This window comes from Scyliorhinus canicula, chromosome 12 (assembly GCF_902713615.1).
Source record: "Scyliorhinus canicula chromosome 12, sScyCan1.1, whole genome shotgun sequence".
In the NCBI taxonomy this organism is placed as follows: Eukaryota; Metazoa; Chordata; class Chondrichthyes; order Carcharhiniformes; family Scyliorhinidae; genus Scyliorhinus; species Scyliorhinus canicula.
Window position 1 is genome coordinate 109,143,438 of NC_052157.1, and position 144,179 is coordinate 109,287,616.

The following is a 144,179-nucleotide window of genomic DNA, read 5'->3' on the forward strand; positions in this document are numbered from 1 at the left end:
TCGCCTTGGCAATGTCTGCCTTGATGCGGTTGAAGGCTAGGCGGGCCTCAGCCGACAGGGGAAAAAGGGTGGTTTTGATGTGTGGGCGGGCCTTGTCCGCATAGTTGGGGACCCACTGGGCATAGTACAAGAAGAACCCCAGGTATCTCTTCAGGGCCTTGGGGCAGTGGGGAAGGGGAATTTGCCGAAGGGGGCGCATGCGATCGGGATCGGGCCCTAGGACTCCGTTTTCCACAATGTAGCCGAGGATGGCTAGGCGGGTCGTGCGGAAAACACACTTCTCCTTAAGGTTAAGGAGTTTGGCGGTGTGAAGGAAATGCTGGAGGTTAGCGTCATGGTCCTGCTGCTCATGGCCACAGATGGTGACATTATCCAGATACGGGAATGTGGCCCGCAGTCCGTACTGTCAACCATTCGGTCCATCGCCCGTTGGAAGACCGAACTAGTCGTACGTGGTGGGTCGCGTCAGAGATGGCGAACAAGATGGCAGACTCCACAGGTCGCACGAGGCAGATGACGCGTTAGAAGGGTGCGGTCCCGACAGGCAAGATACCACGCCGCCGGATTTGGATGTTTTAGGCTGGGCCTGGCAGACTTTTGCAAAGTGGCCCTTCTTACCGCACTCGCTGCACACCGCGTTCTGAGCTCGGCAGCGTTGGCTGGAGTGCTGACCCTGGCAGCAGAAGTAGCAGGACGGTCCCCCGGAGTTGGAGGGCTGCCACGCGGCACAGGCTTGTGACACCCCCGGATCGAGTGATGGTTCCGCCCAGGACGCCCACGAGGATGCTGCGTGGTCGGGCGTGAAGGCATCCATATTCCGGAAGGTCACTTCCAGGGAGTTTGTGAGCCGCACCGTGTCGTTTAGGTCGAGGGTACCCCCTTCGAGCAGACACTGATGGATGTAGTCAGACCTAACGCCGGCCACATAGGATCAGGAGCTCGGTATGTTGTGTGGTGTCGTGGTCGCTGTTCTGAAGGCTGGGTAATTTGCTGCAAACAATGGTTTGTTTGAGGTTGCGCGGTTGTTTGAAGGCAAGTAGTGGGGGTGTGGGGATGACCTTGGCAAGATGTTCATCTTCATTGATGATGTGTTGAAGGCTGTGAAGAAGATGCTATAGTTATATAATTTATATCCAGATAGCGAGACATCTGGATATAAATTGTGTTCATGTAAGGCATGGGTTCATGGGCAGCACGGTAGCATTGTGGATAGCACAATAGCTTCACAGCTCCAGGGTCCCAGGTTCGATTCCGGCTTGGGTCACTGTCTCTGCGGAGTCTGCACATCCTCCCCGTGTGTGCGTGGGTTTCCTCCGGGTGCTCCAGTTTCCTCCCACAGCCCAAAGATGTGCAGGTTAGGTGGATTGGCCATGATAAATTGCCCTTAGTGTCCAAAATTGCCCTTAGTGTCCAAAATTGCCCTTAGTGTTGGGTGGGGTTACTGAGTTATGGGGATAGGGTGGAGGTGTTGACCGTGGGTAGGGGGTAGGGTGCTCTTTCCAAGAGCCGGTGCAGACTCGATGGGCCGAATGGCCTCCTTCTGCACTGTAAATTCTATGTAATTCTCTGCCCAGGAAAGTACTGGACGACGAAGGTACTCTGTCAGTTGTGTCCCGTGTTTATCTTCTGAGGTCGGCGCGGTTTTTTGCTGTGGCGGGTTGGAACTGTCGATCGATGAGTCGAGCGCCATATCCCATTCATACAAGAGCATCTTTCAGCATTTGTAGGTGTCTGTTACGCTCCTCCTCGTCTGAGCATATCCTGTGTGTACGGAGGGCTTGTCCATAGGGGATGGCTTCTTTAATGTGAAATTACCCTGCCAGGGCAGTCTCTGCAAGACATGCCAGATCATCGACATGGATACCACCATTACACGTGGAAACACCACCCACCAGGTACACGGCACATACTCGTGCGACTCGACCAATGTAGTCTACCTCATACGCTGCAGGGAGGATGTCCCGAAGCGTGGTACATTGGCGAGACCATGCAGACACTGCGACAATGAATGAACGGGCATCGTGCGACAATCACCAGGCAGGAATGTTCCCTTCCAGCCGGGGAACACTTCAGCAGTCAAGGGCATTCAGCCTGTGATCTCCGGGTAAGCGTTCTCCAAGGTGACCTTCAGGACGCGCGACAACGCAGAATTGCCGAGCAAAAACTTATAGCTAAGTTCCGCACGCATGAGTGCGGCCTCAACCGGGATCTTGGATTCATGATGCATTACATTCACCCCCCACCATCTGGCCTGGACTTGCAAAATCCTACCAACTGTCCTGGTTTGAGACAATTCACACCTCTTTAACCTGGGATTACCCCTATCTCTGGATCTGTAAAGATTTGATTACCCGCAAATGCTCGCATTCCAAGCATTGTCTGGCATCTCTGACTTTGTCCATATAAATGTTTCTGGGACATACCTCTCCATTCACCTGAGGAAGGAGCAGTGCTCCGAAAACTCGTGTTTGAAACAAGCCTGTTGGACTTTGACCTGGTGTTGTAAGACTTCTTACTGTACAGGGAGTATTGTAGGGGGCTAAGTACGCAGCCTTGCGGGGCCCCGGTATTAAGGACTATTGTGAAGGAGGTGGTGTTGCTAATCCTTACTGATTGTGGTCTGTGGGTCAGAAAGTCGAGGATCAAGTTGCAGAGTGAGGAGCCAAGTCCTAGGTTTTGGAACTTTGCTATGAGCTTGGCTGGGATTTTGATATTGAAGGCGGAGCTGTGGTCAATAAATAGGAGTCTGATGTAAGAGTCCTTGTTGTCGAAATGCTCTAGGGATGAGTGTAGGGTCAGAGAGATGGTGTCTGCTGTGGACCAGTTGCGACGGTATTCGAATTGCAGTGGGTCAGGGCATTCTGGGAGTATGGAGTTGATGCGCTTCATTACCAACCTCTCGAAGCACTTCATTACGACTGAAGTAAGGGCCACCAGATGGTAGTCATTGAGGCGCATTGCCTGATTCTTCTTTGGCAGCGATATGATTTTAGTCTTCTTGAAGCAGGTGGGGACCTCGGAGCGGTGTAGGGACAGGTTAAAGATGTCCGCGAACACATCCGTCAGCTGGTCTGCGCAGGCTCTGAGTGCATGACCAGGAATCCCGTCCAGACCCGTCGCCTTCCGAGGGTTCACTTTCAGGAAGGACAATCTGACTTCGGAAAACTTCGGGAGAGAAACCTCCAGGTGGTTGGGTTCCCAGGTAACTGCTGCTCTTGTCCTTCTAGTTGATAGTGGTCATGGGTTTGGAAGATGCTGTCTAAGGAACCTTGGTGAGTTCCTGCAGTGCATCTGGTAGATGGTACGCACGGTTGTCACTGTTCGTTGGTGGTGGAGGGTTTGAATATTTGTGGAAGGGGGAGCAATGAATGGGCTGCTTTGTCCTGGATAGTGCTGAGCTTCTTGAGTGTTGTTGGAGCTGCACTCATCCAGCCAAGTGGAGAGTATTCCATTACACTCCTGACTTGTGCCTTGTAGATGGCGGACAGGCTTTGGGGATATCAGGAGGTGAGTTACTCAGAGAGTATATTTACTTAGAGTATATTTACATAGAACATACAGTGCAGAAGGAGGCCATTTGGCCCATCGAGTCTGCACCGCCCCACTTAAGCCCTCACTTCCACCCTATCCCCATAACCCTATAACCCCTCCTAAACGTTTTTGGTCACTATGGCAATTTATCATGGCCAATCCACCTAACCTGCACGTCTTTGGACTGTGGGAGGAAACCGGAGCACCCGGAGGAAACCCACGCAGACACGGGGGGAACGTGAAGCCACAGTGCTAGCCACTTGTGCTACCGTGCTGCCCTACTCGCCATAGGATTCCTAGCCTTTAACCTGCCCTGGTAGCCACAGTATTAATATGGCTAGTCCAGTTCAGTTTCTGATCAATGGTAACCCCCAGGAGGCTGATTGTGGGGGATTCAGCGATGGTAATGCCATTGAATGTCAAGGAGTGATGGTTCAATCCTCTCTTGTAGGAGATGGTCATTACCTGGCACTAGTGTAGCGTGAATGTAACTTGCCATTTGTTAGCCCAAGCCTAGTTATCGTCCAGGTCTTGCTGCATTTAGACATGGACTGCTTTATTATCTGAGGAATGTGAATTGTGATGAACATTGTGCAGTCATCCGCAAACATCCCCACTTCTGACCTTTTGATGGAAGGGAGGTCACTAATGAAGCAGCTGAAGATGGGTGAACCTAGGACTCTACCTGAGGAACTCCTGGAGTTGAGATGATTGACCTCCAACCACCACAACCATCTTCATTTGTGCCAGGTATGACTTCAACCAACGGAGAGTATTCCCTGATTCCCATTGACTCCAGTTTAGCTAGGTCTCCTTGATGCCATACTCGGGCAAATGCTGCTTTGATGTCAAGGGCAGTCACTCTCACCTCACCTCTGGCGTTCAGCTCTTTTGTCCATGTTTGAACCAAGGCTGTAAAAAGGTCAGGAACTGAATGACCCTGGTGGAACCCAAACTGAGCAGGTAATTGCTGAGTAAATGCAGTTTGAAAGCACTGTCGATGACTCTGTCCATCACTTTGCTGATGATGCAGCGTAGACTGATAGTGTGGTAATTGGCTGTGTTGGATTTGTCCTGTTTCTTGTGTACAGGACACACCTGGGCAATTTTAACATTGCCCTGTAGATGCCGATGTTATAGCTGGACTGGAGCAGCTTGGCTAGGGGTGTGGCAAGTTCTGGAGCACAAATTTAAAGTTCTGGAGCACAGTACTATTGCCGGAATATTGTCAGGGCCCATAGCTTTTGCAGTATCCAGTGCTTTCAGCTGTTTTTTGATAACACATGAAATGAATCAAGTCAGCTGAAGAGTGGCATCTGTGATGCTGGGGACCTCCGGGGGAGAGACCGAGATGGATCATCCACTTGGCACATCTGGCTGAAGATTGTTGCGAATGCCTCAGCCTCGCCTTTTGCAAATATATGCTGGGCTCCTCCATCATTGAGGATGGGGATATTTGTGGAGCCTCCCCCTCCAGTGAGTTGTTTAATTATCCACTACCATTCACAGCTGGATGTGGCAGGACTGCAGAGCTTAATCTGATGCATTTGTTATGGAATCACTTTGCTCTGTCTATTACTTGCTGCTTGTGCTGTTTGACTAGTAGTCCTGTGTTGTAGCTTCACCAGGTTGACACCTCATTATTCAGTCTGCCTGATGCTGCTCCTGGCATGCCCTCTTGCACCCTTCATTGCACCAGGGCTGATCCCCTGGCTTGGTGGTAACAGTAGAGTGGGGAGTATGCTGGGCCATGAGTTTGCAGATTGTGGCTGAGTACAATTCTGCTGCTGCTGACCCACAGCAACTCATGGATGCCCAGTCTTGAGTTGCTAGATCTGTTCAAAGTCTATCCCATTTAGCATGATGGTAGTGCCACACAACACGATGGAGGGTATCCTCAATGTGAAGACGGGACTTTGTCTCCACAAGGACTGTGCGGTGGTCACTTCCACCGATACTGTCATGGACAGATGCACCTGCAGCAGGTGGATTGGTGAGGACGAGGTCAAACATGTTTTTCCCTCTTGTTTGTTCCCTCACCACTGGCTGCAGTTTCTGTCTAGCAGCTATGTCCTTTAGGACCCAGCCAGCTCGGTCTGTGGCGTCATTACCGAGCCAGTCTTGGTGATGGACATTGAAGTCCCCCACCCAGAGCATATTCTGCACCCATGCCACCCTCAGTGCTTCCTCCAAGTGGTGTTCAACATGGAGGAGTACAGATTCATCAGCTGATGGTGGCCGGTACATGGTAATCAGCAGGAGGTTTCCTTGCCCAGGTTTAACCTGAAGCTATGAGACTTCAGGGGATCCAGAATCCATGTTGAGGACTCCCAGGGCAACTCCCCCCCCCCCCCCCCCCCCACCCCCCCGACTGTATACCACTGTGCCGCCACATTCTGCTGGGTCTGTCCTGCCGGTGAGACAGGACATACCCAGGAATGGTGATAGTGATGTCTGGGGCATTGTCTGTAAGGTGTGATTCTGTGAGTATGACTATGTCAGGCTGTTGCTTGGCTAGTGTGTGTGACAGCTCTCCCAATTTTGGCACAAACCCCCAGATATTACTAAGGAGGACTTGCAGGGTTGATCATGCTCCTGGTCGCTGCATGGGTGTCGTTGCAATGGGTCTCTGCGTCAGTCTATGGCGCCCAGAAGCCAACACCCCAGCCGGGGCTGTCTCACAGACGAGCCAAGCAACAGCCTGACATAGTCTTATTCACACAATCACACCTTACAGACAATGCCCCAGGAATCGTCAAGTGTGCCAGATTGAAGGCATCGTGCATGATGCACATCTGATGCTCACACACCAGCTGCACGTTCATTGAATGGCACCCCTTTTGGTTTCTGTAGAGCGGCCTGTCATCTGCAGGTGCTTGTAGGGCGACATGCAACCCATCGATCACCCCGTGGACCCGGGGCATCTTGGCAATGGCAGAGAATCCCGCTGCCTGGGCATCCTTGTGGGTGGATATTGAAATGGATGTACTGTGCCGACTGGGCATATAGGGCCTCCATGACGGGGCGGATGCACCTGTGCACTGAACTCTGTGGGATCCTGGACTCGGCGCCTAGAAGGATCCCATGGCGTAAAAGATCAGAGCGACCATCACCTTGACAGACACTGGGAGCGGGTATCCTCCTCCATTCCCCCACGATGCGCCATGATCCAGCAGATTTTTCACACTCTCCCTGGCGCATTCGATGGCCTGCCCGGTCCAGCAGGTCCTTGAACGACAGGTGCTGCCGGTACACATGAGGCCTCATTAGGTGCCTCCTTTGCACCTCTTCCTCCTAGGTCCGTTGGGTGGATGGCTCTCCACCCTGAATGGCTGCCTCCTGTTCCTCTGGGGCAGGCTCTGCTGCTGCCCGCTCCACTGCTGCAGCTTCCTCCTTCTCGAGCAGCTCCAGCTCATACAGCCGCAGTGCATCCCCCAGGGCCACTGCGAATAGGAGGATGGCCACCATTGCTGGTTGAATTCCAATATCCATTGTCTGCAGGGAGTGAATGCTGACAGGTTGGCATGGTGCGTACCGTCCCATGCTCAACCAGGTCTGACGGGTTACACAGTGGCCCTGGTTGGCACTGCAGACTTTGCCACCGCATGTCCCCCCCCCTTGCATCCCTCACCCCGTCAGTGCCCAGCACCTTGGTGCCTCTGGCCTTGGCACCCGTGATGCGAGGAGTACCATTGGCTGGCACTGCTCTTGCCAGTGGTACGCTCCGTGGCCCTCGTCCGGCTATCCCTGTATGGGCTACTGTGGGCGTTGCCCTTGTCTGGGCCGTGTGATGACCCATAATTGGGTGACGAGGTGTGGTATGGCAGAGAGTGGGGTACGTGGGTGGTGTGGTGGGGGAACCCATACGGCTGGTGGCACTGTGCAGAACCAAGGCCACAATGGGTGGTCAGTGGGCTGTGCAGCAACATGGCTGCCTTCAGGCCATGACATTTCCCCAGTCCCGTGGGGGTTCACCTTGGCCGCACGTCCGTCTCCCCCGTCTTCCCCTCGGCCCTGGCAGAGGCCACCCCCAACCCAGCCAGCCGGCCAGTGTCAGGACCGGCAGCCAACAGTTGCGTCTCTACGTTTCCTATCGCCTCTCTCTCCCTCATCAGCCACAACGCCTGTTTCTCTATTTATAAAAGCACAAGTCAACCTCGTCATCAAGAATTCCTCCCAGTGGAGGCGGAGAATCGCGAAGGCCCCAGAGAATACCGGGTCATGCCTAGTAATGATATGCAAATGCTGTTTACTGTGGAACGCATTGATGCCACTGTCGAGGCATCAGAGAACTGTGATTTGGTGTGGAACCGGCGGCCGTCACCATTTCGCCGTCAAAACCGATTCTCCACCCAATCGCGTTTCGCAATTACTTTTTTTAATCAATGTTTTATATTGGGTTTTTGAACAAAGTATATTTATGGTTATGTACACAGAGTAAAATTCATAGACATAGAAGAGGACTAGAGAAAAACAAAAAAACTGGTACGATATTGTGCACTAGCTCCACAACAGCAACTCTGTGCAGTTAGCAATATTACTTTAAACACAGAAGTAGGCACCTGTTTGTGGGGGGTGAAACTGGGGAGGTGTATATACATTTGGGTGCTGGAGAAACAATTACATTAGTTACATCCAATACAGAGAGGGGCAATACGGGAATGGATCTGGCGTTGGTGATGTTGCTTGCTTCTCCCAGACGGTTTTCGCTGCCGTTGTCGTCTCGCGTTCACCTCCGCTTCGGCCGTTCGTCCCGTCTTTCGCCTGTATTTTCCTTGCGCTCTGTTCCTGTGTTTGCCAAGTTTGTTATCGTTTCCCATGTTCTCCTTCCGGCTGTCATTCCCTTGCCTCCTCCCCCTCTCTGGTTCCCCCCTATTGTTCCCTGTCTCCTCCCTCTTCCCTCCCCCCCCATTCTGCCCCCTTCGCCCCTCCCCTTCTTATGTGGTTCGCCTTTCTTTTCTCTTCGGTTTAGCTGTGTTCCCCAGCAGCCCCCCCCCCCCCCCCCCCCCCCCCCCCCCGGTCTATCCCTCCCTCTCAAGCCTTGGCTACTTTCGCTGATTCTTAGCTACCTGGCTATTCTTCCTCTTGTTCGTTGGCCACAAACAGGTCCCGGAACAGTTGGGTGAATGGCTCCCACGTTCTGTGGAATCTGTCGTCTGACCTTTGGATGGCGAATTTGATTTTCTCCATTTGGAGAGATTCCGAGAGGTTGGACAGCCAGTCTGCAGCTTTGGGTGGTGTTGCTGACCGCCAGCCGAATAGGATTCTACGGCGGGTAATCAGGGAGGCAAAGGCAAGGGCGTCAGCCCTCCTCCCCAGGAATAGATTCGGCTGGTCTGATACCCCGAAGACGGCCACTTTAGGGCATGGCTCCACCCTCATCCCCACCACGTTGGACATTGCCAAGACCAGAACATGTGGGCGTGGTTTGTCGGGCCTCCTTGGCACCATTTGCATCAATCCTCCACCTCCGGGAAGAACCTACTCATTAGGGTCCTTGTTAAGTGGGCTCTATCTACCACTTTTAGTTGCATAAGGTTGAGTTGCAGGTACCTTAGCTCGTTCCCCCTGGCTAGCTGGAATTTCTCCGTCAGTTCGTCCAGTGTTGCGATCCTGCCGTCCGTATATAGGTCCCTAACTGCCAGTGTCCTTCCGTCCTGTCCCCACTTTTTAAAGGTGGCGTCAGTCAGTGCTGGTGTGAACCTATGGTTGTTGCAGATGGGAGCCTTGTCCGACATTTTGGTCAGGCCAAATTGCTGCCGTAGTTGGTTCCAGGATTGGAGGGTGGCTATCACCACCTGGCTGCTGGAGTGTTTTTGGGTGGGGATGGGAGTGCCGCCGTGGCGAGGGCCCGGAGAGAGGACCCCTTGAAGGAGGCCTCCTCCGCCTGCACCCACTCGGCTTCTGGCTCCATAATCCATTGCCATATTCGTTCGGCTGTCGCCGCCCAGTGGTAGAATTGTAGGTTTGGGAGGGCTAGCCCCCCCCTGAATTTTGTTTTTTGTAGGACCTTCTTTGGGATCCTAGCATTCTTCCCCCTCCCTCCCCCATACGAACGCCATGATTAGTTTGTCTAGTGCTTTGAAAAAGGCCTTGGGATGTAATCGGGATGGATCTGAATAGGAAGAGGTACCTGGGCAGAACGTTCATATTGATCGTCTGGACTCTCCCCGCGAGGGAGAGTGGGAGTGTGTTCCATCTTTGCAGGTCGTTTTTTACTTCCTCCGTCAGAGTGGTGAGGTTCCATTTGTGGATCCCTATCCAGTCATGGGCTATTTGGATCCCCAGGTAGCGGAATTTGTGTAGGTCTTGTTGAAATGGCAGTCCCATTAGTGCTGCCCCCCCCCCCCCCCCCCCCCCCCCCCCCACTTGTGGGTGTACCGGGAAGATCTTGCTTTTGCTCATGTTGAGTTTGTAGCCCGAGAAGGTGCCAAACTGTTTCAGGATCGCGATGATTCCGTCCATGCTGCTTTGTGGGTCCGAAATGTAGAGGAGCAGGTCATCTGTACAGAGTGAGACTCTGTGCTCTCTGCCTCCCCTTCGCATCCCCCTCCAGCTTTTTGCTGTTCTGAGAGAAATTGCTAATGGCTCGATCGCTAGAGCGAACAGCAGCGGGGACAGTGGGCATCCATGTCTGGTGCCCCTGTGCAGCTCAAAGTATCGGGATTTGGTGTTGTTGGTCCGTATGCTCGCCATGGGAGCGTTGTATAGGAGTTTTATCCAGGAGGTGAACCCTGTTCCAAGCCCGAAATGCTCCAGTACCTCTATCAGGTACTTCCATTCGACCCTGTCAAAGGCCTTTTCTGCGTCCAGGGAGACGATTACCTCTGGTGTTCTCTCCCTGGATGGGGTCATTATCACATTCAGCGGGCGCCAGATGTTTGAGGTTAGCTGTCTACCATTGACTTAGCCCATCTGTTCCTCTGCGACCACCTCTGGTACACAATCTTCTAGCCTTTTGGCTAGGTTCTGGCCAATAGTTTGCCATCTGCGTTCAGCAGTGAGATGGGTCTGTATGACCACATTCCGTTGGGTCTTTATCTTTCTTAGGTATCAGTGAGATTGAGGCCTGTGCTAGCGTAGGTGGCAGCGTGCCCTCGCAAGCGAGTCTGTGAACATTCCTGCAGGTGTGGGCCAGCGCTGTCGCAAATTTTTTATAGAAGTCTGGTCCAGGCGCCTTCCCCGCCTGCATGGAGCTAATGCTCTCCATGATCTCTCCCAGTGCTAGTGGTGCTTCCAGGCCCCGTTTTCTGCCCTCCCCCGCGCCTGGTATGTCCAGTCCATCAAGGAACCGTTTCATCCCGGACTCCCCCGTTGGGGGCTCTAAGGTGTACAGCCCTTGGTAGAAGACCTTGAAGGTTTTGTTGGTCTTTTCTGTGTCTGTTTCTAATGTGCCTCTGGTACACCTGATTTGTGCAATTTCTCTGGTGGCTGCCTGCTTTCTCAGCTGGTGTGCCAACAGGCGGATGGCTTTGTCTCCGTGTTCGTATAGGGACCCCGGTGCCTGGCGGAGTTAGTGCACTGCTTTCCTGGTGGAGAGCAGATTGAAGTTCCTTTGTAGCTCTTTCCTCTCCGCCAGGAGCTCTACGGTCGGGGCCTTGGAGTATTTATGGTCTACGTCCAATATGGAGTCGACCAGCTGCTGCCTAGCCGCCCTTTCCTCCCTATCGCTTTGTGCTTTGAAATCGATAATTTCCCGTCTTACTACGGCCTTTAATGCTTCCCAGAATGTGGAGGGTGAGACCTCCCCGTTTTAGTTGTTCTCCGTGTACTCTGCTATGGCCTGCGATATATTTTCATTGAAGGCCTTGTCAGCTGGTAGGGCAATGTCCAACCTTCATTTGGGGCGTTGGGCCCTGCCCGTCTCCAGCCTCATGTCCATGTAGTGTGGAGCATGGTCGGATATCACAATTGCGGAGTATTCCACTTTGTCTAGCCCCGGAAGCACCGTTTTTCCCACCACAAAGAAGTCAATTCTGGTGTATACGTTGTTGTGGTGAATGTATTCACCATAATATAAGTTGTCTGTATAGTACTGTGGCCTATGGCCAGGGAATGGTAATATGATCTCCTTCCATGTATTGTATTGGAACCCTGGTGGGCTCCGCCTCTGGTTCCGCCCCCCCGGGGCGGTATATAGACCAGCCGCCTGTGGGCAGCGCTCATTGTTACAGCTGTCACAGGCAGGCAAGTTCTTGGATAATAAAACCTATGTTCACTCGTTCTCATCGTCTTGTGGTGAATTGATAGTACATCAGTTGTGTACTGGGGAGAAGAAGGAAAACTCCTTCTCCCCTGGGTGGGTGATTCTCCAGGGATCCACCGCTCCCATCTGTTCCATTAAAGTGACCGAATTCCTTTGCCATGTTTGAGGTTTTCCCTGTTTAGGGGTTTGATTTGACAGCCGTTGGATCCTGTACACAGTTGACGCCCCCCCCATGATTAGTTGGTGCGTCGCTATGTCGGGGATTTCCACCATGATCTTTTTGATGAAGCTCGTGTCGTCCCAGTTGGGCGCATACACGTCAACTAGTACTACCGGTGCCCCATCCAGTGCCCCGCTGACCATGACGTACCGTCCCCCTTGGTCCGTAACCGCCTTTGTCGCCCGAAACATTGTCCTCTTGCTGATCAGTATTGCCACCCCCCTGGCTCTCGTCCCGTAGTGGGAATGGTAGGTCTGTCCCACCCAGCCCTTTCTTACCCGCAGTCGGTCCTGTTTTCTCAGTTGTGTCTCTTGGAGGAAGACTATGTCGGCTTTCATGTTTCTTAGGTGGGTGATGACTCTGGATCTCTTCACTGGGCCATTGAGACCCCTGGCGTTCCAGGTGACTAACCTGATGGGGGGCTTCTGTCCCCTCGCTTCTGTGGGATTAGCCATACTTACCTGGTGGACGCGCCCCTGCCTTCCGGGGTTTCCCTTTGTTAGGGGGCCGTCCAGGATGGCCGCTGTCACTGCTCTCTCCATGCGGTCGGGTTCCTACGCTCCAGGGTTTCCCTTTGTCCTGGGGCACCGACATGGGCGCCCACTGTGCGTCCGCCACGCGGGTAGTCCCCTGCACTGTGGGGTCTCCCTTCGCCCAGAGACCGTACTGGGTGGTTGCTTGCAGCGATTCCTTCTTCCGAGCCCTTGGTTGTGGCACTATAGCCTTATTGTTCTCTTTCTAGCCTTGTTTGTCTCTCCCTCTCTGTGTCCCCCCCCCCCCAGTCCCTCCCTTCCCCCCCCTTATCCCCCCCTTTTCCCCCCCCTCTCCCGTATCCCCCTCTTTTGTCCCTCTTTACCCTGTTCCTATCCCCGTTTGCTCTCCCGCCTCTGTTGTGTGGTTCCCCCCACCCCCGGCTAGCATCTTCCCCCCCTGTTGGGGGCGCGCTGCGGCTCTGCTTTGTTGCATGCCACCTGCGCTAGCTTTCCTGCTAGTGCGGTGGCCCCTCTTTCGGGCGTTACTGTCTTGCTTCTCCCTCGCCCGACCTCTGCGGTTTTCTGCCCGCTCTTTCCCCATCCTACCCTGCACTCCCCTCGCTTCCTCGCTTGCTCTCTCTTCTCCGCTACTCCCGTTCCCTCATGCTGGGCCCTGGTCTCCCATCTGAAGCGGTCCCTCGGGTAGTGGTTTGCTTTTTGTTCAGGTGCGCTGGCATGGTGGATGGGGGGGGGCACTGGTGTTACCTCACCCCCCCTCCCCCCCCTCCCCCCCCTCTCCGTTGGCGTGCTTGTCAGGGGCCTCTTTCTATCCTTGCTGTCGGTTTTCCAGCCCATGTTCCTCGACAAACTTGTTTGCTTTGGTGGGGGCTGTGAAGAAGTATTCTCTTTCTTGGCATGTGACCCAGAGTTTCGCTGGGTACAGAATACCAAAACGCACGTTGCTCTTGTGAAGAGCTGCTTTCGCTCTATTGAACTCTGCCCGTCTCCTGGTTAGGTCTGCCCCAATGTCCTCGTAGACTCTAATGAAGTGATCTTCCCATTTGCAGGTTTTGTTTTGCCTGTCCCAGCGCAGGATTGTCTCCCTATCCTGGTACCGGTGCAGTTTAGCTATGACTGCTCTCGGGTGGTCTCCTGCCTTGGGCTTCGGGCGCAGCGACCGATGTGCTCTGTCCATTCCTGGTGGGTTAGGGAAAGTTTTCCTCCTCACTAAGTTGCACAGCATCTCGGCCACGTATGCTGTGAGGTTTCTACCCTCGATCCCCTCTGGTAGGCTCACTATCCTGACATTTTGCCTTCTCGAGCGGTTTTCCTGATCATCCACTCTGCCCTTCAGGCTCACCTGTTTTGTGACCAGTCTCGCCATCTCCTTCTCCTGTGCCATGATCCGGTCACACTTGTCAGTCACGGCCTTTTCCAGCTCCTTAATGGTCACCTCTTGGGCTTCCAGTTTCTTCTCTGCTCTGCCCAGGGCGAGCTGCACCTCCGCCACGGCCTTGGCCACTGCTGCCTTCACCATGCCATCAATGTCTGCTCTAGACAATGATGCAGGCAGCTATCTCGCTCCTTCTGCAGAAGGATAAGAACCCGGTGGAGTGTGGGTCATATTGTTCCTATTTCAATGCTTGCCATGTTTTTTTGTCAAAAACGGTTTTTGCGGGGGTGGAGAGACTGATTTTGTTCTTTATTTGGGCGGGTAATGTTGTTAGGATTCGGTGAATGGTTCTGCAACGGGACTGGCACTCTGGGGGCTTGATCCGATGCTGATGATCTATTGTTGGGCAGCAAATGCGGAGAAAGTGTTGGGCTGGTGAGGGGGTCAGGTGGCAATTTGGGTGAGGATGGAATCAGATTCATGTTGGGGTTGGGGCTGCACGCGCTGGTGATGGCCCCGTTTCCGTTCTGTCCAGGGAAATAATCAGGTAACCCGGTGGTGGTTGCCACGTTGAAAATAAAGCGGCAATTCCGGCAGCATTTTAAATCATGTCGAAGTTGGCGCCGACTTATGATAACCACATGTTTGAGCCAGCAAGATTGGACGCCAGGTTTCGAGGCTGTGTGGTTAAGGGGGTGGAAGGTTGGGCGACTTGTTTCTGGAGGGGCAGCTCCCGAGCTCGGAGGAGCTATCAGAGACGTTTGGGCTTTCACACGCGGCTGTTGTTGGAGGGGAGGTCAGCATCTCCACCCAACGCCTCGGTATGGCTGGAGGATCTTATGGAATTTTTGCATCTTGAGAAAATGAAATACAGGTTAAAGGGTGTAACTGAGGGGTTTTATAAAATATGGCAGCCTTTCATTCTGTTCTTTAAAGAGTTAGTCATCGTCAGCCGTTGGGGGAGAGTTGCTTTTGTGTTTGAGGGTGTGCTTTGTTTTATTTTATTGCTTTATATTCATTAAAAAATGTTTGATAAAAATATATATTTCTCAAGTCGGCATTTCCCTCTTGTTTGATCTTTTACCACCTCACACAGGCCCAGTCTGGCTAATATGTCCCTCTGTACTCAGCTAGATCAGTCAGCTGTAATCTACTCTTGATGATGGACATTGTAGTGTAGCCATCTGAGATGGCCACCTGCAAAGAATGATGGGAATTATGACGAGGTTTGTGACACAGACAAGCTGCAGCTTGTATCTTTGCAAATGGCAGCCCAGAAGTATGCAGGATTTCACACCTGCAAATGGGCCATTCAAGCGATTAAAATAACAATGTCCATCGCATCATTTTCCAGACGAGGCGGCACCGAGGTCCTGCTCGGAGCCCTCCCAGGATTGGCCACTGATGCCCACCCCAAAGGTGATGTGGCAGCCCTTGATTGGATGTGACCAATCAGAGGGTGGAGCCCTGAGGAATTGATTGACAGTGACCCAGAAACTACCCACAAAAGGGGTGGGGAAAACTCAAGCCAGTTAAAAGACAATGCAGCCATGTGTTCTGTGTCTTTTGGACCCGGCCTACGCCAGCCTCCTTTGAATCCGGCCTGTGCCAGCCCGACTGCAGCATAATGACCAGGCAGCCAAGTTTAAGACCAACGATCGCTACCTGACGGGTGAACCCAGCAGAGACAGAGCTACTTCTTCAAACCAACCACGTGATCAAGATAAAGGCCTTATCCACGTGCACAGAGAGGGTTGCCCTGAAGTTAAGTATATGTTATTGTAGTTGTTAGGTGTAGTTTAACTTGTAGTGTTTTGTGTTGCATGCCGAAGTAATCCTTGTGTGGAAATAAACCATCTTTGAACTTATACTGACTAATTGGTGGTGTGGTCCTTTGATCGATATCTGGTGAAGCCTTGTGGTGGTATCATTTGATACCGGGCAACTCTAAAGAGCATCATTATTAATTGGCAACATTACTCCGGTGCCACCCAGGGAACATTTTGTGCCCTTGCTACGTTCAGTGCTTCACCCAAGTGGCGTTCAACGTGGAGCAGTATTGAATCATCAGCTGGGGGAGGATAGGTTGAGGTAATGATACAGGCCTGAGGAAAGAGTTGGCCCAAGTAGACTGGGCACAGATAATTGAGGGTAGGACAGTTGAGGGACAATGGCTGATTTTCAGGGAGATATTCAATACCAGTCAATTAAAGTGTATTCCTGAGAGGAAGACGAATTGGAAAAGGGAGAAAAATGTTCAATGGCTACCAAGGAAGTCAAGGAAGACATTAATGCAAAAACGAGGGCATACCATACTGCAAAAAGCTAGTGGTAAGCTGAAGGATTGGGAGAACTTTAAGGTTCAGCAAAAGGATACTAAAAATAAAATCAAAAGGGCTAAGTTGAACGATGAAAGGAAACTAGCAGAAAACATAAAAACTGATACCAAAAGCTTCTATAAGTAAATAAAGAGGAAGAGAATAGCTACCGTAAATATTGGCCCTTTAGGAGATGATAATAGTGAGGTATTAATGGGGAATACAGAGATGGAGGAGTCACTGAACCAATATTTTCCCTCTGTCTTCATGATTTGATTTATTATTATTGTCACATACATTAGTATACAGTGAAAAGTATAGTTTCTTGCATGCTGTACAGACAATGCATACCTTACAAAGGGAAGGAAGAGGAGACTGCAGAATGTAATGTTACAGTCATAGCTAGGGTGTAGAGAAAAGATCAACTTAACATGAAGTAGGTCCATTCAAAAGTCTGATGGCAGCAGGGAAGAAGCTGTTCTTGAGTCGGTTGGTATGTCACCTCAATTTTTTGTATCTTTTTCCTGACGGAAGAAGGTGGGAGTATGTCCGGGGTGCGTGGGGTCCTTAATTATGCTGGCTGCCTTGCTGAGGCAGTGGGAATTGTTGACGGATTCATTGGCCGGGAGGCTGGTTTGCGTGATGGACTGGGCTACATTCACAACCTTTTGTAGTCTCTCGCAGTCTTGGGCTGAGCACGATACATGCCAAGCTGTGATACAACCAGAAAGAATGCTTTCTATAGTGCATCTGTAAAAGCTGGTGAGAGTCGTAGCTACATGCCAAATTTCCTTAGTCTTCTGAGAAAGTAGAGTCGTTGATGGGCTTTCTTAACTCTAGTGTCAGTATGGGGCGACCAGAACAGGTTGTTGGTGATCTGGACACCTAAAAACCTGAAGCTCTTGACCTTTTCTACTTCATCCACATTGATATATACAGGGGCATATTAACCACTACGCTTCCTGAAGTCAATGACAAGCAACAAGGTATGACAAGGATGGTAGCGGTTAATAAAAGTTTTCCAAACGCTACAGTTAATACAGAGGAACTTGGTGCAATAACGATCACTAAGGAGACGGTATTGAATAAACTGATTAAGGACAGATGAGTATTTTTGGACCAGATGGCCTGCACCCTAGGGTATTAAGGGAGGTGGCAGCGGAGATAATGGATGCATTTGTTATGATAGTTCAGAATTTCCTGGATTCTGGAAGGGTCCTGGTGGACTGGAAACACGCTAATGTGATACCCCTATTCAAAAAGGGAGAGAGGCAAAAGGTAGGAAACTATAGACTTGGGTAGCTTGACATCTGTGGTGGGGAAGTTGCTGGAATCAATCATTAAGGAGGAGATGACTGAACGTTTGGAAAGTCAAATGCTCACCATTGTCAGCATGGTTTTCTGAAGGGTAAGTCATGCTTGACAAACTTGCTTGAGTTCTTTGAGGACGTAACCAGCAAGGTGGATAATGGGGAATCTGTGGATTTTGTATATCTAGACTTCCAGAAGGTGTTGATAAGGTGCCGCATAAAAGACTTATCTAGAAGGTGAGATCACAGGAATTGCAGGTACAGTATTGACTGACAGAAAGCAGAGGGTCAGGAGGACATTGTAGCCACCGAAGTTGGCCATTCCCTAAATACAAAATGGAGGAACGCAAAGCTTACAGGTTAAAATGGACAATGTTGACACAGCACAAGCAGGCTGCACCAAGCCAATGTGTATTCTGTCTGCTAAGAGAACAGACAGCACAGATACGAACATTCCGCATACTTATGAGGCAATCTCCGGGATAGTTAACATAGTAATGGAACGATCCCAGGGACAATGGACACAAATGGGGAAGTGATTGCAACAGTGTATGAGAAACCAGACACCCCGGCACCAGTGGGGTCCGAAAACAAAGCACCTGAAAGCCCACCCAATAGCCAAGGAACAGCCTCAGTATTGGGGGGATTCAAACATATCGATTGGGAAGAGACCCAATCGATTCCCAGCAGGAAAAGGGCCCGCCCAAAAGGGCGCGAAGCCCTGGGACCTATAAAAGACAGGTCCCACATATAGTTCATTCTTCTTAACCAGCCCTCCTCTCTGGACCAGCATATCAACCAGCTTTTGCCAAAGAAGACCTTGAACGAGAGAGAGGAGAGGTTTGGGACAGCAGCCGCCAGCAAGTCATCTCACAACGATCGCTACCAGAGATAGACACTCCTGACATCCTTTAACCCATACCAACCTGAAGTCTGCAGACCAGAGCAGAGCAAGAGGCCTTGTCCCCTGATCCGGCAGTTCCCTTGAGATAAGTATTGGTTTATTTAGCGGTAGGAATAGTTTAATCCTCTTAGCGTGTGCATGGGTAGTATTATAATTGTATTATAATAAACTCAATTGTTTGAACTTACTAATTGGTGTATGGTTTTATTGCTTTGAACTTAACCTTGAAACTTGTGGCGGTATCTTAACGATACCTGGCGACTCCAGAGCTAAGTAACGAAACAGAGCCAAATTGAGTGTTAAGCACACTCACCCAGAACGAGCAACAACATCAACTATTTACAAGTTATATAAATGATCTGCAAGCCTAGCAACAGTTGCGGGTGATACTAAAATAGGTGGGAAAGCAGGCAGTGAAGAGGAGATTCAAATTTTGCAGATAGATATAGATTGGCTAGGCGATTGGGGCAAAGGTTGGCAGATGAAGTTTAATGTAGATAAGTCTGAGGTTATTAATTTTGGTCGAAAAAATAGAAAGGCAAGTTATTATCTAAATGGAAAGCAGATTCAATATGTGCCTGGGCAGAGGGATCTGGATGTCTTTGATCATGAATCTCAGAAAGTCAGTATACAGGTACAGCATGTAATAAAAAATGGAATGTTAGGGTTTATTGCAAAAGGACTGGGTTATAAAAGTAGAGAAGTGTTGTTTCAGTTGTATAGGGTGTTGGCAAGACCACAACTGGAGTATTGTGTCCAGTTTTGGTCTCCTTATTTGAGGAAGGATGGCATTGGAGACAATTCAGAGGAGGTTCACCAGATTGATACCAGGGAGGAAAGGGTTGATGAATGAGGAGAGATTAAATAGGTTGGGCTCACACTTGCTATAATTTAGAAGAATGAGAGGGGATCTAATCGAAGTGTATACAATACTAAATGGGATTGATAAAGTAAACATCAACCAAATGTTCCCTCTTGTAGGGAAATCTAGAGCGAGAGGTCACAGATATAGGTTGAGAGTCGATAGATTTAAAACTGAGATGAGGAGGAACTACTTCTTGCAGAGGGTGGTGAATTTGTGGAACTCGCTGCCCCACAGTGCGGTGAAGTCTGAGCCATTAAATGTTTTCAAGAAGGAGATAGATATATTTCTGACAAAAAAACAGCTTTAAAGGATATGGGCAACAGTTGGGGATGTGGCCTTGAGACGAGGAAGAGATCAGCCATGATCTGATTGAATGGCAGAGCAGACTTGAAGGGTTGAATTATCTATTTCTGCTCCGAAATCCTATGTTCCTGTGGTAAAGTGGTTAACAGCAGGAAGTTTCCTTTCCCATCTTTGTCCTGATGCCATGAGACTTCATGAGATTTGAATTAGTTATTCCAGAGCATTAGTTTGGTGTCTGGATTACTAAAGCAGTAACCTGATCATTCTGCTATCATTGTCCATCTTCTGGCAGGTGGACTTGGCTGGATGAGGATTTAGGTTCGAGACACAAGGGAGCCATGATCCGGTGCATCATTAGCATGTTCATGAGAAAACTACATCCCAAAACAATACACAACTGTTAGAATTTCACAATTAAGAGAATCGATACCAATTAATGATTAGATTAGTTTGAAATTGAATAAGATGCATCTCTCCTCACTGCTCCTTAACTCCCTTACACCTTATCTAAGTTTAGCACACAGTCGATAAGGAAGTGGGCTCAGGGTAATTCCATATTTGCCGTCTGTGTAGCTTGGTGTTGGTTCGTTTTCCGGGAGGTGGAATGTGAATTGTTGGAACATGGACGTGAAGAACAGGAAGAGTTCGGCCTTTGCCAGCTGCTCCCCCAGACACACACGACGACCTGCCGGGCGAGGAACGAGAGTAGTTAGAGACTGCAGGAGTGAGGTTGGAAGGTCACTACAGGGTTACGCTGATTGAACAGTGACTGGTTCCCTCACAACCTTAATCCCACTCTGACATCACCCCACAGCATCCAACCTCTCTCAGAGCCATTTTCAACATTTTAAAAACTCAATTTTTAAACCTTTCTTCATGGAATGTGGCTGTTGCGGACAAGGCCAGCATTTGTTACCCATCCCTAATTGCCCATGAGCATTGCATTTGGTGGTGAGCTTGGACCGCTGCAGTCTGCCTGATGGGTTGTCTGTAGTGGTTTAGAACACTGAGGGGCTTGCTAGGCTGTTTCAGAGGGTGGTTCAGAGTCAGTCACATTACTGTGGGTTTGGAGCCACATGTAGGCCATACCGGGTAAGGAAGGCATTTCCTTCCTGTCTTGTTATGCTTTAGGTGTAGCATAAGCGGCTTCCTTGTGGTGCACTTGACAAAGGAAGGATCAGACATGGAGATAACTTCAACATGTTTATTAAACTATATACACTTCTATAACTTGGGTTCGACACTACTGCTAATCCTACTATAGCTACCCAGACTGACTAACCAGACTGCTACAATCCACATGGTGGGAGTGATATCAAATCAACCCTGTGTCTCTACTCACTGACTGTCTCCACTGGAAAGAGGCAGATCATGTGTGTGGTGTCCTTTATATATAGGTTGGTGTAATGCCCTCCTGTGGTCGTGTCACCTCTGTGTGTATCGTGAATGCCCATTGGTTGTGTCCTATCTAACTGTTCTATTAGATGAGTGCCTGTGTGTCATGTCTCTGGTGCTCCCTCTAATATCTAGCTAGTCTGCATGTATATGCATTAACCCCTTGTGCATTTACAGTGATGCACATCACCACATCCCCCTTTTTTACGTGTTACATATTTTCTGTACACTTTAAGAAAATTGAACACAAAACAGGTAGATAAGTTAAGGTATATGCAAGTCATGGGAACAGTGATGAAACAATAAGTCCAAATCATTTGTGTGAGTCCAAAAACCATCAAACATCATGGTCAAATGTCTCTCTTGGTGGGTTGGTGCATTTGATGGTGGCAGGTCCTTATGAACGCCATCAAAGTCCCTGTGCCACAGGAACCAAGAAGTGGTCAAATCACTTTGCCGTCTGTTTTGAAGTCCCTTCTTTTTGCGATGTTTGTGATGGTGATGTTGGATGGCACCTCGTAGCTGATAAGGTGTTGGCGTTGAAGAGGTACCATTAACAGTATAATTCATGTATGTGCCATATGTTGAAACTGGAAAATACTGTACATACTGGTTTTGGCCAAATGGTGTGCAGGAAGGGCGATCCTGATGAGAACTGTTGAAGCTCGTCGACTTGGAATCAGAATCACTGTTCCCATAAATACCTGGTGATGGCGTGAAACTAGAACCTTGCAATCCTGGGCTGTAACTAAGGCATTCAGACTGTGGTGCAGATTGCGCCTGTGGTAGTCCTCCTTCGGTCTTGATTCAACTCGTGGGCAATCCGTGATGCTGGCCTGGTTGAGAAGATGCTGCATAGACTGCTGGCTGCTGCATTCCTGAATGCTGGGTTTGTCCAGAAAAAGCTGTCATTGGCTGTGGGGAATATTGGTGAATTCCTCTCGGACTGTAGTCACTGCTTGTTATTACTGACCCAGTGTAACTGTCAAGTGATCCATCTCCTGTCATTATGGCATCTGCTGTCACCCTGAGCGTGCCATCACTAAGGTTGCGGCACTCCCTGTCTGGAGTAAAGTCCGGCTTACGTGAATCAGAGTCGGTGTTTGGTTGCTCCCCATTTGGAGTCCGGTCTGTGTTAACCGAGTCAGTGTTGGTTCGTTGGTGCTCCTCGTCCGGAGTCTTAGCAAGTTCACTGGAGTCCGCTGAGATTTCTTGAAGCTGCGCGTCTGGAGTTAGAAAATGCAGGAATGCAGTGACTTTTAGAGAGGTTCGAGCGAATGAGGTTGGAAGTATCGTGGTGTCACCAGTGGTGTCATAGTGATCGTCGAGAGCCTCTGTGCACACTAGCTGAGGTCTGTCACTTTGCACATCTGGCATGGGAAGTGGGATGCTGTCGTCACTCGTCTCACATACCGTGGGTAGAGCCTCAGTAGCTGCTTGCTGTTCACTTGGGTTGGGTAAATTGTCAGAGTCTTCATCTGGTGGCGTAAACAATGTGGGTGGACCGTCATTGTCTTGCTGTTGTTCTTCACTTGGGCTTGGATTGTCACCGTCGCCTTGTTCTGTACTGGAGCATGATCGACCGTTATGGTTGTCCTGCTGTGCGTTGGAGCGTGGTGGACTGTCATGGTCTTCCGGCTGTATGCTGGAGAATGGCAGACTTGCATCGTCTGCTGCTAGTTGGTCTGAGGAGGTTGCTAGACCCTCATGGTCTTGTTCTTGTAAGGACTGCAGGTTGGATTCTTGCGTTGCATCTATCGTGGGGGCTGTCAATGAGCTCGCCGCGGAGGCTGGTGACACTGAAGTCACGTCTTGTGTGTGCAAGGCCTGTACTCTGGAGTCTTGCGCTTCTTCTATCGTGGAGTCTGTCCACGAGCTCGCTGTGGAGGCGCGTGACACTGGAGTCACTTCCTGTTCGTGCAAGGACTGTACTCTGGAGTCTTGCGTTTCTGCAATCATGGAGTCTGTCCACGAGCTCACCGTGGAGGCTTGTGACACTGGAGTCACTTCTTGTTCAGGCAAGGACTACAGCGTGGAGTCTTGCGTGTCTTCTCTTGTAGAGTCGGGAACCCTTAGCGGTGCGTGGACCACGCTCTGTTTGGCAGCAGGCCACTGTCTGTGAGATGGTACCACTGTCTGTCGCTTGGTTTCAGGCCGCAGCATAATCCTGGACTCACGAGTCACGATGTCGTAGATGCTGGGCTGAAGATCCACAAATGCGAAGAATGAATCCGCGTCTGCGTCGGATTTAGTATGGGGGTAGCCTCCCAAGGTGAAAGGTTCGTCATAGTCTTCTAGGACCATATCATCACTGTCTGCGTCGGAGCTGGCATGGGGCTCGCGAGGTCCAGAGAAAATATACAGGTCGGTCTCGAAGTATTCATTGTCAGAATCATTGGTTTGGGCGTAGTTAACTGCTTGTTGCAGCGTTCTTTGGAGGTAAATTTCATGTTCTGGTTCAATTTGAGGCATTTGGCAGTCATTCCAGGTGAAAGAGGGTTGTTTTACGGCTTTAAGAGATTTTTTCTTTGATTTGGGACGTTCCCCCTTTAGATGGGCGTGGTCCGGGATCTTTGACGTCATGGCGCATGTGACGTCAGACGTGGGAAGCGTGTGCGCATGCGCACATCGCTGTTCTGGGACGACTGGCCGTTTTTGCTGTTGCGCATGCGCGGCTTTGCTCGCATGCGCAAACGGACCTTCCCGTTCCGCGCGCTTCACGCGCAACTGCGCATGTACAGTTCCTTCACAAAGATGGCCGCCGATCAAAATTGTTCTCAGCTCCGGGATCTCGGCCTCGTGGTAAGTACAAACGCTTTACTTACCTTTTCTTGCTGGCTGCAGTGTGTTTTCTTTACAGTATTTGTCGAATTTGTCCAGGGCTTCCTGGAAGTTGCTCCTGTTTCGCCTTTCGGAGAACTTTAATTTTTGAAAGATTTCTTCTGCTCCGGCACCGGTGATGGTGAGCAGAAGCTCTATCTTTTCAGCATCGGCCACGTCTTGTAGGTCGGCTGCTACCAGGAAGAGTTCAAACCTTTGCCGGAATGCCCGCCAGTTTTCGCGGAGATCGGCGTGGCACTGGAGCCGCTGCGGAACCGGGAACTTGAACATCTTGCCTGGGTATCATTGCTGGTTGTCACTGTACGCTGAGGTATGGCTATACGGATTGAAACAGTTCACTTGTAGTACCATGTCTTGTTATGCTCTAGGTGTAGCATAAGCGGCTTCCTTGTGGTGCACTTGACAAAGGAAGGATCAGACATGGAGATAACTTCAACACGTTTATTAAACTATATACACTTCTATAACTTGGGTTCGACACTACTGCTAATCCTACTACAGCTACCCAGACTGACTAACCAGACTGCTACAATCAACGTGGTGGGAGTGATATCAAATCAACCCTGTGTCTCTCCTCACTGACTGTCTCCACTGGAAAGAGGCAGAGAATGTGTGTGGTGTCCTTTATATATAGGTTGGTGTAATGCCCTCCTGTGGTTGTGTCACCTCTGTGTGTATCGTGAATGCCCATTGGTTGTGTCCTATCTAACTGTTCTATTGGATGAGTGCCTGTGTGTCATATCTCTGGTGCTCCCTCTAATGTCTAGCTAGTCTGCATGTATCTGCATTAACCCCTTGTGTATTTACAGTGATGCACATCACCACACTTCCCTATAGGATATTAGTGAACTAGATGGGCTTTTAGAACAATCACTAATCGTTTTATGGTCACCATTACTAAGATTAGCATTATATTCTAGATTACATTAATTGTATTTAAAGTTCACCAGCTGCTGTGGTAGGATTTGAGCCATGAACACACAAGCATTAGCTTGGGCCACTAGATTACTGCTCCATTAAGTGACATTATTATTCCGCTACTGTCCCCCTTTCAGTCAACATAAAACTAACTCTTTCAGAACTGGGATTCTTTGAGAGCTTACATCAATTTAGATTGTAATTTTTGGAATCCTCTTTGAGGTCAAGGAAGACCCTGAATCCTACATAGAGATATGGATGGACATCCATGATTAATGCAGGGCTGTATATTCCAGTAAATTTTATGATTCCTCAAATCCTACATTACCTGCAGAGAATGGAATGAAGGCTTCCTGTTTCACAAACTTCCCCTCCGGGTTGAGGAAGTGACCCGGATTAAACTGATGTGGAGTCGACCAAATGTTCTCATCGAACATGGCGGAGGTAAGGTTTGGAATGACCGTTGTTCCCTAAAAAGTGTTTAAATAAGAAACACATTAGCCAAGACTATATTTGTAAATGGCCATCAAAGCAAATAAGGAAGAGCCTAACATTTCTATTCAGAGAGCGGGATATTGATCCTTCTGGATTGAGGAGCATAATTCCCTGCTCAAGATGGCTCTCTCTCCTGTCATGGACAGATGGCTTTTAAACCATCCAGTCTGAGAGCAAGACCACTGCTGACACCTTAGTTTCCTGAACATTTAGATATGTGTTTACAGCTCACTAGGTTCAGAAGTGCTTTCAGACTCCCAACCATAAACCATCACATCTACCTGTTCACTGCAGTCCATGAGCAATCTCACAAGAGATTGAGAAGTATAAATAGGAGCAACTGAGTCCTTTTACTGTCAGGAATTGCTCTTTTACCCAAGGAACGGTATTGGATTTAGAGAAATTGGGCTCTTTAAGCAATCGAGGAAGCAGTGTGACCAACTCAGAATCTCCCACTTGCCCAGCATTAACATAAGAAAATAGAAACTGGGGTCGGCCATTTAGCCCCTGAAGCCTCTTCCACCATCATTCAATGAGATGATGCAAATCTGTCAACCAACTCCATATGAACATCTTTGCCCCACATCCCTTATTACCTTAGGGATTGTGTATCCCATAACCTCCGTATCTCTGTATGTTTGATGAGGAAGTGAAATTGGAACAATATTCCCTAAGCGTTGAGTTTCATGGATAACAGCATTGGTGTACGGCATTTCATCACGGTCTTCCAACGTTGGCTTTCTCTCCTTCCCAATTACTCTGTCAATCTCTTCATGGACTTTAGCTACAGAAACAAAAGAGGGACAGATTTTCAATATCAGTTGAAACTGGTATTTATTTAGCACCTTCTACAATGTCCAGATGCTCAAAGAGTTTTACCACCAATAAAGGAATAATAAAGGAAATACAGCTGTTAATTTGTGCACAGCAATGTCACAATGAGTTAAATACCAAATGATCTGTTTAAGTAAATAGCAATCTTGTTGATCATTGGACCATTTTAATCAGTAAAATTTCAATGTCTACTAATTTACCATCTTGAAATGCTTTGCAGAGTATAAAACAAAATGTTGGACTGAGCGAGAGAAGGAAATATTAGAACAGATGGCCAAATGTTTGGCCTCCGAGGTGGGTTTTAGGGAATGTCTTATTGGAGGAAAGTGAGGCAGAGAGTCAGAGAGGTTTTGAGAGTGAATTCCAGAGCTTAGGGCCTGGGTAACTGAGGACACAGCTGCCAATGGTGGAGCAAATAAAATAGTAGATGCTCAAGTGGCCGGAATTAGAGGAACTCAGTTATCTCAGAGGGTTGTTGGGGTGGAGGAGATCACAGTGATAAGAATGGGCCTAGTCATGGAGGAATTTGCAAACAAGGAGAGGAACTTTCCAATTGAGGCATTTTGTAGTCAGCGGTCAGTGCAGTTCAGTGAGCATGGTGGGGGATGGGTGAATGGAACTTGGCGGTCAGAAAATGGGTGGCAGAGTTTTGGATGGCCTCATATTTACAGAGGACAGAATGTATTAAAGCTCCTGATAACCAGCTGATGAGGAAAGAAACCAGAGCCAGTCCTTTCTTGGAATATGTTTATTTACAGTGTGAAGCAGTACAGGTATATATCTCCTGACCCCCATTCTATTTATGTAAGTGTCTCTTTGTATGTGCTCACGTAAACATCCAATCGAGGCACTCCCCCAGCTGTATGTACATAACTTCAATTGATACAATTAACAGAATGTGGGCAGCCAGCAGTGTGTTAAAATAGTCAAGGTGTAACAAAGGCATGAATGAGGGTTTCAGCAGCAGAACAGCTGAGGGAGGGTGGAGTCAGTCAATGTCAGGTAAGTTTTTCTATTCGTTCATGGGATGTGGACATCGCTGGCTGGGCCAGCATTTATTGCTCATCCCTGAGAGCATTTAGAAATCAGAGTCAATCACATTGCTATGGATCTGGAGTCACGTGTAGGCCAGGCCATGCAGGGGCAACAGATTTTCTTCACTAAAGAACATTAGTGAACCAGATGTTTTTTTAATGACAATTAACAATGGTTTCATGGTCTTTTCACTTCCAGATTTTTATTTAATTTAAATTTCATCATCTGCCAGGCGGTCTGAGTGATGACATTCGTTGCCGGGTCACATATAACACTGAGTGTATGAACAGTCTGATTTAGCCTCAGGAAGATGTCAGGGAGAGGGATGGAGTCATTGATGAGACAGCAAAGATAATACCTTCAATTTTCCCAATATTTAAATGGAGAAATGTCTGCTCATCCAGGACTGTATGTTGGGACAAGCAGTCTGACAGCTTAGAGTTAATGCAGGAGTGAATACAGGTGGTGATGAGGTACAGTGGAGTGTTGTCAGCATACCCCTGGAAACAGAGATTGGCCAGATTTTACGTGGCTGGACTGAGTATGTGGCTGACCCGGAAGTGCATTAAATGGTGCAAAAAGACATCGGGAGCGTTTCCCGACGATATCGCGCTTCTGCCTGCTGACAAGGTGCCAATTAAGGCCATTAAAAGCCCAATTAATATGGGTTTTGCACTGCTTATGTAAGTTTTAGCTCATCACATGGGCAAAACTGGTGGGTCCTCATTGTGCTTTTCTTTCATTCCCTCATCCAAGGGTGGGACACAAGGCCCCCAGAGTAGGAGCAGTTTCTTTCTGATAGAGTTCGGAGCTGTGTGAGTATTGAATTTAGCTTGAGTTTCCTAGTTTTAGTTTAACAAGTGGAGCATGACTTTCAGCGTTACAGGACTTCCCGAGAAGTCCCTGAGGATTGGAGGATAATGTTCCATCATTGGCAAAGTACTGGTCGTCTACATCTGATCCAATGGGGAGAGTGCACTCTGCTGCTGGGACATCCTCTGATGTGGAAGAGGGAGATGGGGGGAATCCAGGTGAGTGCAGGCAGTGTCCCAGGCAGAGACCTGTGAGAGGAGAGGCACAGGCCCAGTTGGTGCAGGGCCAGCAGGGAGGCCAAGGTAGGAGGGATGTTGAAGACACCATTGCCCAGAGTAGACAGGCAGTGTACCGACCCCCTGCAAATGTTGGAGGTCAAGTGCTGCAGGAGGCTCCACCTCTCCAGGTGCACAGTGACACCTCTCTGCAATATGATAGCTCCTGAACTTGCCTCCAAATGCATGGGGGGGGACGGGGGTGGGGTCACCCTACGTTGGTGGCTTTGAAGGTCACAGTGATCCTCAACTTCCATGCCTTCGGTTAATTTCAGGACTCGGTCGGGGTTCTGAACTTTCATCAACAGAAAGGGGCACGACTTGATGAATGTACAGATTGTCTCTGACAACAGGGCCCAGATTCTACAACATTGTGCCCGTTATCCAGGGAGCTTACATAATACATACATCTTGCGGCATTCCCAAGTACCAAGGCTGTTTGCGGCACCTGCAAATTTGGGTGGCTGGCTCCTGGGTGACAAGGGTCATCAGCCACATGTCACCCAAAAACTGAGGCAGAGGAGAGCTACAACGGGAGTCATGCACCCATAAGGGTGATGGAAAGGACCATAAGGTTGCTCAACATGGGCTTCAGGTGACTTGACTGATCCGGAGCATCATTACAATGTCCGCCACAGCGTGGTTCCCTCATAATTGTTGTGTGCTGTGACTTGCAGTCTAGGTCCATAAAGTGGGGACCCAGTTGAGGCTGCAGAGAGTGAGACAGGATCACAGGCCAGGGAGAATGACTCCAGTGATGGGTCGGAGGATGATCCTGGGAATGTACAGGGTGAGGACCTCCTCCCAAGTGAAGGGAAGTAAATTGGATGCGGGACAGTCGGAGTCGAGAGTCATGTGTCCCTCATCAAATCTTCGGAAGGTGGGAGGTGAGCCCCCACCACCCGAGAAAATTCAACCAAAGTTAACTTTTCAGCCTTGTGACCTTACATCAGAAAAGTTTAAAGAAGTTATAGATTTTGAATAGGTGGGATAAGGACATAGAAAGATGTGTGATTGGGTTCTGGAAGACAGGAGAGATTGAATGAGGGAAAGGTTAGTCACCCAGGGCCAAAGGGAATGGAGACGGGACAAGAAAGGAAACAAAAGATATACCGAGGGCAGACGTGCTGCTGCCTGATGGAAGAAAATCAAAACAAGAAACAACGAAACAAAATTGGGGAGAGGGTTTATGGTCGGAAATTGTTGAACTCAGTGTTGGTCCAGGAGGCTGTTAATCGAAAGATGAGGTGTTGTCCCATCAGCTTATGTAGAGCTTCCCAAGAACAGTGCAGCATGCCGAGGACAGAGATGTCAGTGTGAGAGTAAGGTGGAGAATGAAAACAAAAGGCCACTGGAGGCTCGGGGTCATGCGTGTGGACTGGTGGAAGAGTTCCACAAAGCAGCCACCCAATTTGTGTTGTGGTGGAGGCCACATTCGGAGCAGCAAATAAAGCAGGCTAGCTTTAAAGGAGTAGACATAAATTACTGCTTCATCTGAAAGGAACATTTTGGGCCGTGGACAGTGAGGCGACAGGAGGCAAAAGGGCAGGTCTCACACCTCCTGCCTTTATTCAATAACTCAAAGCCAAACTCACTGGCAAACGACCTAATGGGGAGACAAAAATATATTTTTTCAATCAGACTTAACAGGGTCTGGAATACTTGACCTGCAAGGATACTGGAAACTGATTACATTAATAAATATTTAAGCATGATAAACTTGCAGCTTTACAGACACAAAAGTTGGGACTAACCACAGCTGCTCTTTCAAAGAACCAGTACAGGCAACAGTGGCTGAAAGCCTCCTTTTGTGATCCAGGTTTTTAAGGTCATAACATTCTGTACAACACTACTTCCAGCTGCATGGTGCCGCAGTGGTTAGCACAGCTGTATCACGGTGCCAACATCCTGGGTTCAATCCCAGCCCCAGGTCACGGCCCGTGTGGAGTTTTCACATTCTCCCTGTGTCTGCGTGGGTCTCACCTCCACAACCTAAAGATTTGCAGGGTAGGTGGATTGGCCATGCTAATTGCCCCTTAATGGGGAAATTCTTTTGAAAAGTAAAGCACAGCTTCCAAATGAAAGCTGGTTTAGCTCAGTTGGCTGGATAGCTGGTTTGTCATGCAGAGCGAGACCAACAGTGCGGGTTCAATTCCTTTACCGGATGCGGTTATTCATGAAGGCCTCACCTCTTTTTTTTTAACAAACAATTTATAATAATAAAAGATACAAACGTAATCATAGTTCAGTGCGTAACACATTCCTCCATCTCACACTGTTTCCACCTAACTGAATGCTGGTTCAGCACAGCGGGCTAAATAGCTGGCTTGTAATGCAAAACAACACCAGCAGCGTGGGTTCAATTCGCGTACCGGCCTTCCTGAACAGGCGCCGGAATGTGGCAACTAGGGGCTTTTCACAGTAACTTCACTGCCTGTTTGTGACAATAAGTGATTATTATTAATCTAAACATAAAATAACCTAACTCACCCCTACCCTCCCCTCCCCCCTTACCCCCTTATTGAATCTGCTGATAGTTTAGTTTTCCCCGAAGAAGTCGATAAATGGCTGCCAACTCCGGACGAACCCGAACGTTGATCCTCTCAGGGCAAACTTAATATTCTCAAGTCTGAGAAACCCAGCCATGTTGCTCACCCAAACCCCTGATTTTGGGGGCTTTGAGTCCCTTCACGCTAATTATATCCGTCTCCGGGATATCAAGGAGGCAAAGGGCAAAATGTCAGCCACTCTCACCCCCTGGACTTCCGGGTCTTCCGACACTCCAAAAATCGCCACCTCTGGACTCGGCGCCATCCTTGATTTTAGTACCGTGGACATGACATCCGCAAATCGCTGCCAGAATTCCCTAAGCTTCAGGCATGTCCAAAACATGTGGACATGATTTGCGGGTTCTCCTGCACACCTCACACGCCTGTCCTCCACCCCAAAAATCCTGCTCATCCGGGTCACCGTCATGTGTGCCTGGTGAACCTTGAATTGTATCAGGCTGACCCTGGCACATGATGATGATAGAACATAGAACATAGAACAGTACACCACAGAACAGGCCCTTCGGCCCTCGATGTTGTGCCGAGCAATGATCACCCTACTCAACCCACGTATCCACCCTATACCCGTAACCCAACAACCCCCCCCCCCTTAACCTTACTGTGTTGACTCTGCTCAGAGCATCCTCTCACAGGCCCGCCTCTAACCCCTACCCAGCTCATCTTCCCATTTACCTTTTGATGGAACCATCAATTCACTAGACACGTGCTTTAAGATATGAACTGTGGTTTTAATCTACTTAATACAGAGCCAGCCTGTTACCAGTTGAACTCTCAATGAACTGCAGGCTGGCTCTGGACAAGGGTATTTATACAGCAGTCCAGGGGGAGGAGTCATGGGCGGAGCCAAGGTGGAACCCCTGTACAAACCCCTGAGCATTCCCAGAGCTACTCCCCCTAGTGGTCGGATAACGCTAATGCGCTTACAATGGTATTGGTAAATACAGTGTGAATTACTAAGTTACATTCACCACATTCACCCCCTGCAAAAAAATTAAGTCCGGCGGGGGTGGTGATCTACAAAGTAAGTCTGTCCGGTGGTCGAACTGTCCGCTGTGATCTGCGGAGCACCGGGGTTGCAGCCTCTTGCGGTGGCTGGATGAGTGTTGTGTGCTGGGGTACGATGGCGGACTCCAGGGAGGGTTGTGTCCGAGCTTCATACTCTCCTAGTTCGACCGGGGACTGGGGGCGCTGGGGGCTGGCCGGCGCAGGTGCATGGAACTGGTGGAGCGAGCTCGTGGGCTCGGGAGCGCGAGGGGGCGGCAGCATGGGGTGTAGGGTGAGGGGTCCTTCTGTGGGGGTAGAGGGGGCGCTGGATCCGGCTGGTGCCAGATCCCGGAGGGATACTGTGTCCTGACGGCCGTCAGGGAACTCGACGAAGGTGTACAGGGGGTTGGAGTGGAGCAGGCGCACCTTCTCAACAAGGGGGTCGGTTTTGTGTGCCCTGATGTGTTTCCTCAGGAGTACCGGGCCCGATGTCCTCAGCCATGCCGGAAGTGAGACCCCCATGGTAGTGCCCCTGGAAAAATGAAGAGCCTCTCGTGAGGGGTCTGATTGGTCACTGTGCATAAGAGGGACCTAATAGCGTAGAGCGCGTCTGGGAGGACTTCCTGCCACTGGGAGACTTGGAGCTTTCGAGACCAGAGGGTCAGTAGGACGGTCTTCCAGACCGTCGCGTTCTCCCTCTCCACTTGCCCGTTCCCACTGGGGTTGTAGCTGGTAGTCCTGCTCGAGGCAATGCCCTTGTCGAGCAGGTACTGACGCAGCTCGTCGCTCATGAAGGGTGAACCCTGGTCGCTGTGCATGTAGCTGGGGAACCCAAACAGGGTGAAGATGCTATGCAGGGCCCTAATGACTGTGGGAGGTCATGTCGGGGCACGGGATGGCAAAAGGGAATCGGGAGAACTCATCTACGACGTTTAGAAAGTAAACGTTCTTGTTAGTTGAGGGGAGTGGCCCTTTGAAATCAATCGCGAGGCGTTCAAAGGGCCTAGAAGCCTTGACCAGGTGGGCCCTGTCTGGTCTATAGAAGAGCGGTTTGCACTCCCCACAGATCGGGCAGTCCCTGGTGACCGCTTTTACCTCCTCGTTGGAGAAAGGCAGGTTTCGGGCTCTGATGTAGTGGGCGAGCCGGGTGACCCCCGGGTGGCAGAGGTCGTTGTGGATGACTTTCAGTCAGTCAATCTGCGCGCTGGCGCATGTCCCGCGGGATAGGGCATCCGGAGGCTCGTTGAGCTTCCTGGGTCGATACTTAATATCGTAGCTATAGGTGGAGAGTTCGATCCTCCACCGAAGAATTTTATCATTTTTTATTTTACCCCTTTGCGAGTTATCAAACATAAAGGCAACCGATCTTTGGTCGGTGATGAGGGTGAACCTCCTACCTGCGAGGTAGTGCCTCCAGCAATGAATAGCCTCCACAATGGCTTGTGCTTCTTTCTCGACTGAGGAGTGTCGAAGCTCTGAAGCGGAGAGGGTATGGGCGAAAAATGCGACTGGTCTCCCTGCCTGATTTAGTGTGGCTGCTAGAGCTACCTCTGAGGTGTTGCTCTCAACCTGGAATGGAGAGGACATCGCCAAAGCATGGCCGCTTTGGCGATGTCCTTCTTGATGCAGTTGAAGGCCTGGCATGCCTCAGCTGACAGGGGAAAGCGTGTGGCCTTGAAGAGTGGGCGGGCTTTGTCCGCATAATCAGGGACCCACTGGGCGTAGTAGGAGAAGAAGCCCAAGCACCATTTGAGGGCCTTGGGGCAATGGGGGAGGGGGAGTTCTAACCCTAACCCTAATTTTAGGAACTACAGGCAGCAGAGCCCTCGGGGCGCATACGGTCCGAGTCTGGGCCCAGAACTTCGTTTTCCACGACGTAGCCGAGGATGGACAGTCTGTTTGTGTGGAAAACGCATTTCTCCTTCTTATAAGTGAGGTTTAATTTCTGAGCCATCTGGAGAAAACGGTAGAGGTTGGCGTCGTGGTTCTGCTGGTCATAGCCGCAGATGGTGACATTGTCCAAGTACGGAAACGTGACCCGCTGCCCGTACTGGTCCACTATTCGGTCCATTGCTCGTTGGAACACCGAGACCCCATTAGTGACGCCGAAGGGGACCCGGAGGAAATGGAAGAGGCAGCCATCGGCCTCGAACGCCGTGTAGTGGTGGTCCTCCGGGCGGATTGGGAGCTGGTGGTATGCAGACTTCAGATCCACCGTGGAAAAGAGCCGATACTGGCCGATCTGATTTACCATGTCTGCAATCCTGGGGAGGGGATACGCATCGAGGAGCGTAAATCTATTTATGGTCTGACTATAGTCGACAACCATGCGAAATTTTCCCCCGGTCTTAACGACCGCACCTGAGCTCTCCAGGGACTATTGCTGGCCTCTATAATCCCCTCACTGAGAAACCTTCGGACCTCTGATCTGATAAATACCCTATCCTGCAGGCTGTATCGCCTGCTACAAGTGGCTACGGGTTTACAGTCCTTTGTGAGATTGGCGAAGAGAGGAGGGGGGGGAGATTCGCAGCGTAGCGAGGCTGCAGATAGTGAGTGGGGGCAGCGGCCCGCCGAAGCTGAGGGTGAGGCACTTAAGGTTACACTGAAAATCTAGGCCTAATAAGAGTGGCGCGCAGAGGTCGGGCAAAACGTAGAGTTGAAATTTTGTGTAGCTTGCGCCTCGGATTGTGAGTGTCGCGGCGGTGCGCTTCTGGATCTGGACAGAATGGGAGCCTGAAGCGAGCGAGATAGTTTGCCGCACGGGGAAAACGGGGAGCGAACAGCGTCTTACCAGATCTGGGTGTATGAAGCTTTCAGTGTTCCCGGAGTCGAAAAGGCATGGCGTGTTGTACCCGTTGATTTGGACCTCTGCCATCGAATTTTGCAGATGCTTTGGGCGTGATTGATCCAGGGTGACTGCGCGGAGTTGCGGGCCGCGTGACGAGCACCCGGGGAGGTCGTACTCTTCCGATGAGTTGTCCGAGTGTGGAGATGCAGGTCTGGCCCGTGGATCGCACATGGCGGGCAGCGAGGAAGATGGCGTCCAAGATGGCGGCCCCCATGAGTCGCATGTGGCGTGGTCGGGGCACAGGCCGCAGCGTTTTGGGTCTGCGGGTGTGGGGAGCAATTACTTCGTGCTGCTGGGGAGTTGGAAGCTGGGGCCCTTTTTGCGAGGCAGACTCTCGCGTAGTGGCCTTTCCGCCTGCAGCTGCTGCAGGTCACGTTGCGGGCCAGGCAGTGCTGCCGCGAGTGCTGATTCTGGCCGCAGAAATGGCAGGTTGGAGCAGCATAGTGGCTGGCTGGAGCAGCATAGTGGCTGGCTGGGGCAGCATGGTGGCTGGGCGGCCGCGTGGCACAGGCCTGGGGGAGTCGCTGGTCGGGGGCCCATGATTGGGTCGCAGGGTCCGCGGGGAATGAGGTGAGGCTGCGGAAGGAGACCTCCATCGTGGTAGCAATTTCCGCAGTTGTTTCTAAGTCTTGGGCCCCCTTTTCCAGCAGTCATTGGCGCACATAATTTGACCTGAGGCCCGTTACAAAAACATCGCGTACAGCAAGTTCTCTATGTTCAGCCGCGGTAACTGCTTGATAGTTACAGTCATTTGATAGATTATTGAGCTCTCTTAAAAATTCGGCAAGTGATTCTGTAGGCCGCTAGCGGCGAGTCGTGAACACATGGTGTGCGTAAACTTCGTTAATGGGCCTTACATACAACTTATCGAGTATCGCTAGCGCTGCAGTATATGAACCGGCCGAGTTTAGTTGCGTAGAGATTCTGTGGCTCACCCTCGCGTGCAGTAGACTTAACTTCTGTTCCTCAGTTGTTTCGGCTGTGCTCGCTTCTGCCAGGTAGGCCTTAAAGCACCGCAGCCAGTGGGAGAAGATTTCTTTTGCCTCTGCATCCTGTGGGTCGAGTTCCAGGTGTCCAGGCTTGAGGGCTGATTCCATGATCGATCCTGACTGTTCTTAAGTAGATTAAATTGATGGAACCATCAATTCACTTGACACGTGCTTTAAGATATGAACAGTGGTTTTAATCTACTTACTGCAGAGCCAGCCTGTTACCCGTTGAACTCTCGATGAACTGCAGGCTGGCTCTGGACAAGGGTATTTATACAGCAGTCCAGGGGGAGGAGTCGTGGGCGGAGCCAAGGGTGGAACCCTATACAAACTCCTGAGCATTCCCAGAGCTACTCCCCCTAGTGGTCGGATAACGCTACTGTGCTTACAATGGTATTGGTAAATACAGTGTGAATTACTAAGTTACATTCACCACACCTTTTATCTCATCTGTCTGGGTTTCCTCCCACTCCATAGGTTCTTTACAGATTTCCGATAACTTCCCCTCCCCCACCCCCATTTTGGAAACTACCTCGCCCTGTATCCCCTGCGGCGGTAGAAGTTGAAAGGTTGAAACCTGCCTTTGCACAAAATCCCTTACGTCTCAGATACTGAAACCCATTCCCTCCCGGCAATTCAAACTCCTCCTCCAAATCCTCTAAACATGGAAAGCTCCCATCAATAAAGAGATCCACCAACCTCTCAATCCCTGTTCTCTGTCACCTTTGAAATCCCCCCATCCATCCTCCCTGCAACAAACCGGCGATTACCACAAATTGGAGCCCACACCGATGCTCCCTCCACTCCCATATGCTTCCGCCACTGCCCCCAGACCATCAGGGCCGCCATTACCACTGGGCTTGTGGAGTACTGGGTCGGCGAGAACAGTAGAGGAACCGTTACCAATGCCCCAAAACCTATGCCCTCACATGAGGCTGCCTCCACCTGCTCCCAAACCGACCCCTTCCCCACTACCCATTTCCTAATCATGGCTATATTTGCCACCCAGGAGTAGTTCCTAAAGTTCGGCAGCGCCAGCGCTCACCGACCCCCCACTCCCCCACCCCCAATTCCCTTGGCTCTGCTCCAACAATACTTTCTTTACTCACGGGGCTTTACCTGCCCACAGAAACCCAGATACCACCCTATTCACCTGCTTAAAAAAAACCTTTGGCATAAAAATAGGCAGGCACCGGAAAAGAAACAAAAATCGCAGGAGGACCGTCATTTTTACGGTCTATACCCTGCCTGCCAGTGATAACGTGAGCAAGTCCCACCTCTGAAAGTCCTCCTTCATTTGTTCAACTAAACGGCCCAGATCTCATTTATGTAGCTGCTCCCATCCCCGTGCCACCTGAATACCTAAGTAGTGAAAACTCCCTCCCACCCGTTTGAACGGCAACTCCTCCAGTCTCCTGCCCCCTTGCCTGGATCACAAAAACCTCGCTTTTACCCGCATTCAATTTGTACCCAGAGAACCGGCCAAATTCCCCTCAGATCCGCATAATCTCCCCCATCCCACCTAATGGGTCAGAAATATGTAGGAGTAGGTCGCCTGCATAGAACGAGACCCTGTGTTCCATCCACCACCCCCACCCCCCCCCCCCCCCCCCCCCCCCTCACCAGACTCGCTCCTTCCAGTCCTTTGATGCTCCCAGCGCCATCGCCAATGGCTCTATAGCTGACGCAAACAGCAGCGGGGAGAGGGAACATCCGTGCCTTGTCCCCCGGTGCAGTCTAAAGTAGTCCGAACTCACACACTCGCCACTGGTGCCTAGTCAGCTAATGAACCCAGTCAATAAAGCCCTGCCCAAACCCAAACCGTCCCGGGACCTCCCACAGATAATCCCATTCCACCCGGTCGAAGGCCTTCTCTGCGTCCATAGTGACCACCACCTCTGCCTCACTTCCCTCCCCCTCGGAGGGCATCATGATCACATTCAGGAGCCTTCTAACATTGGCCGTTAGCTGCCTGCCTTTAACAAACCCCGTCTGACCTTCCCCTACCACCCCCCGGAACACAGTCCTCTACCCTCGAGGCCAGAATTATGGCCAGCAATTTGGCATCGGCATTCAGTAGGGGGATTGGTCTGTATGACCCACATTACTCGGGATCCTTCTCCCACTTCAGGATCAATGAGATCGAAGCCTGTGACGTTGTTGTGGGAAGAAGGCTTCGATCTCATTGATCCTGAAGCGGGAGAAGGATCCAGAGTAATGTGGGTCATACAGACCAATCTCCTCACTAAATGCCGATGCATTTAATGGGACATTAAATGCCCTCACCATCAGCGGGCCCAGCATCCCAGAGAATCTCTTGTAAAATTCACTGGGTAGCCATCCGGTACCGTGGCCTTGCCCGACTGCATGGTCTCCAATCCCTCGACTACTTCTACAATCCTGATCAGGGCTCCCAAACAAAAAATATTTTTATATTTATTATTTTTATATATTTCCATTTATTTTATACCCCTCCACCATGCCTTCCTTTGAAATTTCCTGTTGGAAATTTCAACCCTTCCAAAAACTGCCTCATCCCCTCCACCCCAGCTGGGGGCTCCGATTCGTACAACCGACTGTAAAACTCCTTGAACACCCCACTCACCCCCGTTGGGTCCAAGACCGTGTTCCCCTCTCTGTCCTTCACTCTTCCTATCACCCTGGTTGCCTCCCTTTTCCTGAGCTGGTGTGCTAGCATCCTACTGGCCTTCTCACCAGACTCGTATACAGTCCCTACCTCAACTGCCCCACCGCCTTGCCTGTGGATATCAGACCAAACTCCATCTGCAGCTTCTGCTGCTCCTTCAACAGCCCCGCCTCCGAGGCTTCAGAATACCTTCTGTCCATCTGGAGTATTTCCCTAACCAGCCTATCCATCTCTGCCCACTCCACCTTATCCCTGCGATCCCGTATCAAAATTAGCTCCCCCTAACCACTGCCTTCAGCGCTTCCCATAATGTTGCTGCCGAAACGTCCCCATATCATTTATCTCCAAATAATTCTTCTCATCCGCTGACAGACCTACATCCAATCTCCATTGTGGGTGCTGAAGGCCTCGCCTTCTCAACCTTGCCCCTTGCCTGAGGTGTGGTGGCCTTCAGGTTAAATCACCACCAGTCAGCTCTCCCCCTGAAAGGGGAAAGAAGCCTATGGTCATCTGGGGCTATAGCGACGTTACTCCCAAATGCACCAACTCTCTTCCTTACCTAATCCTCCATCTCAGTTCACACTGGTCCCATCTCCCACAATCCATAATGTCCCCCTTACCCCTGTCAGATATTTGAATTCAATTTATACTTACACTGCACATCTGGATGTAGCATCATATAGAGCAGGCCCCAGCGTAAGGTGGTGGAGGTGGTCTCTGTACCAGCAACAAAGAGATCAAGAACCGTTCCCAACAAACTATTTGCCAGAAAACTTGTCCCAGGGACATTCTTCTTCTGAAATACAGTTGAAAAAAAACTATGATAATATATTGACTCAAAATTACCAAGCACGGTGCCTGTGCCAATATCTTAGCAGAATTATATGAGTTCCACTGCCCCACTCTTTCTTCATAGCCCTGCAAACTGTTTAACTCTTTATCCAATTCCATTTTTACTTTTCAGGGGCAGCACGGTGGCATAGTGGTTAGCACTGCTGCATCATAGCACCAGGGACCCAGGTACAATTCCTGCCTCAGATGACTGTCTGTGTGGAGTTTGGACTTTCTCCCCATGTCTGTGTGGGTTTCCTCCGGGTGCTCCGGTTTCCTCCCACAAGTCCCGACATACGTGCTGTTAGGTGAATTGGACATTCTGGGTGCTTTTCTGATTGGAGGGCTGTGACTAGTGGTGTTCGGCAGGGTTCAGGGCGAGGACGTTTGCTGTTGGTGGTAAATATAAATGATTTGGAGGAAAATGTAACTGGTCTGATTAGTAAGTTTGCAGACGACACAAAGGTTGGTGGAATTGCAGATAGCGATGAGGACTGTCAGGGGATACAGCAGAATTTAGATCGTTTGGCGATTTGGGCAGAGAGATGGCAGATGGAGTTAAATCCGGACAAATGTGAGGTAATGAATTTTGGAAGGTCTAATGCAGATAGGGAATAGTAGAACCCTCAAGAGTATTGAAAGTCAGAGAGATCTAGGTGTTCAAGTCCACAGGTCACTGAAAGGGGCAACACAGGTGGAGAAGATAGTCAAGAAGGCATACGGCATGCTTGCCTTCATTGGCCGGGGCATTGAGTATAAGAATCGGCAAGTCATGTTGCAGCTGTATAGAACCTTAGTTAGGCCACACTTGGAGTATAGTGTTCAATTCTGGTCGCCATACTACCAGAAGGATGTGGAGGCTTTAGAGAGGGTGCAGAAGAGTTTTACCAGGATGTTGCCTGGTATGGAGGGCATTAGCTATGAGGAGAGGTTGAATAAACTCGGTTTGTTCTCACTGGAACGTCGGAGGTTGAGGGGCGACCTGATAGAGGTCTACAAAATTATGAGGGGCAGAGACAGAGTGAATAGTCAGAGGCTTTTCCCCGGGGTAGAGGGGCCAATTATTGGGGGGCATAGATTTAAGGTGCGAGGGGCAAGGTTTAGAGGAGATGTGTGGTGAATGTAATTCACACTGTATTGCATTGTGTCTACTGTATTGTATTGTGTCCTTGTGGGCTCTGTCTGTGAGCCGTTGCGCGGCTCTGCCCACAGGGGGAGATGAGGAGCTTGTACAGGGCTCCACCCTCGGCTCCGCCCATGGCTCCACCCATGGCCCCTCCCACTACCGGAAGTATAAAATGCTGCAGCCGTGTGAGCCTACCTTCAGTTCTTCTGGTCGCAGGCAGGCTCAGTTGTAAGTCTATTAAAACCACAGTTTACTTCCAATCGTATTCTGAGTGAATTGATGGTCACATCAAGATGTACGAGGCAGGTGGTTTTTACACAGAGGGTAGTGGGTGCCTGGAACTCACTGCTGGAGGAGGTGGTGGAAACAGGGATGATAGTGACATTTAAGGGTGCATCTTGACAAATACATGAATAGGATGGGAACAGAGGGATACGGACCCAGGAAGTGTAGAAGATTTTAGTTTAGACAGGCAGCATGGTCGGCACGGGCTTGGAGGGCCGAAGGGCAAGTTCCTGTGCTGCACTTTTTTCTTTATTCTGAATTCTCCCTCAGTGTACCCGAACAGGCGCCGGAATGTGGTGATATGAGGTTTTGCACAGTAACTTCACTGCAGTGTTAATGTAAGCCTACTTGTGACAATAAAGATTATTATTTATGTATGTGCTATGTTTTTTTCATGGATGGAATGAGCTGTCTGGACTTTACGCAGAACAATTCTTTTCACTACATCTCGGTTTCAATTCCGGCCTCGGGTGACTGTGTGGAGTTTGCACTTTCTCCCTGTGTCTGCGTGCATTTCCTCCAGGTTCTCTGGTTTCCTCTCACAGTCCCAAGATGTGCAGGTTAGTTGGATTGGCTATGCTAAATTGCCTCTTAGTGTCTAGGGATGTGCAGATGAGGTGGGGTTATGGGCTTGCAAGGGATAGGGTGAGGACTTGGTCGCGGTGCAGACTTGATAGGCCAAATGGTCTCCTTCTGCACTGCAAGGGCTCTGTGATAAGACTCTCAAAACATCTTTATCAATTCCACAAGAAATGTGTCTTCGATTAAATGACCCACTAACCTCCGACCCCTTGCATATTCTGACAAGCAGATGATACATTTGCTATACTTGAACCTGCAGTTGTATGTAAAACTCACTGACACACGCTCATGAGCTTCATTTTGCATTCAGATACATCTTTGAAATGGAACAGTCAAACAAACTCCTTTTCCTCAATGTGTTAGTTGATAAATCAGCTAATGTTTCCCTATGACTTTCGACTACAAACTACCTTTGCTGGTGAATAGGCACGTTGTGATTCCTTACAAATCTAAGATTGGTTTTATAAGCAACCTTGCATAAAGTGCCTGAGTCATTTGCTCAACTTGCAAGCTTGATGCTGAAATGTGACCCATCAAAGCTATCCCGGGGGATAATGGTTACCATGATAAGATCATTGCTCACTATGTACCACACAAACTCATGTGTGGGCCTATGGCCACCACTACCAAACCTGAAAAGTGGCCAGTCGATGTCAGATTACCCTGGAAGGATAAGGACTGAGATTCACCCGGAATTGGCGGGCCGGTCCGTTTCAGCACCAAAGAGAGGCGGGAACCATTCCGGCGTCGGGGTGCCCAGAAGTTGCGGAATCATCCGCACTTCTGGGGGCTAGGACGGCGCTGGAGAGGTTGGCACCATGCCAACTGGTGCCAAAGGGCCTCTGTTGGCTGGCGCGAGTTGGCGCATGCGCAGGATCGCCAGCGTGTTTCCTGCACATGAGCAGGGGGTTTCTTCTCCGCACCGGCCATCGCAGAGCCTTACACAGGCAGGCGCATGTCATAATATACATCTATGTATATAATGGAGGGCAGACAGGCAGTGATTGACACACAGGATGACCAGTAAGCACACAAAACAGAGCAGCCAATCACCAGACAGGACACGACCACTATAAAGCCCGAGGGCACCAGTTTTCCCACTCTCTCGGGATGCAGCCTCTGAGACAAGCAGAGCTCATGAACGAGCCAGTGCAAACACCATGTGGTAGCCAGTAAGTCTGGTTAGGCTAGTGTCAGGTCTCCATTCAAGTCAGCATAGCGTCATCGCAGTTCAACATGTATAATAGTTTAGATGTTAAATAAAATCATGTTGCATCTTATCAAGTGTTGGAAGTCTGTCTCTCGCTACACTGCATCAAGTACAGTCCACATCGACTCAGCCAGCCCAACACATCATGGTACCAGGTAGTGATGCTGAAAATTGATGGACCTACCTTGAGTGAATCAGCATTGACCAGCAAACAGCCATTCGGTGACATGGAAAACGTCCGCCCTCCTCCGCAGCTCCGCATCGCCGGCAACCTCGGTGCAAATTGAAAGATCTTCAAACAGAAGTTCCAACTCTATCTCGAAGCCACCGACCTCGAGGCCGCATCGGACGCCAGGAAGATCGCACTATTCCTCTCCACAGCCGGGGACCACGCCATCCACATCTACAAATCCCTTACATTCGCTGAAGGCGAAGACAAGACAAAATTTAAAACAGTCTTGCTGAAGTTCGACAGCCACTGCGACATCGAGGTGAATGAGAGCTTTGAATGGTACATTTTCCAGCACAGGCTTCAGGGTAAGCATGAACCTTTTCAATCCTTTTTGACCCATCTCCGCATCCTCGCGCAGTCATGTAACTATGACTCGACAACTGATTCCATGATCCGGGATCAGATCGTTTTCGGGGTCCACTCCGATTCCCTTCGGCAGCAGCTCCTGAAAGTCAAGCAGCTCATCCTCACCATCGCCATCAAAACGTGCGTTCTCCACGAACATGCTAACAATCAGTACTCCCACATCAGGGCGGCAGAAATGGCAAAGCTAACCTCCCGCGGGGCGGAACGGGTGCAGGCTATCACACAAATGCAGGTCCTAAATATCGACAAGAGTGGCCATGTCGCACCCTTTTCCCGGGCCCCTGCGCATGCGGTCCACGACCGAAGGGACGGCGAGGTAGAAGACCAGCCTGCGCCGGTGCGTATGTTGTTCGACCGCACTGCGCATACACGTTGGCGCACGGAACGCACTGACGTTGGCATCATGACGTGTCCGAATTGTGGCTCCGCCCATTTAAAGCGGCAATATCCGGCAAAATCACGACGGTGTCTACAGTTTGGCAAGCTTGGCCACTACGCAGCTCTTTGCAGATCTGCTCCGCTGGCCAGCATCCAGCGATCCCAGACACGGCGCAGAAGCGTCTGTTCAATACAGCAGGCCATGCCAGACTCCGACCCCGACAGCCCAACAGATCCTGATGCTGAGTGCCTCAAATCCCCATACCGGGTGGGCATCATTACGAAGCATGCGCTGCCTCTCTCCAAGATAGTGAAGCACCTCCCGATCCTCATCATGGACCCCGACGACGAGTGATGTGCTGTCCTCACAGTCAACAAGGCTCTCATCCGGTTCAAACTGGACACTGGCGCATTGGCGAACCTGATCTCGAAATCAGATCTCGACACCATCCGCGTCAGACCAAGCATTCTTCCACCGGCCTGCCAGCTCCTTGACTACAATGGCAATGCCATAGCTGCCAGTGGCTCATGCCAACTCGGAGTTTCCAATATATCATTTAAAGCGACACTGCGATTTGAGATTGTAGGACCTGACAGAGCATCCCTGCTCGGTGTTCAGGCCTGCAAACTCCTGAACCTGGTTCAACGAGTCCACACCATGTCACCCTCACAGGCGACGACCTCACCTGATGAAAACTTCCAGGCTGAAATTGATGACATCATCACGCAGTACCACAGTGTGTTCGTCGGAATGTGCACACTCCCATACCGATACAAAATCTTGCTCAATCCAAACGCCACCCCTGTGGTTCACGCACCATGTCGGGTGCCGGCACCCATCAAGGACAACCTCAAGCAGTAGTTGCAGGCCCTCCAGGACCAGGGCATCATATCAAAGGTCACAGAACCCACCGACTGGGTCAGCTCCATGGTCTGCGTCAAGAAGCCGTCAGGGGAGCTTCGAATCTGCATCGATCCCAAAGATCTAAATCGCAACATCATGAGGGAACATTACCCGATACCAAAACGAGAAGAGTTGACCAGCGAGATGGCTCATGCCAAATTCTTTACGAAGCTGGACGCCTCCAAGGGGTTCTGGCAAATACAGCTGGACGCATCCAGTCGCAAGCTGTGCACATTCAATACCCCGTTTGGTCGCTACTGCTACAACCGGATGCCCTTTGACATCATCTCTGCTTCAGAGGTATTTCACCGCATCATGGAACAGATGATGGAGGGGATCGAGGGGGTGCGCGTGTATGTTGATGATGTCATAATCAGGACCACAACTCCTCAAGAACACATCGATCGCTTCAAGCAGGTCTTCCACAGAATCTGCGAGCATGGCCTCCGAATCAACAGGGCCAAGTGCTCGTTCGGTCAATCAGAAATCAAATTCCTTGGTGACCACATCTCGCAGCAAGGCGTGTGGCCCGATGCTGACAAGATTTCGGTGATCAACGCCATGAAGACCCCAGAGGACAAGAAGGCGGTCCTCCGCTTTCTAGGGATGGTCAATTTCATCGGGAAGTTCATTCCCAACATGGCTTTCCACACCACAGCCCTCCGCCACCTGATCAGAAAGTCGACGAAATTCCAGTGGCTGCCCGCTCATGAGAAAGAATGGCGGGAGTTAGAACATAGAACATAGAACATAGAACGATACAGCGCAGTACTGGCCCTTCGGCCCTCGATGTTGCACCGACATGGAAAAAAAAACTAAAGGCCATCTAACCTATACTATGCCCTTATCATCCATATGCTTATCCAACAAATTTTTAAATGCCCTCAATGTTGGCGAGTTCACTACTGTTGCAGGTAGGGCATTCCACGGCCTCACCACTCTTTGCGTAAAAAACCCACCTCTGACCTCTGTCCTATATCTATTACCCCTCAATTTAAGGCTATGTCCCCTCGTGCTAGCCACCTCCATCCGCGGGAGAAGGCTCTCGCTGTCCACCCTATCTAACCCTCTGATCATTTTGTATGCCTCTATTAAGTCACCTCTTAACCTTCTTCTCTCTAACGAAAACAACCTCAAGTCCATCAGCCTTTCCTCATAAGATTTTCCCTCCATACCAGGCAACATCCTGGTAAATCTCCTCTGCACCCGTTCCAAAGCTTCCACGTCCTTCCTATAATGAGGCGACCAGAACTGTACGCAATACTCCAAATGCGGCCGTACTAGAGTTTTGTACAACTGCAACATGACCTCATGGCTCCGGAACTCAATCCCTCTACCAATAAAGGCCAACACACCATAGGCCTCTTCACAACCCTATCAACCTGGGTGGCAACTTTCAGGGATCTATGTACATGGACACCGAGATCCCTCTGCTCATCCACACTACCAAGAATTTTACCATTAGCCAAATATTCCGCATTCCTGTTATTCTTTCCAAAGTGAATCACCTCACACTTCTCCACATTAAACTCCATTTGCCACCTCTCAGCCCAGCTCTGCAGCTTATCTATGTCCCTCTGTAACCTGTAACATCCTTCCGCACTGTCTACAACTCCACCGACTTTAGTGTCGTCTGCAAATTTACTCACCAGGATCCAACTTCATCCTGGCACCGCTGGCACACAGAGCAACCACGCTGTCCACTGGGTTGTCTCCAGCGCAGCTGCTCATGAATCGCACTCTGCGAACCACGGTTCCAGCCATTCATGTTCCAGACCTTGACCACCTCACGGTCATACAAAAGATGCAGCAGTCTCGGACCCAACAGAAATTAGCATAGAATGCTCATGCCATGGATCTCCACGAGCTGGTCCCAAATAATCGTGTTCGTGTGCAACTGCCTGACGGCGGCTGGTCCCCCGCAGCTGTGGTGGTCAAGCAGGTGCCCCCGAGATCGTTCCTCGTCCGCATGGATGATGGCTCGTTCCTCTGATGCAACAGACGGGCGCTGCGCAGGGTTCCACGCCCGCCACCCAACCGTGATGTCCCACCTCCCACCATGCCTCCTCCGGATGTGCCCTACCACGAGGCCACTGACCTCCCAACGATCCTGCTGACCTCTGTGACCACCGCATTGGCGGCAGTCCCGCCTATCCAAGTGCAGGCGGCCCCTGATCCACCCTTGAGGCAGTCAACCAGAATTTGTCGCCTGCCACAGCGACTAAACTTATAGACTGAACTTTTGCACAATTTTGTTACCTCATCGTTTTGACCTCTGTAAATATTGTTTCCCCCATTTCATCTGCCCTATATTTGCACTAGCAACACCTTCCTATGTAAACAAGTTCATTTTAGCACATTCTGTATGTAGTCACGCACATATACACGTCCACACGCACATGCACCTTACTATTTATTATCTGAACACAATGTAAAAAAAAGGGGGAGATGTCATAATATACATCTATGTATATAATGGAGTGCAGACAGGCAGTGATTGACACACAGGATGACCAGTAAGCACACAGAACAGAGCAGCCAATCACCAGACAGGACACGACCACTATAAAGCCAGAGGGCACTAGGTTTCCCGCTCTCTCGGGACCCAGCCTCTGAGACAGTCAGAGTTCGTGAGCTAGCCAGTGCAAACACCATGTGGTAGCTAGTAAGTCTGGTCAGGCTACTGTCAGGTCTCCATTCAAGTCAGCATAATGTCAACCCACAGTTGAACATGTATAATAGTTTAGATGTTAAATAAAGTCATGTTGCATCTCATCAAGTGTTGGAAGTCTGTCTCTCGCGACACTGCATCAAGTGCAGTCCACAACGACTCAGCCAGCCCAACACATCAACGCGAGGGAAAAAGTGCCCTTTGGCACAGGCCCGCCCGCAGATCGATGGGCCCCAATCGCGCACCGAGCCACCGTGGGGGCCTCCTCCGGGGCCGGATCCGCCCCTGCCTAAAAACCGGCGCCGGAGAATTTGGCAGCTGGCGTCGGAGCGTCGGGGCGGGATTCATGCCCCCCCTCCCCCACCCCCGCGATTCTCTGACCCAGCGGGCAGGTCCGAGATCCCACCCAAGATATCTCAAATTTGAGCAACAGATGAAGCTAGTTGTTTCACACTGTTACTGTGCAATAGTAATGCAGGTGGGATTCACCACTAACAGAATGTTGGCATTAGTCCAAAAAGAGTTTATGGCCGGGATTCTCCGCCCCCGCTGCGGGTCGGAGAATCTCCGGGGGACGCGGGAATCGCACCCCACCGCCCTGACACTAGTTTACCGATTCTCCCTCGCCGATTCTCGGACGGCCACGGGATCGCCGCAGCGTCAGTCAGGGGCTGTTGAAAGTGGCCTCTGCGGTGATTCTCTGCACCCCGACGGGCCGAGTGGCCGCCGAGTTTGGCCGAGCCCCACCCCGTGGGTTATTCAGGTCCCACACGGCGGGACCTGGAAGGTGTGTCGACGGGGGCCATCCTCGGGGGGGTGGGGGGATCTGAACCTGGTGGGTGCCTCACGGTGGCCTTGCCCCCAATCAGGGCCTACCGATCGCTGAGTGGGCTGGTTCCGTGGGAGCCTATGTTCCTCCACGCCGGGCCCCTGTAGGGCTCCACTATCTTGCCGGGGAGGTGTGCGGAGACGGGAACCCATGCGCACGCGTGGAATTACGGCGACTGTTCTGCGCATGTGCGGAATCACGCTGGCTGTTCTGCTCATGCGCAAACTCTCGCTGGCCATTCCACGCTGGCTAGAGTTGTGGGGACCACTCCACTGCCGACCTTGCCCCCTAGGAAGGGGTGCATTCCTGATTATCGGGGACGGTTGACGCCGGAGTGTTGGCGCCGCTTTTCATACCGGCGTCAGAACTTGGCTGCAGGATTGGAGAATCCCGGCCCATGTCTATTACAGAAATGAAGAATGCGGAATTTCAGTTTCGAGGTGATGCTTGGTACGTAGGCCGTACATCCTGACAACTGGCAGGTGGTATCAAACAGAACGTACCTTTGGCTGTTCACAACAGGCAAAGTACTGATTCTATCCAACCAGCCGTGCTTGCAAAACACAACATATAGCGTTCAACATGCGATGTCATTCTGCAATTGAATAATACTTGCTAAACAATCTTGAGTGTGCGAAGAATGACATTGACAACCAATTCAAGATTATTAGTTGGACTCGCAGTGTGGCTCACTTGCGCACATTGGAAGCCACATATATTCACACACAGGGCTGTATCCTTTGCAGAGAGAAGGAGAATGTTCATGCCTTGTGCTTATTTCAACAAAACAGAAATATAGGAAGGCAGCCATTCGCTGGTTCATTCCTTCGGGCAATCAGTTTGAATTTGAGCAAAGCTGGGCAGTTATCTGCTGGATGCTGCATTTTAAACTGCAACATCTCTACCAATCAGAGTTCACTTGTCAATCAGTCAGCACTCTCTTCTCATGTAGTATACATCGTTGTTTCTCTGTTATTGATGATAATTTCTTGTGAACTACCTGATGAGTGCAAGAGGAAAAGCTTTGATAGTCTGTCCCATTTTTCAGTCCAGTGCCTGAATATTTCAGATGGTGGGGCCTTACTTGGCACCATCTGAAAAGTTGGTGGGGAACACATCCCCGCCGACAGCGAGCGCACTATAGCCTTTCTGCTCTCAAATTAGCATAATGTGGCTGCAGCAGGGACCTCTACGCCTCACTTAGAGCGCAGTCCTGCCTTAGAGAGCTGTTGGCCAACCTAATTAACAAGAGCTGCAGTGGACTGAAAAGGAAATGCAGGGGGACCGTGATTAAGTCCGGACATTGGAGAGGAAGGTATGTTCAATGGGTGCCTGGACATAGGAGAGTAGGGAAGATCTTGGGGGCATGAAGAGAGTGATTGGGATCATGGGGAGAGGCCTGAGCAGGAAGGGAAGTCCAGCAACTACAGATCCGTAAGAGGGGACCCTCCCAACTTCAGTAGGAGACTTTTTATGGAGGCCCCCCACCCCTCCCGCGAACCCCTCTTCCCACCCGACATATCACTCCATTGATTTTTCCCCACATTAGTTCCATCCTCCCTCTAGCCGAAAACGTGAGGCTGGACGGGAATTGGACGTTAAGTGGGCAAGGGCGGTCTTCCTGTCTGAGGCCTTGCTCGGTAAAGCGTGAAATCGCTGTGTGATTGGGGCAGGCAGGAACCTAGAGGGGTTCCCGTCCATTCAATTTCACGTCCACCCCTACCACAAAGCCTCGTGGTGAGGGAGTGTAGAATTCTGGCCCAGGTCGCTGGATTATTGGTCCAATGACAAAACCATTATGCTACTGCCCCCAAATAACTTTGAATATCTAGTTCAGGAACACCAATCGGCAGAGACCAGATAGTCTCTTGGGTGTCAGACGATCACAGATGAGGATAAGAAACATCTTTGAAATAAGGAAAGGGAGGACTAACACCAAGTGTAAAAAAGCTTGCCTTTGATAGGCTCCAATTACTTTCCCTTTCTTTGCTCAATGACAACATATGGGTGGCACAGTAGCACAGTGGTTAGCACTGTTGCTTCACAACTCCAGGGTCCCAGGTTCAATTCCCGGCTTGCGACACTGTCTGTGTGGAGTCTGCACGTTTCCCCAGTGTTTGCGTGGGTTTCCTCCGGGTGCTCCAGTTTCCTCCCACAAGTCCTGAAAGACGTGCTTGTGAGGTGAATTGGGCGTTCTGAATTTTCCCTCAGTGCACCTGAACAGGCGCCAGAGTGTGGCGACTAGGGGATTTTCACAGTAACTTCAATGCAGTGTTAATGTAAGCCTAATTGTGATAATAATCAAGATTATTATTATTACATCCATTGTATAGTGTCACAGAAAGTGAATTTAAAACACATTCCCACAACACTAGAAGATGGTGCATCACATACCTTCTCCTGTTCTGCCAAAAAAGCATCAATTAAGTCTCTGGGCTCATTTGGATCCCATGATTTTTTATGCTCCGTTACAATTTCCTGCACAAATAGAGTGGATTTCTTTTGATTTTCAAATATCTTATTGTGTGGACCCGGGAAGTGGCGAATAAAGGGGAACGTATTCAATAGCTGCAAAAAAAAACACACACAATGAATTGAAATACATTACTTTACAAAACATTTTGTTGAAAATAGTGAACACAGAAATTCATCCCATTATATTGACAATGAAAACGACACAAAGAGGAATTATTTCCCCCGGATCCAAACTTGTATCTCAACAAATAATAATCAATATTGCCAACCCTGTGGGTAATTATCTCTGATATTCCTCAATGTGTTCCAGTGAGCTTCATAACAAACATAGTCTCTGTAGAAGCCCTTGTTCTTTTGGTTCTACACTCTGTTCTGTGAAAAGAGATATTTTACTCGATTCCAAGGCCATTGTTGTATCAAACATGAGGCTGATATTTTCTGTTTCTGCATATTTCCCCATGGAAAATTGGTGGTTATTTAAAAGGAAGGGATCTTGCAGATTGTTCAATAGCATCAATCAGTAATAATGGCCGCCCAGTTGGCTCTATACACTGCTGTGCAAATGGTGGGTGTTCAGGAGTCACCTGGCCAACAATCCTGTCTCTGTGCAGCTTGACCATATCCGTCAGGAGAGGATTATGCCGGTGAATTCCCTTTTCCTAACTAAATGCCTTTATTTTAAACTAATGCATCGTCCCCCACATTACATGACACAGTGGGAAAATGCCAATGTTGTACCCCTCGGAGACCAAGGCTGTCCTCTGGAGCCTCAGATCCAGTTAATATTCAGAGTAGATATCCACTGTTAGACTATTTAGCATTGAAGAAACAAGGTGTGGTACTGGGGACAGGCTGACAGAGAGGAAAAGACATGTAGGTCGAAAACCAGAACTACCAAATAAGGCCTTGGCTGAATCGATACTGGCCATCTGCCAGAGCAGTCAAGTCAACTCATAGAAACTCATTATCGTGAAATGGAACTTTGTGATTACCCACCTACAGGCGTTATCACATTTGCACAAAAGGTCAAAGGAGCATGTAGTGTGTATGTAACTAACTTCAAGACAGTAGTGATCAACTTTCAGCAGGACGAATGATAAACAAAGAGGCCATAAGACACTTTAATGGGCTAATAGCTGATCAGACAAGAGTATTTCAGAGGACAATGGATCCTGAGCGCATCACCCTGACTGAATAGGAGTATCCTTTTCATTTCTATTAATGCCTTTCAGCCTTGATGGGACAATAGAACTCAGGCCAGATGCAAGTGTGTATCTATGACTCACCACTCGCAGAACGTGGATTACAGAAGGAACATTGGAACATATTGTCAACGACAACCTGGGAGCCCCTGGAACTACCATCGCAGAAGAAGGGGCCTGGCCAGCCTCCTTCACTAAATATGGGTAATACCTAAAGTTCAGCTGTGAGTCTGAGTCATATTCTATGTGATTGGTTTTGAAGATTATAATATCCAAATAAAATAGTTTTACAGTAGTCAGTGTGTGTTTTCTAGTATCTGTCCAAGCTGAATGAGAAGGTTTTCTCGGTCAACATAAGGGTGACTTATTACAAGTAGAGAGGGTGGAGGGTAATTAAGTTGCCTCATTTAATGTCTGTATCGTGTGAAATCACACAGCAAAGGGAGAAGCGTCTCTCAGAGAAATGCAAGAAACATATGCTGGAATATGCCAAACTCATTCCGCCTCCAGAGTCTGCTTTGCCAATCAACATGGTCCTGGCTCATCTTCTACCTCAACGACACCAATCTCATAGCCCTTCATCCCCTTAGTGCACAATGATTACCCATCTCTGAGTTGCAAAGACAGAGCTGAGTATCCACAACTCTCTCGGGAATTCCAAATATGAATGCAGAAGAGATTTACCAGGATTTTGCCTGGTATGGAGGGCATTAGCTATGAGATGAGGTTGAATAAACTCAGTTTGTTCTCACTGGAATGGTCTACAAAATTATGAGGGGCATAGACAGAGTGGATAGTCACAGGCTTTTCCCCGGTGTAGAGGGGTCAATTACTGGGGGGCATAGGTTTATGGTGTGAGGGGCAAGGTTTAGAGGAGATGTATGAGGCAAGCTTTTTACACAGAGGGTAGTGGGTGCCTGGAACTTGCTGCCGGAGGAGATGGTGGAAGCGGAGATGATAGTGCTGTTTAAGGGGTATCTTGACCAATACATGAATAGGATGGGAATAGAGGGATACGGATGCCAGAAGTGTAGAAGATTTTAGCTTGGAGCAAGATTTTAGCTTAGCTCAGGATTCATCTGAAGAAGGAGCAGTGCTCCGAAAACTAGTGTTTGAAACAAACGTGTTGGACTTTAACCTGGTGTTGTAAGACTTCTTATCGTGCTCACCCCAGTCCAACACCGGCATCTCCACATCAGAACTTTCCAAAGAGCTAGAAGCTTAAGTCATGTGATGTTACCCATTAGTGGGTCAGTGGCAGGCTAACAAATAGTCCCTATGCCTTAAGAGATAGATGGAGCTATTAGTGCCTCTTCAGGTGTAATTAATTTCACTGACTCTCCCTTTGTTTTGCTCTAGGCTGGGAAGACAAGTCAACCTCTGGTCCCTGATTTTGTTGATTATAATATTTCCTCACAATGAGAGGCGTGCAACATGATACGATTTGAGCTTTTGGCCAATGCAATTGAATCTTTCCATAGACTGTAGCCAACTTGCAAATCATATGGCCTTTAGCAGCCATCCTTTGATTCAGCAAAGTCCATTTTTTTAAATAGGCAAAAAATTGGGTTTTGATTTCAACAGTTTTGATCTCTTTCATGTGTTATGAACATGACAGTTCCATAAGACCATCAGACATAGGAGCAGATTTAGGCCACTCGGCCCATCGAGTCTGCTCCACCATTCAATCATGGCTGATATTTTCTCATCCCTACGTTCCAATATAATCACCTCTCATTCTTCTAAATTCCGGGGAATATAGATCTAGCCTGCTCAATATCTCCTTATAGGTCAATCCTTCATCCCAGAAACCAGTCTAGTCAACTTTTGTTGCACTGAATTTGAGGAAAACAATGTCAGTTCTTGGGTAAGGAGTGTAATTCAGCAGTGGCCTTAACAATGTCTGCAGTGCAGAGGAACCCACTGTTTCACAGACCCCTTGAAGTTTCGTCCAAAACTTATTATTGCCACATGACTGTGCATCCATTTCATTGAGTCACAGCAAATCCCATCAAGAACACCTGTACAGCTCTTGCCGCATGCTCCAATCATTAAATAGTTAATACCCGAGGGGAGGTGGTCACATAATGTAAGCACGTGTGCAGCTGCGTTTTCACAAGCTCTGGCTCTGCTCTTTTAATCCTTTTAGTATTAGAATTAGAACAGTACAACACAGAACAGGCCCTTCGGCCCTTGATGTTGTGCCAAGCAATGATCACCCTACTCAAGCCCACGTATCCACCCTATACCCGTAACCCAACAACCCCCATTAACCTTATTTTTTAGGACACTAAGGGCAATTTAGCCTGGCCAATCCACCTAACCCACACATCTTTGGACTGTGTGAGGAAACCGGAGCACCCGGAGGAAACCCACGCCCACACGGGGAGGATGTGCAGACTCCGCACAGACAGTGACCGAGCCAGGAATCGAACCTGGGACCCTGGAGCTGTGAAGCATTTATGCTAACCACCATGCTACCGTGCTTTATTTTATTTTAATGCACATTCCATAAGTATGTAAGTCTGGGAGATATGGGGCGGGATTCTCCGACCCCCCGCTGGGTTGGAGAATCGCTGGGGGCCGGAGTCATTCCCGCCTCCGCCGTATCCTGAATTCTCCACCACCAGCGATTCGGCGGGGGCAGGAATCGCGCCGTGCCGGTCGGCGAACCAGCCCCCCGGCGATTCTCACGCCCGCGATGGGCCAAAGTCCCGCTGCTATCAACCCTTTCCAGCCGGCGTGGATCAAACCACCTACCTTACCGGCGGGAGCAGGCGGCATGGGCGGGCTCCGGGGTCCTGGGGGGGGGGGGGGGGCACGGGGCGATCTGGCCCCAGGGGGTGCCCCCAAGGTGGCCTAGCCTGCGATCGGGGCCCACCGATCGGCGGGCAGGCCTGTGCCATGGGGGCACTCTTTTCCTTCCACCTTCGCCATGGTCTTCACCATGGCGGAGGCGGAAGTGACCCGGCACATGCACGGACGTCCGCCGGCTGGGGGAGCCTTCCACGCCAGCCGGCGGGACGGGAACCACTCCGGCGCGGGCCTAGCCCCTCAAGGTGAGGGCTTGGCCTCTAAAGGTGCGGAGACGTCCGCACCTTTGGGGCGGCCCGACGCCGGAGTGGTTCACGCCACTCCATCATGCCGGGACCCCCCGCCCCGCCGGGTAGGGAAGAATCCCGGCCATGAATTGTACTATTCCCCTGGATGATCCAAGTCAGATTGGTGGCGAGGAGTCAAGTTAAATCAGAGGAGTCCTTGTTTGGTTGAGGCGGTAGGAGGTGGCTGGGATGGGGTCCAGCTTGCAGAGGTGGTTTTGCTGGTGAGCGGGCCCACGCCTCGGCAGTGTTTCTAGCATCAGGATGATGGCTGCCATTGCGACTTACTTTTTGGATGATGATCTTGGCTTTGTGGCGCAGATCTTTGCTGCTCACTGTGGTCAATTCTGAGGCTGTGGTGGGGTGTTCAGAGATCAGGGCAGCAAATAGTGTCCCGATTCTCTTTCTGCACTGGTGAGCAGAGCTCATTAGTGCAGAAAATGGGATGAAATGTGGCCTCGGACGGACATAACAGAGACCCATTTAATAGCAGGGTCGATTTCATCTGAAAATGCCGGGAAATACCTGGCTAAATACCTACAACACAGGACCCTGTTTTATTTATGTTAAATCGCAATGGTTGCAGTGCTGGTTTGTGGATAACCTTCCTGGTTTAATTTGGGCGTTCCTCTCTTGGGGACGGGAGGGGGGGTGTGGGGTGGAGGGCCTTCTTTTTTTCATCTGGGTGTTAAAAACGCTGTATTGGTCCAGTTGGTTACGGAGTCGGGGAGGGCTTACTTTCTGAAAAGAAGGGGGGTTGAAATTGATCCCCCCCCCCTCCTAAGACATCCAGTTGTTGAGTGTCTTGGTGATTCCTCGTCTCTTTGGCGGTGGGTTTCCCCGCTTGAGGCCTGTGTGATTTTTCTGACATCGGTGGGCTTGGTGCACCACCGAATGTTATCAGTGAGGGGCAGGGCCAGCGGGGTGGTAGGTCTCGGTGTGTGCTGATGCCTGTGTGTCAGAGTGTGTTGGACTAGGCCAGATCCAATGCTGTGGTTGGTATCTTATTGCCCCCTTATGCTAGGGACATCCCTTCTCAAAGGGGACATCCAGAGAGGAGGAAGTTTCTGTTTGTTTGAATATCCTTGGTTTATTGACTCCCCTGTGGCATGAGGGTCTGGAGTCAAGCTGAGTCCTATACTGTGGTTGATAATCTGTTGCACCCCTTATTGTTGGTCCATCCCCTTGTCTCAACGATTAGCTTTTTCTCTTCTTCATCAGCAGGTGATGGGCATGCGCCGGAGGAATGTGAACCATTGGCTGTGTCCTGGTCCTCTTTTATTCTGTGGCCTTTTGCCTCTCATAGTTCTCCATCTTTTTTTAAATCCTGTCATAGGTTGTTGGTTGGCACTGACGACACTGACCATAATCCAAATCTACAGCTGCTGGGCCTCTCTATAAAAATGCTCTTCCTGTACTGTGTCTGAGTTCGGGGTTAAATTGCGTTGTGCGTATTTTCTTATATTTTTCTTTTTTGTTATGGTGGGCATAAAGAATCGTAATTGGTTCCTGCAGAGGTAAAGATGGATCTGGTGTCCGCGGGAAGGACATTGCGATGCGTCATTGATATCTCTGGTGCTGCAGGAGTTGTGGGTGGTATGTGCTGGAGCGCCCAAACATAGCACGGAAAAGTCATTCCGAACTCTCATGGTCATTGTGAGCAATCGCCGCGTGGGAAGGTATGCACCATTTTACCATGTTTTCATGGCCTTATCCTTCTCTCATTTGTTCTCTGGTGGTGCTTATAGAGACACCAAGTTCAGTCTAATGGTTGTATTGAGCAAGCTACATTGCTTGGCCTTGTTCCTCTCTGTATCCATGTATGTTGAGACTTTTTTTTGTCTTGCTGAACTGTACCGTTCCTGTGGCTTTGTTGTGTTATCTGTTCAAATGAAAAACTTCAATGAAAATACTTTAAAAATCAATACTTAATTTCCATGTTGTGCCCTCTGCTCTCTTGGTCATGGCACAGAAGAGGAGGCATCAGATGGCAATGAAAATGAAATGAAATGAAAATCACTTATTGTCACGAGTAGGCTTCAATGAAGTTACTGTGAAAAGCCCCTAGTCGCTACATTCCAGCGCCTGTTCGGGGAGGCTGGTACGGGAATTAAACCGTGCTGCTGGCCTGCCTTGGTCTGCTTTAAAAGCCAGCGATTTAGCCCAGTGTGCTAAACCAACCATAACCATTCTTTGTACGAGCACTAAGCCAACATTTTCGAGACCCATTCAAGAGCAAATAAGAAAAAATGAAGAGCAAGCCTGAATAAATGAGCTTGGAATGGCCGTGATCATTGAACCAATTTGAAGGTAATGGTCAGATGTAGATAGAAAGCCTTATGGTGCAGTGGGCAGCGCCCCTGCCTCTGTGCCGGAAGCTCCAGGTTTGAGACCCACCCCAGGACTTGATGACCATGGAAGATGCGTGTATAACCTGGTCGAATAGGTTGATTGTCAACTTGTAAATCTTTCCAACACATACCAATGGCAGTCGGTAGAAACAGGAGAGATTCCTGGCCAACCATGTGATTGTTGGAGCCTCTACCATTACTATGAAGAAGTGAACCCAACTTTGTCCTTGTATCATTCCAGACTGACACTGATGTGTGAAACCCTACAATATCTATGCCGTTTACTTATTAGTTATCCAACAAAGCTGTCTTACCTGACCCCAAAATGCACCTTCCAATTCAAAACTTTCTTGAAGTCTCTTTAAAAATCCAAGGAATGTTTGATCTTGATATTCAAAACGTTTTCCAAAGACAATAGAACAGATAATGTTGGAGGTTGCACAGGCTATAATGAAATGTGGATCAAAAGGTCGTCCTGTATAAAAGATAATAATAATATTATAAATAATATTTTTCGAGATGATCCTCGTAATAATACACATTTTGGGATTTATGTGAACAGAATTTAGTGACAGATTTAGCAGCTGACTGAAGGTTGTGTGTTCATTTCACATTTATAATAATTTATTATATTTAAAAAAAATTCAAAGTACCCAATTATTTTTTTCCAATTAAGGGGCAATTTAGCGTGGCCAATCCACCTAACCAGCACATCTGTGGATTGTGGGGGCGAAACCAACGCAGACACTGGGAGAATGTGCAAACTCCACACGGACAGTGCAGATTTATAATAATAATCTTTATTGTCACAAGTAGGCTTACATTAATACTGCAATGAAGTTACTGTGAAAAGCCCCTAGTCGCCACACTTCGCCGCCTGTTCAGGTACACAAATGAAGAATTCAGAATGTCCCAGTCACCTCACAAACACGTCTTTTGGGACTTGTGGGAGGAAACCGGAGCACCCGGAGGAAACCCACGCAGACACAGGGAGAATCTGCAGACTCCGCACAGACATTGACCAAAGTGGGATTCGAACCTGGGTCCCTGGTGCTGTGAAGCAACAGTGTTAACCACTGTGCCACCGTGCTGCCCATGAAGGATACAACACCAAATTCAGTGCAGGAACATAGAGACCTCAGTGTATATTTGCATAAATCATAGAAGGTGGCAGGATAGCTTGAGAAGGCTGTTAATAGACCATATAATATCCTGGGCTTTATTAATAGGGGCATAGAGTTCAAAAGCAAGAAAGCTATGCAAAACAGTATAAAACGCTTGTTTAGCTTAAACTAAAATCTTCTACACTTCCTGGGTCCTTATCCCTCCGTTCCCATCCTATTCATGCATTGGTCAAGATACCCCTTAAATGTCACTATCATCCCTGCTTCCACCACCTCCTCCGGCAGCGAGTTCCAGGCACCCACTACCCTCTGTGTAAAAAACATGCCTCGTACATCTCCTCTAAACCTTGCCCCTCGCACCATAAACCTATGCCCCCCCAGTAATTGATCCCTCTACGCTGGGGAAAAGCATCTGACTATCCACTCTGTCTATGCCCCTCATAATTTTGTAGACCTCTATCAGGCCTCCCCTCAACCTCCGTCGTTCCAATGAGAACAAACCGAGTTTATTCAACTTCTCCTCATAGCTAATGCCCTCCATACTAGGCAACATCCTGATAAATCTCTTCTGCACCCTCTCTAAAGCCTCCACATCCTTCTGGTAGTGTGACGACCAGAATTGAACACTATTCTCCAAGTCTGGCCTAACTAAGGTTCTATACAGCTGCAACATGACTTGCCAATTATTATACTCAATGGCCTGGCCAATGAAGGCAAGTTTTCCCCACGTGCCTTCTTGACTACCTGCTCCACCTGTGTTGCTCCTTTCAGTGACCTGTGGACCTGTACACCTAGATCTCTCTGACTGTCAAGACCCTTGAGGGTTCTACCATTCACTGTATATTCTCTACCTGTATTAGACCTTCCAAAATGCATTACCTCACATTTGTCCGGATTAAACTCCATCTGCCATTTCTCTGCCCAAGCCTCCAAACGATCTAAACCCTATGTGTGGTCTTTTTGGGTCAGTTTAAATCAATATAATAAAGGAGCAAACTCAGGGACACATTGAAAGAGGCAGCTTCTGGTGGGGGCACCACCCAAAAATAACAAAGAAGAACTGAAACTTAGCAAAGATCAAATCAAAATGTGAAAAGAGGAGTCGATAAAGCAATCCAACCCCCACGATACCCACTGGTCATGGAAAGCCTTGAGAGTGCCCGTGGACACCGCATGCTCCCTCTCCAGGGACACCCGGCCGCGAATAAAGCCAAAGAAGAATGGCAGGCAGTCCGATCGGATGACCCCCTCAGTCACCTGCTGCCTGGACCTCTTAATGGTGAATTTCGCCAGGCCCAGGTGCAGGTTTACGAGGAGGTCCTCTGCCTTCTGCGCCCTTCTCATCGCCAATGAGAGGGGGTGGGGCAGTTGGATAAATAGCGCTGGCCAGTGTGGTACCGGCTAGAGAGTGAACCAGTCTTGAATTACTGGCCCTGTGTACATATTGTTGTCAATAAAGTTATTTCATGTTTGACTCCACAAATGCTTGCTGGATTTTTTGTGGCCCTCACAAAAGTTTCCATGGAGAAAGTTTGGAGAAGTGGGACAGTTTTATTGGAGAAGAGATTTGACAGAGGTATTCAAAATTCTGAGGGGTTTATAGACAGGGGGAAATTGTTTCCATTGGTGAAGGGATGGAGAAGCAGGGGCACAGACCGAGAGTAATTGGGAAATGAAGCAATGGCATGATGAAGAAAAGCTTTTTCATACAGTGAGTGGTCAGGATTCAGAATGCACCGCCTGTGAGTGTGGTGAAGGAAGGGTTAATGGAGGCTTCAATTAGTGAAATAGGTCATGAGCTGGGAAGGGAAAAATGCAGGGCTTGTGGGGGAAAGATGGGTGTGACAGGAGGAGAACTGCTCCGTCAGAGGGCCAGTATGGACATGCAAGGGCGAATGGCCTCCTTCTGTATTGTAACTATTCTATGATTCTATGAATTCAACAACTGATCATCTACAGCTCTCTGTAGGAAGGAATTCTAAAGATACACAACTCTTTCGATGAAAAAAGTTCTCGAGGCACTCAAATTAATGGAAACATTCTCCCAGCGTTTACCCTGTCAAGCCCCTTAATAATTTTATATCTCCTAATTTCAATAAGAACACTGGACAGTTTCATATACTCTAAGGAATATTGGCCTCCGTTTCTCCTCAAAGGACAATCCTCTCAACCAAGAAATTGGTCTGATGAACTCCCTCTAAAGCAAGTATATCTTTCCTTGGGTAAAAACACCAAAACTATTTGCAGTACTCCAGGTATGGTTTCACTAAGGCCCTATATCATTCTTTATTTGGCTCAACATTCTGGAACTCCTTCCATAACAGCACAGTGGGTGGCATTACAGTGGGTGTCCCTACAGGGACTGCAGTGGCTCAAGAAGGTAGCTCATCGCCACCTTCTCAAGGACAGCTAGAGATGGGCAATAAAAATGCAACCCGACTTCCGGTGTGCATCATGGAGTGAGTGATCACACAGAGGCAGCTCCTGCCTAAGGTTACAGAAAAGAGCTCTTTTTTAAGCAACACGGGTTGGAATTTCGATGAAAAGGCGTAGGTGAATGTTCGAGGAGTACTTTCCCCCAGGAATAGTATGTTTCTTGGTTATCAGACCCTCAGAAACAGTGCAAGATTTGTCTGAAGCAGCAGCAAACAAAAGCCTCTGCAAGCATGCAAGTGGGGGAAGGGCCAGCTTAGAGGTCTCAAGCTGACTTGAGGGCCTTTATGAAAGCTGAATTCTAGCAGCAGAGGGAAGAACTGTGAAAAGATCTCACCAAGGCCATTGAAGAAGCGGAGACGGACTTCCGGTAGCGGTGATGCGGAGCTAAGCCGCACGTTCAGTGGCTCCCACTATTTTCGGACTTTGGGGCTCTTTTAAGGGCTCGTAGTGGCGCTGTTTGGACTTTTCCCCGTGTGGGAACACTCCTTCTCAGATTCTCCACCGGTGGATGGCCTGGACTAGGAGTGGAGCGGTCAGAAAATCGGCTTTGGAGACTTCCAGTTGCGGCTATGCGGAGCTAAGCCGCACCGCAGCTACCGCTACTTAAGGACTTTTGGGCCGATTTGAGGGCCCCAAACGGTGCTGTCTCGATGAATCCCGGTGGGGGAAGGTGTCTAGAGGAGCATTCCCCATAATTTATGGTGCTCACCCGGAGTGGGGCAAAGGAAAAAGCTGCAGCAGCTCCCCAAGAAAAGCGGGGGAAGAAGGACAAAATGGCGGCCAGCGGAACACCTGAGGACTGGTGGAAGTGGGCACAGGAGCAGCAGGCCTCTCTTCTGCGCTGTTTTGCGGAGCTGAAGGCTGAGTTGCTGGACTCCCTGAATGCGACTACCAACAAGCTGCTAGGGGCCCAGGCGGCCCAGGAGGTGTCCATTCGGGAGTTGCAGCAGCAGGCCGCTGAGCGGGAGGAGGAGGCCGTGGTCCTCGTGGGGAAAGTGGAGTTGCACGAGGCACTTCACAAAAAGTGGCAAGACCGCTTGGAGGAGCTGGACGTTCGCACGAGGCGAAAGAATTTGAGGATCCTGGGCCTGGCGGAGGGGTCGGATCTCCCGTCGTACGTGACCACGATGTTGAGCTCGTTGATGGGAGCGGGGTCCTTCCATTTGCCCCTGGAGCTTGAGGGAGCTCACAGAGTGCTGGCCAGGAGGCCTAAGGCAAATGAATCCCCGCGGGCGGTGCTGGTGCGGTTCCATCGATTTAGTGACCGGGAGTGTGTGCTGCGCTGGGCCAAGAAAGAGAGGAGCAGCAAGTGGGAGAATTCGGTAGTGCGAATATACCAGGACTGGAGTGCGGAGGTGGCAAAGCGGTGGGCCGGGTTCAACCGGACGAAGGCGGTGCTGCATGCCAAGCAGGTCAGATTTGGAATGCTGCAGCCTGCGCGTCTGTGGGTGACATATAAGGACCGGCACCACTACTTCGAGTCCCCGGAGGAGGCGGGTGCCTTTGTACAGGCGGAGAAGCTGGACTCGAACTAGGGTCTGGGGACACACTATGGCCGTTGCTGTTTTCGCTGTTGCTGTTCTTCAATTTTGACACGTGTTTTTTTTATGCTGGTTTTCTTTTTGCTCTGTTTCCGGGTGGGTTTGTCTGTTGGGTATGGGTGTGGGTATGTGGGGAATGTTGGGGGTATGTGCTTTATATGTTCTCTTCTGTACAGGGCTGGGGGTTGGGGTGAAACTGGATTTTGAGGAGCTGTGTCAGAAGGGTGGGGTGTGGCAGTGTGAAAGCGCGGGCTTTCCTCTGGTTGTCCGCGCTGCGGGGCGGGGGGGGTGGCGGAGCTGGAGGTGGGGGCGTGGCCTCTACTGGTTTTCTTTCCCGCGCTGAAGCGGTGCCAAGGAGGTGTGGCAAGAGGGGGATGACCCCATGCCGGGAGGAGATGGGTTTTGGCGGGAGCTGCCGGGTCAGCAGAAGTCAGCTGACTCACGGAAGTACCATGGAGGGTCGCGCCTAGGAGGGGTCCTAGCCTGGGGGGGTGGGGGGGGATACCGGGTTGCTGCTGGAATGGCCAGGAAGGAGCTGGTGTGGGCCGGGGGGGGGGGGTAGAGGAGAGGCGTTATCGCCATGGGGAACGGGTCAGGCGGGGCGAGCTGGCCTGGGGCAAGCAGTCGATAAGCTATGGCTAGCCGGCGGGGGAGAGGGGCAGGTTGCCCTCTGATCCGGCTGATTACCTGGAACGTGAGGGGGCTGAATGGGCCGGTTAAGAGAACTAGGGTATTTTCTCATCTGAAGGGGCTGAAGGCGGACGTGGCTATGCTCCAGGAAACCCACTTGAAGGTGGCGGGCCAGGTTCATCTGAGGAAGGGGTGGGTGGGGCAGGTTTTTCACTCAGGATTGGACGCGAAGAACCGGGGGGTGGCGATTCTGGTGGGGAAGAGGGTGGCGTTTGAGGCGGCTGAGGTGGTGTCGGACAAGGAGGGCAGATATATTATGGTGAAGGGTAGGCTGCAGGGAGAGAAGGTGGTGCTGGTTAATGTATATGCCCCGAATTGGGATGATGCCGGCCTCATGAGGCGCTTGTTGGGCCGCATTCCGGGCCTGGAGGCAGGGGGCCTGATCATGGGGGGAGACTTTAACACAGTGCTGGATCCCCCACTGGACCGGTCCAGTTCAAGGACGGGTAGGAGACCGGCGGCGGCCAAAGTGCTGAGGGGGTTCATGGACCAGATGGGAGGGGTGGATCCCTGGAGGTTTGGGAGGCCGAGAGCGCGGGAGTATTCCTTTTTCTCCCATGTCCATAGGGTCTATTCCCGAATAGATTTTTTCATCCTGAGCAGGGGATTGATCCTGAAGGTGCAGCATGCAGAGTATTCAGCCATAGCGATTTCAGACCATGCTCCGAACTGGGTTGATCTGGAGATGGGGGAGGCACGGGACCAGCGCCCGCTCTGGCGCCTGGATGTGTGGATGCTGGCTGATGAGGAGGTGTGTAGGAGGGTCCGGGGAAGTATTGAGGGGTATCTTGATACCAACGACACGGGGGAGGTCCGGGTGGGGATGGTCTGGGAGGCTCTGAAAGCAGTGATCCGGGGGGGAGCGGATCTCCATCCGGGCCCATAGGGCAAGGAGGCAGAGGAAGGAGAGGGAGAGACTGGTGGGGGAGCTCCTGGATGTGGACAGGAGATACACGGAGGCACCGGAGGAGGGGTTGCTGGGGGAACGGCGTAGTTTGCTGGCCAAATATGACTTGTTGACCACCAGAAAGGCGGAGACACAGTGGAGGAGGTCGCAGGGCGCGGTATATGAGTATGGGGAGAAGGCGAGCAGGATGTTGGCGCATCAGCTCCGCAGGCGAGATGCGGCTAGGGAAATTGGTGGAGTGACGGATAGGGGTGGGAATGTAGTGCAGAAGGGGACAGAAGTAAATGGGGTCTTTAGGGACTTCTACGAGGAACTGTACCGGTCAGAACCTCCGATGGGGAGAGGGGGGATGGAGAGCTTCATGAATAGGCTATGGTTCCCAAGGGGTCAAGAGGAGCTGGTAGAGGGGCTGGGGGCGCCGATAGAGTTGGAGGAGCTAGTCAGGGGGATTGGACAAATGCAGTCAGGTAAGGCACCGGGGCCGGACGGGTTCCCGGTGGAATTTTATAAAAAGTATGCGGATCTGGTGGGCCCCCTGTTGGTGCGAGCCTTCAATGAGGCATGGGAGGGGGGGATTTGCCCCCGACGATGTCGCGGGCACTGATCTCTCTGATCCTGAGGCGGGATAAGGACCCCTTGCAGTGTGGATCATACAGGCCTATCTCGCTCCTCAATGTTGACGCTAAGTTGCTGGCGAAAATCCTGGCCACCAGGATAGAGGACTGTGTGCCAGCGGTGATACACGAGGATCAGACAGGATTTGTCAAGGGACGGTAGCTCAACACGAATGTGCGGAGACTGCTAAATGTTATTATGATGCCGGCAGTGGAGGGGGAGGCGGAGATAGTGGTGGCGCTGGATGCGGAGAAAGCGTTTGATAGAGTTGAGTGGGGGTACCTGTGGGAGGTGCTGGAGCGGTTCGGATTCGGGGAGGGATTCATCAAATGGGTGAGGCTGCTCTACGCGGCTCCGATGGCAAGTGTAGTTACCAATGGAAGGAGATCGGAGTACTTTAGGCTCTACCGTGGGACCAGGCAGGGGTGCCCCCTGTCCCCCTTGCTCTTTGCACTGGCGATTGAACCTTTGGCTATGGCGTTGAGGGAGTCAGGGAGATGGAGGGGTCTGGTGCGGGGTGGGGAGGAACATCGTGTATCACTGTATGCGGACGACCTGCTGTTGTATGTGGCAGATCCAGAAGGGGGAATGCCGGGGGTGATGGAGCTGTTAGCGGAATTTGGGGGCTTCTCGGGCTATAAGTTAAATTTAGGCAAGAGTGAGGTATTTGTAGTACACCCGGGTGATCAGGAGGAGGGAATTGGGAGACTCCCATTTAAGAGGGCAGTGAAGAGTTTCAGATACCTGGGGGTGCAGGTGGCCAGGAGTTGGGGGACTCTCCATAAGCTTAATTTTACCAGGCTGGTGGAGCAGATGGAGGAGAAATTTAAAAGGTGGGACATGATGCCGCTATCGTTGGCGGGTAGAGTGCAGTCCGTCAAAATGACGGTTCTCCCGAGGTTCTTGTTCCTTTTTCAGTGTTTGCCCATCTTTATCCCTAGGGCCTTTTTTAGAAGGGTGACTAGCAGCATCATGAGCTTTGTTTGGGCGCATGGGACCCCGAGGGTGAAGAGGGTCTTCTTGGAGCGGGGTAGAGATGGGGGGGGCTGGCGTTACCCAATCTCTCGGGGTATTATTGGGCGGCCAATGTGTCGATGGTGCGCAAGTGGGTAATGGAGGGGGAGGGGGCAGCATGGAAACGGATGGAGAGGGCGTCCTGTGGAGATACAAGCCTGGGGACCCCGGTAACGGCGCTGTGGCCGCTCCCTCCTACGAGGTATACCACCGGTATACGTGGTGGCGGCTACCCTCAAGATTTGGGGGCAGTGGAGGCGACATAGGGGAGAAGTGGGGGGCTCGATGGAGGCTCCGTTAAGGTGGAACCATAGGTTCGTCCCGGGGAACATTGATGGGGGATTTCAGGGTTGGCACAGAGCGGGCATCAGACAGCTGAGGGACCTGTTTATTGATGGGAGGTTTGCGAGCCTGGGGGAGTTGGAGGAGAAATTTGGGCTCCCCCGGGAACATGTTCAGGTATCTGCAGGTAAAGGCATTTGCTAGGCGGCAGGTGGAGGGATTCCCTTCGCTTCCCGCGAGGGGGGTGAGCGACAGGGTGCTTTCGGGGGTCTGGTCGGAGAGGGGAAGATATCTGATATCTACAAGGTTATGCAGGAGGCGGAGGAGGCGTCAGTAGAGGAGCTGAAAGCTAAGTGGGAGGGGGAACTGAGGGAACAGATCGAAGACGGGACATGGGCTGATGCCCTGGAGAGGGTAAATTCTTCCTCCTCGTGTGAGCGGCTTAGCCTCATCCAATTCAAGGTGCTGCACCGGGCCCACATGACTGGGACGAGGATGAGTAGGTTCTTTGGGGGTGAAGACAGGTGTGTCAGGTGCTCGGGGAGTCCAGCGAACCATGCCCATATGTTCTGGGCATGCCCGGCACTGGAGGAGTTCTGGAAGGGGGTGGCGAGGACGGTGTCGAGGGTGCTGGGATCCAGGGTCAAGCCAGGATGGGGACTCGCGATTTTTGGGGTTGGGGTGGAGCCGGGAGTGCAGGAGGCGAAAGAGGCCGGTGTGCTGGCCTTTGCGTCCCTAGTAGCCCGGCGAAGGATCTTGCTACAATGGAAGGATGCGAGGCCCCCAAGCGTGGAGACCTGGATCAATGACATGGCAGGTTTCATTAAGCTAGAGAAGGTCAAATTTGCCCTGAGAGGGTCGGTACAAGGGTTCTTTAGGCGGTGGCAACCTTTTCTCGACTTTCTGGCTCAACGATAGGGTACGGGGACAGTAGCAGCAGCAACCCGGGGGAGAGGGGGGGAAGGGGGAGGGAAAAGGTGGGGGGGGGCGGGGGGGGGCGGATGATGACTATGTTTGTTTATTGAATTTAAATTTATTTTTAAGTTCTTTTGTTGTACATTGGGGTTGTGGGGTGGGGGATGTGATACATGCGTCGATATGGTCTGGGGGTGTTACAGTTATTATGGGTTATTTTGTTGCATTTCATTGTTTGTCGTTATGTTTTATATTTTCTGTAAAAAATTCCAATAAAAATTATATTAAAAAAAAATAAAAATGCAACCCTGCCCAGCAATGCCCACATCTCATAAAATAATTTAAAAAACACTCTGGGCAGGATGATCCGGCCGCGTTCGCCCGGTGACCGGAGAATTACGCCCGAGGTCAATGGATTTTTCCATTGTCGGTGTCTCGCCCAGGCATTCTTGAGGCGGGCGGGGCAGAAGAATTCAGCTCTCTTATATTGCAATCTCTTTTTAATAAAGGATAAAATACAATTTTCTTTCCTAATTGTATGCTAACTCTCAGTAATTTTTGTCCCAGTCCATTTTAATTTCAACATTTCCCATCGCTCACATTATACTCTATTTTTGTTTTCCCCACCAAAGTGGGATAACATCACGGGCGGGATTCTCTGACCCCCCCCCCCCCCCCCAGCAGGTTAGAGAATCGCCGGGAGGCGGCGTAAATCCTGCCCGGCCGCCCCACGATATTCTCCGGCCCCCCAGAAATCCCGTCGACGGAGAATGTCGAGGAGCGGCGCGACGCAACGGGCCCTGGGGCCGCCCCAATTCTCCGGGCAGGATGTGCTGAAGTCCCGCCGGCGTAAATCAAACCACCTATTTAATGGCGTCAACCAGTCGTGCTGGTTGACGCCAGCCACCATGGAGGTAGTGGTCGGCGTGGAGCGGCCGCTGGAGAAGTGACGGCACGGCTGCAATGGTTGGGGAGGGGAGGGTCGCAGGAGCCGTTGGAGTGCGCGTGCCGGGGGGTGGGGGAGAGAGTGGGTGTTGGGGATGGTGTGTGATGGAGAGGGTGTGTGCCAAGGAGGAGATGGGGGGCCGGGGAGGGCGAATGATGGAGAGGGTGTGTGCCAGGGAGGAGGGGAGGGGGCGTTGGCGAGGGTGTGTGCTGGGGTGGGGGGGGGGGGGTGCGAGTGATGGAGAGAGTGCGTGCTGGGGAGAGGAGAGGGGGGCCGTGGTGGGCGAGTGATGGATGGAGAGGGTGCGTGCCGGGGAGGGGGGGGGGGGGGGGGGGGGAGGGTTGTCCTCCTCGCCACGTGCCAGCTGGAAACAGTCGCGACCATGCAGCCCATGGTACCTGGCTGTGGGGGTGGGGGAGGGGGGATATGGACAATGGTGACATGTCGTCTATTCCCCCCCATCCCCCACCCCCTGCAGGCCGTTCTCTGTGTTGGGGTTAAGGTCTTGTGTGTCGGTGTCCTGTGTGTCTGGGGTGGGGGGGGGAGGTGGATGTGTCCTGTGTGGCCGGTCGTTTTGGCGAGGGGAGGTGGATGGTATGTTTGAGTCTTTGGTGTGGGAGTGGCGGGTGGAGAGTGGGGGCTGGGGTGTGGGGGTGGTGAGGTGAGGGCACCCATATGACCGGTGACACTCTGCAGAACCAAGGTGGTCAGTACAGTGCGCAGCAAGTCTGTGGCACTGCCGGTCTGTACTTGGACACCGCCACAGTCCCACCCACAAGTGAACCTCGCCATCAGGGATTCGCCCTGGTGGAGGTAGAGAATCACGAAGGCCCCGGAGAATGCCGGGCCAGGCCCGTGAATGATATGCAAACAGTTTACTGTGCGTGTGGAATGGAACGCATTGACGCTGCTGTCGAGGCACTAGAGAATTGCAATTTGCCGTGAAACAAACGCGCGCCACGTTTTCGGCCTCAAAAATGATTCTCCGCCCGATCGCCTTTCCCGAATTCGGCATTTTCCAAAGGAGAATTCCGCCCATTGTCTTTGTTAAGCTCGTTGGTCCTTCATGACATGCACTATATATTTTCACCCAAATTGGCATATGGCTCAAAGTCAGTGAGTTGCTTTTGAACTTAACGTTTCTTCAAGCCTCCTACTACTCCCTTTATTAGTTTAAAGCCCTACCTGGATACTTGGCCCAATCCTGTTTAAATGAAGCCCATTGCAACAGCTTCCGCCTTTCCAGGGCCAGTGCCCCATTAGTTGGAACTCTTGCCTCTGACATCACTCTTTCAGGCACATATTTAACATTCTAATCTATTGAACCTCATGCCAATTTGCTTGTGGCTCAGGTAACAATCTGGAGATTATTACATCTGAGGCCCTGCGTTTCAATTTCAACCCTAGTTTTCAAATTCTCTCAGCAGAATCTCATTCCTAGTTCCATCTATGGCATGGGGGAAAAAAACACATCTTTGGTTAAGAGTTTGGTCACCTGTCCTAATGTCTCCTTATTTACCTGGGTATCAGTCTTTGATTCCTCTCCTGCGAAACACTTTGGGACGTTTTACAATGTTTGAAATACTATCCAAATGCAAGATGTTGTTAGGTTCCGCGCTGCCGTCAGAAACCAGCCACCAGAGGCCTCCAGCTTTGTAAGGGAGCCCGGTTGCACCAAGATGGAAAATAGGAACTTTTCCATATGTGTTAGCAGCTAGTCCCTTTACAGACCCTCCAATCGGAATGGACAGGCTGGTCACCTCAGACTCGGAGGTCTCTTGGGGATATTTATTTTCTGTCATCCAGTGGGGAGAGTTTTGTAAAATTACACTGGAGAAGGTCTGAATTGAAATGACCCCATCTCCAACAACTGAGAGTTCAATTGAACATCAAGAGCAAAGCCCCAAAGCTCAACCCTTCACCCAATTTTCCTTCTGTCAAACAGTCCGAAACCTGGTGCACACTGGGTGCGCTGAAGAGTTTTGTGAATTCATTCATGCGAAAGGTGTGTCGGTAGTAATTCCAGCATTTATTGCTCATCAAAAATTCCCTCTAAAAGGTGGTGGTTAGATGCCTTCTCCAACCACTGTAATCCATGAGGTATAGGTGCACCCACAGTGTTATTAGACAAGGAATTCCAGGATTTTGACCAGGGGTAGCGTAAGAGAGGCACGAGGGGTGAAATTCTCTGACCCCCCGCAGGGTCCGAGAATCGCCCGGGGCCCCCGAAAATCCCGCCCCCGCTGTGGCAGAAATTCTCCGCCACCCGGGAATTGGCGGGGGCGGGAATCACGCCCCCCTGATTGGCGAGCCCCCTGCGGTGATTCTCCGGCCCGCGATGGGCCGAAGTCCCGCCGCTGGGAGGCCTCTCCTGCCGCCATGGTTTGAACCACCTCTGGTGGCGGCGGGATCGGCGGCGCGAGCGGGCCTCCGGGGTCCTGGGGGGGCGCGGGGCGATCGGACCCCGAGGGTACCCCCACGGTGGCCAGGCCCGCGATCGGGGCCCACTGATCGGCGGGCGGGCCAGTGCTGTGGGGGCACTCTTTTTCTTCCGCCGCCGCCACGGCCTCCACCATGGCGGAGGCGGAAGAGAATCCCCCAGCGCGCATGCACCGGTGGTGACATCAGCAGCATCTGACGCACCGGCGCATGCGCGAACCGGCGAAGGCCTTTCGGCCAGCCCCGACGCCGGGCGTCAAAGGCCGCTGGAGCCGGTTTGGGCGCCAGTCGGTGTGGTGCCAACCACTCCGGCATGGGCCTAGCCCCTCAATGTGAGGGCTTGGCCCCTAAAGATGCGGAGAATTCTGCACCTTTGGGGAGGCCCGACGTCGAAATGGTTGGCGCCACTCCGCTACGCCGGGACCGCCGCCCCGCCGGGTAGGGGAGAATCCCGCCCCAGATCTCCAAGTCAGGATGGTGTGTGACTTGGAGGGTCTGCTGCCCTTGTTCTTCTAGGTGATAAAGTTTGTGGCTTTTGAAGGTGCTGTCAAAGGATTCTTGGTGAGTTGCTGCAGTGCATTTTGTATGTGTTACACACTGCTGCCATCGTGCGGTGGAGGGAGAGGGAGTTAGTATTTAAGGCGGTGAATGGGGTGCCAATCAAGCAGGCTGCTATGTTCTGGATGGTATGGAGCTGATTGAGTGTTGTTAGAGCTGCACTCACCCAGGCACGCGGGGAATATTCCATCACACTCCTGGTTTGTGCCTTGCAGGTGATGGAAAAACTGGGAGTTGAGTAAAATCAGTCACATTGAACACAACCTAAGACAGAAAGCTCGTTGGAATCTACTCACCTTTTTCATCTTCAAATTCTTTGTTTAAAAATCCAGCCTCTTCCATAATTCGCATTTCCAGAGATTTCTTCCCGAGTCCAAAGTTCCTCAGTGTCAAAAGTGAAAACTTCCTCTGTTCTTTCCACCATTGGCCATACCTTGCAAAGATAATACCTGCAGGGGTTCAACAGCGACAGAGATTTATTTATGCTATTTTCTATATTATTTTTAAACATGTGCCTGAGATTGCTGGGAATTGGTTAAGTTTTCCCAAAATGTGACAATAATCAGATATGTTACTCTTGTATTACTTTGTTTGTAGTTTAAAATAAACAGATTGTGAGGTAAGGCTATGTCCAGAGTATTTCCAGAATGCTCTTCCATTCTCTGGTCTAGGTGGTGATAAATGGATTGCCTACAAGATTTTCACTGGGAGTGGAGGGGATGACAATGATCCACTTGACCAATCCTAAAGACTGCCCATTTGGTGCTTTCATTTGGTCTTCATTTCATTACCTATTGCAATTAGTTACAAGAAGAATGAGATTCAATACCTTAATTTGCCATTACAGGTATCAAAAAGCTTTAATGCGTTGTTTTGATCCCAACAGAGTTGAGAAACTCGATTGGGTGAAGAAAGGTTCTTCTTTTACAAAGGCTCCTGGCATTCAAAGGGAAGGTAGACTGGTTTCAGTTTCATGTAGGTTTGGATTCAAAGCGATGGATTGATGAGTTCCGAGTTCAGGGATTCAAAAGTCAAGTAGAAACATCTTACCATTGTCCATCAGCAGTGGTCAAGTGACACAGAGAGACAGAGAAAGACAGCATCTGAGAGGCAGTTCAGTCGCTGTGTGTTAGAGAGGGAAGGCGGGGTTTCTAAGTTCTCTGGGAAGAAAGATTACAAGATTCGTGGGACAGTCAGTTACAGCACTTGGTAATGTGATCGGTTTAGCAGTGCTACTACTGAAACACAGAGATTAAATTGTGATTATTTTTGGATGCCTCAGATACAGATATGAGTTGCTGACAAGGATCAAGTGAATACATGGAAGAAACCCATTATCTCGTGTGTCAATCGCCTTTGGGCCAAGTTAATAGTAACTCTTCACTGGTTTATGTGTCTGTAAAGATAATGCTGGGGTAAAGGAATGTTGGGAAATGGAGCATCTTGTGTTTGTAGTGAGATCTCTCCAACTTTTTTGTCTGGTGCAATATAGTTTATTTTTCTTGTTTTAATAAAGATTTATTTTTACTGTTAAAGTTCATCAGCAGATTTCTGTGAATTTGTTCAGTAAATTCCGGGAAATTGTCACCTTGATGGATTCATAAATTGTAAATTTGTGTTCCACCACAATCTCTAAACAAAGTAGGATCTATCAAGCTAGGTTTTATCCTGGGATCTGACTTGTCCAACATTAATATCAACTGGGATTATAACAGAGTATAAACAGACTGCCACAAAAGGTTTTCTTGATTACACTCAAGGAATTCTTGCCCTCTCTGCCTTTTACACAATTACTGCCCCAATCTATATTTAGGTATATAAAATCAACAGTTTTGACTGATCAATAATTCTTGCACTTCGCCTCAATTTCCTTGAAAATTTGTGTCTCTACATCTTTCCAGCTAGACTTCACCAATCAATATATAGGTGTGATATAATGGAAAAATAAACAGAGTCCCATTTTTGCCACGTGTAGCGGGGTGTGTTTGGCACCCGCAGCGCCGAGAATGACCCTGCTATCAATGGGGATCTAAGGCAGTACAGTAGCATAGTGGTTAGCACAGTTGCTTCACAGCTCCAGGGTCCCAAGTTCGATTCTCAGCTTGGGTCATTGTCTGTGTGGAGTCTGCACGTTCTCCCCGTGTGTGCGTGAGTTTGCTCCAGTTTCTCCTGTTTCCTCCCACAGTCCAAAGATGTGCAGGTTAGGTGGATTAGCCATGCTAAATTGCCATTAGTGTCCAAAAAGGTGAGGTGGGGTTACGGGGTAAAGGGGATAGGGTGGAGGCGTATGGCCTAAGTAGGGTGCTCTTTCCAAGGGCCGGTGCAGACTCGATGGGCTGAATGGCCTCCTTCTTCGCTGTAAATTCTATGATTCTATGACTCTCAGGCTGCACTTAGCGTCATTTCTTTCATTTAAAAATGCCACCCGACCTCTGAACCCTCCCACCGCGGCCTCTTGGCCCCCCAATGTCCCAATTTATCTACTAACTGGTCCTCAAGCCTCCCCCTCACCCCATCTCATGAGGTCAGGGCATCCCCGGGCCTGATCACTGGCAGGGCCAACCTGGCACCTAGGCACCTGGGCACTGCCAACCTGACACCCTGGCAGTGTCCCTGCCAGTGCCATATGGGCACCTTTGCAATGCGGAGTGAAACACATTGACCCCGTTTTTGTTATGACGTAGAATCGCGATTTGGGGTCACACTGGTGCCAGTTGTGCATCGGAAGGTATTCTCCACCCAATCGTATTTCCCGATTTCGGTGTCAGCTGACAAAGAATCCCGCTCCGTGTCTCTCTAGCACTGCAATGTTCTCCGGAATCAAAACTACTACCCCTCCTCATTTCTCTCCTTTCTTATCTCCCTTTGTCCTTCCCCCCAACACCTTATATCCAGGAATATTTAACACCCAGTCCTGCCCATCCTTCTGCAAGTCTGTTACTGCCAAAACGTAATAATAATAATCGCTTAATGTCACAAGTAGGCTTCAATGAAGTTACTGTGTAAAGCCCCTAGACGCCACATTCCGGCGCCTGTTCGGGGAGACCGGTACGGGAATTGAACCCGCGCTGCTGGCTGTGTTCTGCATTACAAGCCAGCTGTTTAGCCGACTGTGCTAAACCAGCCCCATTTCCATGTGGCTATCTGCACCTGAAACCCACAAATCTTATAAAGATTTATAAATTAAGCCAAAAGTAATCAAACTTTAATCTTACTGTTTCAGTAGCAACACGACTAAATTGATCACATTACTGAGTCTTATAACTGACTATTGAGTTAACTCCTGTCCCACTAGCCTTGTAATTTTTCTTCTTTTTTTTTCTGTAAGACTTTTCCACTTTGCTTTTGAATTTCTGCATTCTCAACCCCCTCAACCCATCACTTGAACCTCTGGGGTTGCAAAACCTCGGACCTCTCACATATTTCTTTCTCTGCTGCCTTTCCCCTGTTAGCAGCTGTTATAAGGGCATCAACAAACATGATGAAGATGGTGGGCATTGACACTGACAACTGGGATACCTGTTGCTGGTGGTCATGGTCTCTGAAGGCTGACTGCTTGGAAGGGCATTTGGAAGGGGTGAGCAGAAACAAACTGCTCAGCTGGCTGAGAAGAGGGACATTGGTGGTGGTGGGGGGGGGGGGGGGGGGAGGGGGAGGCCAGCGAATCGAGCACCTTCTCAATCCAGTGTCCTCCTCTGCAGCAAGCACGCCAGTGATTGCCTTCCCAGGGTGGGGTCCCTGAGCCCCACCACAAGATACTTGACACAGATTCAAACACTGCAGTGCAAGCCATCGTCTTTCGAGACATAGGGCTGCCACCAATTTCCACTATTAAATGGTCTGCAGTATATCCCTTTTAGTGGCAACAATCCCATCTCTGATATCAATCTCAAAGGCACACTGTGACCAGTTCCCCATTGTATCCACAGAATCCACTGCAGACACAGAAGGTTAGGGAGTGTCAACAGAAACAACTAAATTCAATTGGAAACAGAAACAAAAGGAAGTAATTCAGACCAAATAATAACCAATTCAATTAGACCTAGTTCCTGAGATGATCTCTGGAGCCTGGAACATAGATACCTTCTCCTATGTGCCGAGTAAAATCTTTGTATATGGCTAAGTCTGGCCGGTCAGCAAAATCCTCTGATTTCTTCACCAGTGCTTCTTTTATGGTTTCATAACCATTCAGTATCACGTTGTTTGACCATCCAAACTGTACACTGACTACATTGCCGTATTTCTTCCACAGCTTAAAAATAAAGAATAAAAAGCAGAATTAAGTGGGGGGATAACATGAGCCTATTACTGTATGTTTGGCAATCATCACTTATAGGTCGGTTACTACATTGATCAGAGATACTGCAGCTTGGAATGATTCCAAAGAGGCACTGCACATCCTGTAACCCAGTATTGGGATTGTTCTGTCTTCCTTTCCCAGTTGCATGTGTCCAACCCATATGTCTGTGTAAATAACGGGCAGGGGTGGAATTGGGTGGGTTCGCTGGGCTAGGTTTGCATTTATTGCCTAAGCCTAATTGGCCTTGTTTATAGGGTGATGGAACCATCAATTCATCAGACACGTGTTTCCGAAGTGAATTTAGGCTTTAATCGACTTACTTCAGAGCCAGCCTGTTACCTGTTGATGAACTCGAAGTGACCCCGGTTGACTCTGGACACGGATACTTATAGAGCTGCACTAGGGGGAGGAGTCGTGGGCGGAACCAAAGGTGGAACCAGTACAAGTTCCTCAGTGCTCCCAGCGCTACTCCCCCTAGTGGTAGGATGACGCTACTGCGCTTACAATCACAGTGTTAATTATTATATACATTCATATATTACATTCACCACATTCACCCCCTGCAAAAAAATCAAGTCCGGCGGGGGTGGTGGTCTAGTCTATAACGTCAGTCTGTCCGGCGGTCGGATTGTCCGCTGAGACCTGCGGAGCACCGGGGTTGCAGCCTCTTAGAATTAGAATTAGAAAAGTACAGCACAGAACAGGCCCTTCGGCCCTCAATGTTGTGCCGAGCAATGATCACCCTACTCAAGCCCACGTATCCACCCTATACCAGTAACCCAACAACCCCCATTAACATTATTTTTTTTTTTTTAGGACACTAAGGACAATTTAGCATGGCCAATCCACCTAACCCGCACATCTTTGGACTGTGGGAGGAAACCGGAGCACCCGGAGGAAACCCACGCACACACGGGGAGGACGTGCAGACTCCGCACAGACAGTGACCCAGCCGGGAATCGAACCTGGGACCCTGGAGCTGTGAAGCATTGATGCTAACCACCATGCTACCGTGCTGCGGTGGCTGGATGGGTGTAGTGTGTTGGGGTACGATGGCGGACTCCAGGGAGGGTTGTCTTAGAGCTTCATACTCTCCTGGTTCGACCGGGGACTGGGGGCGCTGGGGGCTGGCCGGCGCGGGTGCGCGGGACTGGTGGAGCGAGCTCGTGGGCTCGGGAGCGCGAGGGGGTGGCATCATGGGGTGTAGGGTGAGAGGTCCTTCTGTGGGGGTAGAGGGGGTGCTGGATCTGGCGGGTGCCAGATCCCGGAGGGATACAGTGTCCTGATGGCCGTCAGAGAACTCTACGAATGCGTACTAGGGGTTGCAGTGGAGCAGGCGCACCTTCTCAACAAGGGGGTCGATTTTGTGCCCCCTGACATGTTTCCTCAGGTGTACGAGGCCCGGCGTCCTCAGCAATGCCGGAAGTGAGACCCCCGTGGTAGTGCCCCTGGAAAAAATGAAGAGCCTCTCGTGAGGGGTCTGGTTGGTCGCCGTACACAAGAGGGAACTAATGGCGTGGCGCGCGTCTGGGAGGACTTCCTGCCACTGGGAGACTTGGAGCTTTCTAGACCCGGCGGGTCAGTAGGACGGTCTTTCAGACCGTCGCGTTCTCCCTTTCCACCTGCCCGTTCCCCCTGGGGTTGTAGCTGGTAGTCCTGCTCGAGGCAATGCCCTTTTCGAGCAGGTACTGACGCAGTTCGTCGCTCATGAAGGACGAACCCCGGTTGCTGAGCACATAGCTGGGGAAACCAAACAGAGTGAAGATGCTATGCAGGGCCCTAATGACTGTGTGGGAGGTCATGTCGGGGCACGGGATAGCGAATGGAAAGCGGGAGAACTCGTCTACGACGTTTAAGAAGTAGATGTTCTTGTTAGTTGAGGGGAGTGACCCTTTGAAATCGATCGTGAGGCGTTCAAAGGGCCTAGAAGCCTTGACCAGGTGGGCCCTGTCTGGTCTATAGAAGTGCGGTTTGCACTCCGCACAGATCGGGCAGTCCCTGGTGACCGTCTTTACCTCCTCGTTGGAGAAAGGCAAGTTTCGGGCCCTGATGTAGTGGGCGAGCCGGGTGACCCCCGGGTGGCAGAGGTCATTGTGGATACTTTTTAATCGGTCGATCTGCGCGCTGGCGCATGTCCCGCGGGATAGGGCACCCGGAGGCTCGTTGAGCTTCCCGGGCCGATATTTGATACCATAATTGTAGGTAGAGAGTTCGATCCTCCACCTCAGAATTTTATCGTTTTTTATTTTGCCCCTTTGCGAGTTGTCAAACATGAAGGCAACCGATCTTTGGTCGGTGATGAGGGTGAACCTCCTACCTGCGAGGTAGTGCCTCCAGTGATGGATAGACTCCACAATGGCGTGTGCTTCTTTCTCGACTGAGGAGTGTCGGAGTTCTGAAGCGGAGAGGGTACGGGAGAAAAATGCAACGGGTCTCCCTGCCTGGTTTAACGTGGCTGCAAGAGCTACCTCTAAGGCGTCGCTCTCTACCTGGAATGGGGTGGATTCATCCACCGCCCGCATGGCCGCTTTGACGATGTCCTCCTTGATGCCGTCGAAGGCCTGGCGTGCCTCGGCTGACAGGGGAAATCGTGTGGTCCTAAAGAGTGGGTGAGCTTTGTCCGCATATTGAGGGACCCGCTGGGCTTAGTAAGAGAAAAATCCCAAGCACCGTTTGAGGGCTTTGGGACAATGAGGGGGAGGGAGTTCTAAGAGGGGGCGCATACGGTCAGGGTCGGGGCCCAGTACTCCGTTTTCCACAACATAGCCAAGGTTGGCTAGTCTGGATGTGCAGAAAACGCATTTCTCCTTGTTGTACGTTAGGTTGAGTTTCTGTGCCGTCTGGAGAAAACGGTGGAGGTTGGCGTCGTGGTCCTGCTGGTCATAGCCGCAGATGGTGACATTGACCAAGTATGGAAACGTGGCCCGCAGCCCGTACTGGTCCACCATTCGGTCCATTGCTCGTTGGAACACCGAGACCCCATTAGTGACGCCGAAGGTGACGCGGAGGAAATGGAAGAGACGGCCATCGGCCTCGAATGCTGTGTAGTGGCGGTCCTCCGGACGGATTGGGAGCTGGTGGTATGCAGACTTCAGATCCATCGTGGAGAAGAGCCGATACTGGGCAATCTGATTTACCATGTCTGCAATCCTGGGGAGGGGATACGCGTCGAGGAGCGTAAATCTATTTATAGTCTGACTGAAGTCGACCACCATACGGAATTTTTCCCCGGTCTTAACGAACACCACCTGAGCTCTCCAGGGACTATTGCTGGCCTCTATAACCCCCTCACTGAGTTGCCTTCGGAACTCTGCTCTGATAAATAACCTATCCTGCAGGCTATACCGCCTGCTACGAGTGGCTACGGGTTTACAGTCCTTAGTGAGATTGGCAAAGAGAGGAGGGGGAGGGATTCGCAGCGTAGCGAGGCTGGAGATCGTGAGTGGGGGCAGGGGCCCACTGAAGCTGAGGGTGAGGCTCTTGAGGTTACACTGGACGTCTAGGCCTAATAAGAGTGGCGAGCAGAGTTCGGGCAAAACGTAGTGTTTAAACTTTGAGTAATTAGTGCCTCAGATTGTGAGTGTTGTGTTGTTCCTCGTGTCTTAATAAAGCTCGTAGTCTCAAATGTGGAGAAGATGCTTTATTGTGAATTCGTTCTCTCTTCAGAACTTAACCTACGGCTACCTCAAATGCTACTAGCTGGTGTGTCTGTGTCCTGCTACCAATTCTGCCTTCCGTGAAGTGTGTCCTCACTTCCTGTCCCGGTCTATTTATATGGCTCTCCCGTGCTCCCTCTAGTGTTTGCTCAGTTGTATTGCATCTAGTTAACTTGTGATCACCACATCCCCCTTTTTCTCTTTACATATTTTCTGTACATCGTTAAAGAAAATTGTACAAAACAGTTACTTATGATATGCGTATGTATACAAGTGATGGTGCTATCGCATATTTTACAAAGCCAATGTATTTATGTGTCCAATCTTAATAAAAACATTTATGAGTCCAAACTTGATGAATTTGTTCAGAGCTTTTTTTCTTTTTTTTTTGTTGTTGATGACGTGGTGATATTGATATTGCAGCTCCGTTGTGAATGTTGTTGGTGTTCCTTGTTATTTTAAGTACCCAATGCATCATCCCGAGGTGTTTGCATGGTTACATCACTGATGTTGACTGGCATGGACTTTTTTCTGTGCTTGTGGTATTGATTTATTATCTCATCTGCCTTGGATGCTGGTGTGCTTGCTTGTTCTGGAGCAGATGTGAGTTTGTGCGATTCGTTGTCATCCCATGACATGTTTGTAGTCTTGTCATCGTTTTGCAGTGTGCTGTGGCATTGTCCTTCATGTGCCGAGTAGTACCATTGTGTACAAGTCGTTGTTTCATTGCTGTTGTTTCTGTCGTTCCTGTCTTTGTTGTTTTCGTTGCCGTACTTGTTGCTGTTTTTGTCGTTTCTGTCTTTGGTGTTGTCGCCGTCGTTGTTCCTGACTTTGTTGTTTTTGTTGCCGTTCTTGTTGTTTCTGCCTCTGTCGTTGTCGCTATCTTTGTGCCTGACTTTGTTGTTTGTCTTGTCGCGCTTCATGTTGCTTTTGTTCTTGCTATTGTTGTTCTCGTTTCTGCTGTGCTTCTTGCTATTGTTGTTGGTCTTGTCGCGCTTCATGTTGCTTTTGTTCTTGCTGTTGTTGTTCTCGTTTCTGCTGTGCTTCTTTTGACTTTTGTTTTTCTTGTTATACTCTATGAGTGTCCCGTGTGGATAATTTGAGTCATTGAGCATTTCGTCTCGAGAGTGGTGCGAATGATCTGATGTTGCATCGGTGCTGGTGACATCAATCATTTGTGGAGGATTTGATTCCTCATCTTTGCTTTCTTGGTGCTCCTCTTCTGGAGTCAAATTCTTCTCGATTTCATTTGACGCGGTGTCTCTGGATCCTTGGCGCTCCTCTTCTGGAGTCAAAAACTTCATGATTACAATTGACGTGGTGTCTCTGGACTCTTGGCGCTCCTCTTCTGGAGTCCAAATCTGCATGATTTCACTTGACGTGGTCTCTCTGGACTCTTGGTGCTCCGCTTCTGGAGTTAAAATCTTCATGATTTCTGTTGATGTTGTCTCTCTGGACTCCAGGTGCTCCTCTTCTGGAGTCCAAATCTGCATGTTTTCTTTCAGCGTTGTCTCTCTGGACTGTTGGGTGGCCCGACTCTGTGCTTCTGTACAGACAAGCTGAGAACTGTCAGTCTCACTGTGATCCTGTACGTCGAGTGTGATCACCTTGTCACTGTTTTCGCTCTGTGCTTCTGTACAGACAAGCTGAGAACTGTCAGTCTCGCTGTGATCCTGTACGTCGAGTGTGATCACCTTGTCACTGTTTTCGCATGCAGTGGGTAGAGGTACATTGTCTTCTTCTTGTTCATGTGAGCTTGTTAGACTTCCATAGTCTGCTTGTGGTTGCTCAGATACGGCGGGTTGACCTTCATGGTCTTGTTCATGCATGGTGTTCGCCAGGGAGTGTTTGCTTGCATCCCTTTTGGAGTCTTTCATCACTCGCACTGTGGAGCCTGTCATCGCTCGCTCTGTGGAGTCTTTCTGTGCTCTCTGTGTGGCGTCGTCTTCGTCTTGGGTATTGCTGTCATCCAATGTATCGACGAGCTGCCATGGCATCATGGTGTTGGATTCATCTACCATGAGTAGATTCGTGTTGAGCTTTGCAACCGTGTCGCTGATGCTGTGATCAGCATATCCAAATAACTCAGCCATGTCTGAGTAGTATTCTTTGAAAACCAAATCATCTTGGTTGGATTCTTCTACCACGAGTTGATTCGTGTTGAACTTTGCGACCGTGTCGCTGATGCTGTGATAAGCATATCCGACTGACTCAGCCATGTCTGAGTAGTATTCTCCGAAAACCAAATCATCTTGGTTGGATTCATCTACCACGAGTTGGTTCGTGTTGTACTTTGCGACCGTGTCGCTGATGCTGTGATAAGCATATCCGACTGACTCAGCCATGTCTGAGTGGTAATCTTCGAAAAACAAATCATCTTTTGTTGTTTCGGAATTCATTTTGTTCTCTTCACTTTGGGTGGTGCAGACTGCTTTTTTCAGGGTGTTGTGCAAGTTGTTTTTAACTTTTGGTTTAGGTTCAGGCGTTTTTTTGTGTTATGAGGCAAGAAAATTTGCTTTTACCACTTTAAGTGTCTTGTTTTCAATTTTCGGGCATTTCCCTTTTAAGTAGGCGTGGTCGGGATGCTCAGACGTCATGACGTCACGCGTAGGAATGAATTGCGCACGCGCAAATCGGCCTTCCTCCTTCACTGTGCGGTTTTCCCGCGCATGCGCATAACGATCGGCACCGCGACCTTTTTTAAACTGCGCATGCGCGGCTTCCGGTTCCGGCGCACGCGCAGACGCAATTTGTAGTTTTTTGCTTGCCCGAGACTGCAAAATGTGCTCCGACGCCATTTTATCGCGGATTTCAGCGTTTTTTCTTTCTAAAAGTTGTAAGTTACCTTTTCTTTCCGATCTGGACTGGATTTCAGCGTTTTGGCTTTGTGAAAAATTCATGTTATTTCTTCTTTTTGATCTGTACTTTCCATTCGCGATTTCTTGTTCTTTTCGTGATTTTTTAAGTTTTGCATCACTCAGTCTCTGAGCAGTTTGGCCTCTGAGCATGCCTTGCTGTTCAAATTCCTTACAGTACTCTTCAAATTTGTTTAGTATTGTTTGTAAGCTGTTTCTGTCTTCACCTTTTGAGTATTTAAATCCATTATAAACTTTCCTAGCTTCATGTCCTTCGATGAGTATTGCTATTTTAATTTCGTCTGAGGCTGCTGCTGCATCATTTGCTATGATACCGAAATCGAACCATTGTTTAAACCTTTTCCAGACACTTCTTACATTTCCAGTCGTGTCCAGCTGAAGTGGGAATCCAAGGCACACCCTCCCATCAGCAATGTCTTCCCACGTCGAATGTCCAGTAGGAGATTTCCATGCCATTTTGTTCTTTCTGTGTCTGCAGCTGAGTTGTCCTGTAGTAAGCGTCTGAAGCTACTGCTGGTACCATGTGTTGTTCCTCGTGTCTTAATAAAGCTCGTAGTCTCAAATGTGGAGAAGATGCTTTATTGTGAATTCGTTCTCTCTTCAGAGCTTAACCTACGGCTACCTCAAATGCTACTAGCTGGTGTGTCTGTGTCCTGCTACCAGTTCTGCCTTCCGTGAAGTGTGTCCTCACTTCCTGTCCCGGTCTATTTATATGGCTCTCCCATGCTCCCTCTAGTGTTTGCTCAGTTGTATTGCATCTAGTTAACTTGTGATCACCACAAGTGTCACGGCGGTGCGCCCCTGGATCTGGACCGAGTGGGAGCCTGAAGCGAGCGCGATAGTTTGCTGCGCGGGGAAAATGGAGAGCGAACAGCGTCTTACCAGGTCTGGATGTATGAAGCTTTCAGTGCTCCCGGAGTCGAAGAGGCATGGCGTTTTGTACCCATTGATATGGACCTCTGCCATCGAGTTCCGTAGGTTCTTTAGTCTGAATTGGTCTAGAACAGGGGTGGGCAAACTTTTCCGTGCAAGGGCCGCATTCAGAAATTCACAATTCACAAAGGGCCGCATAGTATATTAAGTAAAATAATTACTTCACCCGGCTATGATTCTGGGCGCCTCATATAGAACATAGAACAGTACAGCACAGAACAGGCCCTTCGGCCCTCGATGTTGTGCCAAGCAATGATCACCCTACTCAAGTCAACGTATCCACCCTATACCAGTAAGTAACCCAACAGCCCCCCCACCCATTAACCTTTTTAAAAAAAAAAAAAAAATTTTTAAAAAAAAATTTTTTTTTTTTTTTTTTTTGTAATGACTTGGTGGGCCGCAGAAATACCTTTGGCGGGCCGCATGCGGCCCGCGGGCCGTAGTTTGCCCACCCCTGGTCTAGAATGACCGCGCTGAGTTGCGGGTAGTCGACGGCTCGATCAGCTGTGCTGGAGTGGACCCGTGATGACTGCCCTCTGAGTTCGTAGTCTTGTTCGAATTCCTCCGCTGAGTTGTCCGAGCGCGGAGATGTCGATCGGGCCCATGGATCGCGCGTGGCGGAGGGTGGCGTCCAAGATGGCGGCCCCCATGAGTCGCATGTGGCAGGCGGCGAGGAAGATGCGTCCAAGATGGCGGCACCCATGAGACACACGTGGCCAGCTGCATGGTGGAGGTTTTCCAAGATGGCGGCCCCCATGAGACGCACGTGGCTGGAGGGGGCGGCGTCGGGGCATAGGCCGCAGTGTTTTGGGCCCCGCGGGGCTGCGAGTCGCTGGGGAGTTGGAAGCTGGGCCCCTTTTTGCGAGGCACACTTTAGCATAGTGCCTTTTTCGCCCGCAGCTGCTGCAGGTCGCGTTGCGGGCCGGGCAGTGCTTCGCGGGTGCTGGGTCTGGCCGCAGAAATGGCAGGCTGGAGCAGCATAGTGGCTGCCTGGAGCAGCATAGTGGCTGGCTGGGGCAGCATAGTGGCTTGCTGGGGCAGCATAGTGGCTGGCTGGGGCAGCATGGTGGCTGGGCGGCCGCGTAGCACAGGCCTGGGGTAGTCGCTGGTCGGGGGCCCATGATGGGGTCGCGGGGTCCGCGGGGAACGAGTTAAGGCTTCAGAAAGAGACCTCCATAGTGGTCGCTGCTTCCACAGTCTTTTCTAAGTCCTGGGCCCCCTTTTCCAGCAGTCGTTGGCGCACATAGTTAGACCTGAGGCCCGCTACAAAAACATCGCGTACTGCCAATTCCCTGTGTTCAGCCACGGTAACTGCTTGGTAATTACAGTCATTTGATAAATTGTTAAGTTCTCTTAGGAATTCTGCGAGCGATTCCGTCGGCTGCTGACGACGAGTCGTAAACACATGGCGAGCGTAAACTTCATTAATGGGCCTTACACACATTTTTTCGAGAACCGCTAGCACGCAGTATATGAACTGGCCGAGTTTAGTTGTGTTGAGATTCTATGGCTCACCCTCGCGTGCAGTAGACTTAGCTCCTGATCCTCTGTCATTTCGGCTGTGCTCGCTTCGGCCAAGTATACCTTGAAGCACCGGATCCAGTAGGAGAAGATTTCTTTAGCCTCTGCATCCTGCGGGTTGAGTTCCAGGCATCCAGGCTTGAGGGCCGATTCCATAATCGATCTTTACTGTTCTTAAGTCGATTAAATTGATGGAACCATCAATTCATCAGACACGTGTTTCCGAAGTGAATCTCGGCTTTAATCGACTTACTTCAGAGCCAGCCTGTTACCTGTTGATGAACTCGAAGTGACCCAGGCTGACTCTGGACACGAATACTTATACAGCTGCACTAGGGGGAGGAGTCGTGGGCGGAACCAAAGGTGGAGCCCAGTACAAGTTCCTCAGTGCTCCCAGCGCTACTCCCCCTAGTGGCAGGATGGTGCTGCTGCGCTTACAATCACAGTGTGAATTATTATATACATTCTTATATTACATTCACCACACAGGGCAATTTAAGAGTCAACCACATTGGTGTGCGTCTGGAGTCACAAGTAGACCCGACCAGGTAAGGACGGCAGATTTCCTTCACCAAAGGACATCAGTGAACCAGACGAGTTTTACAACAATCGGCAATGGTCATCATCACACTTTTAATTTCAGAATTTTTATTGAATTCAAGTTTCACCATCAGCCATGGTGGGATTTGAACCCAGGTCCCCAGAGCATTATGCTGGGTTTCCAGATTACTAGTCTGGAGTTATTACTAGTACACCACCGACTGTGAATCTGATACTGAGTCTGATAAATGCCACATTAACCTCAGCTTTGTTCAAAATATGCATAAAAGTGTGAAGGTAGTGTGTCAGGTAGTTTGTTGGTAGGCAGCAGTCTCTATTAAAGGCATCTTTTTACCAGAATTTGCAACAACTTTAGGACCCTGGAGACACCTGAAACCGACGACCTGAAATTGACCCGGACCAGCCGACCACGTGTGAGCAGCTGCCGGAACTGCAGTCCCAGGCCTGGGGATTCCCCTACAGCGGCTGCCAGGGTCCAGGAAAATGCCCAAGAAGCCAGGGCCTTAACTCTTCAAGCTCCCAGAGAGATGGAAAACACCGCAGAAGCTGTGACCTTCACTCTGCTGCTTTCCAACGACCAATCCAGCATCCCAGTGGCTGGAGCCCTCTGCCCCCCCAGCTCCCAACCCCTCTGACCCGGAGAGCTGCTACCTCCTGGAGGCTCCAAGCACTCCCTCCACTCCACCCCCCCCCCCCCCCCCCCTCTACAGTCGCCCGACACTCAAAAAAATCAACTCCCACATCCTAACAATCACTAATACTGCTCTTTCAAATTTACTTGCAGGTCTAGAGATCCTCCGTCCTCTGAAGGAGGAATCTGGAAAGGATCCTGCGGGCTCCATGGACCCGGCCATCACCTCATCCGTAACCGCGATCCCAGAGACGTCATCCACTTACTGGCCTTTGACCCATCCACGCGGAGCGTGGTCTGGACATCCACCGACCTGTGAAGACAAACCGCAGCCCGGCAGCGAGCGGAACACTCGACCGTGCAGACCCATCAACAACGCAGGAACCGCAAGCAAGGCAACAAATCCTCCATCCACACACCGACCAGAGTGAAGAACCTCATTGGACACAACTATACCCTTAACACCCCATACTCTCACCGTCTCCTTAGCTCGAAAAGAAGCAGTCACTCCAGGAAGCGTGGAATACGTGCAGGCGTGCAGGTAAGACTGAAACAATGCGGCCCCAAAGCCCCTCTGTCTAGCTTACGCCTAGCAAATGTCCAATCTCTGGAAAACAAGCTGGAAGAATTTAAAGCCAGACTCACTTTTCAAAGAGAACTGAGGGACTGCTGTGTGCTCTGTTTCACGGAGACATGGCTCACTCCTGCTTCACCGGACTGTGCCCTACAACCAGAGGGCTTCTCAATCCACTGAATGGACCGTACAGCGACCTCAGATAAGGCTAGGGGAGGTGGAGTCTGCCTCTTAATCAACTGCTCCTGGTGCCTAGACGTAGCAACACTGGTGAGTTTCTGCTCCCCAGACCGAGAATACCTGACGCTAAAATGCCGCCCCTACTACCTTCCGCGGGAGTTCAGGTCCGTTATCCTGACGGCAGTTTACATCCCAACCCATGCGGACGGGAAAATCCCGTTGGACGAAATATACACCACCACAAATAGCCTTGAAACGAAACATCCTGAGGTCTTGTTCATCGTGGGGACTTCAATCAAGCCCAGCTCAAGAGCATACTACCAAGTCACCACCAACACGTCACCTGTTCCACCAGAGGTCCAAACATCCTGGACCACTATTACACAAATATCAAACATGCCGACCGCTCTATCGCCCGGCCACACTTTGGCAAATCTGACCACAAGGCTGTGCTCCTGCTGCCGGCTTATAAGCAAAAACTGAAGCAGGAGAATCCGCAAAGAAAGTTGTGCATTGTTGGTCTGAGGAATTGGATGATCTCCTACGAGACTGCCTAGAGTCAGTGGACTGGTCAGCATTTAAAAACTCTGTGACCAGCCTGAACGAGAGGCGTTCAACTCAGGCGATCCTGACCTTTACAAGAAAACCAGATATGATCTAAGGAAATCCATCAAAGATGCCAAAAGACAGCACCGGACCAAGCTGGAGTCCCCGGCTAGCCACACAAACACCTATTGACAGTGGCAGGGTGTGCAAGACATAACGGGCTACAAGATGAAGGCATGTAAAATCGTCGGCTCCAATACACCACTCCCTGATGAACTCAATGCATTCTATGCCCACTTTGAGCAAGAGGTCAGTGACAGCACGCCCTCCACCTTGGAAGCCTCAGATGAACTTGTATCTGAGATCACCATTGCAGATGTCAGAGCAGCCTTCTCGAAGGTCAACCCACGGAAAGCCACTGGCCCGGATAGGGTATCTGGACGCGTACTCGGGTCGTGCGCGGATCAGCTGGTGGGGGTATTCGCAGACATCTTCAACCTCTCTTTACAACAATCTGAGGTCCCTATCTGCTTCAAGAAGGCGACCATCATCTCTGTACCAAAGAAAAGCCAGGCAGCGTGCCTTAATCCTCCTCCGAGTCCCTTGGAGACCTTTTGACCCAACCCGACCTGACCTCCGTGACCTGGAAGAAGATCGGGCCCAAACCGGAAGTGAAGCCCCAACCTCAATTTGGAGCCGACACGGGCCTCGGAGCTCCAAACCCGGCCTAACAACCGATGCCAGCCCCCGGATCGCCCGGCCTAATCCCCGGAGCTCCCGACCTGACCCACGACGGCAAGACACGGCCCAACGCGACCCCGAGAGACCCGCCCAGCGACCCGACCCGGAGAGGCCCGCCCAGCAACCCAACCTACCTGGTGATGGAAGAAAGAAAAATCCACATGGAGGCCCCACCATGCCGACTTCAAGATCCGACCCCAGGAGCGCCCAGGAAGGGAACAGACCATGGGACCTAGCCCAATCTGCCCCAGGAAGCCCCTGCCCACGACCCAGGACCCCAAAAACAACGGAGACCGCGCGCGAGGACCCGAACACGCTGCAAGGTATTCCCGCGCCCGCAGAACGCCGGGACCCATCCGGATCACAAACTCACCCCCCCAGCAACCCCACTACCTCAACCAGCGCCCGGGACCCTGCCAGACGCAACCCCGGAAATGTAAACAGCGCCCTGGACTTCGCTAGCGCCCTGGACCCCGTCAGACGCAACCACCTACCTTCCACAAGGGCAGACGTCTCCCATCGGATCCCAGGATCATCCAGCAGCAGCTGCCGACCGAGAAAGTGAGGGAAACGCAGCGGTCTGCAGGTTAGACTGAAGCAACGCGGTTTCAAGACTCCTCTCCCCAGCATACCCCTGGTAAACGTCCAAGCGATTGAAAACAAGCTGGATGAACTTAACACCAGACTTACCTCTCAGAGGGAAGTAAGAGACTGCTGTGTGCTCTGTTTCACAGAGACATGGCTCACCCCCGCCTCACCGGACTGTGCCCTACAACCTGAAGGCTTCTCTATTCACCGGGCGGACCTCACGGCATCATCAGGCAAAGCGAAGGGTGGAGGGGTTTGCCTCCTCATCAACTCCTCCTGGTGCTTGGATGTGGTGACCCTGGCGACCTACTGCTCCCCAGACCTGGAATACTTGGCCATAAAGTGCCGCCCATACTATCTTCCACGTGAGTTCACTTCAGCCATTATCGCAGCGGTCTACATCCCACCCCAGGCAGAAGTGAGGAAGGCGCTGGATGAACTGTACACAGTTATAAACAACTATGAAACAGAACACCCAGAGGCCTTGTTCATTGTGGCCGGAGACTTCAACAAAGCCAACCTCAAGAGTGTACTGCCAAAATTCCACCAGCACATCTGCTGTCCCACCAGGTGCGACAACACTCTTGACCACTGCTACTCCAAAATCAAGGGCACCTACCATTCCATCCCCCGACCGCACTTTGGGAAATCAGACCATAAGACTGTGCTCCTTCTCCCGGCTTATCAGCAGAAACTCAAACGGGAGAATCCAGCTAAGAAGGTTGTGCAGTGCTGGTCCGAGGAGACAGAAGAACTCTTACGTGACTGCTTAGAGACAGTGGACTGGTCCATATTTAAGAACTCAGCGACTAACTTAAATGAGTATGTCACCACCGTCACAGACTTCATCAGCAAATGTGTGGACGACTGCGTGCCAAAGAAAGCAGTACATACGTTCCCCAACCGGAAACCATGGCTCAACCGCGAGATTGACTCCCTACTGAAGGACAGATCTGATACGTTCAAGGCAGACGACCCTGTCCTATACAAGAAATCCAGGTACGACCTCCGCAAAGCCATCCGAGATGCCAAGAGAGAATATCAAACTAAGCTAGTCACAGACAGACTCTCGGCGGTTGTGGCAAGGACTAAACAACATAACGGGCTACAAAGCGAAGCCGAGCAGTATCTCTGGCAGCAGCGCACCCCTCCCCGATGAACTTAACGCATTCTATGCTCGGTTTGAGCAGGTAACCAACAATCCGCTGTCGAGTGCCCCAGCAGCCCATAATTCACCCATACCCATCATCACAGTTTCCGAAGTCAGATCGGCCTTCCTGAAAGTGAACCCACGGAAGGCGATGGGCCCGGACGGGATCCCTGGTCGTGCACTCAGAGCCTGCGCATACCAGCTGGCAGAGGTATTCACAGACATCTTTAACCTATCCCTACTCCACTCCGAGGTCCCCACCTGCTTCAAGAAGACCACCATCATAACGGTACCAAAGAAGAATCAGGCAACATGCCTCAATGACTACCGCCCGGTGGCCCTGACGTCAGTTGTAATGAAGTGCTTCGAGAGGCTGATCATGAAGCGCATCACCTCCATACTCCCGGAACGCCTTGACCCACTTCAATTCGCATACCGTCGCAACCGGTCCACATCAGACGCCATTTCCCTGGCCCTACACTCATCCCTAGAGCATCTCGAAAACAAGGACTCCTACATCAGACTTCTATTTATTGACTACAGCTCCGCCTTCAACACCATAATCCCAGCCAAGCTCATATCAAAGCTCCAAAACCTAGGACTTGGCTCTCCACTCTGCAACTGGATCCTTGACTTTCTGACCAACAGACCACAGTCAGCAAGAATGAACACCATCACCTCCTCCACAATAGTCCTCAATACCGGTGCCCCGCAAGACTGCATACTTAGCCCCCTACTCTACTCTCTGTACACACACGACTGCGTGGCAAAACTTGGTTCCAACTCCATCTACAAGTTTGCTGACGATACGACCATAGTGGGCCGGAACTCGAATAACGACGAGTCCGAATACAGGAGGGAGATAGAGAACCTAGTGGAGTGGTGTAACGACAACAACCTCTCCCTCAATGCCAGCAAAACTAAAGAGCTGGTCATCGACTTCAGGAAGCAAAGTACTGTACACACCCCTGTCAGCACCAACGGAGCCGAGGTGGAGATGGTGAGCAGTTTCAAATTCCTAGGGGTGCACATCACCAAAAATCTATCCTGGTCCACTCACGTCGACGCTATCACCAAGAAAGCACAACAGCGCCTATACTTCCTCAGGAAACTAAGGAAATTCGGCATGTCCACATTAACCCTTACCAACTTTTACAGATGCACTACAGAGAGCATCCTATCGGGCTGCATCACAGCCTGGTATGGCAACTGCTCGGCCCAGGACCGCAAGGAACTTCAGAGAGTCGTGAATACCGCCCAGTCCATCACACAAACCTGCCTCCCATCCATTGATTCCATCTACACCTCCCGCTGCCGGGGGATAGCGGGCAGCATAATCAAGGATCCCTCCCACCCGGCTTACTCACTTTTCCAACTTCTTCCATCGGGCAGGAGATTCAGAAGTCTGAGAACACGCACGAACAGACTCAAAAACAGCCTCTTCCCCACTGTCACCAGACTCCTAAATTACTCTCTTATTGACTGACCTCATTAACACTACACCCTGTATGTTTCAACCGATGCCAATGCTTATGTAGTTACATTGTATATCTTGTGTTGCCCTATTATGTATTCTCATGTATTTTCTTGAATTCTGTTTAATTTCCTTTTCTTCCATGTACTGAATGATCTGTTGAGCTGCTTGCAGAAAAATACTTTTCACTGTACCTCGGTACACGTGACAATAAACAAATCCAATCCAATCCAATCCAATGACTATCCTCCAGTGGCTCTGACATCCATCACTATGAAGTGCTTCGAAAGGTTAGTTATTGCACGAATCAACTCCAGCTTCCCGAATTGCTTTGATCCACTATTGTTCGCCTACCGCTGCAACAGGTCCACAGCAGATGCCATATTCCTGGCCCTACACTCAACAGTGGAACACCTGGATAACAAATGTCCAACCTATGTTGGGCCTCACGGTAGCATGGTGGTTAGCATCAATGCTTCACAGCTCCAGGGTCCCAGGTTCGATTCCCGGCTGGGTCACTGTCTGTGTGGAGTCTGCACGTCCTCCCCGTGTGTGCGTGGGTTTCCTCCGGGTGCTCCGGTTTCCTCCCACAGTCCAAAGATGTGCGGGTTAGGTGGATTGGCTATGCTAAATTGCCCGTAGTGTAAGGTTAATGGGGGGGATTGTTGGGTTACGGGTATACGGGTTACGTGGGTTTAAGTAGGGTGATCATTGCTCGGCACAACATCGAGGGCCGAAGGGCCTGTTCTGTGCTGTACTGTTCTATGTTCTATGTTCTATGTCCAACTCCTATTTATTGACTACAGCTCAGCCTTCAACACTATTATTCCTACGAAACTCATCTCCAAACTCCGTGGCCTGGAACTCAGCCCCTCCCTCTGCGACTGAATCCTGAACTTCCTAACCCCCAGACCACAATCAGTAAAGATAGGCAACAACACCTCCTCCACAATCATCCTCAACACAGGTGCCCCATAAGGCTGTGTCCTCAGCCCCCTACTATACTCCTTTTACACCAATGACTGTGTGGCCAAATTCCCCACCAACTTGATTTTCAAATTTGCTGATGACATCACCGTAGTGGGTCGGATTTCAAACAATGAAGAGACAGAGTACAGGAATGAGAGAGAGAATCTGATGAACTGGCGCGATGACAATAATCTCTCCCTCAATGTCAACAAAACAAAGGAGATTGTTATCGACTTCAGGAAGCGTAGTGTCTATATCAATGGGAACGAAGTAGAAAGAGTTGAGAGCTTCATGTTTTTAGGTTACCAGATCACCAACAACCTGTCCTGGTCCCACCATGCCGACACTACAGTTAAGAAAGCCCACCAACGACTCTGCTTTCTCAGAAGACTAAGGAAATTTGGCGTGTCAGCTACAATTCTCACCAACTTTTACAGATGCACCATTGAAAGCATTCTTTCTGGTTATATCACAGCTTTGAATGGTTCCTGCTCTGCCCAAGAATGTAGGAAACTACAAAAGGTCGTGAATGTAGCCCAGTGTATCACGCAAACCAGCCTCCCATCCATTGACTCTGTCTATAATTCCCACTGCCTCGGAAAGGCAACCAGCATAATTAAGGACCCCGTGCACCCCGGAAATACTCTCTTCCACCTTCATCCGTCAGGAAAAAGATACAAAAGTTTGAGGTCACGTACCAACTGACTCAAGAACAGCTTCTTTGCTGCTGCCATCAGACTTTTGAATGGACCTAGCTCGTATAAAGTTGATCTTTTCTCTACACCCTAGTTATGACTGTAACAATATATTCTGCAGTCTCTCCTTCCTTCCCTATGTACGGTATGCGTTGTCTGTATTGGCATGCAAGAAACAATACTTATCACTGTATACGAATACATGTGACAATAATAAATCAAATCAAATCAAATCAAACATAAGGCTAGAACTCATTGCGGGGAGTAACAGGCCCACTGTGAGTGTAGATCCTGGTGCTTTGTCAAGGGAAAGATTCTGAGTAGCACACTTCACAAAAACTGCACAAGAGCTTCAAGCAGATCAGCGCCACCTTAAAAATAACACCACAGATTCCAAAACTGCCCTGAATATTGGTTTGTGTCCCATGCTTAAACCAAAATGGGAGAGGGCACTGGTGTATCACTTTAAACTGAAGGTATGCTCAGTATTCTGTCATTTGTAGAGCAAAAGATTGTGGGAATTTGCCCTCATTCCTTCAGGAGAAATGTTGGGCTCTTCTGTTGGCCTTGATTGGTTATAAAAACAGAAAATGCTGTCGTTATAGTTCAGTAAGAAGTCTTACAACACCAGGTTAAAGTCCAACAGGTTTGTTTCAAACACGAGCTTTCGGAGCACGGCTCCTTCTTCAGGTGAATGGAAAGGCTTGTTCCAGAAATGTTTATATAGACACAGTCAGAGATGCCCCGGAATGCGAGCACCTGCAGGCAATCAAATCATCAAAGATGCAGAGAGAGAGGTAACTCCAGGTTAAAGAGGTGTGAATTGTCCCAAGCCAGTTCAGTCGGTAGGCCTCTGCAAGTCCAGGCTTGTTGGTGGGGGCCGAATGTAATGCGACATGAATCCCAGATCCCGGTTGAGTCCGCATTCATGCGTGCGGAACTTAGCTATAAGTTTTTGCTCAGCAATTTTGCGTTGTCGCGTCTCCTGAAGGCCTCCTTGTAGAATGCTGACCCGGAGATCAGAGGCTGAATGTCCTTGACTGCTGAAGTGTTCCCCAACTGGAAGGGAACTGTCCTGCCTGTTGATAGTCGCACGATGCCCGTTTATTCGTTGTCGCAGTGTCTGCATGGTCTCGCCAATGTACCACGCTTCGGGACATCCTTTCCTGCAGCGTATGAGGTAGACTACATTGGTCGAGTCGCACGAGTATGCGCCGTGTACCTGGTGGGTGGTGTTTCCACGTGTAATGGTGGTGTCCATGTCGATGATCTGGCATGTCTTGCAGAGATTACCCTGGCAGGGTTTTGTGGTGTTGTGGTTGCTGTTCTGAAGGCTGGGTAATTTGCTGCAAACAATGGTTTGTTTGAGGTTGCGCGGTTGTTTGAAGGCCAGTAGTGGGGGTGTGGGGATGACCTTGGCAAGATGTCCATCCTCGCTGATGATGTGTTGGAGGCTGCGAAGAAGATGTCGTAGTTTCTCCGCCCCAGGAAAGTACTGGACGACGAAGGGTACTCTGTCAGTGGTGTCCCGTGTTTGTCTTCTGAGGAGGTCGATGCGGTTTTTTGCTGTGGCGCGGTGGAACTGTCGATCAATGAGTCGAGCGCCATATCCCGTTCGTACGAGGGCATCTTTCAGCATCTGTAGGTGTCTGTTGCGTTCCTCCTTGTCTGAGCAGATCCTGTGTATACGGAGGGCTTGTCCATAGGGGATGGCTTCTTTAATGTGTTTCGGGTGAAAGCTGGAGAAGTGGAGCATCGTGAGATTATCTGTGGGCTTGCGGTAAAGCGAGGTGCTGAGGTGACCGTCCTTGATGGAGACGAGTGTGTCCAAGAATTGAACTGAATTTGGAGAATAGTCCATGGTGAGTTCATCATGGAGAATCCATCAAACTCACCATGGACTATTCTCCAAATTCAGTTCCATTCTTGGACACACTCGTCTCCATCAAGGACGGTCACCTCAGCACCTCGCTTTACCGCAAGCCCACAGATAATCTCATGATGCTCCACTTCTCCAGCTTTCACCCGAAACACATTAAAGAAGCCATCCCCTATGGACAAGCCCTCCGTATACACAGGATCTGCTCAGACAAGGAGGAACGCAACAGACACCTACAGATGCTGAAAGATGCCCTCGTACGAACGGGATATGGCGCTCGACTCATTGATCGACAGTTCCACCGCGCCACAGCAAAAAACCGCACCGACCTCCTCAGAAGACAAACACGGGACACCACTGACAGAGTACCCTTCGTCGTCCAGTACTTTCCTGGGGCGGAGAAACTACGACATCTTCTTCGCAGCCTCCAACACATCATCAGCGAGGATGGACATCTTGCCAAGGTCATCCCCACACCCCCACTACTGGCCTTCAAACAACCGCGCAACCTCAAACAAACCATTGCTTGCAGCAAATTACCCAGCCTTCAGAACAGCAACCACAACACCACAAAACCCTGCCAGGGTAATCTCTGCAAGACATGCCAGATCATCGACATGGACACCACCATTACACGTGGAAACACCACCCACCAGGTACGCGGCGCATACTCGTGCGACTCGACCAATGTAGTCTACCTCATACGCTGCAGGAAAGGATGTCCCGAAGCGTGGTACATTGGCGAGACCATGCAGACACTGCGACAACGAATAAACGGGCATCGTGCGACTATCAACAGGCAGGACAGTTCCCTTCCAGTTGGGGAACACTTCAGCAGTCAAGGACATTCAGCCTCTGATCTCCGGGTCAGCATTCTACAAGGAGGCCTTCAGGAGACGCGACAACGCAAAATTGCTGAGCAAAAACTTATAGCTAAGTTCCGCACGCATGAATGCGGACTCAACCGGGATCTGGGATTCATGTCGCATTACATTCGGCCCCCACCAACAAGCCTGGACTTGCAGAGGCCTACCGACTGAACTGGCTTGGGACAATTCACACCTCTTTAACCTGGAGTTACCTCTCTCTCTGCATCTTTGATGATTTGATTGCCTGCAGGTGCTCGCATTCCGGGGCATCTCTGACTGTGTCTATATAAACATTTCTGGAACAAGCCTTTCCATTCACCTGAAGAAGGAGCCGTGCTCCGAAAGCTCGTGTTTGAAACAAACCTGTTGGACTTTAACCTGGTGTTGTAAGACTTCTTACTGTGCTCACCCCAGTCCAACGCCGGCATCTCCACATCGTCGTTATAGTTGCCATTGCAATACAAAAACATCCTTCACCAATCCCACAGTTTACAGAAATGTCTCCCTTCTCCTCAAGCTCATCAGGGAATTTGTTATCCCATCCTTCCGTTCACCCTTCACCCTAGTTTGTGTTTATTCCCTGCCTCACTCAGTTCTGACTCATCCCATCAACCTTGGCTCCGTGACATCCACAGTTTCACTGACATGGGTCCATTTCAGTACCAAAGTGACATCTGCTCTGCACATATGCACTTCCAGTGTGGCCTGCGTAGAATACCATATTGGTGAGGGAATTAATGAAGGCAATAGCGCTTATACCAGGGGCAGCACGGTAGCATGGTGGTTAGCATAAATGCTTCACAGCTCCAGGGTCCCAGGTTCGATTCCCGGCTGGGTCACTGTCTGTGTGGAGTCTGCACGTCCTCCCCGTGTGTGCATGGGTTTCCTCCGGGTGCTCCGGTTTCCTCCCACAGTCCAAAGATGTGCGGGTTAGGTGGATTGGCCATGCTAAATTGCCCGTAGTGTCCTGTAAGGTTAGGGGGGGGTTGTTGGGTTACGGGTATAGTGTGGGTTTGAGTAGGGTGATCATTGCTCGGCACAACATCGAGGCCGAAGGGCCTGTTCTGTGCTGTACTGTTCTATGTTCTATATATATATAGAGCAGGCAGTCCGTGCATAAGGCTGGTTTGATGTTAATGCCGATATTTTGGACCTCGTCTCTCCAGCCTTCTCTTAAACATTCATGATTCAACATGCATTCGGTAGCAAGTGGACAGTGCTACGCAAGTGTGGCGGGTGAATTTATCGCAAAAAACCGGAGGCCTCATTCAGAAAGAGAGTTTGCGAAGGATGGCATCACTGCAATGGCAGCTCTATTGGCTCCAGAGAAAATCAAATTATTCGAGAGTGCAATCTTACCTTGCAGGATCATGCTAGGTCGAATTAATGATGTAGCTCCTGGCATTGAAAACATTCTAAGATTCTGCGGCTGATTTTGAATTTTACTCTCTGGCTATTGATGAAACCGATATTACAAATACATGCCAGCTGATGATTTATTTGGGTGGAATCACAGCAGATTTTGAAATTTGAGAGGACTGGCTTGCTTTTGTAGTAATACATGGCACCAGTAAATCTGAAATGATGCTTGATTTGGATTTGGATTGAATTTGTTTATTGTCACATGTACAGAGGTACAGTGAAAAGTATTTTTCTGCGAGTAGCTCAAACAGATAATTTCGTATATGAAAATAAAATAAAATAAAAAGTAAGTACATAATAGGGCAACACAAGGTACTCAATGTAAATACATAGACACCAGCATCGGGTGAAGCATACAGGAATGTAGTATTAATCAGGTTAGTCCATAAGAGGGTCGCTTAGGAGTCGTAACAGCGGGGAAGAAGTTGTTTTTTAATCTGTTCGTGCGAGTTCTCAGACTTTTGCATCTCATGCCCAATGGAAGAAGTTGGAAGGGTGAGTAAGCCGGGTGGGATGGGTCTTTGATTATGCTGCCCGCTTTTCCCAGGCAGCGGGAGGTGTAGATTGAGTCAATAGATGGGAGGCAGGTTCGTGTGATGGAATGGGCTGTGTTTATGACTCTTTGAAGTTTCTTGCGGTCTTGGGCTAAGCAGTTGCCATACCAGGCCGTGATGCGGCCAGTTAGGATGCTTTCTATGGTGCATCTGTGAAAGTTTGGAAGAGTCATTGTGGACATGCCGAATTTCTTTAGTTTCCTAAGGAAGTTTAGGCACTGTTGTGAGGAGGTTACAGCAGCAGTGCTTCACTTATCATTTGACAAATTAAGTTGTCTTACCAGTGATGGCCCTCCAGCTATAGTTGGTTCTCAATAGTTGCTCTAATCAAGAAAGAAATGAATGGCCTCAAGCCTTCTCCAAGTTTTTAAAAATAAATGTATTTTTTCCAATGAAGGGGCAACTTAGCGTGGCCAATCCACCTACCCTGCACATCTTTGGGTTGTGGGGGTGAAACCCACGCAGACACGGGGAGAATGTACAAACTCCACACGGACAGTGATCCAGGGTCGGGATTCGAAACCGGGTCCTGAGCGCCGTTGGCAGCAATGCTAACCACCGTGCCACCGTGCTGCCCTAGCTCTCTCCAAGTTGATTGTAGGTCGCTGCATCATTCATCAGGAGAATCTGTACGCACAGGCTGTGCAGCTGAGAAATGTAGACCGCAATCTACTGGCCTCGTTGCACCCGACTCCAGACACGATGAGGCCATTAAATCTCCCGAGAGATATTATTAGGGCAGGAAATGGGACTAAGTGCAGCCTTACCGAAGCCTGGAAATGAAGCAGAGTCCCATTTAACAGTGGGGTCGTTCTCGGCGCCGCATGTTAAATCGCGCCTGTAATGTTGACAGTAGTAATCGGGCATTACCTTGCTTAACAGTAGAGGGCTAAACAGCTGCCAGATAAAGGAGTTAATGAAAGACCTTGCAACAAGAAACAGCGAGTTAATGTTCTATTGTGAAGTGCGATAGCTCCCGCAGGGGAATAGTCTGGTGCGGTTTCACGAACTGAGGAATGAAGTGAAACTTTTCACGGAGGCCAAGGGAAAAAAGTGCTCGGCAATGACCATTTCCAACAAGAGAGAATCCAACCATTTCACTTCAACATTCAACAGCATTACCATTGTTGAATTCCCCACCAACAACATCTTGCGGGTTACCATTGAGTAGAAACTGAACCGGACTAGCCAAATAAATACTATGGCTACAAGTACAGGTAAGAGGCTAGGAATCCTGTGATGAGTAACTCACCTCCTGACTTCCCAAAGCCTGTCCACCATCTACAAGGCACAAGTCAAGAGTGTGATGGAATATTCCCCACTTGCCTGGATGAGTGCAGCTCCAACAACACGCAAGAAGCTCAACACCATCCAGGACAAAGCAGCCCATTTGATTGGCACCACACCTACACTCTTTAACCCTTACTCCCTCCACCACCGATGCAGAGTAGCAGCAGTATGTACCATCTAAAGGATGCACTGCAGCAACTCATCAAGGTTCCTTTGACAGCACCTTCCAAACCTGCGACAGCTACCACCTAGAAGGACACAGATTCATGCGAACACAAGATACACACCATCCTGACTTGGAACCATAGGGGGGATTCTCCCGTACCCGGTGGGGCGGGTGGGCCCGGCGGGACGGAGTGGCATGAACCACTCCGGCGTCGGGCCGCCCCAAATGTGCGGAATACCCTGCACCTTTAGGGGCTAGGCCTGCCCCAAAGTGGTTGGCGCCCCGTCGGCTGGCGTGGAAGGCCTTTGGCGTCACGGCAGCTGGGGCCAAAGGGACTCCGCCAGCTGGTGCGGGTCCGCACATGCGCGGGAGCGTCAGCAACTGCTGACGTCATCCCCGCGCATGCGCGGGGGGGGGGGGGGGGTTCACCTACGCGCCAGCCATGGCGGAGGCTGACATGGTCGGCGCGTAGAAAAAGAGTGCCCCCATGGCACAGGCCCACCCGTGGATCGGTGGGCCCCGATCACGGGCCAGGCCACCGTGGGGGGCACCCCCCAAGGCCAGATTGCCCCGCGACCCCCCAGGACCCCGGAGCCCACCCGCGCCGTCAGGTCCCGCTGGTAAGGGACCTAGTTCAATTTACGCCGGCGGCAAGGGGTCGGAGAATCCCGCCCTATATCACTTATTCAGTTAATGTTGCTGGATAAAAATCCTGAAATTCCTTTTGTTACAGCTCCCCCACACAATGGACTGCAGTGGACTAAGTGGACAGACAGTGGAGGTGACACACCAGGCAGAGGGCAGCACGGTAGCATGGTGGTTAGCATAAATGCTTCACAGCTCCAGGGTCCCAGGTTCGATTCCCGGCTCGGACACTGTCTGTGCGGAGTCTGCACGTCCTCCCCGTGTGTGCGTGGGTTTCCTCCGGGTGCTCCGGTTTCCTCCCACAGTCCAAAGATGTGCGGGTTAAGTGGATTGGCCATGCTAAATTGCCCGTAGTGTCCTAAAAAGTAAGTTTAAGGGGGGGTTGTTGGGTTACGGGTATAGGGTGGGCACGTGGGTTTGAGTAGGGTTATCATTGCTCGGCACAACATCGAGGGCCGAAGGGCCTGTTCTGTGCTGTACTGTTCTATGTTCTATATGAGGCGCCCAGAATCATAACCGGGTGAAACGCCATTTTTGAAAAGTAGAGAAAAAGAGGGCTAAAGGCAGGATGCCGCCGGGGGAAGCGCTGAGGTATATGCCGCACGCTAATTGGTTACAACCGGGACTTAATTAATATACTATGCGACCCTTTAAAATTGTGAATTTCTGAATATGGCCCTTGCACGGAAAAGTTTGCCCACCCCTGATATAGACATCTATATAAATATAGGAGCTGAAGTAATAAAAAGCTATACTAAAGATCGATGACTGCCCTTGTTAAACAACTTTCCCGACATGAATAAAATTTTCAGATTAACCTATAAAGTGCCAGAAACCTCAGTCACAGATGTTTCCAGCATGGATACAGGCCCTTCGGCCCAGCTAGTCCATGCCGCCCAATTTCTATCACTAAGCTAGTCCCACTTGCCCACATTTGGCCCATATCCCTCTCTACCCACCCTGCCCATGTAACTGTCTAACTGCTTTTTAAAGGACAAAATTGTACCCGCCTCTACCACTGCCTCTGGCAGCCCATTCCAGATGCTCACCACCCTCTGTGTGAAGAAATTTCCCCTCTGGTCTCTTTTGTGAATCCAGTTTTTGGAAATTCACTCACACTTCCAGCAGCTTCAGATTGAACATTCTTAAATAGATCTGAGATATCGTGTTGCATTTTACATGCCCCTGCTAAGCAGGCTTCCAGTAGGGGTGACACAGAAAATAGGGCAGGTGTTCACTGCCCCCCTGCCCTACACCCTCCACCAATGCCCAACCCCCCCCCCCCCCCTCTGCCCACCCGTGAGCTCACGCCCCAAATCAGCAGCCTGCTCGCTATGTATAAATAAATAATTTGGGCTCAATTGAGCTTAGTAACAAGCCAAGTGATCCAAATCATACACTCCCTACCACATAAAAGGGTCAGTGTGGGCTGTTGGGCTGGCTACATTTCAAACAACGTTTCAAATGGCAGGATCAGAAAGTGGGGGATGGGTGTTATTACCTTCCGGGACTGCCACCTGCGGATTGGGGGTTCCCGCGAGAATAGAACCCACCCCTTCCTACCCTCCTGCTCTTCAAAACCCACCACCATAATCCTCCCATCTTGCCTAAACTACCCAAAACACTCCCTGCTCAAGACCCTGGGCTTACCTACTTCCAGGATCCATGGGCCTTCTCGTTGGGCCTGCTTGCAGTTCCGGCAGGGTCCACTTATGTGCACTTGGTGCTGCCGGGAGAGATGGTGCTGTTGGCCAATCGGATTTGAAGTGTAGCCATTGTTGTAATGTAGCAAACACAGTAACAATGTTGCTCACAGAGCAATCTCACAAAGAGCAACGTGATAATGAACATATCATTTGTTGGTTGTGACCAAAGCAAAAAACTGTTGATGCTGGAAATACCCAGCAGGTCAGGCAGCATTGTGGGGATGGAAGCAATGTTAATTTTGGGAAGGTTTTCATATTCACTTGGAGTTGGTAATCATCTCTGTTTCAATAGCAAGTAAAAGAGTATCTAAGAATTGTCTGTGTATGTCACAGTCAATGGGTGCGATTCAGCCACCCCACTGCCCCCGGATTGGATCCCAGTGCAATGGATGAATCACGCGAGAGCCTCAAATTGGGCTTCATGCTGGGTACGAAACTTCGCATGAATCAGCCAACTCGTTCCACCCGGAGTGATCCAGATCTCGCCCTAGCTGGGTGAGACCCAGGTCTGAATATTTAAATGAACGTAATTGCTCATTTAAATACCCGGACGCCGACTTCACTTGGCGCCCGGGACTCAAAGGCCACGCCTGCGAGACTGCACCAGGATGCCATTTAGTACTAGTTTACACAAACGTGGCCAGTCATAATGGCACCTGGGGGAATTCTCCCAGGCTATTGGAGATTACCAGTGGTCGGGGAGAGGGCAAGGTTGCGTCCTGGTAATCTTCTGATACCCGGGCACAGTGCCAGGGGCACTGCCAGGGTGCCAGCCTCGCAGTTCCAGGGTGCCCACATGCCAGGTTGGCATTGTCAATGTTCGGGGCATGGGTGGGGCCTTGCTAGCTAGACGGGGGTTCCTGCGATCTCCCCAATATTGGGGGGTGAGGGGCAACAAAGTAGTGTGGGGGACCTGAAAGGTTGGGGAGGAGAGGGGATCGGGACAGCCATCCAAAATGGTTCCCCGATCGGTGAGGAGTCTTTTCTGCTGAGGTCGGCAGCTGGAAACCCTTCTGAGTGTGGCCTTGGTGGAGAGAAACTCCCCGAGGCCAAATGTAATAGCAAAGTGCCATTGGACAGCTGGGTGGTTCTCGGCACTGCAGCCACAGAAAAACAGCCCGTTAAACGGATCGTTCAGCAGACGTGAATTGAGGTGCCCAATATCTCTGGTCCATTTAGGGACTAATCCAGGCACTCTCTGCCTGTGTGAGTTGAAAACACAGGAACACAGAATTCAAGCCAATTTCTGGTACTCTAGAAATTCCCTTTTCGATATCGATATTTTTGTTAAAATTTTATGATCTTTTACAAATAACGTTTCAAATTTTCCAATTACAACGGGTACAGTATAGAGCAAATATTTCTACAAACATATGAACAAGCAGGGCAGGATAAATTCAGAACAATGGTCCAAAGAACCAGTGCCTCCATTTTTTACATCGGATCAATCAGAAATATGGGAGAAAGAGGATAAAGCCATCTCAACATGACAGGATAACACAAGGATGCACACCCTAATGTATAGCGAGACCACGGCTGGGATTGTGGCTCTTGGGAAACCTTGCAGGGGCAGGTCAAGCAAAGCGGAGCCTAGATATCTGAGAGGGTTCCCATAATTTACAAAATGTACAGAACGGATGACAGGCATCAAGAATTATGTCCAAAGGATCAAATTTTAAGGCCCTGTCAAACATCCTCTTCGGCTCCTTAACTACAACAGATCAATAGGATTAAATAGGATTCAATCTCGACATAATAGCAAGTCTCTTTTGCAAGACTGCAAGGTATCCTGTACTTCCACAGGACTTGGCGCATAAGGTATCATAAAACCTGTTAATTAGCTGTTTTGGCTCTGCAGAAATCAGGATTTGTTTCAGCAGGGAAATTTACTGCCATTTCACAGACCACCAGGAGAAAAATCGAATTGAATTTTTGCGCCACATTTGGGAGTGTGCCAATACACACTTTCCCTATCTGAAGTCACACTAGATGCACCATAATGTTCTTTTTTCAAATAAAAGACCTGTCTGTACCATTACAAGATTTAGTCAACAACACACAAACCCCAATGCAACAACAATACAAAAGAATCAGGAACATATTAGTTTGAAGTGGACGTTCCTCAATATGTTATTCTCTAAGTCTGAATAAAGATTGTACACTTCCAGTTAACACAAACAATTTATTCAGTGGGTTCATTCTGTTTCCAGAGCTTAACTAGATATAATAGTCAAGAGGTATGACCAGTGCAGCTAAGGTAAGCTGCCTATGCTGAGCTGTCTCTGTGTGCTGCTGCTCAATAGCCCTGTGCTTCTGAAAGAGACCAATGGCCGTACTATCATTGCCACTGGGGCACCTGAAGGGGGTTAAGGTGCTTGGTCCCTATGTTTCCTACAGCCTGATAGTGTTCCTCAGGGAATGTGGCCATGGACTGCAGGGCCAAGTACAAATTTGACAGGACTTGTTGCACCAATGTTTCCATGGTGATTGCCAACCTTCTTATTGTGGCCTCGATGTTCACACGTCAGAACCAGGACATCAGACAGAATGCAGAGGGACTCCTCCATCTTTGGCTCTTGTCTGCTGACAGACTCTGGAACATCTGTCTAATGTTCTGCTTCCTGCCATTATAGCTCCCCAGTGAGCTGGGAGAAGCATCCAGGGGCTCATCACCTGACTGAGACTGAGCAGATGGCTGGGCTCCAGCAGCCCTCCGAGTGTCACAGACGTGGGACTGTATTCTCCAATTTTGAGACTAAGTGCTGATGCTGGTGTGGGAATTGTGGCCTTTTATGACCGAAGAAACGGCGCAAAACGGCCACCGATCCCCTGTCTGGTGGGAGGCTCGCAGACATGCAGCGTAGAGCACCTGGCACTAACTGCCGATACGGCCGGAGAATTGCCATGTCCGTGGCCGAGCATGCGCTCGGCAGCGGCCTGCAGCGGCTGCGCTGTGTAACATGGCTTCGGCTGCACGCGGACCCGGCCTGCCAATATAATGTCCCCCTTTGGCCAGGCTCGCCACCCACGGACACCCCCCTCCAGTGCCCCCAGCCCCTGCCAAAGCCCCCCGCCCGCGGATCGGCTCTCCGCCGACTCTGGCGGCGCCGGACTCAGTCCGCAGCCGCCACTCCGAGTTTCCGACACAAAATAGCATGAGAGACCCACGCCGTCGGGAACGCGGCCCACCTGGGGCGGAGCACCAGGGGGTGGTCCTCAGGTAACGTCCTGAGGCAGTCCATACGGCGTGCAGTGTATTCCTAGAGTACGCCATTTTGGAGGGGGCAAAACATCGCAAATGCGGTGCTGCCCTCAATTTTGACGCCAATGTGGGTTCTCCAGCCGATCAGCGAACGCAGTTTCTGAGTCGGAGACCGGAGAATCCTGTCCCTGGGCTGTCGCTGTCTCCGATTACTGTGAGGATATGTCTGTGAGATGTTGTCTAGAAAATGACCCCCGGTCTAAACAAGAACTGCGCCCCCACAGGTCACAAAGTGCTACTCCCATAGACATTTAAATAAAGCGCTGGCACCTTGGGACCTGCCAGCTGACGGCAGGCAGACAAATCAACTCCTGACCCATCAGGTGATTCGGAGACACACTCGGTCAAGCAAAAATAATTGAGGTTTCAGGCATATGGAACTGGTGCGACTTCACAACCTTCCAATAACAAGAACTTCCCACCATCGCATTTGGATAAAAAAATGGAGAATTCCACCCCCAGTAACAGAAGGTACCGAGAGGGTTAAATGTGATCCACAGAATGGGGGGCCCTCACCTCCAGCCAGCCCCATTCACTTTCTCTTACCTGGTTTAGCACAGGGCTAAAGAGCTGGCTTTTAAAGCAGACCAAGTCAGGCCAGCAGCACGGTTTAATTCCCCTACCAGCCTCCCCGAACAGGCGTCGGAATGTGGCAACTAGGGGCTTTTCACAGTAACTTCATTTGAAGCCTACTTGTGACAATAAGCGATTTTCATTTCATTTCATTCGTTTCACTGTTTGGATTTACCTTTGCAAACGACAGGTGAGGGTTGTTCAAGTCTACCTGATGTATGTTCCCAATGAAAGGCAGCCCCCTGGGCCCGGGAGGGTAGTTCTGACACTTCTTCCGTCTCTTCATGTAGTCAAGGGCCAGGGCAAACACAGTGAAGAACACGGCCAGCACAGTGAATCTGTCAAATACAGTGAACAGGAAGCCGGGGGAAGCTGAGAGCTCCATGTTTACCGCAGAGACAAATACACTTGTCCAGCAGCCAACTAGAAGAGGACAAACTCCGCGCAGTCTGTCAGCTGACTGGCAGTGAGCTCTGCTGAAGAGTTTTACTGGGATCTGGCACCCAATCCAATGTAACACACAACACCACGGGACTTATGTTATCTGTGCAGATTTTTATAGACATATATAGATAAATACAGAATCTGTATCAATAAAAATCAATCCTAAAGTTTGATCACTGCTTGTTAAACAACTGTCCCAAGGTTAATAAAACTTTCAGATTAACCTATAAAGTGCTGGAAACATTAGTGAATTCTATTTTGGGAAATTCATTCACACTTACAGCAAGGCCCAAATTGAACAGACTTAAATAGATCAGAGATGTTGAGTGCAGTTTATGTGACCTGCTGCGCATGCTTCTCATGTGGGAGGGGGAGGGGGCTATTTTAAAATAGGGCAGATGCCCACTACCCTTCTGATCTCCTTCCTCTCCATCCCTGAGCTCACACCCTAAATCAGCAGCTTGCCCGCCATGTGTAAACCAATAATTAGGGCTCAATTCATTTTGTTAACAAGCCAAATGGCAAGCAAGATGGCGGTAGAGCGTGGCGACTCTCTGCAAGCTCCCCTCATCAGATCCTCTCTGTATATCTCTAATACTCCAATAACCTTCTAAAAGTTAACTCCAGCACTAATATTATCTCTTTTGTTTTTAGAAAATATTTTATTGAAGCATTTGTAATTTTCACAATTTAACATGTTGACATTTCTAAAACAGCGGGTTGATGCGAAAAATACCCCCTAAAATAAAATCAAACAATAGACCACGTCCCCCACTTCTCCCGCCCTATCCCCAATTACCCGTATACTAAATTCCTTGTCCTTATTTAACATTACCATGGCTCCTATTTTCCTCCCCCGCCACTTTTTCCTTTTCCCCCCTTACTGCTGACGTTCAGTTTTTGTTAAAGAATTTGCCAACTCTGGGCAAATACCTGCATTGAGCCTCTTAGAGCGAACTTCATTTTTTTCCAGACTGAGAACCTCTATCATATCGCTGACCCACACTCCAGATTTCAGGGGCTCCGAGTCCCTCCATCTCAGCAAGATCTGTCTCCGGGCCACCAGGGAGGAGAAGGCCAGAATATCGGCCTCCCTTCCCCCGCTTTGCCCTCGGATCTTCTGACACCCCAAATATTGCTGATTCTGGACTCGGAGTCACCCTACCTTCCAGGACTTCCGACATAATATCTGGAAATCCCTGCCAAGATTCCCTCAGTTTCGGACATGCCCAAAACATATGAACATGGTTGTCCAGGCTACCCCCACACCGCCCACATCTGTCCTCCACTTCCTGGAAGAACCAACTTATCCGAGCGACCGTCATGTGGGCCCTGTGGACTACCTTGAACTGAATCAATTTGAGTCTCGTACAGGACGAGGATCCATTTACCCTTTTCAAGCTTTTTCCCACAGTTCAGTTTCCAGCTCCCCTCTTAGCTCAACTTCCCACTTCCTCTTCATCTCTCTGATAGGGGCCCCTTCCAACTTCAACAATTCCCTGTATCCAAACCCTTCCCACCTCCAACCCCTGTTTTTGACAGCACTTTATCCTGTAGTCCCCTCAGGGGGAGACTTGTCTCCGTACAAAGTCCCGCACTTGAAGGTACCGAAACCCGTTCCCTCCCGGCAAGTCAAACTCCTTCTCTAATGTCTCCGAGGCCAGGAAGCCCTCCTGGATGAATAGATCCCCAAACCTCTTAATCCCTGCCCGCTGCCATACCTTAAAGCCCCATCCAGACCCCTGGGACAAACCGGTGATTGTCACAGATCGGTGACCACACTGACGCCCCCTCCAGTATCATATGCTGCCTCCATTGCCCCCACACCCTTCGGGCTGCCACCACCACAGGACTTGTGGAGTACCGAGCCGGCGAGAATGGCAGGGGCGCCGTCAGTAAAGCCTCCAGACTTGTACCTTTGTAGGATGCTGCCTCCATCCACTCCCAGACCGACCCCTCCCCCACTACCCATTTCCTGACCATTGATATGTTGGTAGGCCAGTAATAGTTAATAAAGCTCGGGAGAGCCAATCCCCCTTCCCCCTGGGCCCGTTCCAGGAGTACCCTCTTTACTCTCGGGGTTTTACCCGCCCATATAAACCTCGATATCGCCACATTCATACTTCTGAAAAAAGCCTTTGGGACAAAAATTGGGAGACACTGAAAAAAGAAAAGCAGTCTCAGAAGGACAATCATCTTCACCGTTGTCTTGTTATGCTCTTGACGTAGCATGGCTGGTTTAGCTCACTGGGCTAAATCGCTGGCTTTTAAAGCAGACCAAGCAAGCCAGCAGCATGGTTCGATTCCCGTACCAGCCTCCCCGGACAGGCACCGGAATGTGGCGACTAGGGGCTTTTCACAGTAACTTCATTGAAGCCTACTCGTAACAATAAGCAATTTTCATTTCATTTCATAAGCTGCTTCCTTGATGTGCACTCTGACAAAGGATGATTCAGACGTGGAGATAGCTTCAACACGTTTATTGAACTATTAACAATTCTCCTACTTAGGTTCGACTCTACTGTTAATCCTTCTCTAGCTACTCAGACTGACAAACCAGTTTGCTACAATCCACGTGGTGGGTGTGATGTTGAATCAACCCTGTGTCTGTACTCACTGAGTGTCTCCACTGGAAAGAGGAAGATCATGTGTGCTGTGTCCTTTATATATGGGTTGGTGAAATGCCTCCCTTTGGTAGTGTCACCTCTGTGTGTATCGTGAATGCCCATTGGTCGTGTCCTATCTTACTGACCTATTGGTTGAGTGTCTGTGTGTCATGTCTCTGGTGGTCCCTCTAGTGTCTAGCTAGTCTACGTTTACTTACATTAACCCCTTGTGTATCTACAGTGATGCATATCACCACAACCGTCTGAACCCTCCCGCCAGCGTCAGTGGGAACTTGTCCTATCTTCAAAAATCCCTTCTCATTTGATCCACTGCCTTGCCCAAATTTAACTTGTGAAGCTGCTCTCAATCATAGAATTATAGAATTTACAGTGCAGAAGGAGGCCATTCGGCCCATCGAGTCTGCACCGGCTCTTGGAAAGAGCACCCTACCCAAGGTCAACACCTCCACCCTATCCCCATAACCCAGTAACCCCACCCAACACTAAGGGCAATTTATCATGGCCAATCCACCTAACCTGCACATCTTTGGACTGTGGAAGGAAACCGGAGCACCCGGAGGAAACCCACGCACACAGGGGGAGGATGTGCAGACTCCGCACAGACAGTGACCCAAGCAGGAATCGAACCTGGGACCCTGGAGCTGTGAAGCGATTGTGCTATCCACAATGCTACCGTGCTGCCCAATCCTTGGCCACTTGATTCCCCAGATACCTAAAACTCTTCCCAACCACTTTAAAAGGTAGCTCCTTCAGCCTCCTTTCCTGCCCATGTGCCTGAATCACGAACATCTCGCTTTTTCCCATATTTAATTTATAGCCTGAAAATCGCCCAAAATCTCCTAATACCTCCATGATTTTGGTAACCCCCCCCCCCCCCCCCCCCCCCACCAGGTCCGTGATATAAAGCAACAAATTGTCCGCATAGAGAGAGACCCTGTGCTCCACCCTCCCCTCTCACTATATCCCTCCAGGTATTCGCTGCTCTCAGAGCCATTGCTAAGGGTTCTATGGCCATGGCAAACAGTAACGGGGAGAACGGGAGTCCCTGCCTTGTCCCCTGACAAAGACTAAAGTATTCTGACCCAACTTGGTTAGTTCTTACATTTGCCACCGAAGCCTGGTACAATAGCCGGTCCCACTCCACAAATCCCTGCCCAAACCCAAACATGCCTAAAATATCCCATAGATGCTTCCACTCCACTCGGTCGAAAGCCTTCTCCGCGTCCATGACAACTACCACCTCAGCCTCGCGCCCCTCCGCATTAAGAAGCCGTCTAATGTTGGATATCAGGTGTCTGCCCTTTACAAATCACGTCTGATCCTCCCCATTATCTCCGGGACACAATCCACTATTTGAGTGGCCAGGATCTTTGCCAATAATTTGGCATCTACATTCAAGAGGGAGATTGGCCTGTACGATCCACAGCTCTATGGATCCTTGTCCCGTTTCAGGGTGAGAGAAATTGATGCCTGTGATAACGTTGGGGGGAGTATTCCCATCTCCCTGGACTTGTTGAAAGCCTTAACCAGGAGCGGCCCCAGTAACCCAGAGAACTTCTTATAAAATTCCACTGGGAACCCATCAGGTCCTGGGGCTTTACCCGATTGCATCTCCTCAAGTCCCTCTATCACCTCCCCAAGCTGAATCGGGCCCTCCAGGGCCTCCACCAGCTCCTCATTTACCTTAGGGAACTCTAGCCTCCCCAAGAATTGATTCATGCCCTCCTCTCCAACTGGGGGTTCCGACTCATATAGCTGGCTATAAAATTCCCGGAACACTTCATTCACCGCCTCCGGGTCCGTCACCGTATTCCCCCTCAAATCCTTTATTTTTCCTATTTCTCTCACCGCCTTCTGTTTCCTCAGCTGATGTGCCAGCATCCTGCCTGCTTTCTCCCATATTCATATATTGCCCCTTCTACTCTCCTCAGCTGACCCTCCGCTTTACCTGTGGAAAGGAGTCCAAACTCCATTTGAAATCTCTGACGCTCCTTCAGGAGCTCCTCATTTGGAGACTCCGAATATCTCCTGTCCACCTGTAAGATTTCTCCTACCAACCTGTCCAGCTTCGACCGCTCAGTTTTATCCCTGTAGACTTGAATCGAAGTACATTCCCCTCTAATGTCCGCTTTCAGTGCCTCCCAGACCACCCCAGCTGCAGTCTCTCCCATGTCATTGATCTTTATGTACCCCTGAATGGCCTCTCACATTTGCTCACAGATCTCTTCATCCGCTAATAGCCCTGTATGTACTCTCCACTGTGGGTGCTGGGACATTCCCGTGTCTGCCCGTAGGTCTATCCAGTGTGGTGCATGATCTGAGACCACAACTGCTGAGTACTCAGTGTCCTCAACCCCTGCTCACATTGTTTTATCTCGCACAAAGAAATTTATCCTGGAGGATGCCTGATGTACATGGGAGTAGAATGAATATTCCCTGCTCCTTGGTCTCTCAAATCTCCACGGATCCACCGCTCCCTTGCGCTCCATGAACCCCCGCAGTTCCTTTGCCATTGCTGATAGTTTCCCTGAACTAGCACTCGACCGGTCAAATCTCAGGTCCAGGACCGTATTAAAGTCACCCCCCATGATCAGCCCGTGCGAGTCAAGGTCTGGGAACTTCCCCAGCAATTTCCTGATAAACGCAACATCATCCCAGTTTGGGGCGTATATATTCACTGGCACCACTGCCATTCCCTCTAGCTTCCCACTAACCATAATAAAGCTGCCTCCCAGGTCTACCTCAATCCTCCCCACCACGAATGTCACCCTTTTATTAATCAGGATAGCCACCCCCCTTGTTTTAAAGTCCAGTCCTGAATGAAACACTTGCCCGACCCATCCCTTCTTTAATCTAATTTGGTCTCCCAGCTTCAAGTGTGTCTCCTGTAACACTGCCACGTCCGCTTTTAACTGTCTCAGGTGTGTGAACACCCAAACTCTTTTAACCGGCCAGTTGAGTCCACGAACATTCCATGTAACCAGTCTGGTCAGGGGGGCTTTTGCCCCCTCCCCTGTCAGTCAACAATGATGTTTCCTAGGCCAGTTCCAAGCCTGTGATCCGCACCTCACTTGATCCGCCCCTCGGCGGCAAACACCATTTCATCTCCATCTCCAGTCTCCTAACTGTCCCTTACCCATCAGCAGTAGCCCCCCTCCAGCCCCCCCCTCCCCCTCCACTTCATCTTTCCTCATTTCTCCCCCCACTTTGCTCCCCTAAACCAGCTATCCCGCTAGCTCAGCATCTCCCACCCTCAGGCGTCAAAAAACCTGCCGACTGCCAGATTCTATCACACCTAGCAATAACACAAGCACTCAACACAGTAACAACAATCCCAAAAAGCAAACATACCATCCCCCAACGCACAGGCAACAAGGCAAAGCCCTCCCCCCTTTAACCGATTCTTATCAGTTCTATCACCTTCAAACAGAATCCAACACAAAGGACGAAGCTTCAAGCAGCTTAAGCAAAATTATGCATGCAAGAATCAACCATCCTTCCTGCAGAAACTAAAACACCCCATTGCATCTTAAAAGTTCTTCCCTTTATCCAGCACATAAAACAATAAATCAAAATCAAATTACACGAAAAGAGAAGAAAGAAAAGAAAATGAAAACACCGAAACCCTTTTCTTCCCGAACATCGCAACTTAACTCACAGAATTAAAAGACCAAAATTTTAAACAAGATTGTCCCTTCCCTAAACTCAGACCACGACAATTTGAGTTAAAAAGTCATTACACCAGATTGCCAGGTTCTACCCCTCTCCCTATGACCGATTCTTATCAGTCACATCACTTTCAAAGGGAATCAAATACAATAGAAGAAGCTCCAAGCAGCTTAATCAAAATTATGCATGCAAGAATCAACCATCTTTGTTACAGAGAATAAATCAAAATCAAATTACACAAGAAGAGAGAAAAGAAAAGAGAGAAAAACATTTAAAAAAAATAAAACACCCAAACCCTTATTTTCCAGAACATCGCAACTTAACTCAGAGAATTAAAAGACTGAAATTTTAAACAAGACAAAGCAGAACATAGAACCATTTTTTCCTCCTCCCCGCCCCTCCATGCCTTCCCTCAAACTCAGCCCACCACAGTTAGAATTTAAAAGTCCTTAAGACAGATTATTGTCTTTCATGAAAGTAACCACCTCTTCCGGAGAATTAAAGTACAGCTCCCAGTTCTCATAGGTCACCCAAAGACGCGCCAGGTATAACAGTCCAAATTTAATGTCTTTCTCAAACCGGACAGCCTTAACTTTGTTGAAACTTGCTCTCCTCTTTGAGAGTTCTGGTCCCCAATCTTGGTACACCCGGATCTCTGATTCTTCCCACATGTACCATTTCGTCTGCCTGGCCCATTTCATGATACGCTCCTTGTCGAGGAATCGATGTAGCCTCACCACCATCGCCCTCGGGGCTCACGGCCCTAGGGCTTACGTACGAGCACCCTATGCGCCCGGTCCACCTCCAGCGGCTTGTCAAGCACATCAGTCCCAACCATTTCCTGCAACATCTTCCCCTCATACGCTCCCGCATTTGATCCCTCCTTCCACTCTGGCAGCCCGACGATTCGGATATTTTGCCTGAGAGACTGGTTCTCCAAGTCTTCCACTTTATCTAGCAGTCGTTTCTGGCTCTCCTGTAGTATGCTTATTTCCAAAGCCATTGCAGTGGACTCCTCCTCTCGTTCAGTCGCCATCTCCTGCAACTTTAGAATCTCCTGTCCCTGGGTCGTCCTTTTCTCCTCCACCCAATCAACCACCTCCTTAAATCGAGGCTATCATTTGGGTTACATCTTCTGCACACACCTTGCGATGCCGGGCGAACTTCTCATCCAGGTACTCGACCCATTGCTCCATCGACCAGTGAGTGGGCGTGGACACGCTTTGTCTCGTTACCATTGAGCTCGATGACCTCTGAATCTTGCTTTCACTCATCTTTTGGTTTCTCCTTTTTAGACTCTTATTTGGACACGATTCCATAAATTGAGAGTCACCTACTTTTCCTCTCCCTTCGATCAACTTATGTTGTGAGATTTTCTGTAAAATCCGGCTTAAACACCATTATAAAAACTTACTCAGGGCGAGAGCTGATGAATGTGTGACCACTTACTCCATGGCCTCCACCGCAAGTCCTCTAATATTATCTCTAACCGTGTTCACTTATGTTTACTTTACAGGTCTGGAGATCGTCTGACTTCCGTGGACTGATCCCCATGACCCGGTATGGCCTGATCTAGCAGGACTCGATCAGCAACCCAACCCCGATGTCGACTTGAAAGCAGACAAGGCCCAGCGCAAAGGCTCGACCTTGCCTGGAACTCGAACCGGCATCCGGAGTGCTGAACCTGGCTCCCGAAGCTTCAAACCCAGCTTCTGAAATGCCCGACCCATCTTCCGGAGTACTCAACTTTGTCTCTACACGACCTGGCCCGATCCGATCAGAGTGGCCCACCAAGCATCCCAACTCATCTGATGGAGAAAAAGAAGACAATTAATGAGTAGGAACAACCAGTCTTAGTTCAAGACCTAACCTCAGGGCCGCCCGACCCAATCATTGGTGCTGGATCTGACCATGTGACCTGGCCCAACCTGACCCAGAAAGAACCTGCCAGTGACCCAAACCTGGCCTTAACATCCCTAAAAGCTGTGCACGTGAAGGAGACACATCCTGGGTGAGACACAGCCAGAGTGGGAATTGGAACTTGGTAATTTGCGGCAATGTGGTAATTTGGCACGCAGTGGGAGGAGGTACTGTTTCCCTTTTTGTTCTGTTTTCTTGGTTTGGCTTTGTAACTGGTAATCTGCAGGTAGAGATCTAGAGTGTATTCTGGGAAGCAGGGAGAAAACCAGGGAGCACCGTGGGAAGGTAGGTGATGTAGAATCTTACCCCAGGTTCCAGCGGCCTTCATTTTCGGGAGTGGGAGAGAGAGAGAGAGAGAGAGCCGGGGAGCAGCTTGGGAACAGGTAAGTGATAGATAGTCTGCTATTCCGAGTGATCCGACAGGGGCGGGGGAGGGGGGGGGGGGGAGGCGACTGAGAAATCATCACAGGAAAGCTGTGACCTGATTGGCTGGTTGGGAATCTGCACTAAATTGAAAAATTAAACATTGTTAAACTAATTAAACATAAGTAATAAATTACTGAATCATAATTTAGAGGGGTATTTAAGCCAGAGACCGGTGAGTACTGTATTTAACATTTACATTTATGGTAGAAATCTAGTGCTAGGAAAAATATAGTTAACAGTAACTACTTTTAAAATTTCTTTAATTTAATTTATCAATTAGTTAACCCAATGTCAGTCAGAGGGGTGCAGGGCTCTGACTGTGAGATGTGGCAGGTCCGTGAGGCTTCCAGCATCCCGGGTGGCTACATCTGCAGAAAGTGCACCCAACTGGAGCTCCTCACAGACCGCATGGTTCAGTTGGAGCGTCAGTTGGATGCACTTAGAAGCATGCAGATTGTGGAAAGCGTCATAGATAGCAGTTATAGTGATGTGGTCACAACCAAGGTGTAGGCAGAGAGATGGGTGACCACCAGAAGAGGCAGGCAGTCGGTGCAGGAATCCTCTGTGGTTGTCCCCCTCTCGAACAGGTATACCGCTTTGGATATGGTTAGGGGGAATAGCCCATCAGGGGAAAACAGCAGCAGCCAGAGCAGTGGCACCATGGCTGGCTCTGATGTTCGGCAGGGAGGGTCAAAGCGCAGAAGAGCAATAGTCATAGGGGACTCCATAGTCAGGGGCACAGATAGACGCTTCTGTGGACGTGAAAGAGACTTCAAGATGGTATGTTGCCTCCCTGGTGCCAGGGTCCAGGATATCTCAGAACAGGAAGCGGGCATCCTGAAGGGGGAGGGGGAAACAGGCAGAGGTCATTGTACATATTGGTACTAACAACATAGGCAGGAAGGGGGATGAGGTATTGTAGCAGGAGTTCAAGGAGCTAGGCAGAAAGTTAAAAGACAGGACCTCAAGGGTTGTATTCTTGGGATTACTCCCTGTGCCACGTGCCAGTGAGGCTAGAAATAGGAAGATAGAGCAGCTAAACATGTGGCTAAACAGCTGGTGTAGGAGGGAGGGTTTCAGTTATCTGGACGACTGGGAGCTCTTCCGGGCAGGTGTGACCTGTATAAGAAGGACGGGTTGCATCTAAACTGGACAGGTATAAATATCCTGGCCGCGAGGTTTGCTAGTGTCACACAGGAGGGTTTAAACTAGTATGGCGGGGGGTGGGTACCGGAGCAGTGGGTACCGGAGCAGTGGGTCAGAAGGTGAAAAAATTGAGGGAAAACTAGGAAATAGGGCCACTATGGCTCTGAGGAAGAGCAGACAGGGAGATGTTGCAGAAAACAGTGGGACTGGTGGCCTGAAGTGCATATGTTTTAATGTAAGAAGTATAACAGGTAAGGCAGATGAACTTAAGAGCTTGGATTAGTACTTGTAACTATGATGTTGTTGCCATTACAGAGACCTTGTTGAGAGAAGGACAGGATTGACAGTTAAACGTTCCAGGATTTAGATGTTTCAGGTGGGATAGAGGGGGATGCAAAAGGGGTGAAGGAGTTCCGCTACTGGTTAGGGAGAATATCACAGCTGTACTACAGGAGGACACCTCAGAGGGCAGCGAGGCTGTTTGGGTAGAGATCAGGAATAAGAAGGGTGCAGTCACAATGTTGGGGGTTTACTACAGGCCACCCAACAGCCAGTGGGAGATAGAGGAGCAGATAGGTAGACAGATTTTGGAAAGGAGTAAAAGAAAAACGGTTGTTGTGATGGGACACTTTAACTTCCCCAATATTGACTGGGACATACTTAGTGCTAGGGGCTTGGACAGGGCAGAGTTTGTCAGAAGAATCCAGGAGGGCTTCTTAGAACAATATGTAAAGAGTCCAACTAGGGAAGGGGCTGTACTGGACCTGGTATTGGGGAATGAGCCCAGCCAGGTGGTAGAAGTTTCAGTAGGGGAGCATTTCGGGAACAGTGACCACAATTCAGTAAATTTAAAGTGCTGGTGGAAAAGGATAAGAGTGGTCCTAGGGTGAATGAGCTGAATTGGGGAAAGGCTAATTATAACAATATTCGGTGCGATTCTCCGATGTCGCGCCGCATCGAGATAGCCGTCGTGAATTCTGTTGAGTTCAACGACGGCGCTAAACGGCCCCAATCGCGACCTATTTTGGCCCCGGGAATAGGCTAGCATCGGGGCTGCGCGGACCACGGGGGGGGGGCGTGATGTAGAATGCGCGTCATCAGCGCATGATGTCCGAATGACGCCGCTCCGCGTCGTAACAGAGCGCGATCCATGCAGAGAAAGGAGGGAGGGAAATGTCGGAGCCACAGAGGGTCGCCCCGAGGTTCCGTGATACGGACCTGGAGACCCTCATCGATGAGGTGGAGCAGCGCAGCGGCATACTCTGCCCAAGACGAGGGCATCGCCACCCTTCCAGCGCCGTGCGACGGGCCTAGCATGAGGTGGGCACTGCAGTCAGTGCTGTGGGGCAGACCCCTCGGTCCGGGGAGCAGTGTCGAAAGAAGCTCCACGACCTCACCAGGGCTGCCAGGGTGAGTGCCACGAGGGTGCCCCCGGGTCACAACCATCCCCCCCATGTCCCTCATCACCCACCCCCCCCACCCCACGGTCATGAGGGGGAGGGGGGGGCGAGAGTGAGTGGAGGGTAGTTAACAAAGTTGTCACAGACCCACATGAGCGCTGCAACCCCCTGGAGCGATGCCATGGTGTGGCTGCAACTTTCCCCCCAGCCTGCATTAATGTAGCCTATATCTGAACGCCCTGATGATACCTGCCTAAATGTGATGCTCTATCTATGCCCCCCCCTCAACAACACAAGACTGCTCACAACAGCCGGGAGCGCAACAGAACCGGAAGGCGTTCGGGGTTCACCCGTTATGCACCCCCTGACAGTGTTTGAGCAGAGGGCACGGGACCTCGCTGGGGGATCTGGCACCCGGGAGGTCGCGCAATGCGAGGTTGGAGGTGCAGAACCAAGTGAGACAACCCTGCATGACAACACCCCCCCCCCCCCACTCAGCCCATCCTCTGTTCCCTCACACTCTTCCCACTGGACCCCCCATCCTCTGTCCCCTCACACTCTACCCACTGGACCCCCCATCTTCTGTCCCCTCACACTCTACCCACTGGGCCCCCCATCCTCTGTCCCCTCACACTCTACCCACTGGACCCCCCATCCTCTGTCCCCTCACACTCTACCCACTGGACCCCCCATCCTCTCTCCCCTCACACTCTACCCACTGGACCATCCTACGCCCGGCCGAGCGTGTCTAACTAACCCCGTATCATTCTGTTCTCCAGGGCCAGCTGACGAATGTCCAAGGCCGTCTGGTGCCACTCACAGCCGACCATCCGCGACGACAACCGCACCTAGGGTCGCACACCAGAGGGTGGCAGGAGGTCGGCCTGGAGGGCCAGACCTCCAAATCCAGGACTCTCGAGCAGGACGTACAGAGGACGGATAGTGAAGACTTTCATGGCTGTGCGTTGCCCGAAGGTCGGGCCGCGAGACAGGACAGGACGGGGCCAGTTGACCCAGACGCAAAGAGGAGGGTGACGCAGTCAACGGACTCACCTGATGCTGAACCGTACATGGTCCGCGTGCGCCCTGCGCTGGGACATGACTGGGACCAGGACACTCCTGAATATCTGACGGACGAGGACCTAGAGCTTGCGGCACTGCTGTGTCCCACACCATCCACCATCCCAGAGACACTCACCTCGGTTGGGCAATTAAGTGATGAGGCTCCTGGGTCACGGTCTGGTGTGCACCGCACAGCTGAGCCGGTACAGCAGGTGGAGGTCGGAGCAGCCGAGGGGCTGGACGGTCGGAGGGCAGCCCAGGCCCAGCATCCAGCTGCCGCCCAGATGTTTCCTGGGTTCCTGGATTTACTCGACCCACCTGGACAGCCGATGCATTTTGAAACCCAGGGACACAATGACGGGATGAGGGCCGTCTTCCAGAAATGCAGACGCAGTTAGAGGAGTCAAACCGCGTCCAGGAGTAGGGAGTGGTGCCGCTCATGGCAGCCATGCAGGCCGACACCGCAGGGGTGGCGTCCGCGGTCGAGGCAAGGGGTGAAATGGTATCGGCCATGGGTCAGGTTCTGCAAGGCGTTGGGCTTCATGTGCACGCGTCATCCATGGCCCAGGAGAGGGCTGCCCTCTCACAGGCAGCAATGCGCCAGAGCCAAAACGACATTGCTGCCGCGCTCCGGGCCCTGGCCGAGTCTCACCAGGCCATGGCACAGTCCCAGCAGGCCCTGGCCGAGTCTCACCAGGTCATGGCACAGTCCCAGCAGGCCATGGCACAGTCCCAGCAGTCATTCACGGAGAGCATCGACCGCCTGAGGCACGTGCTGGATGGCGTCGCGCACTCACAGGTTGAGGTCACACAGTCCCTGGCGGGACTGTCTCACACCCTGGACTCCATCTCAGCGAACCTTCGGACCCTGGTCGATACCGTCGCAGGCCTCCAGGACTGGCAGCACCAGGTATCGGTGGGGCGACGGGCACCTCCCTGCTCGCACCTCCGTCCCACGACTGGCGATGCAGGTGGTAGTGGTAGTGTTCAGCGATGCCGTTGCACACGATGCGTGAATCTTGCAGCCACCAACGCGTCGTGTGCCCGCTGTCCTCGCCGGTAGTTTCGTGCAGCCTCCTGGACGTTACCAGCACCCGGGTTGTGTCTGTGTGCTGCGCCAGACGCACCACCCTGCTGCACGCCAACATCCTCCACCTCCTCCTCCTCAACCTCCTCCTCCTTAGGGGCTGTTTAGCACAGGGTTAAATCGCTGGCTTTGAAAGCAGACCAAGCAGGCCAGCAGCACGGTTCGATTCCTGTAACAGCCTCCCCGAATAGGCGCCAGAATGTGGCGACTAGGGGCTTTGCACAGTAACTTCATTTGAAGCCTACTTATGACAATAAGTGATTTTCATTTCATTTTCATTTCACTTCTCCTCCTCCTCAGCGTTGGTACTACTGCCAGTGGCTTCTCCCTCCGACTCCTCCACCAGGGCATCTCCCCTCTGCATTGCAATGTTGTGCAGCGCACAGCATACCACAACAATGCGAGCGACCCTGTCGGGCTGGTACTGCAGGGCCCCTCCGGAGCGGTCCAGGCACCTGAATCTCATTTTCAGCAGGCCAAAGCAGTGCTCCACCACACCCCTGGTTGCTGCATCGGCCTCATTGTATAGGGTCTCCGCGTTGGTTTGAGGCCTCCGTATTGACGTCATCAGCCAAGGCCTCAGTGGATAACCCCTGTCACCCAGCAACCAGCCCCTCAGCCGGGGGGGCTGTCCCTCAAACATAGCAGGGATGAACGACTGCGCAAGAATGTACGCATCATGCACACTCCCTGGGAACCTTGCGCACACGTGCATGATCCTCATGTGGCGGTCGCACACCACCTGGATGTTCATGGAGTATGTCCCCCTCCTGTTAGTGAACACTTCCCTGTTGCCTGCAGGCGGGCGCATGGGGACGTGAACACCATCGATCACTCCCTGGACCATCGGTATCCCGGCCACCTTGGCAATTCCACGGGCTCGTGCTTCCTGATGGGCTCGGTCCTCGGGAAAGGTCATGTACGGTCCGCGATGTCGAACAGGGCGTCGGTCACGCCCCGGATGCACCTGTGGACTGATGCCTGCGATATCCCGGATAGGTCCCCACTCGGAGACTTGAAGGAACCGGTAGCATAGAAGTTAAGTGCCACCGTCACCTTGATGGCAACCGGTATCGCGTGTCCTCCTCCCGTTCCACGTGGGGCGAGGTGCTCCATGAGGTGGCAGATATGTGCGACTGTCTCCCTGCTGAACCGGAGTCTCCTCCTGCAGGTGATGTCCGGCAGTGCCTTGAAAAAGATCCGGTCACGGTACACTGGGCCTCGATTGTCGCCTCTGGCTCCACCATCAGTGTCTCCTCCTCCTCCTCCCCCCCCATGCTGCTCGACATCAGTGCCCGCATCCTGTGCCTTCCTCAGCGTTTGGGGGTCAATGTTCCCCTCGGCCTCCCCCTGGACATATCGGCCATGAGCGCCTGCGGCCTGCGCGGCTGCGACGGGCCACTCCGCGGCCATGCCCTCGGCTGCTGCAGCTGCCCCTGCATCTGCATCCACTGTGGGATGTCGCTGTGGACGCTGCTGGATGTCCAACTGCAGTGCAGCGGCTCCAACCACTACACTGAACATCGCCGTTCTGTTCGAATACATTATGGTCACCTACAGAAGGGTGGTGGGGGGCAGAGAAATGACATGTTAGACGGAGGTTATTCAACACCTCGGCAGCCGCCTGCCACGGGATACCTGTGTGTCCCGGTGGCCTGGTCGCGCTCCTGACACGCGGCCAGCCTAACCCCTGGTCACTTTCTGCGTCCAACGGTCAGTTAACTACGTCCTCCTCACCGGTGCGTCAGTGGGCTGTGCCCATTAGCCAGAGGGCAACCGGCGGCCGTGTCCTCGTCACCGTCCTGCCATGGCAGGGCGGCTGAGATGTTGCATCCGGGGGTGAACCACCCACTCCACTCCACTCACTCCTCTCCCCCCTCCCTCCCACTACTCACTCCCTCCCTCTCCCCCTCCCTCCCACTACTCCCTCTCCCCTCCCTCCCACTACTCCCTCTCCCCCCTCCCTCCCACTACTCCCTCTCCTCCCCCCTCCCTCCCACTACTCTACTCTCCTCTCCCCCGTCCCCTCCCCTACTCCCTCTCCCCCGCCCTCCCACTACTCACTCCCTCTCCCCCTCCCTCCCACTACTTCCCTCTTCTCTCCCCTCCCTCCCACTACTACCTCCTCTCCCACTCACTCCACTACTCCTCTCCTCCCCCTCCCTCCCACTACTCAACTCCCTCTAGCCCCCTCCATCCACTACTCACTACCCTCTCCCCCCTCCCGTCCCACTACTATACTCCCTCTCCCCCCTCCCTCCCACTACTCTCCCTCCCCCTCACTCCCACTACTCCCTCTCCCCCTCCCTCCCACTACTCACTCCCTCTCCCCCCTCCCTCCCACTACTCCCTCTCCCCCCTCCCTCCCACTACTCCCTCTCCCCCTCACTCCCACTACTCCCTCTCCCCCCTCCCTCCCACTACTCACTCCCTCTCCCCCCTCCATCCCACTACTCACTCCCTCTCCCTCTCCCCCACTACTCATTCCCTCTCCCCCTCCCTCCCACTACTCCCTCTCCCCCCTCCCTCCCACTACTCACTCCCTCTCCCCCTCCATCCCACTACTCACTCCCTCTCCCTCTCCCCCCGCTACTCATTCCCTCTCCCCCTCCCTCCCACTACTCATTCCCTCACCCCCCTCCGTCCCACTACTCACTCCCTCTCCCTCTCCCCCAATACTCACTCTCTCTCCCCCTCCCTCCCACTACTCCCTCTCCCCCCCACTACTCACTCCCTCGTTCCCTCCCCCACTACTCCCTGTTCCCCCCTCCCACTACTCGCTTCAACCCCCCCCCCCCCCCCCCCCCCCCCCCCACCCCCAGCCGCTGTGTTCTCGGGGATGCCTTCCCCAGTCTTTGGAGACTCCGGGACGGTCCGCTCACCTTCTCACTGCTCAGCGTCAGCCAGCATGACTTTGGGGTCACGCATGAACTGCATGACTTTGGGGTCACAGCATGAACTGGGGTCACGCCGTCGGGACTTTGGCCCATCCGGGCCGGAGAATAGCAGGGGTTCTGGAGAATCGCCATTTTGGGTGCTTCGGGTGATTCTCCGGGCTTTGTCACGCGGAACACGACAGAACTGATTTTGCCGTTTGGGAGAATCGCGGGAGAGCGTCGGACCGGCGTCACGTGAAAAACTGGCGTGGCCCGCTATTCTCCCAACCGACGCGGCCTCGGAGAATGGCGCCCATTAGGCGGGAACTGAAGAACCTAGATTGGGGGCGGATGTTTCAGGTTTAATCAACATCTGACATGTGGGAGGCTTTCAAATGTCAGTTGAAAGGAATTCAGGACCAACATGTTCCTGTGAGGAAGAAAGATAAATATGGCAAAGTTCGGGAACCTTGGATAACGAGAGATATGGTAGGTCTCATCAAAAAGAAAAAGGAGAGGGCAGCACGGTGGCCTAGTGGTTAGCACAACCGCCTCATGGCGCTGAGGTCCCAGGTTCGATCCCGGCTCTGGGTCACTGTCCGTGTGGAGTTTGCACGTTCTCCCCGTGTCTGCGTGGGTTTCGCCCCCACAACCCAAAAATGTGCAGAGTAGGTGGATTGGCCACGCTAAATTGCCCCTTAATTGGAAAAAATAATTGGCTAATCTAAATTTATATAAAAAAAAAAAAGAAAAAGGAGGCATTTGTCAGAGCGAGAAGACTGGAAACAGACGAAGCCTGTGTGGAATATAAGGAAAGTAGGAAGGAACTTAAGCAAGGAGTCAGGAGGGCTAAAAGAGGTCACGAAAAGTCATTGGCAAATAGGGTTAAGGAAAATCCCAAGGCTTTTTACACGTACATAAAAAGCAAGAGGGTAGCCAGGGAAATGGTTGGCCCACCGAAGGACAGGGGAGGGAATCTATGTGTGGAGCCGAGGAAATGGGCGAGATACTAAATGAATACTTGGCATCAGTGTTCACCAAAGAGAAGGAATTGGTGGATGCTGAGTCTGGAGAGGGGTGTGCAGATAGCCTGGGTCACATTGAGATCTGAAAAGAAGAGGTTTTGGGCATCTTGAAAAATATTAATGTGGATAAGTCCCCAGGGCCGGATGGGATCTACCCCAGATTACTGATGGATGTTAGAGAGGAAATTGCTGAGGCCTTGACAGAAATCTTTGGATCCTCACTGTCTTCAGGTGATGCCCCGGAGGACTGGAGAATAGCCAGTATTGTTCCTTTGTTTAAGAAGGGTAGCAAAGATAATCCAGGGAACTACAGGCCGGTGAGCCTTACGTCAGTGGTGTGGAAATTACTGGAGAGAATTCTTCGACACAGAATATACTCCCATTTGAAAGCAAGTGAATGTATCAGTGAAAGGTAGCATGGTTTTGTGAAGGGGAGGTCGTGTCTCACTAACTTGATGGAGTTTTTTGAGAAGGTCACAAAGATGATTGATGCAGGCTGGGCAGTGGATGTTGTCTATATGGACTTCAGTAAGGCCTTTGACAAGGTCCCTCATTGCAGACTGGTACAAAAGGTGAAGTCACACGGGATCGGGGTGAGCTGGCAAGATGGAAATAGAACTGCCTGGGTCATAGAAGGCAGAGAGTGGCAATGGAAGGGTGCTTCTCTGATTGGAGGGCTGTGACTAGTGGTGTTCCGCAGGGATCAATGCTGGGACCTTTGCTGTTCGTAGTATATATAAATGATTTGGAGGAAAATGTTACTGGTCTGATTAGTAAGTTTGCAGACGACACAAAGGTTGGTGGAATTGCGGATAGCGATGTGGACTGTCAGAGGATACAGCAGGATTTAGATCATTTGGAGCCTTCGGTGGAGAGATGGCAGATGGAGTTTAATCTGGGAAAATGTGAGGTAATGCATTTTGGAAGGTCCAATACAGGTAGGGAATATACAGTGAATGGTAGAACCCTCAAGAGTTTTGACAGTCAGAGAGATCTAGGTGTACAGTTCCACAGGTCAATGAAAGGGGCAACACAGGTGGAGTGGAGAAGGTAGTCAAGAAGGCATATGGCCTGCTTGTCTTCATTGGCCGGTGCATTGAGTATAAAAATTGGCAAATCATGTTTCAGCTGTATAGAACCTTAGTTAGGCCACAGTTGGAGTATAGTGTTCAATTCTGGTCGCCACACTACCAGAAGGATGTGGAAACTTTAGAGAGGGTGCAGAAGAGATTTACCAGGATGTTGCCTGGTATGAAGGGCATTAGCTATGAGGAGAGGTTGAATAAACTCAGTTTGTTCTCACTAGAATGAAGGAGGTTGAGGGGCGACCTGATAGAGGCCTACAAAATTGTGAGGGGCATAGACAGAGTGGATAGTCAGACACTTTTTACCAGGGTAGAGGGGTCAATTACTAGGGGGCATAGTTTTAAGGTGCGAGGGGTAAGGTTTAGAGGAGATGTACGAGGAAAGTTTTTTTACACAGAGGGTAATGGATGCCTGGAACTTGCTGCTGGAGGAGGTGTTTGAAGGAGGTACAATAGTGACAATTAAGGGGTATCTTGACAAATACATGAATAGGATGGGAATAGAGGGATACAGACCTCAGAAGTGTAGAAGATTTTAGTTTAGACGGGCAGCATGGTCAGCGCAGGCTTGGAGGGCCGAAGGGCCTGTTCTGTGCCGTACTTTGTTCTTTGCCCAAAACACTGAAAACGCCACACGAGGACCTGAACAAGCCGAAAGGTAGACCTGCCATTGCAGAACCCTGGACCCAACCAGAATGACAAACATGCCCCTATAACCATGAAATCACAACCAGACCCCCCCAGACACAACCACTTACCATCCACAAGCTCAGTTTTGCTCATCAGATCCTAGGACCACCGAAAGCAGCCACTGACCGAGGAAATGAGGGAAACACTGAGGTGAGACTAAAACAAAGCGGTTTCAAGTCTCCTCTCCCAGCATAGTCCCGACAAACGTCCATGCAATCGAAAACAAGCTGGACAATCTTTACGCTAGACGTACCTCTCAGAGGGAAGTGAGAGACTACTGTGTGCTCTGTTTCACAGAGACATGGTTCACTCCTACCTCACCAGACTGTGCCATTCAACCTGAGGGCTTCTCAATTCACTGGATGGACCGTAAGGAGTTTTCTGGCTAGGCGAAGATTTGGAAGGGTTTGTCTCCTCGTCAACTCCCCCTGGTGCTCAGACATAGCGACCCTGGCGAACTACTGCTCTCTGGACCTCGAATATCTGACTGTGAAGTGTCGTCCATATGACCTTCCACGGGTGTTCACTTCGGCCAACATCACAGCAATCTGCATCCCACCCCAGGCAGAAGTGAAGAAGGTGCTTGATGAATCGTACACCACTATACACAATCGTGAAACAGAATATCCGGAGGCTTCGTTCATCTTGGCTGGGGTCTTCAACCAGGCCAACCACAAGACTGTACTGCCAAAATTACACCAATACATTACCTGCCCCACCAGAGGCCCCAACACTGACCATTTCTACACAATGAAAGGTGCCAACTGCTCCACCCACGCAAACGCATTTCAGAAAATCGGAATACAAGATGATATTCATTCTCCTGCCATATAAGCAGAAACGTAAGTGGGAGAATCTAGTTAAGAAGATCATGCAATGCTGGTCCGAGGCAATGGAAGAGCTCTTACCCGATTGCTTGGAGTCAGTGGACTCGTCCATATTTTAGAACTTAGTGGCCAACCTCGACGAGAATGCCACTATCGTCACAGAATTCATCAGTAAGATGTGTAGAAGGTTGTGTTCCAAAGAAGGGAGTACGTGTGTTCCCCAACCCGAAACCATGCTTTAACCGGGAGATTCATTCCCTACTGGAGTTCAGATCTGAGGCTTTCAAGACGTGTGACCCTGTCCAACACAAGAAATTCCCAGGAAATGAAGTGTTGTACATGTCCCTGTCTGGTGACAGCTTCAAATTCCTAGGTGTAAACATCACCAACAATCTGTCCTGGTCCACCCACGTCGATGCTACGACCAACACTGCACAATAGCGCCTATACTTCCTCAGGAAATTAAGGAAATTTGGCATGTCCACATTTACTCTTTCCAATTTTTACAGATGCACCATAGAAAACATCTATCAGGCTGCATCACTGCCTGGTATGGCAGCTGCTCAGCCCATGACAGTAAGAAACTAGAGAGTCGTGAACACAGCCCAGTCCATCATGCAAACCTGCCTCCCACCCATTGACTCTGTCTACACATTCCGCTGCCTTGGGAAAGTGGGCGGCATAATCAAAAACCCCTCTCACCTGGTCTATTCTCTCTTCCAACCCCTTCCATCAGGCAAAAGGTACAAAAGTCTGAGAACACGCAACAACAGATTCAAAACAGCTTCTCCCCGCTGTTACCAGACTCCGTTTTGACCCACTTATGGACTGAACTGACCTCGCTCTGAATCTTCTTTACATGTCTCACGGCATTATCTATGTTTCATCTGAAGTGTATGTTTATGTATTTACATTGTGTATTTATTGTAAGTCCTATGTTTTTCATGTATGGAGCGACCTGCCTGGAGTGCACGCAGAACAATACTTTTCACTGTGCCTCAGTACACGTGACATTAAATTTAAATCTAATCTAAACCTAAATTTAAATGACCCCAATAATATGCTGTCTACGGCATAAAACAGTTAACGAGGGTGAACAAAGAACAAAGAGCAAAGAACAAAGAAAAGGACAGCACAGGAACAGGCCCTTCACCCCTCCAAGCCTGCGCCGACCATGCTGCCCGTCTAAACTAAAATCTTCTACATTTACGGGGTCGGTATCCCTCTCTGCCCATCCTATTCATGCATTGTCAAGATGCCCCTTAAATGTCACTATCATCCCTGCTTCCACCACCTCCTCCGGCAGCGAGTTCCAGGCACCCACTATCCTCTGTGAAAAACTTGCCTCGTGCATCTCCTCTAAACCTTGCTCCTTGCACCTTAAACCTATGCCCCCCAGTAGTTGACCCCTCTACCCTGGGAAAAAGTCTCTGACTATCCACTCTGTCTATGCCCCTCAAAATTTTGTAGACCTCTATCATGTCGCCCCTCAACCTCCTTCGTTCCAGTGAGAACAAACCAAGTTTATTCAAGCTCTAGTCATAGCTAATGCCCTCCATACCAGGCAACATCCTGGTAAATCTCTTCTGCATCCTCTCTAAAGCCTCCATATCCTTCTGGTAGCGTGGCGACCAGAATTGAACACTATAGTCCAAGTGTGGCCTAACTAAGGTTCTATACAGCTGGAACATGACTTGCCAATTCTTATACTCAATGCCCCAGCCAATGGAGGCAATCGTGCCGTATGCCTTCTTGACTACCTTCTCCAGCTGTGTTGCCCCTTTCAGTGACCTGTGGACCTGTACACCAAGATCTCTCTGACTGCCAATACTTTGAGGGTCCTCACCATTCACTGTATATTCCCTACCTGTATTAGACCTTCCAAAATGCATTACCTCACATTTGTCCGGATTAAGCTCCATCTGCCATCTCTCTGCTCAAGTCTCCAAACGATCTAAATCCTGCTGTATCCTCTGACATCGCTATCCGCAATTCCACCAACCTTTGTGTTGTCCGCAAAATTACTAATCAGACCAGTTATATTTTCCTCCAAATCATTTATATATACTACGAACATCAAAGGTCCCTGCACTGATCCCTGCGGAACACCACTAGTCACAGCCTTCCAATCAGAAAAGCCCCCTTCCATCGCTACTCTCTGCCTTCTATGACCTAGCTAGTTCTGTATCTATCTTGCCAGCTCATGTCTGATCCCGTGTGACTTCACCTTTTATATCAGTCTGCCACGAGGGACCTTGTCAAAGGCCTTACTGAAGTCCATATAGACAACATCCACTGCCCTGCCTGCATCATCATCTTTGTGACCTCCTCGAAAAGCTCTATCAAGTTAATGAGAAATTACCTCCCCTTCACAAAACCATGCTGCCTCTCACTAATACATCCATTTGCTTCCAAATGGGAGTAGATCCTGTCTCAAAGAATTCTCTCCAGTAATTTCCCTACTACTGACGCAAGGCTCACCAGCCTTTAGTTCCCTGGATTATCCTTGCTGCCCTTCTTAAACAAAGGAACAACATTGGCTATTCTCCAGTCCTCCAGGATATCACCTGAAGACAGTGAGGATCCAAAGATTTCAGCAATTTCCTCTCTTGCCTCCTTCAGTATTCTGGGGTAGATCCCATCAGACCCTGGGGACTTATCCACCTTAATATTTTTCAAGACGCCCAACACCTTGGCTTTTTGGATCTCAGTGTGACCCAGGCTATCTACACACCCTTTTCCAGACTCAACATCCACCAATTCCTTCTCTTTGGTGAATATTGATGCAAAGTAGTTGAGTGGTTGGGTGGGACTGGGCCTGCTGCATTTTAAACAATATTTTCAAATTGAGGGATCAGGAAGTGGGGGTGGGGGTTACTACCTTCAGGGACTGACACCTACGCACTGTGAGGGCAGCCTCTGAAGATAGAACCCACCCATTTCTTCCTACCCTCCTTCTCTTCAAATCCCACCACCCCACTATCCTCACCCTTCCTAAACTACCCAAATCACTCCCTACCCAAGACCCTGGATTTATCTACTTCCAGGATCCATGGGCCTTCTCATTGGGCCGGCTTGCAGTTCTGGCAGGGTCCACCTATGTGCTTTTGGTGCTGCCGGGAGAGATGGTGCTGTCGGCCAATTGGATTTGAAGTGTAGCCATTGTTGTAATGTAGCAAATACAGGAACAATGTTGCTCACAGAGCAATCTCACAAAGAGCAACGTGATAATGAACATATCATTTGTTGTTTGTGACTAAAGCAAAATACTGTGGATGCTGGAAATCCCCAGCAGGTCAGGCAGCATCAATGGAGATGGAAACAAAGTTATCGTTGGGCAAGGTTTTCATATTCTCCCGGAGTCGGTAATCATCTCTGTTAGAGTAGCAAGTAAAAGAGCATCTAAGAATTAGTTAAGTGCTTGTCTGTGAAGTCACAATCAATGGGTGCAATTCAGCCACCCCATTGCCCCCGGAGCGAATTCCAGTGCAACGGGTGAATCGCATGTGAGCCCCAAATCGGGCTCTGCGGTGGGCACGAAGCATCGCGTGAGTCATCCGAATCGCACCACCTGGCAAAATCCGGATCTCATTCTCACTAGGTGAAATCCAGATCTGAATATTTAAATGAGCATAATTACTGATTTAAATACCTGGACGCCGGATTCACTTGGTGCCCGGACTCAACGGCTACACCTGCGAGACCGTGCCAGGATGTTGTTTAGTACTGTTTCACACAAACTTGGACCAGTCATGACACCTGACGGGAGAAAGAGAATAGAGCCGCATAACCACGATAGGATAACATATCAAGATGCACAACCCAGTGTATAGTGAGATCACGACTGGGAATATGGCACTTGGGAAACATTTCAGGAGCAACTCAGACAATGTGGAGCCTAGAAATCTGAGGTGGGGGCCCCACACTTTGCAAAATGTATAGAATGGATCGCAGGCATCAAGAATTCCATAGGGATATATTCCATGACTATTTTAGGCCTGTATTGAATTGAAGGATACTTGTCACTGATCCAGGAGCAGAGGCTATTTTTATAAGCAACAAAAGTGATGATGTTATACAGCATTTTTTCATTAACGTCAACAATTCTCCCATCTGGAAGACCCAGAATTAGGAACAAAGGATCAAGTTCTAAGGCCCTGACAAATATCCTCGCCAGCTCCTTAACTACAACAGGTTACTAGGATTAAATAGGATTCAATCTTGACACAGGTCCATGCACAATGTATATAATCACCCTCGACTGTCAGGCACTTTAGGCACGTTGGGCATATAGCAGGATCAAACTTGTATCTTAGACTCGGTGTGATATGCAATCAGTGCAGTATCTTGAACTGAGTCTCCTTCATTCTATTGCTCACTGAAATGTTATTGGCGTAATCCCATATACTGCCCCATGTCTCCTCATCAATATTAGGTGCAATGTATCCAATATACTTCCACAGGATTTAGAGCATAAGGTATCATAAAACCTGCTAATTAGCTGTTTTGTTTTCACAGAAATCAGGATTTCCTTCCACCAGGGAAATTTACTGCCATTGCACACACCACCAGGAGAAAAATAGGACTGGATTTTTGAACCACATTTGGGTGTTTGTCAATATACACTTCCCCCATCTCAAGTCATCTAGAGTAATTTTAATGTTCTTTTCTCAAATAAAGGACCGGTCTGTACCATTGTAAGATTTAGTCAACAACACACAACTCCAATATAACAAAAATACAAAAGAACGATGACCACATTAGTTCTTAGTGGACGTTGCTCAACACAAGTGACCCGCAAGGCAACCCTGTGGCTCCACTATCAATACCGTCATGAGTTATACTCCTCAATAGAGAGGAGAAGAACAAAAAGCCAATAAGGGAATGGGAGCCAAATGTCCCTCCCGCATTTTGAACCCACCCATGAAGACCTAAACCCTCCAGCCACCTCCCGGCAATGGCACCACGTGATTCTGCCATGCTTAAAGAGAGGACACCAAACAACCAGTGTTACCATCTTAAAGACACAGATAAGAAGAAAATGTGATGGATAATTAGCACATGGCACAGCTTCCACGAGTAAATGTCACTGAGATTCTTAAGGAAAAGATAATCATTTCAGTACTCAAATGTTAGCATCTCCCAATAAACAGGATAGATGACAATGTAAAATCAGACAAAGACACATTATGGCTGGGAGAAAGTCCAAAGTTTTAAATTCGACGAACCGCCGATTGTCAGTCCAAATCCTTGCCTTCTATCAACATTGCTAAAGCTATATCTGCGTTTAAAAACAAACATTGCATAAAAGAGCTAACAGATTGGGTAAGGTAAAGTCACATGGTGTTGTGTGTTACACAAGAATGGATGATCCCTCCCAGTAAAGCTCTGCAGTGGAGCTCATAGACAGTCAGGTGGTAGACTGGACACGTTAGTTGCTGAAAGTATTTGTCTCTGTGGTAAAGATGGAGCTCTCAGCTTTCCCCGGGTTCCTGTTCACTGCATTTGACAGATTCACTGTGCTGGCCGTGTTCTTCACTGTGTTTGCTCTGACCGTTGACTTCATGAAGAGACGGAAGAAGTGTCAGAACTACCCTCCTGGACCCTGGGGTTTGCCTTTCATTGGGAACGTTCATCAGGTAGACTTGAACAACCCTCACCTGTCGTTCACAAAGGTAAATCCAAACAGTGAGATAAGAGAGTGTGAATGGGGCTGGCTGGAGGTGACAAATGCAGTTCCATGGGTCTCGTTTAACACTTTCATTCTCTTTCCCACTGTTATTGGGACTTTTTGTTCCTACCCTATAAATTCCCTTCATTCACTTCCGGTGGCGTGGGCGCGCAGGGCGGCCGCAGCGCGAAGAGCTCCCGCCGGTGGCCGCGAGTCGTGGCGTTTTCGTGGATTTCCCCGAACTTTAGCGCACCCCGTGACTGCCGTCGGCCTTTGGGGCCGCCGGGAGCAGCCACGGGGCCGGTTTAAAAACTGGTGAAGACCCCCACGCGGGTGTCGGGCGGCCTGGGCTGAGGCCCTGGGTCCAGCGCGGCGTCGGGGCCAGAGCAGCGGGAGCGGAGCTATGAGGAGGCCGAGGAGGCAGGCCCGAGTCCAGGGCACCGTGTAAGTGTGGTATCCCACAACGGATGGCTCCCACCTAGGAGGAAGAAAGAAGGCTGAAGCCTGGTCCCAGGGGAGTTCTGGATGAGTACAGAGGAGAACGAAAGAGAGCTGGAAGATTTAAAGAAGTTTGGTGAAGTTTTTTTTTCTTCCCCTTTTGTTTTTTAAAAAAAAAGAATAATTCAGATTGATGAAGGACAGAAGGGTGGAGGGAGAGGAGAAGAGAAAGAAAGTAAAAAACAATAAGCCGCTAAAGGATGTGAAAAGCAGCGTTGAAGAAAGGAGGAAACGCGGGGTCGCCGCTGAAGGAGAAGATGAATAAAAGTGGTGATAGGATGGCGGAAGCCGAACTGCAAACGGGGCTGTACTATTTACGGTGGAGACGATGACCAAGGTGATGGCGGTGGAGCTGAAAAAACAGTTTGAGAGGCACATGGAGGCCTGGAAAAAGGAGACAGCGGCTGCATTGAAGTTACTGGTGGAGGAGGCAATCGCCACGATAATCGCCCCGATGAAGGTGGTTGTGGCAAAGGCATTGGCCGAGGTGAGAGATCAGGGCGTGAAGATGAAGGAAGTGGAGGAAGCCATATCACGATACAGCGACCAGGTCACCTCGATGGGAGATGAGTAGCGGAGGGCTGTGGAGGCTAATAGAGGTCTCCGAGCAAAGCTGGAAGACTTGGAAAATCGCTCAAGGCGGCATAATTTGAGAATTGTGGGCTTGCACGAAGGGACAGAGGGCCCAAGGCCAACAGAATACTTTGCTGAGAAGTTGGCAGAGCTGATGGGGGAGGGTGAGAGCCCCTCCCAGCACGAGCTACACAAAGCCCATCGGTCATTAAGGCCGAAGCCCAAAGTGAACGAGCCGACAAGGGCAGTAATTATCTGCTTCCATAAGTTTTGCATGAAGGAGAAGGTGTTAAACTGGGCGAAGCAGAAGCGGGAGGTACTATGGGATGGTACTACGGTCCGGATCTACCAGGATTTGACGGTGGAGTTGGCAAAAAGATGAGCGGTGTTTGGGCGAGTGAAGGCGACGTTGTACAAGAAGGGGGTACGATTTAGTATGGTGTACCCAGCGAGGTTGAGGGTAACATACAACGGCAAAGACTTTTATTTTGAGACAGCGGATGCGGCTGAGGCGTTCGTGAGGGCAGAAGGCTTGGGACAGACATGAAGAGCGGAACTGGAAGAGAGACTGTGGACTGTGTTTGAACAGCCGGGAAATGTATAAATATTAACTTTCTTTTTACGGATTTGTATTGTAATTTACTTCTCTTTGCATTGTTATAGAGTTTAAGTTAATGATGGGTTGATGGGTGCTCTGTATTGCGACGTTAAATGTTATGTTAGTGAATTGTATGGGTTGGATTGTTGTGTTTGTTTTTTTTTCTCTGGGACTGGGTGGAAGGGGATGATATGTTTTGGCGGGGGGGAGCCACCCGCACTAGGTTGCTCAAGTCAGCTAGTGAACGGAGGTGAGAGGAGAGGAGGGCTGCGGACATTGAAGCCTGGATAGCAGGCATCAATGGGCCTATGAGGCATGCGGGGGGGGGGGGTTGGATGCTGGGGGGTGTTGTTTCTGGGGGAAAGGAAGGGGGGGGGTTTCGGGAGGGGGGAAGGGGTTTGATGTTAACAATGGACGGGGGGGGGGTGTCAGGCTTATGGGGCAGGGCCCGGCGGTATGTTGATGGTGGATAAGAAAGGTGGGGGGGGGTGAGAGACTCCCAGTAAGCATAGTCACGTGGAACGTGAGAGGGCTAGAAGGTCCGGTCGAGAGATCAAGGGTGCCTGCGCATCTTAAAAGTCTGAAAACTGATGTGGCAATGCTGCAGGAGACTCACTTGAGGGTGAAGGACCAGGTGAGACTTAAAAAGGGTTGGGTTAGCCAAGTGTTTCACTCTGGATTTTATGGAAGGGCTCGAGGGTCAGCAAAAGGGTACGCTTCCTGATGGAGAAGGTCGTGGCAGATCGGGGGGCGGGGGTAGATATGTGATTGTGGCAGGGGCACTGGACAGGCATTTAGTGGCGCTGCTAAGTGTATACGGTCCCAACTAGGACGATGCTGGATTTGCGAGGAAGGTGTTTAGAGCCATTCCTGACTTGGACATACACGAGCTGATTGTGGGGGGGGTGGACTGGAACCTGGTGCAAGAGCCAAGGTTGGACAGATCACGGCCGTGCTCTCTGGTCCCATCAGGGGGGGCAAAGGCACTGGCTGGGCTAATGGTGGAAATGGGAGGGGTGGACCCTTGGAGGTTCCTGCACCCAGGGGAACGGGAGTACTCGTCGTTCTCAGCAGTCCATAGGGTATATTCGCGGATTGACTTTTTTGTGGTGGGAAAGGCTTTGCTGGCTGGAGTCAAGGGGTCGGAATACTCTGCAATTGCTGTGTCAGATCACGCTCCACATTGGGTGGATATAGTGCTGGAGAAGGGGGTAGTGCAGAGGCCGGGGTGGAAACTGGATGTGGGGCTTTTGGGGAACCAAGTATTCTGCGAAAAAATTGAAAAGGTAATTAAGAAGTATGTAAGATTCAACTGTACGGGTGAGGTTTCAATGGCAGTCACCTGGGAAGCTCTAAAGGCAGTAGTGAGGGGTGAGGTAATTTCATTTAAGGCCAGGATGGACGAAGAGGAGAGGTTGGAGTGGCAGAGGCTAATAGATGGGATGTTGGAGGCAGATAGGAGTTATGCGGAAGATGGGGACACAGTGATGCTGGGAAAGAGGAAGGAACTACAGGCGAGCTTCGACCGACTATCCACCAGGAAGGCGGTGGGCCAAGGGGTGAGCGAGGAGTGCAGTTTATGAACATGGAGATAAGGTGCGTATGTTAGCAGGTCAGCTCCGGAGGGAGGCAGCAGCAAGGGAAATTCTTCAGGTAAGGGATTGAGCCGGGAAGTTAGTGGTGGCTCCGGATCTGATTAACAAGGTTTTTGAGGAATTCTACGAAAGATTGTACAGGTCTGGGCCACCTGAGGGAGACCGTGAGATGCAGGAATTTCTAGATGGGTTGGAGTACCCGAGGTTAGGGGAGGGGGACAGGGCTACATTAGAAGGAGCAATATTGGAGCAGGAGATAAGACGCGATTGGGAGGATGCAGTCGGGGAAGGTGGATGGGTTTCTGGTGGAATATTATAAAAAATTTAAGGATAAGTTGGCACCCCTGATGGTGGGGCTGTTTGAAGAGGCGAGAGGGAAGGGGGTGCTGCCACAAACCTTGGGGCAGGCATCGATTTCTCTGTTGCTTAAAAAGGATAAGGATCCGACGGAGTGTGGGTCGTATAGGCCCATATCAGGGGCTGTTTAGCACACAGCTAAATCGCTGGCTTTGAAAGCAGACCAAGCAGGCCAGCAGCACGGTTCGATTCCCGTAACAGCCTCCCCGAACAGGCGCCGGAATGTGGCGACTAGGGGCTTTTCACAGTAACTTCATTTGAAGCCTACTCGTGACAATAAGCGATTTTCATTTCATATCACTTCTTAATGTGGACGCAAAGGTATTGGCGGAGGTACTGGCGGGTAGGCTGGAGGGGTGCCTCCCGAAGATGATAGGTGAGGATCAGACAGGGTTCGTGAAAGGGAGGCAGCTGTTTTCAAACATCAGGAGGGTTTTGAACGTCATTATGGCACCGGCGGAAGGGAAGGAAACAGGTGGTGGTGGCATTGGATGCCGAGATGGCGTTTGATCGGGTGGAATGGGGGTACCTGATGGCAGTGCTGGAACAGTTTGGGATTGGACCAAGATTTGTGAATTGGGTAAGGTTATTATATAAGGAGCCGAAGGCGAGTGTCCGCACGAACAATATCAGTTCAAGATACTTTTCTCTCCACCGTGGGACGAGGCAGGGATGTCCTATGTCCCCTCTGCTGTTTGCACTTGCGATTGAGCCATTGGCATTAAGAAGTTCGGGAGCATGGAAAGGAATAGTGCGGGGGGGGTGGGGGGGGGGGGCTGAATAGAGCATAGGGTGTCCTTATATGCCGACGACTTGCTGCTGTATGTGTCGGAGCCGAGTGCGTCGATAGGAGGAATATTGGAGTTGCTGCAGGTATTTGGGTCTTTCTCTGGTTACAAGCTGAACTTGGACAAGAGTGAGTATTTTGTGGTGTCTCAGCCGGGGGTGGGGGCAGGGGTGGGGGGGCTGCCATTCCGTAGGGCAGGGATTCACTTTAGGTATCTGGGGGTGCAGATTGCCTGGGGGGTGGGGAAGGCTTCGCAGATACAAGAGCACCAGTTTGGTGGGGAGAGTGAAAGCCGATCTGGCAAGGTGGGATGGTCTACCTCTGTCACTGGCGGGTCGGGTGCAGGCGGTTAAAATGGATGTGTTGCCGCGATTTCTGTTTATTTTTCAATGTCTACCGATTTTCCTGCCAAAGTCTTTTTTCAGGGAGATTACCTCGTTTATATGGGGAGGGAAGGTGGCCAGAGTGAGGAAGGTGCTGCTACAGAGGGGAAGGCAGGCAGGGGGTTTGGGTCTCCCGAACCTGATGCACTACTACTGGGCGGCGAATGTGGAGAAGGTGCGGAGCTGGGTCAGAGGGGTTGATTCCCAGTGGGTCAGAATGGAGGAGAGTTTGTGCTGGGGGTCGGGGCTGAAGGCACTAGAAACGGCCCCGCTCCCGATAGCTCCGGGGAAATACTCAGGGAGTCCGGTAATAATAGCTTCATTGAAAATCTGGAGGCAGTTTCGCCAACACTTCGGGTTGGAGGCAGGATCGAGGGGAATGCCGATCCGGGAGAACCACAGATTTGAGCCAGGGAGGTGGGACGGAAGCTTTCGGAAATGGGAAGAGAAGGGGATTAAGACTCTAAAAGATTTGTTTCTTCGGGGTCGATTTGCAGGATTGAGGGAGCTGGAAGCGAAGTATGGGCTGGAGCAGGGAGAAGTATTTAGGTATATGCAGGTTCGGGACTTTGCCAGGAAGGAGATTCAGAGCTTCCCGGAGGAACCGGCCTACACGTTGTTGGAGGCGGTCCTGGCGGCAAGTGGACTGGAGAAGGGGACAGTGTCAGCGGGATACGGACCTATGTTGGAAATGGATAAGGCACCACTGGAGGGGATCAAAGCAAAGTGGGAGGAAGAATTGGGAGAGGTTATTGAGGAGGGAGTCTGGTGTGAGGTGCTCCGGAGAGTAAATGCCTCCACCTCGTGCGAGGTTGGGGCTGATACAGCTGAAGGTGGTGTACAGGGCGCACCTCACGATGGCAAGAATGAGCCGATTCTTTGAAGGGGTATACTGGAAGTACTGGAAGGAGGTTTTTAGGGTAATTTCCAAGGTGGTGTACGTGAAACTAGACCCGGGTTCCCGGGAGGCCGTATTCGGGGTGTCGGACCAGCCAGGGTTGGAAACGGGTGCGGAGGCAGATATCATAGCCTTCGCCTCGTTGATCGCCCGAAGGCGGATCCTGTTTGGATGCAGAGCAGCCTCTCCACCCTGTGCCCTGGCGTGGCGAGGGGACCTGTTGGAATTCTTGACCCTTGAGAAGGTTAAGTTCGAACTGAGGGGAAGCTTGGAGGGGTTCGACAAGTAACAGGCACTATTTATTATGCACTTTCAAGAACTGGATAACATCGAACATTAATTGGGGGGGATGGGTGGGTGGGGTGGGGGGGGAGGTGGGCTATGTATGTTAAAGATGGCTGTAATTAATCCCTGATTCCTTTTTTTTCTTTGTCGTTTGTTTATGTTAACATTCGGGTTGATGTCTGGGCATGGTGGGAGGATGGGATCCTTGTTACTGTTATGGGGTTTGAGATATTTGTTGTTGGTTATTATTGTTGTTGGGTGTAAATTCGGGAGAAAAATTGTGAAAAAGGAGAATAAAAATATATTTTTAAAAAATTCCCTTCATTCGCTCTTTGACTCCAACTTTTCTTTACCCGTTTGTGTTCTTGTTCAGTGATTTTTAAAAACTTGTTTCTTTAAATGGAATTCAGTATAACTTATGTGTTGAGAGCTTTGTTTTCCCCGCTTGGACTGTGTGAAGACGTCAATAATGAGATTGGGTTTCCCCAGGATGTGGCGATATGCTTGTGGATAATATTACATGTAGTCAGCAGTGTGACCTCCCACCAGCAGGTGGCAGAAGACATCAGTCAGGTGACATCCGGTGACCAGCAGAAGTTTGTAAGGCGTACACCAGGATGGTTGCACATAAGGTAGTTCCAGGAGAATCTAATGTAACTCTGTAATAACTTGGTCTGTATAAGATTCGTATTATTACCTAACCACGTCTACAAATCATCGTTCTGGCGAAGTCACCAGCAGTCCTGTAGAATCATTCCTAGACAAGATCACGGAACGCAACACGTGGGAAGCAGTGGCGTAATGGTATTGTCACTGGACTAGTATTCCACAGACCCAGGGTAACGCTCCAAAGACGCATCATGGCAGATGGTGAAATTTGAATTGAATAAAAATCTGGAATTAAAAATCCAATGATGGCCATGAAATCATTAATGTAAAATCCCATCCGACTCACCAATGTCGTTTAGGGAAGGAAATCTGCCCTCCTTACCTGGTCTGGCCTACATGTGCACTCCAAATCCACAGCAATGTGGTTGACTCTTAAATGCCCCTCAAGGGCAATTAGGGATGGGCAATAAATGTTGGCACTGCCTACGATGCTCACGTCCAATTAAATATTTTTTTACATTCTAGAGATTACATTACTCCCTCTCGACCGATCTGATCTCTCTTTTCCTCTATTTGTAGATTTTTCTTCTCTCTTTCTATCTTGCTTGTCTCTCTTTTAATTCAGTTTTGTTTTACTGTGTCTGATCCACCGACCATTTCTTCTCTCTGTGCTCTTTCTTTATCAAATCGAATGTAACATTTGGATTTAATATACTTCTGGTGTAGATATAAATTGAAGTTACAAAAAGAAAATCCTGCATTTATATAGTGCCTTTCACACACCGGAGTTCTCGCCGCGATTTACAGCCAATGAGGTACTTTTGACGAGGATTTATTGTTGCACTGTAGTTAAAGGCAGCATCTATTTTGTGTACAGAACGATCCCACAATCAACAACACGATAAATACTGAAAACGCAGGAAGTATCGGCTGGCCAGGCAGTATCTGTGCCAGGAGAAACAGAGTTTACCCTCTCAGCTCATCAGAACTGGGAAAAGTTAAAGATATGATGAGGTTTTTAACGACAGATTGGTGCACTGCTGGGACAAGGACAAAACGCAGTTCTGGGATGGGTGAAAAACAGGAGAGATGTGCAGGATAGCCACTTTCCGCACTGTAAATGCTCTGATTTTGTAGCACTAACATTAATTGTGGGATGTAGGGAGGGTGGTAATGTGGGAGCACAGCTGGTAATTTAACACCAAGGAGTTTGAAATGCTTTTAATTCCTCTGACTTTTCTCGGCTAACTACCCTGCTCAGAGAGCTGGAACCATTTGAAGTCTCCGATTTAAATCAGAGTTTCGGATGTTTACAGGTGCAGGATAATTGCTCAGTGGAAGTTTGAATTTCCCGACTGATTCCCGGGCAGTTCTTTCTCTGGGACTCCAGAGTCTTCTGGGCCATCTCCAGGGTACAACCCCACCCTCCCCCGGCCACTGGAGATTGGAAGTTCCTCCTGGACAGGAGCAATAATGAATGACAGAAGATTAGTCCTCCAGGGTCAAAGGCAATGGAGGTGGAGCAGTGTCTCAAGCAGGTCTGCTACTGTCAGAAAGCAAAAATAATTGAAACATGCAAAGGCAAGGAAACAAAAGGTGGTGAGGAGTGGGCTGGGGGGGGGGGGGGGGGGGGTTGGTGATGTGCCTGTGTGGTGACATCAGAGTTCATGATCTGAAATTGTTGCACTCAATGTTGATTTCAGAAAGCTGTAAAATGCTTAATCAAAAGATAAGGGGAGCGATCGAACCAAATGTGAACTATGTTCCATAGCACAGCGTGTTTGAAACTAGATATGATGAGGTTTTTAACGACAGATTGGTGCACTGCTGGGACAAGGACAAAACGCAGTTCTGGGATGGGTGAAAAACAGGAGAGATGTGCAGGATTGCCACTTTCCGCACTGTAAATGCTCTGATTTTGTAGCACTAACATTAATTGTGGGATGTAGGGAGGGTGGTAATGTGGGAGCACAGCTGGTAATTTAACACCAAGGAGTTTGAAATGCTTTTAATTCCTCTGACTTTTCTCGGCTAACTATCCTGCTCAGAGAGCTGGAACCATTTGAAGTCTCCGATTTAAATCAGAGTTTCGGATGTTTACAGGTGCAGGATAATTGCTCAGTGGAAGTTTGAACTTCCCGACTGATTCCCGGGCAGTTCTTTCTCTGGGACTCCAGAGTCTTCTGGGCCATCTCCAGGGTACAACCCCACCCTCCCCCGGCCACTGGAGATTGGAAGTTCCTCCTGGACAGGAGCAATAATGAATGACAGAAGATTAGTCCTCCAGGGTCAAAGGCAATGGAGGTGGAGCAGTGTCTCAAGCAAGTCTGCTACTGTCAGAAAGCAAAAATAATTGAAACATGCAAAGGCAAGGAAACAAAAGGTGGTGGGGAGTGGTGATGTGCCTGTGTGGTGACATCAGAGTTCATGATCTGAAATTGTTGCACTCAATGTTGATTTCAGAAAGCTGTAAAATGCTTAATCAAAAGATAAGGGGAGCGATTGAACCAAATGTGAACTATGTTCCATAGCGCAGCGTGTTTGAAACTTTTTTTCCGGGGACCTAATTTTACCAACCGGCCAACCTTCAGGACCCAACCCGGCCGGCCTTCGCGGCCCATGCCAGCTGACCTGCGCGACCCACCATTTTCTCTTACCTTGTTTGCTGCTGACAAAAATGGAGGAAATGGTTTTGGGTCTCTTTGGCCCTCGTACACGCTCCTCCAATGGAACCTATTGGATGAAAGTGAAGCTTTCCAGTGTCGGAAAATATGGAGACTCCATCTGTCCAAAGTTCTGCATTTTTTTCCTGCCAACATTTATCAAATAAAACCCCCGTGAACTTGTAAAAAAAAAATGAATAAAATAAATGAAAAAATAAAAATAAAATGAAGAAAATAAATTAATAAAATGAATAAAACACCCGGAACTTTTAAAACAAAAAGCTGCGACCGTTTAAAAACAAAAGCGGCCGCACTGCGCATGCGTACCCGATCATCATGCGCGCCGATAATCAGGCATGCATGCGCAGTGCGGTAGCATTTTTTTTACATGTTCGTGCCCATTTTTAAGGCCGCTGGCAGCCGGCGTTATTAACAGCCGGCTGCTGTGGCTGTTGCGCGCAGATTTGCACGATCGGGAGCGCCGCGACGGACGGCTCCGCGACCCTCCCGACACCCACCCGCGGGTCGTGCCCCCGAGTTTGACAATGTCTGCCATAGCAAGCACATTTAGCCGGGTGTTTCATGGCACTCACAGCGAGGAGAAACACAATGCTATCGAACGTGACACTGCTTAGATACGGGGCTTCAGCAGGGAACGAGCAGTCAAAGCAGCGCTTAGTCCTGTTTCCTGCACTGAGAAGCCCCGCTCGCCAAAACTTTGCAGTGCAGGCAGAGATCGGGACGCCATTTTAAATGCCCCGATGCAATCCCCGAACCCCCACCTCCAGCCCCAACTCACTGTAAGGGGAACACTGGCCCACACCCATACAGAGCACCTCTAGCCCGATCACTGCTTTGCAAAAAATTCAGGCTTGGCACGTCGGTCGTCCAGGTGGCACTATCAGGGTGCGAGACTGGCACTGCCAGGATGCTAAGCTGGCACTGCCAAGGTGCCCAAGTGGCACCAGCAGTTACAGGGTACCAACCTGCCCAGAGGACATGCACCTAGGGCCTTCTATTCCCCTGGGAGACCCCCACAAGTGCCATTCCATCCAGTCCCTGTTTGTGGAGACGAGTACTGAACGGCACTCGCCCGAGGTCTCCAAGGTGAAGGGGATAGTTCTGAATGACTTGGTTACCTCAGGGAACTGCATATTAGAATGAGACTAGCGGTCTCGCTCTAATATGCAGATTTGCCAAAAAATGATCCCACCCATAATGGGCAGGCTTCACATTGCAACACCCTGTGAGGCATGGCGAGTTGGTCAGGTCCCAGCAGTGGGGTCGCCCAGCAGTTACAGGCCACGTGGCACTGCGGTGTGCTGATTTTCAGGCATGGCGTGGGTGGTTGATCACACCCTAGGTGTCCCTCAAGCTTAAATTGAGTATCATTTTGTCGTGGTTTGATTGAGCAATAAATATTGGCCAGGACACCAGTGATAGTCCCCATCACCATCGTGCCATGACATCTTTACATCTTTTACAGCCACCAAGCCCCAAGCAGACATTTGGGCCTCACTTTATAATCTCACCCAAAAGAATATAGGAGCATAAGAACTAGGAGCAGGAGTAGGCCATCTGTCCCCTCGGGCCTGCTCCGCCATTCAATTACATCATGGTTGATTTTTTTGTGGACTCAGCTCCAGTTTCCGGCCCGAACACCATAACCATTAATCCCTTTATTCTTCAAAAAACTATCTAGCTATATCTTAAAAACATTTAATGAAGGAGCCTCAACTGCTTCACTGGGCAAGGAATTGCATAGATTCACAACCCTTTAGGTGATGAAGTTCCTTCTAAACTCAGTCAAAAGTCTACTTCCCCTTATTTTGAGGCTATGCCCCCTAGTTGTGCTTTCACCCGCCTGTGGAAACAACCTGCCCGCATCTATCCTATCTATTCCCTTCATAAATTTATATGTTTCTATAGGATCTCCCCTTATCCTTCCAAATTCCAACGAGTACAGTCCCAGTCTACTCAACCTCTCCTCGTAATCCAACCCCTTCAGCTCTGGGACTAACCTAGTGAATCTCCTCTGCACACCCTCCAGCACCAGTACGTCCTTTCTCAGAGAAGGAGACCAAAACTGAACACAATACTCCAGATGTGGCCTCACTAACATCTTATACAATTGCAGCATAACCTCCCTAGTCTTAAACTCCATCCCTCTAGCAATGAAGGACAAAATTCCATTCACCTTCTTAATCACCCTGTTGCACCTGAACTAACTTTTTGCAACTCGTGCACTAGCACACCCAGGTCTCTCTGCACAGCAGCATGTTTTAATATTTCATCATTTAAATAATAGACATTTGCTGCTCCAGCGGTACACTCTGTCAGTAAAGTCCTGGAGAGTCAGCATAGATTAATGTGCTCAGATGCTGCAGTCAGTGTTGAACCTGCAACCTTGTGACTCAGAGACAAGAGTGCAAGTAACTGAGGCTTGGCTGATACTCATTGTGTCAATGGCAGAACCGCACCTGCACACTCCGTGGGCCAGGCCTGTTACCTCGAGGACCTGGAAGATCAATACCAATGTATAAATTAACAGTAAAATGTTTCCTTTCATTCAAACTCTGATCAACGTTGTCTTTGACCTATAAGTGATCAACGTCCCCTAGTTAATTTTTTTTCCCTCCATTTTTAAACTGTGGAAGAAATACGGCGATGTGGTCGGTGTACAGTTTGGATGGACAAACACTGTGATACTAAACGGTTATGAAACCCTAAAAGAGGCACTGGTGAAGAAATCGGAGGATTTTGCTGACCGGCCAGACTTACCCATGTACCAATATATGATGAAGACCGCAGGAGACGGTAACTGGATACCTAACTTCAGAGACAAGCTTGGGAACTTGGATTTGAGATTGGATTGGTGGGGGGGGCTATTATTATTTGGTTTGAATTGCTATTTTCAGTGCTTCGAACAGATTTGAACTGTTTCTGTTGGTGAACAACATCCCATCACCTTCTCAGTCTGTAGGGGATTCTGTGGAGGGAGAGGAATGATCCTCAGTTGTCTAGATTTAATGCAGCTCATTGCGGTGAGAGACATGGAAGTCGAATCCACTTAATAATGAGAGAGGTTCCACGTCACGCTTCTTGGTGGTGATAAACACCTTCCGATTTAATCATAAGCATGGGATGTGGGCGTTGCTGGCCAGGCCAGCATTTATTGCCCGTCTCTAACTGCCCTGGAGAAGGTCTTCTTGAATCGCTGCAATCCATGTGGTGTAGGTACACTCACAGTGCTGTTAGGAAAGCAGTTCCAGGATTTTGTCCCAGCAACAGTGAAGAAACGGTGATATATTTTCCAAGACAAGATGCTGTGTGGCTTGGAGTGGAACCTCCGGATGGTAGGGTTCCCGTGCATTTGCTGCCCTTGTCCTTCTAGATGGTAGGTGTCCTGGGTTTGGAAGGTGCTGCTGAAGGACCCTTGGTGAGTTCCTGCACTGAATCTTGTAGATGGCTGCCACTGAGTGTTGGTGGGTGGAAGGAGTGAGTATTTATCATGGTGAACGGGATGCCAATCAAGCAGGCTGCTTTGTTCTGGATGGTGTTAGCTTCCTCAGTATTTTTGAAGCTTCATTCACCCAGGCCAGTGAAGAGTATCAAATTAGACTCCTGACTTGTCCTTGTTGATGAGGGTCCATCTTTGTGATGTCTGGAGGTGAGTTACTCTTAGTGGATTCCCAGCCTCTGACCTCTTGTAGCCACAGTATTTATAATGCTCGTCCAGTTCAGTTCTGGTCAATGGTCACCCTCAGGATGTTGATAGTGGGGGATTCAACGATGGCAATGCCATTGAATGTCAAGGGGAGATGGTTAGATTCTCTCTTGTTAGAGATGGTCATTACCCAACAGTTGTGACTGTTACTTCCTACTTATCAGCCTGCTTCAGTATCTGAGATATCGTGAAAGGTGCTCAACATTGTTCAATGAATCGAAGAAACTGAAAAGATGGCACCGGAGTGTGGCGACTCTCTGCGAGCTGTCTCTTTCAGATCCTCTTCTACATTTATTATAGCTATTCTAACCTTTTATGTCTTTTAAATTTTAATTCAAAAACTAACAAAATCATTAATCATGCTCCTTTGAACTTACGGGTCTGGAGATTCTTCAACTTCTGTGTACCGAGTCACATGACTTGGTCTGACCTGACTCTGAAGGACATGACCGTTGACCCAACTTCGACCTTGAAATGGAAGAGGCCCGATAAGTGGGCTCAACCCCGCCTGGAGAAGGATCCGATGTCCGGAGGACTCGATTTGGCATCTAACTATGTGATCTGGCTCGACAGGACCCGGAAAGGCCCACCCAGCATCCGTGCCCTGACATACATGATCAGGAATCAGAAGAGGCCCAATGAGAAGGCCCGACTAGGCCTAGATCAAGGCCCGACCCGACTCGGCCTAGATTGAGTTTCGGTTTGAAGGGCTTTCAGTCCGGCCATCGATGCTGGGTTTGGTCACAGGGGCCAGACCAACCTGATCCAGTCGCAGAAGAGGGCCGATGGGGCACCAGGTCACATTTCGGGTGGTGCCGGCAATTATCAGCCCAATCAAAGGACGACCCCTTTTTTTTCTTTTCTCATGGGGTTTTTTTTCCCTCGGGTTTTTTTCTTTTTTTTTCTCATGGTTTTTTTCCACTAGGTTATTTTTTCTCTTCGTTTTTTTCCTCTTTCATACATAAGGAGAGAAAAAAAGGACTTCTGGTGACTGGGATGTGCTGAGAATTTGCACGTCAGGCTGTTCTCCTTCCACGACCCTGAAAACAGGCACTTCATACCTGAAAAACGCCTGCAAACTGAGCAAACCATCCCTACAACACAAGCAGAATGATGGAGGAGAGAAGCCAGTCCAGGGGTCGAGCGGAGTCCAGGAGTGGGAAGATCCTGAACAAGCTGCAGATGGATGGATCGACCGGCGCACGGGACGGCGATCTCTGGTCTTCACCAGAGCAAGAGGGTCCGACCATCTGCACAAGAAGCCCCCTCTCACCAGGGGATAGTTGGAGAATGTTCCTCTCAAGAGCGTTGAG

General features: G+C 50.2%; 1 protein-coding gene across 1 annotated transcript; it reads right to left on the reverse strand.

The window, feature by feature from the left end:
- Positions 1-19,032: 19,032 nt before the first annotated feature.
- LOC119974654 (cytochrome P450 2J6-like) lies at positions 19,033-104,410 on the reverse strand. The gene is made up of 9 exons (XM_038813724.1): positions 104,114-104,410; positions 74,261-74,429; positions 70,474-70,626; positions 57,025-57,185; positions 49,979-50,152; positions 38,825-38,966; positions 25,769-25,956; positions 25,006-25,147; positions 19,033-20,208 (listed from the first exon to the last, which is right to left on the reverse strand). The coding sequence occupies exons 1-9, from the start codon at positions 104,321-104,323 to the stop codon at positions 20,027-20,029; spliced, it is 1,521 nt and encodes a 506-aa protein (XP_038669652.1). The 5' UTR covers positions 104,324-104,410; the 3' UTR covers positions 19,033-20,026.
- Between the last annotated feature and the right edge of the window lie 39,769 nt (positions 104,411-144,179).

What these genes read in the sequence shown, in the direction of transcription:
- LOC119974654 (XM_038813724.1), bottom strand. Translation starts at nt 104,323, where the DNA reads ATGGAGCTCTCAGCTTCCCCCGGCTTCCTGTTCACTGTATTTGACAGA. An exon ending in TTTTGGCAGAACAGGAGAAG is followed by an intron (nt 38,967 to 49,978) that starts GTATGTGATGCA and finishes ACTGTATTTCAG; the next exon opens with AAGAAGAATGTCCCTGGGAC. An exon ending in GCTACATCCAGATGTGCAGT is followed by an intron (nt 25,957 to 38,824) that starts GTAAGTATAAAT and finishes TTGTTTCTGTAG; the next exon opens with CTAAAGTCCATGAAGAGATT.